This window comes from Camelus ferus, chromosome 1 (genome assembly GCF_009834535.1).
Source record: "Camelus ferus isolate YT-003-E chromosome 1, BCGSAC_Cfer_1.0, whole genome shotgun sequence".
NCBI lineage: Eukaryota > Metazoa > Chordata > Mammalia > Artiodactyla > Camelidae > Camelus > Camelus ferus.
The window spans coordinates 34,505,343-34,627,238 of NC_045696.1; the positions used below are offsets into that span (position 1 = coordinate 34,505,343).

The 121,896-nt window shown below is 35.5% G+C and overlaps 3 protein-coding genes and 1 long non-coding RNA gene across 10 annotated transcripts; 2 read left to right on the forward strand and 2 right to left on the reverse strand.

Moving 5' to 3' along the window:
• Positions 1 to 8,706: 8,706 nt before the first annotated feature.
• CGGBP1 (CGG triplet repeat binding protein 1) lies at positions 8,707 to 15,585 on the reverse strand. Its single transcript, XM_032477586.1, has 3 exons — positions 15,368 to 15,585; positions 14,572 to 14,776; positions 8,707 to 12,670 (listed from the first exon to the last, which is right to left on the reverse strand). Exon 3 carries the CDS (start codon positions 12,649 to 12,651, stop codon positions 12,148 to 12,150), a length of 504 nt encoding a protein of 167 aa, XP_032333477.1. The 5' UTR covers positions 12,652 to 12,670; positions 14,572 to 14,776; positions 15,368 to 15,585; the 3' UTR covers positions 8,707 to 12,147.
• A 26-nt stretch (positions 15,586 to 15,611) lies between these two features.
• ZNF654 (zinc finger protein 654) lies at positions 15,612 to 102,038 on the forward strand. Its single transcript, XM_006188208.3, is given in 10 exon segments — positions 15,612 to 16,093; positions 39,226 to 39,371; positions 70,261 to 70,342; positions 82,464 to 82,599; positions 85,336 to 85,538; positions 86,133 to 86,272; positions 92,724 to 92,865; positions 96,001 to 97,776; positions 97,778 to 98,348; positions 98,930 to 102,038. Coding segments are annotated over 10 exon segments (3,396 nt in total). The 5' UTR covers positions 15,612 to 15,901; the 3' UTR covers positions 98,938 to 102,038.
• LOC116663065 lies at positions 70,352 to 106,896 on the reverse strand. 5 transcript variants are annotated; one of them, XR_004319122.1, is made up of 5 exons: positions 106,549 to 106,896; positions 98,297 to 98,378; positions 86,675 to 86,834; positions 81,050 to 81,132; positions 78,047 to 80,555 (listed from the first exon to the last, which is right to left on the reverse strand). It is a non-coding gene; the product is annotated as an uncharacterized LOC116663065 (long non-coding RNA). The 5 variants fall into 5 exon arrangements; XR_004319118.1 differs by lacking the exons at positions 78,047 to 80,555; positions 81,050 to 81,132 and adding an exon at positions 70,352 to 71,407 and having other exon boundaries at positions 106,549 to 106,890; XR_004319124.1 differs by lacking the exon at positions 81,050 to 81,132 and having other exon boundaries at positions 106,549 to 106,893.
• A 16-nt stretch (positions 106,897 to 106,912) lies between these two features.
• C1H3orf38 (chromosome 1 C3orf38 homolog) lies at positions 106,913 to 118,119 on the forward strand. 3 transcript variants are annotated; one of them, XM_014562187.2, is made up of 4 exons: positions 106,913 to 107,036; positions 107,139 to 107,402; positions 109,987 to 110,225; positions 111,723 to 118,114. In XM_014562187.2, the coding sequence occupies exons 2-4, from the start codon at positions 107,276 to 107,278 to the stop codon at positions 112,296 to 112,298; spliced, it is 942 nt and encodes a 313-aa protein (XP_014417673.1). In that variant the 5' UTR covers positions 106,913 to 107,036; positions 107,139 to 107,275; the 3' UTR covers positions 112,299 to 118,114. The 3 variants fall into 3 exon arrangements, with proteins under 3 accessions (XP_014417673.1, XP_032333468.1, XP_006188269.1); XM_032477577.1 differs by having other exon boundaries at positions 106,918 to 107,402; positions 111,726 to 118,119; XM_006188207.3 differs by having other exon boundaries at positions 106,920 to 107,402.
• Positions 118,120 to 121,896: the final 3,777 nt, after the last annotated feature.

Genomic DNA, 121,896 nt, shown 5'->3' on the forward strand with positions numbered 1-121,896 from the left:
GCTAAACCCTTAATTTCTTATATTCCCTGGACTACAGCTGAAATGTAGGCCATAGTCAAGCATTTTCCCAAAGTAACCGATGATCCTCACAGAGAAATAAATATCGTCATTCAAACTTAACCTGCTTTCTCTGACTTACATCAGCTAGTTCATATGCTTGTAGGTGAAGGCCAGGTCCAGCATTGGATGAAAATCCTGAAAGGTCTTTAGGACTGAGAGATCAGCCTTCTAACTTATTGTATGATCAGATGTGGACAGTTGCTAGGTGACTTGGTCAACCAGTTCCTAAGGCTTTTCCGAAGTCTGTTGATTGCAACAAAATTCAGCTTCACACACAAAAATCTGATAAATCTGTTCATGACTATTTTAATTGACTTCGGATTGTTTTTGAAGGAGATTCTGGTCTTCCTTCAGATGTTGGTTCCACCTGGGTATCTTTTACGTCTGTGTTTATTAATGGGCTAAACGGGGACCTTTCCCTACCAGTAAAAAGGACCAGGATGGGATGGGAAACTATGTCCACTCCAGATTTGCTTAATCTGGCAAACCAGCTCTCTCACACTCTAGATGAGTCACCTAAAAGAAAGACTACTAAAATTCTTAGTCAACTCCAGCAAATTAAGTCCCCTAAACAAAGCCAAACCTTCTAGTTTCTGTTGTCATTGCAAAGAGCCAGGACATTGGAAAATAGATTGTTACAGATTCAAGCTCTTCAGGTTCTTTCAGTCAACGAACCAGTCTTTCCAACATCCTCCCAGTTCTTAATCACAGGGCTCTGAAGAACTACAAGGATCTTCCTAATCTTTCCTGTTAATCAGCTTGCAGAAACATTTCTCCAGATTGGGGATGATCTATTCCACTCCTAAGTGACTGGAGCCACACTGTCAGTGCTCAACCCCACTACTATAAAACAGCCCCTGCCCCGGAGTACTGAAACAGCTCAGATCGTGGGAGTCTCTAGTGAACTGCAGAAGGTTCCCATCTCTGAACATATTCCTTTTTGTTTAGGCCCTTTGAGACACACAGCCTTTTCTCCTCAACTCCTTCACCCTATCTGTTTATCAGGCCAAGACTTCTTAGAGAAATATCATGCAGAAATTTCTTTCCCCTAAAAGGGGGAAATAATTCTAGAATGTGACAGTAGTCATCAAAGCAGCCAACCAGGTGAATTTGAATTTAATGAACATTTGGTATCTTTCATTTGCTCTGTCTCTAATGGGACTGGAGCTGATTCTGGGAACATTAATCATTAGTCCTTATTGAATCATGTACCACCCTCCTTATGGGCAAAACCTTCAACTGATTTTGGCAAAATTCACTGTGCACCTCCCATCAAGATTCAAATAGATCTCTCAGAACCTCTTCTCAGAATTAATCAATACCTATAAGTAAAGCCTTCAAGGCATAAAACCCATCATAGCAGGTTACAAGGGTCAAGGCTTCATTATCCCTTTTATCAGTCCTTATAATACTCTCCATTTTCTGGTAAGAAAACCTGAGGGCTGAGGGTGGAGGTTTGTCCAGGGCCTCCAAGCAGTTGACAGCCTTGTTATCCCTTGACACCCCTGTTGTTCCTGATCCTCACATGGCACTAACGTCCGTCCCCTGGAAGCAGGTTTCTCACCTGACCGACCTACGCGGTGCATCTTTAGTATTCCAGTTAAGGAAGCTGAGCAATACCTTTTTGCCTTTACATGAGGAGAACTATTCACTTCGACAGTAATGGCTCGGGGTTATTATTACTCAGAAGTCCTACTAGCCGATCTGGGTGATATAAAGTTCCCTGGGGTTCTCCTTGGTTGCACCGTGTGGATGATGTGCTGCTTTGCTCTTCTCAAGCCTCCTCACAAGAAAACAGCATTCAGTTGCTAAAGCTTTTAGTCTTAAAGGGGCATGAGGTCACCGAAGAAAAATTGCAGTTTGCCCAAACCCAGAGTCGATATTTAGAGCATCTGATATTAGAACAAGGGGCACACCTAGACCCAGATAGACTTCATGGCGTCCTAAAGTCTCCTAAAGCACAAAACTAAGCACTAACTGTCAGGTTGACTTGGGCTAGTTGGTTATTGGTGAAACTGAATTCCACATTTCTCTCTTATGGCCAAACCTCTCTACATTTTGTAACAACCCTGATCCAGTTTTATAGGAAGAACAAAAGGACATAGCCTTCAAGACCTTAAGGAGAGTTTGATGAACTCACCTACCCTTGGGCATCAAGATGATCAGATTCTCCTTTTCATCTTTTAATATGAAAAGGAAGGGAATGCCCTTCCACTGCCCACTCTATGTTCCCTTTGTCTTTAGTTAGTACCTCAGCGGATCGGGTTCCTTCACCTGGTGGGTGATCCAAACCTTCATTCCTGGAGGGTCTGAGCCATCGGTCGCGCTTCCTGGATTGAGTGGTTGTAGTTTTCCATTGATTTTAATCACAAGGCCTGATGATACTAAGAGACCCTAAGAGATCTGTGTACCCCCCACACACTCTCCATTACCTCTGTTGTGGAGTAGCACTCCAGTTGCCCCTTGGTAGTCAGAAGCAGTCACCCCAGCCAGCACAGTCACTCCCTTCTTGGCCAGGTGGCAGTCTTAACTTCCAGCCCAACAGATAATCATTGTGGTGTAGTGGAAGCATTCCTCCCTTTGGAACTAAGACCTCTAGGCCAGCAGAGCATAAAGTCATGAGCATAGGAGGCAGAGATTTTGCCACTGGGTTACTAGGGGTAATAGTGAGTGGTGCCCCGCTCATTTCCAACCCTTGATTCCTGCCCTGGCTGTGGGAGAAACAGCACCATATATTGGATGCTGGTTCAGACTGTATAACAGCCTTCTGGAGAACCTTGCCCCAGCCCTGCCAGTAATCCCGCCTAGCTGGACTTATTAGCCACTCACCCTGATGATCACTCAGAGATGACATCTCCTGCTATTCATATTTGTTCACTTTGAATTTGCCTTTTTTCTAGGGTCTGCTCTGAATTCAACAGTGGTTTTCTTCAGGATGTGGTTTTCTTCAGAGCACTGGAGCTTTGGTTTCTCTTGCTCTGCCACTTCTCAGTCAACATAATACAAACTACAGTTGACCCTTGAACAACTGAGGGATTGGGCCCCCCAACCTCCCCAAACAGTCGAAAATCCAAATGTAAACTTTGCAGTTGGCTCTCATATCTGAGTTTCCTCATTCTTGGATTCAACCAACTGAGGATCAGATTGTGTTGTCCTGTAGTATATATTTAGTGAAAAAAATCCATGTGTAAATGAACTGACCCTGTTCAAACCTGTGTTGTTCCAGGGTTAACTGTGTTTTTCATCATCTGTACAATTAATCGTCCCACACAATCACTTTTTCCATCATCGAGAAATTCCTCGAGAAGTCTTATCTGTTCATGGAATCCTTTCTTATTTTATAATGCTACTGTGAATTTCTTCCCAGATTTTAAGGGATTGGGGGCATAAAGGGAAGGGAGTGCATGTGTTTGGCCTGTCATGTCTACCTGCTCTCTGGCTTTGATGTTCAAATGTAACATATCAAGACTAGAAGCAAAGGGCTTCTGATTAAAAATGGTGAATTAGCAAGTATTTATCTCCTTTATCTCATAAAGCAAAATCACTAAACTTTATCACTAAAGCAAAAATACATGAATTAAAAATGTGTGTCTGTGTGTTTAAAATGTAAGGACAAATGAAATGGAAAAGGACACATAATGTATGAGGAATTTCCTCAGCTTTCAAACAGAAGTAAGAAGTGACTGACTGGAGTGGAGTTGGTACACAGAGCCAGTCAGTTCACCCCACAGAACCCCTCAGAGGCTCAGGACTTGCACGCTGCGAGGAGGCTCTCCATGTGCTCCAGGACCACCTCCCTAGGCCACACAAGTGGGCAACTATTTCTCCCCTCACATCCACACCCCTCACCAGGTAAGGGACCAGAAGGTGATTCTCTGGATAATTTGAACCAGAGAAGCTCCAGATTCAGGAAAGCCAGTTGAATAAAGGGTTGTCATGAGATAAGGGGCTAACAACATGGGATTAAAAGAATAATTACCTATCGAACTATAATCTCTTGTATTGGATTCCTCACACTGTTGTAACAAAGTACCACAAACCACAAATTTGGTGGCTTAAACTACATAAATGTCTTTTCTCACATTTCTGCAGGCTGAATGTCTGAGATCAAGGTGTAGGCAGGTGCGTTCTGAGGGCTGCAAGGAAGGCTCTGTTCTGTGTCTCTCTCTGAGCTTCTGGTGGCTTGCTGGCAATACCTGAAGTTCCTTGGCTTCTGCCATGTCACCTTGAGCTCTGTCTTAATCTTAACATGGCGTTCTCCCTGTGTATGTGTTTCTATGCCCAAAGTTCCCCTTCTCACAGGCACTAGGCATATTGGATCAGGGGCCCATCCTATTCCAGTATTACCTTATCATAACTAATTACCTCTGCAGTGACCCTTTTTCCAGATAAGGTGATATTCTGAGGTCCTGGTGGGTTGGGACTTAAAGATACAAATTAAGTAGAGGGGACACAATTCAACCCATAATAGCTCTCTTATCCATCCTGTTCTCAGAATTCCAGTAACTGGACATATTATACACATTCTTGTGTTGACCTGACAAATAGACTGCCAGGTACTTCTCTAGCAAAGATGATTTATCCAAGATCAGCCGAGAATTGCAGCTTGGGGTCTGCAACCATGGTGAGCCACATGCAGGCAGCCACATGTACAAGCCCCTGAATGGCAAAGGAAGGAGAACGCTTTTATAAAAAGGACAAGGAAGTTGGAGGGGTGTAGTAAACAAAGAGTCTATGTGTTTTCATTGGCTGAGCCCTTGCAGGAAAGGAGTCTTTCTTCTTCCTCTTGGGCTCTGCTATCATCACAGGGCATGAGAGCTCCCCCTTCTGGCCTCCAGACTCTAATTGTGGCTTCTGTTTTTTTAATTTTCTACATTTGTCACATCTCTTCCTATGAGTTTGAAGAAACTGAAAGCACTTAGGTAAAAGATTTTCAACAACTTACTTTTGGAGTTCTCCAAAAATTGTGTTTTGCTTCTGATTACTCTACCTGTTGCCAGATCCCATTCATGAACAGAGGGATTGCAATCAGCTGTTTAGTTCTTAAATATAAATGAGCATCTATGAATCACTCAATACTTAAATAATGTTTCCAATAGGGAAGAGATAGATTAAAATTAAATAGTCAGAAATAGAGGTGCCTGGATGAAATAAAGACAATGCAGGAGCAGAAGAAAGCTTTCAAAAAAATTATAATTGTCACAGAGAAATGAAAGAAAATACTGTGGTCATAGACCTAAAACGGGATGCTATGAAAAGGATATGTTCAGAAAGCAAGAAAGAAGTCTTCGAAATCAAAAGCAGGATGGAATAAATGAAGGAGAGTAGATTATCAAAGAAATAATATAAATATAATACAAAATAATATATATTCCATTTGTTTCCCCAGAGACCTTCTTTCTCAGCCCTCTTTCCTCTTGCTCCAATCTGAGCCTATTTTTTCCCGTAGGTTCAATACAGTGGTACACCTAAAAATGTGGATTAATGACTACATGGATTCTAGACATGAATTTGCTACTTACAACTCGTATGATCTCACAGTGAGTTGGTAATATTTTATGTTAGCCAAAGGTGTAGCATTAAGAATCTACAAGGGGAGAAGATGAAGCAGCGTTAGAAGAGAAAGAAGGAAATCAGATAGGAAGGAACAATTAAGGACAGATGGCCATTGGTACAGGGAAAGATTGGACCTTAATTCTTTTGTGTTACTGCTATACTGAGTAGTAAAGAAACTTACTGTTGTGTCCTAAGCAAGGAGGTGTTAGGCGATCGCCCAGTAAAAAAAGTATTCAAAAGAGTGTAAGTTCCACAATAACAACCCTCATGGAGATGAATAGAATTAGGTGACAAGTGATTACCAGACATAAGAGTTCCAATCCTGATCTAATGCTGGTTTTCTAAAATAGGAAATTAAGGTATTTTATTGAACTTGTAAGTTTTAAAAAAACTACTTGATGATATTTTATGGCATTCATCGTTTTCTCACTAACTGGAAGATTTGGAAACATGTCTCCAGGGTTTAGTACTTAGTACACGTGTATTTGATGTAGGTGTTATTGAAGCATAGTGGGATACTACATACAAGCAGCTAGAAAGTTTGGGCTATTTATAAAGTAAAAGTACAGGGACACTGAAGTCATAGCTTTGAAACTGACTTCCAATTATATACTTAGTGATGAATAACTTGGGAAAAAGAATGATGACTTCACTTTATAAATATGCAACTAAATTTTATAAAGGTGAGTTTTAAATAATTCAAAAAAAGATGTTTTAAAATATTTGTTCAGCATTTAAAATTCTTTAATATTCTCATTAATAAGGTAGATGAATTATGTGATATTACTATTCTTTACAGTTTGGATGTAACATTATGGGAGCAGGTTTCAATAAACGTCTGCCTCATATTTTGTATGTGACACAGCTAACATGTGCTTGTTGTAAATGAGTCAACATACAGGCGTGTATAAAAGAAGGGCTAATACTCCCCCATCTCAGTAATCTTAACCATTTGCTGTGTGTTTATTACCACATACTAACATATTGCACTTTGTATAGATTGTTCTTTTTTTTCCCCTCAAAAGTGAGTAAATATACTGTGTAATTCTTTTTTTAAATTTAGCAACATTGTAGAAATCTATTGTGATACATACTTCTAGATCACTTGAATAGCTCCATAATATGGATATGTCATAATTTTTGGACCATTCCACTACTGTTGGACATTCATAATATTTGCAGTTTTTTGTGATTATAATAGTAAGATGAACTTCCTTTTACATGTATCTTTATACATTGGCTATTTTGTTCCTGTAGGATATATTCATTAAAGTGGAATTTGCTACGTTAAAAAGAATACATAAAATCATTCTTACTGTTACTATTGAATAGGTCCTACATGAGCATGGAAAGAAAAAATTCAAAGAGAAGGCATTTAAAACAATGTCTCTTATTACATACCAAGGCCTTTTATGCTTAAACAGAAGATTGTAGAATCTGTCATCTAACATAACATACCAGCTCAGGGTGGGGGGATTATGATCATCATTATTAATGTGGGATTAGGTACACCAGTGACTCTCTTGATATCCAGTATTCAAAGGAGCTCTTGATTTACCACGAGCATTGCACTAGAATGTGTGGCAGGTTCTTATTTTACAGGTATTTAAATTGGTCAGTCTCATAGTTTAATAGATTTTAATCTGGAAATGGATATTTTATGGATAACATATGTTACCAGATTTTCAGAGGCTGTGCGGATCATCTAATTTACAAATTTCCTATTTTTATTTCTCTTCTTGTACAAAATGAGACTTGGAGAATCAAGATGAAAACAGTGATAACTATTCTGTTGGTAATTTACTAGTCTAACAAGGAATGCTTAAAGAAGTTGGCTAGAAAAGACAACATGTGCCCTTCCCTGCTCCTGCCCCATCACTGTATTAGACAATGAATCATCTTTATTTTCTCTGATGTATCTCCAGTGGCTAGAGTAGCGTCAGGCACATGATAAGGACTCAATAAATACTAGTTGACTGCATATTATTCAAATTTAACCAAGAACTTGAGGCCATAGGCTTTTAGATGATCTGATTCCAACATTTAAACGAGAGAGCTAAACATTCATTCTAAGTAGTATGCATATAAAACAGTTGAAATCAAGTAACGTATTGAAGGGGTAATCAGATGGAAGTCATGCCATACTTATCAAATTCATCACATCACAAATAAGTCCTATTGTACTTCCTAGTTTTAGTCTTCGCAGGGCTAGGTTAGCTGGCCTGATCCCAGGAGCATCTTTGCATCATAAGATAATCATATTACAGGTGCATAATACAATTCAATTTACACACAGAAAAAAAAAAAAGTAACATTACGAGACCCAGAGGCCAGAGGCCCATACATTCAATTGGTTTACACCAATAAAGGCTATAATGAGATACTTTAAGAAAAATGAAGACAAGCCTCTGATGGTTTGGAGATGTTAAACTAGAAACAGAAGTATTGATTTCTTAAGGTCCTTTCTACTATTTCGATTCAGGAAAAACAAGTCAATTACTTTAAAAATTCATTAATTTTTCTCCAAACAGAAGTGAACAGAAGGAATATTTGTTCTAAAAACTATGTAAAACTAATAAAAGGCAAGACAGTTTTCCACTTCTATGCATTTTCCCCCCAGTGCCGAATAATATAGCAAACCTTTCAAAAACCCAGTAAAACTTATGAGAACAAATTAGGTCCTTGTCTTTCATAATTACTATTTCTAAAAGTAGAGTGTTGAGTATATTTCCAATTAAAAGCACTGATTAAGCTTGTTTAATTATTACTTATGTAATTTTAGGAGAAAGGGGCAATCTGTAGCTAGATATGAATCTGATTTGACAGGATATATGCTTTTATATTGGGCATAAGGGTTAATAATCTTACAGAGATATAACTAGTAGCAAAATAAAACTAAATTAGTAAAATTGTAATCTTTTGAAATTATGAAATGATACTGACTCACAAAACAAAACATGCTTTCAAAAACTTCTGAAACAATTTTTGAAATTTATTTCTAAATGTCACAGAGACAAAACTTTTAAAGCAACACATTTATACTAAGGATACATGCGTGAGCAAAAAAAAAAAAATAAGGGAATACAAAAATGAACATAGTAAAATTTTAATGAATACAATATTCCAGATACAAGTAGAATACCAACAGGTAAGAACTGTTTTTACCTCAAGTCTATGATAGTGCGGATTGAGATAAACCAGGTTTAGGATAGTCCCTTCACTATTCACATTTTAATCAGTGCTGACTAGAAGCCAAAGCAACTTATTTTAGGCTGATTTTCAATGAAATTATAGAATCAGTCTTCTATTTAATAAATGTGTTTTAAGGTGAACTGTACTCATTTAAAGGCAGCTGGGGCAATTCAGACCACTGAGAGCCCTTACAAAGATTTAAGCACCAAATGACAAATCGTTTGTGGCTTTCGTCTTGGGCCACCTTAAATTTTATTTTGTTTAAATGTGTTTTCATTTACATACAAATTCCTTCAGGCAAAAGATTTTAACATGGAACTTTCTGCTTGGAGATCTTGCCAGCGGTTACTTACAATAGTTGTTAAAGCAATGAATACTTTAGAACAACCCCAAGGCCATACTTAATTGGTTACAATTATAAAATGCAGAACTTTTTAAGTATTCTGGTCCCTGAAAATTCAGTAGGGCCAAATGCATTAACTGGAAGTAGCATTTGTTAAAAAAAAAAGTCTTACTCAAAGATAATTAATAAAGCGACTATTTAGGCTCCAATACACAATCTTTCTAAATTTTCCCCCTGTAAGAAATGATTACAATGTCTTTCAGGCTTGCTATATGCTCCATAGAATCAAAAGAAACCAAGAAGGAATTTGACATTTCAACAAGCTAGGAACTATTTACTGTAAGCATATAGTGAAATTCTGGAAGACATACTACCATACTTTGAAAAAACACTATTTAATAGGTAAGCATGTGTTGAAGGCAGTTTATAAATGAAACATTACAAATCTCATGTTTATGCATACAACTTATAAAATAGAAAAAAACTTGCTATTTTTCCAATAGTATAGCATCGCACTAACACTATATAGTTAAGATTGAAAGCTTCTGTACACACGTCCACTATGCTCCACAGCAGCATATGCCTCTTAGACATCTTCCTTTGTTATCCAACGTATGCCAACCATGGTTTCACAGATTTGTACCAGTTTGAGCAGGCTACAACAATCATTCTGTCTTATCTATTTATCTGTGAAGTAAAGTTAACCAGTTTCAGGGAATGAACAGTTTCATAATCAGTAAAAAGCATGTTAAACCTCTGCAACAGGATGGAAAATGCTTCTAAGGACATGATACAATCCTAACAGGAGTATGGATTATGCCCCTAGATATGTGGGAAAAGTCGGGAGCCTGGAGAAATACATTAAGATATATGGGACCTAAATGATCATGAAATTAGTAATAACCACTAGAAATTCAAATGTGAATTACTGCTATTTTTCTAAGTGCAGTGTCATCCAGTTTACTACTTATGACTACTCAAATCTGTCCTGCCACTACATGTTTGCTGTTAGTGCAAATCAATATCCAAATGTTAAGGAGCAGTCTGAATCATATGAGATATCTGAAAAAATTAGAATGATTGTATATTTATCTTTATATTCTAAAAATAGTGCTGTAAAACTCAATTATTTTCCTAGCTTCTTAGGCCTTCTATCATCTTAGGTAATTCAAATTAAATATGGTTGCCTGCTAATTCTTTAGTAGAAGTAAAAACAAAGCACATTTTGGTTGTTTTGCTGCCAGTCTCCTCATGCCTGTTCTTTATCAATGAGAGCACTACTTTAGGCATTTATTGTGCTACTTGAACATAACTGAACATGAGAAAAACCGGTAGTTCAAATTTTGACAAGTGATTTTTTTTTTTTTGGTGGCAGGCTTATTTAGAAATGAAAACAAACAAGCAAAAAACCCACATAAAATCTAAAATCAGATGGGTACTGTGACAACACAAACTAGGAACTTAAGTCTGTTAAAAAAGACTTAAGACACTGAAAGCTTTTTGAAAAATATAAAACCTAATTGTTTTCTTATTCACTTTGGCTTTTTTTGAATTAAAATTTGTGGTAAAATGACCTCAAAGATTAACTCCCTCTAAGTCACATAGGGCATTATTCATCAGTGCTTTGTAACAGAAATATATTTTATAAATATTTTCAACTTGAATGTTTTGAAAGAATTTAAGATTCTTTTTTAAAGCTCTAGTCCAAGTTTCCAGCTGTTTAATTTTTAAAAAATATAATTCGGGTATCCAACAGAGAGGACCTAACTGAGCTAAGCTACTTTGATAACCTTACAGGACAGTGAGGTTCAGATGGAGATCATTTCCTGAACATGGTTGACCTTTAACAGAACTGATTATTTCCTCACCCAAACAGTTATGCAGGATACTGCCAGATCTCCATTACAAAAACCTTGCCAGTATTTCTAGACAATTGTTTACCATCCATGTTTAAAAACCTTGTACCACCAGAGGCAAAGTACATAAAAATGAAAGTAAGCAAACTTGTTTCTAGTCTATTTATCTAAACAAACTCTTATAAAATCATATGGAAAATTAATGCATAGAAAGTAATTTCCTTATTATCTGTCAGCCAAAAATTATTCTCTGTAAAAGTAGGAAACTCAATCATAAAATGTCTACCTGCTTAAATTAAAATGCCAATCTTGAAGTCTTTTTAACACCATGACATAAAAAATAAGTTTGCAAATTCAAGATGATACTTGAAATGAAAACTATGTTTCAAAAATGTATGTTTATCGTAAGAGACTAAAATCATGTCACTGCAAAATTCCCCATGGCTCTTGGCACTGACATTAAAAAAAAGATTTTAGTCTTTTGGTCACTTGAAGCTGCTACTAAATACAACAATAAGCCTTTAAAAAAAGGGGAAAAGACAGTGAGGAACTGAAGGATAGTTAAGGTAACTACATCATGTATGAGTAAAGCATAGTCTGAAATAAACAGTCACTTTCTGCTACAAATAATGAAGATATAAGAACAGTTACCCACCATCTCTTCCTTTTTGAGGATCCTCTAATCAGAAATAATTCCTTTAAGTTACTGTGAGTGGCGTTGCCTGGCAGCAGCTTCAATTTCCTAGGCTAGTCTTTAATCCAAGTAATGAAGTAATCTCACAAGGAATAATCATACGTGGCAACAGGGTAGGAAAGCAGGGCAGTTCTTCCATGCACAAACACTTCAGGAGAAAAACCATCAATTTGAAAGATAACCATCAGGTTTCAGGTATCCTAGCACACTCTAAACCCTAAGTTTTGCTTTACACCATTGGTGACTAAAATTAACAATACATTTTGCAGTGAGGTTTTTTTTTTGTTGTTTTTTGTTGTTTTTGCCTGCAACTCTATATACATTGCAAAACTATTCTGCATCACATGATTTAAAATGAAATAAATATAAAAATGAACCACACAATCAACACATAACTTTAATACTCCACATTATTTATCTTGATCACAATGGTGGTAACCTCCTTGTCAACAATCTTGTGAGTTAAGGAGTTGATTCTCATTCTCATATCCATCAGGTAGATATGCTCTCCTCAGTTGGTCTGACTTGGGTATGGAGCCTCCATTCTTTACATGGCGAGACAGGAAAGCTCGGACTGCTGGGTGATCAGCCTTCTCAAGCGGGATGTTGGCTTCCAGGCACATTTTTACAAAGTCCTGGATAACACTGACTTTCTCTGTTTGCGCAGTACTGTTGCATTGGAGGGATGCAGTAAGAGGCCTCTGCTTCTTTCTCACATTCTGCTCTTCAAATTCTGCCTTCCTCTTGGTATGAGTCTTTGACTTGAGGTGGTCACTAATAGCAGACTTGCGAACGTGATTCAGAACCACATTGCAAGAAGTGCAGAAGAGTTTTCCTCCATCTTCGTGCAGCTCACCTCCAAACTCAGTGACTCGATCCAGGGGAGTCACATACAAAGCAGTCTTAGAACGGTTTCGAGCAGGTGGTGCTGTCACTACAAATCTTTCCATTCTGACTTTGAATAAGGTTCTTTCAAGACAAGAGAAACAAAGTGTTATAACAACACTTCATTTGGGAAGAAATTACCAATAAAAGGAAGACATAAGCATTTTTAGAATAAAGGCTTCAGAAAACTTAATTCAAATGAAGAGACTGTGTGTCTACTAAGTCTTAACTTACCTGAAATATGTAAGGGTAGGCAAAATCAGAGCAAGTTATTAGTAACAACTAGGTTCATTCCCTGATTTTGATGAAATTCAAATAAATTAGAACTATGAAAAAAGAGCTCCAACTCTCCTAGATGTCACTATTCTTTAGAAAAACCTAATCACAGATCAACATTTATGGTGTTAACTGTATTAATCTCATCCATTTAGACGTATGTTCAAGTTTAAAAGAGCTTCTTTCCCTTCACAGTTCTGGGGCAACTGATTTTAGGAACACAATTGCAGAGAATTGTGTACAACTGTTCAAATATGTGGCGACTAAAATGGCATAAATCTATATGCAGACGCATATAATTTCCAAAGTTGTTCTGAGAAGAAAAGTAAAAACCAAGAAAGAACACAGACCAAATGCAAATAAAAGCAGCAACAATGACAATTCTTAAAATCAAAATACGCAGCTCAAAGTAAGTCATTTTTGTAATGCATTCTTTCCAAAAGGTGACAGTCAAGATATGCAAAAGTGCCTAAAACTGTCTTCTTTCTTCCATTAAAGACTAATATTTACATTTATTAATATTTATTTCACTTATTAACTGATAAGTTAGATCAAAACTAAGAACTTAACATAGCACCTTGTATATCACAATTTCTTTATATGGAATAAGTAAATGATTTCTTCACTATTTTTCCAAACATTTAACTCAGAAGCAGCTTCATAATTTCTCGATTTATCCTAACAACAAATTTTTATGATCATTGCCAAAATCATGTTATGGGAACTGCAAACTTGAGATAAAGAACAAACGTTGTCAGTGATGACCATTTGTTCCCTGGGGCCATGCCATTGTGCTAATCTCTTACATTAACCTAGGTTAAGAAACTGAAATGAGTTTCATAGAATTCAAATTGGAATTCTGTTCAGTTTACATACATTAGAGAAAAATTCCCAAGGGAGCTCTAAAGAGCAATGCTTTATAAGTGTAATCAGAAACGATGGAGTATTCCATTAGTCTAGACTAGAGAATTCATAGCTGGGTAACATGAAATATCTCTCAAAAGAATTTCAAATTGCCAATGTGTTAGTCACCTGTGGACATAACCTCAACATTTCACAGAAATTCTGGAAAGTATGTTAAGTTAGATTTTAAGAAGTTTAACTCTATTTTTTTCCATTAAAAATCTGTTCAATGCACGGCTCTCATGTACCAAATACATTATTTAGTCTATAGGTTTCCACTGGCATTTAAGACAGATATGACTCCTGCCTATTAAATAGTTAAATACCATCACACATATTTGTAGTTTAACTTAATGGTATGTTTTATAATCATATAGCAAATCAGTCCCAATTATGATCAATGGTTGTAAGCTAGTTATGAAAACCATTACATATTTGTGTCCAGTGATGCCTAAATCTATGTGAAAAGTCTCGTCTTTAAATATTTGGATTTCAAACCCTAAAACAATGAAAAAGGTCGTTTTCCTTTTAAGCATAAACTGCTCACTTTGTACTAATATGAAAGGCCTATACATTCCAAAGTCTTGTAACTTTTAAAGTATATTTGCGTTACCGCAAGGCAAATATCCACCCAATAGAGAATGCTCGAGTTTGCAGAACCGAAGAACAAAAGTGTTTTCCACATAAAGATATCCTAAACGAGGAAGTTAAAAAGTTAAGAGCAGGGGGAAAAGATGGGAGAAGAAGCAAATCATTTACTAGATAAAAATAAAAGTCATCAGAAGTCTTCAAGTTTAAATGTTTACCGAATTAGTTTCCAGGTTTTTCCGTCTTGATACCTAGTAGTGAAGGGTCTCCAGCGCAAAACCAGAGACGCATGCAATCCTGGCACTTTCCGTTGGTTTAAACTCGGAGATGCCTTCAAATCAGTTTTTCAACAAGTGGTGGTGGGGAAATAGTTTCTGGGCTTGCACCCTATTTTCCCTGAGGTGCCGGGAAGTCATGCCTTTACTGTAAAACACGAAAAACAAATGGAAAGAAAAGATGGGGGAGGGGGAAGGGCGGATGGAAAACGAACACGAACGTCCACAACAGTCAGCACGCAAGTGTCTTTAAAACCACTCTAGTTAAGTCCACACCACAAATCCGGATCCTTGCGTTTACCCAAACACTCCTCATCCTAGTCCCTTCTCGGTCGTTCGCCCCGCTCCGCACCTCCTCGCGTGCCCCAGGCCTCAGGGTTCGGGAGGAGGGAAAGGCGGGGCTCGAGGCGTTCCTGGCGTCTAGACTCCCTCCTCCCGCGCAGAGCCCAGCACGCCGGCGCCCCACCACCACTGCCCCGCTAGCTGGGCAGGGCCGAGTCCCAGCTGCCGGCTGTGGGCCCGGGAACTCGACAGCCGAGTTGGCGGCAGTCTCAAGGGAGGAGGCGGCAGGCGCCCGGCGGAGGCGGCCGCTGTCAGGCTTCCCGTCTCCTCCCACTTCCTCCCGCCGACTACGGCGCCCCGGCCCCGCCTCCGGTTCCCGCTTCGGGAACGAAGGCCCCGGGCCCAAAGCCCGCACCAACGGCCGGGCCCACCCTCGGCCTCTTTAGCTTCTCGGTACCGTAGGATCGGGGCCGCCGCTAGGGGAAGTGGACGATACCCGGCCGGAAAGGAAAAGAGAAGGAAGAAAAGGAGGAGCAATGGGGTGAGGGAGGAGGAGGACCCGTCGTCTTCGTCTTCGCCGCCTCCGCCGCCGCCGCCGACCCCGCCGCCGCCGCCGCCCGATCGAGCCCAGCGGCGGCCGCCGTGTCCCCCGCCGCGCCCCGTCCTCCTGCGCCGCCTATGGCAGAGCTCGTAGGCGGTCCCCAGCAACCGCCGAGCAACATTGACCAACGGACCGCGGGTGTATCAAACAGGCGGCTGATTTGACCAATGGTAGTGGAAGGGCGGGCATATGCGTGATTGGCGGCTAGAGTTGTCCAATGAAAATTGGGGGCGTGGGTGGGCGGAGCCGGAAGTAGAGCCAGTCGCGAGGCCCCCGTCCGGCTCGGGCGGAGGGAAGGGGGAGGGAACTAGAGGAGGAGGAGGAGGTTAGCCGAGGCAGCTACAGCGGCGGCGGCGCAGGGGCTGGTACGCGCTGGGCGGCGAGAGCCTCATGGCGGAGGAAGAGAGCGACCAAGAGGCCGAACGCCTCGGAGAAGAGCTCGTGGCCATTGTGGAGTCCCCGCCAGGCCCTGCTGGGCTTAGAGCTGCGGACGACGGCAGAGGCGTCGCTGGGGGCGGCAGCTGTGGTGGCGGCGGCGGCGTCGGGATCAGCAGTCGGGATTACTGCCGACGCTTCTGTCAGGTGAGGCGCCTGTCGGCCGCCCGGACTTGTCAGCCGGGTCCTGGGCCTCCCTACTTCTCCTGGCCGCCTCGACTTCGAATCTGGGCTGTGTCCATCGCTCGCTCCACCAGCCCAACAAGGAGAGTGAGGGTGAAGCTCCCCCCTCCACCTATCTGGCTTGGGGTGGGGGGCGGGGAGCGGGACGGGGTTGACCCGCTCAGGTTTAGGGTTGCTGAGAAAGTGAGTTTGTCGCGGGTGGAGGGGCTGGAGCGGAGGAGGGTCAGCTGGCAGGAAAGCTCTGTACTGACATGCCTCCCTTGCCCCATACAGACCCCTTTCTGCCCGAGGGTCCCGCCTTTCTTGTGTTTCCTACCCTGTTTCTTGTCACCTCTTTCGGAATCTCTGGCAACGTTTCCTGCCTTCCCTTCTCCGCCCCTTGCCCCCTGTATTCTCCCCTTTTTCGGAGATGGGAGGCATGCCATCTCTCTACCGCCCCCTCTCCTGTCATCGCCACCCCTCCCCCTCTGCTAGGGTCTCCTGTCATTCCCTCACGAGATTCCGCTGGGTCAGTTCTTCTTTTGGCTTAGGCGCTGACCCATGGTGATTTAGTTACTTTTTTGGGAGGTGGGGTTAAGGCAGTGGGATTGTCATGTTTTCTTACCCTCTTTCCCTGACACACACAAGCTCTTTTCTAATTAACTGCTAATAGAGAAAGTAGTTTTCCTGAAACTATTGCTCCGGTTACATCACCACTCCCCACCCCCTTCCTTTAAATTACAATGTATTTTCTTTAGCCTGTAAAATACAGTGTCTGAACAGTGACAGTAAATTATTTTACTTGGTCGACTGCCACTGCGATTTGAGGTAGTTTATAGTGTTTGACCATAATCAGATATTAAAGCACCGAAGTACTTGTCTAGGGGTAAAATTTATGTTATCTGCATTCATATCTGTGTATATTTATAGTTTAAAGATTTTGTTCTCATTCACGACATTCTTAGTTTGCAAAGTATTTTGGAAAAAAAAAATTAACTGCTCCTTTTTCCACCCCATTCCTCCATTTATCATGTTGGATGTATAGGGTTCAAATCATGGCTCCACTACTTATAGCTATGTTCTTTTGAACAAATTACTTAACCTTTTTGTGCCTTAGTTTCCTCTTCTGTCATATAGGCATAGTAATTAAGTTAGTGAGTATGTAAGGGATTTGAATTCTTTACACACTAATTAAAGTTAGCCATTAATTTCATTTTGGTAACAAGTAGGAAATAAAATTAACCAGAAGTTGGCATCGTGTTTGCTGAAATTTGATTTTATGTCCTTTCCAAGCATTGAAAGAAGAAGGGTGGGGTTGATATTTTCAGGTAGGTTTTTAATAACTAGTTTAAACTGTGTTTTGATTTCATCTGTCTTCCCTCAATAGATAAGTTGATTTGATGGTGGAAATTGTCTTGTTATAAAAGATATGTCAGTTTTCTTTGGCATTACTCTCTTAGTGACTTTCTTGAAAAAATAATTTTTTTTTGATATTACATTCAGGATTTAGAGGTTCAGTGTCTTTACAGAGCTTGTCTTCTAACTGTTTTACATCTAGAAACCATATTATCAGTAGACTTTGTATTTATAGGAATTTTAAGCTTCTGAAAAATTAAGTTACAATTGATCTTTTTAATATTTTCACAGGCAGAAAGTCTTTTTTATTTTTTTCTATGTTTGCTTTTTATAGCATTAATGAGCAAGTTGGTTTTGGTTACATTTAGCTTTGTTAATTTACTTGACAGATAACCCTTAATTACTGTAGAATTTGAAATTTTATTTGAGAGCCAGAACATTTTTGGAGGACTTTTAACTACTCTTTAGTCTATTTCTTGAAGTCAACTTTAAGAACAAATGAATAAATTTAGCTGGTGAAATACAGTATCAGAATAGTGACAGTAACTTATTTTAAGAACAAATGAAGTTGACTATTTTATAAAACTCCACTGCTTCCTAAAATATCCAGGAAAATAAAACTAAATAGGAACAACTTAAACTTTTATTTTATATTGCTAAATTATTAATGTTAAACTGACATACTTCCATGTTACCAACTTTTACCTGAAACCTCATAAGATATTTTACAGTACTATAGATTACCAGTAGATCTGAGGGTTCCTGTCCTGGTTCCACCTTGCAGGTGAGCTTTGTGAAGTCTTTTTTTGTAATAAAACTTTAAGATGAAATAAAATGTTACATGTATTAAGTTGAACTTTATTGATTGATTAATAACATTCTAGTATAGTAGTTTTGTTTTGTTTGCCAGTAAGGGAAGCAGTGGATTATATAATCTAATTCTCAAAGATTGTTTCTTTTTAAACATTTGGTTTCCTACTATTCACTAAGAGAAACTTATTTCATTAGTAAGTGACTTACTTTTGAGTAATCTGTAAAATGGATAATATGCACTTGGGTTGGTGACAGTTAACTAAATATACGAATAATACACACAGCTTTGTGGGGTTGAGAAGAAAGGCTCCAATTTATCTTCCTCCTTTTAGAGAGAAATATGAATCAGAATTTCTTGGCAGTTGGTTGTGCGGGTGAAGGGAGAGGAAGGAACACTTCTTTTCAAGAACGGTTCTGTCTTTTACCACAAGGAAAAGTAAAACAGAAGACTCCAGATAATATAAGTGATAAATTATGCATGTGCTCAGTGCGTTTTATTGTATACTTTTCTATTTGAGAAACAATACCAGTAATTATTAAATCCCACACTAGGGGAATGGTTCCTTAGGCTACAACACAATTTTGAGATGATGGATTTGGGAGATTAACAATGTTAATTACCAGTTAACATTGAATAATGTTAGACTGACTGCTCCATCATATCCTCTCTTCGCTCTTATTAGTAGACCTGCAACAAATGCTTAAATAGAATTGACCCTTAGCTAATATTTAATTGAGGGTGAAAGGAAGGGGAATGTAATTTTTATTGAGGGCCTACTAACTCTTAAGGCCTTCGGATAGGCCTTGTTATGCAAGTAACATAGTTGAAATTGAGGCCTGAACAAGTTAACTTGTCAGATGAACAAGCTGGGATTTTGATCCCAGCCTTCAATTTCTACTAAAAGACAGATGGAAATTATAAATCTCAAATAATTGTAAAGTGATTTTTTTGTTTGTTTGGTCAAGTTGTACAGAAGAGAAAAAGTTACTGGAAGTACTCAGGGAATCATGTACGAAAAATTTAAAAAGTACTCTTGCATTATGCCACAGTGTAAAAAATACTTCAAGGAACAGTCAAGTAATTATTATTTCTCTGACTTGTTAGGTGCTAAGAACATTTCCCCAGTTCCTGAGGGTTGTGATAATTCAACCTAATTTTGTTGCTAGATATATTGAAAATTGAAATTTTTTTTATCATAAATTGTAAATTAAGCAAGTAAAGATACCTTCTTCTTAGCTCAGAGCCAGAATGAATATAGTGCGTGATAACTATGTATTTCTGGGAGCACTTCGATATGTTGATTAAAATAGACTTTAAAGTTGTTTTTTATTGTGGTGGGGTTAATAGCCATCCCATGAGGATGTCATGAGTATAAAATGAGAGAATAAACATGAAGTGCTCAGTACTGTACCTAGCACATAGATAGGCTTAAATAGATAGATGCTATTAATATTTCTCTCATGTGAAATCCTCTGAAGGTTTAAGAGGGATGTTAGGGATACTCTAATCTGTAGGTCACTTATAGTTTGTATCCCTCAATAAACTGTAGAGATAATTTAGAAATGTTATAATTCTAAAATTTTGTTATTTAACTAGGAAAGCCAAGTGTTGCTGACAGAGCATTAAATGATTTGCAAAAACAACCATATATATATGTATTTTTTCAAATTTTATTTCCTGCAGGGGACATTGGGCAATGTCTGGAGATATTTTTGATTGTCTTAATTGAGGGGTTGCTAGTAGGATCTAGTGGTTAGAGGCCAGAGATGCTATTGAACACCCTATAGTGCACAGGGCTGCCCTAACAGCAAAGAATTAATCTGGTCCAAAATATCAGTAGTGCCGAAGTTGAGAAACCTTGCTATATCCTTACTTTGGAACTCTTAGTGGATACTTTATGTCTTTAAAAAAAAGTATTCAATGATCCTCAAATAATTTTATGCAGCTACTGTGTACCAGGCACAGTACCTAAGAGACACTCTAACAGAAAAAAGGGTTCACCTTATGATTTTATAAAATATGTGCTAATGCCTCTTACTTTAAAGAAATTAAAATTTAATTGTTTTAGGAAAATATAACACTTATCTCTTAGTCTTGGTATAACATTTTACATAATATTTATAGTTTCTTTAGTTTCTTAGGGTATAATTATACATTTTTACTGTTTTTGTTACTCACTGGAATTTTATTTTTGATTTACTTTTAATTTTTGTATGTGTTTTATATGTACTTGGTTTAAAAAGTCATATTGTAAGACTTAAATGTCAGGGATTGCATTTTGCTGCTTCTAGAGACCTGACTTAAATAGCTTAAACAATACTACACATTTATTTCTCATGTGAATAGTTTTGAATGGATAGTAAAGGGATGATGTAGTAGCTTTATCATCATTGTACCATCATTTACTCTTTCTAATCAGTCATCCTTATCTTCTTATCTCAAGTTTGCCTCATGATCCAAAATAGTTGCTGGAGTGTCAGCCATCACATCTGAGTTCCATGTAGCAGAATAAGCCAAAAACATCTTGCCCTCAATCCTACTCAGTAACTTCCATTTCCATTTTGTTAGCTATCACCATCTGAAAAGAATGTTAGAAACTTTAAAAAATATTTTTTCCCTGATTAGATGTCTATGATTCTATTAATAAGGAAAGTAGAATGAGTGGATGTTATAGAGGCAACCTTTTTTGTGTGTGTTTTTTATTTTGTTTCTTTTTTTCTATTTTGCCACAGCTTATAATAAAAGTAACAGTTGCACTCTGTCCCTTTCCTTCCCCATATGTTCACCAGAGGCAATCACTTGCAACTCTTTTTAGCAATTATGATATTTACCTTCATGTTTATAAATGACTTTTTCCCCCTAGTTTTAGATATAATCAGTTAGCCCAGTTGACAGAGGTGAGGACTTACCATCTCCCTGTTCAGTATGTACACTTTGATTTTACCCACTGTGTTCTGTATCTCCTTTCTTCCTTCCCTCTAACCCCTTCCTCCCCTGCCCCATTATTTCTGAGTCTTACTCAGCTTCTCCAGAGAATTGGGAATTTTCATTGATCTAACAGGGGAGGGAATCTGGGGGAGGTTTTCAACTGATCTTTCTGTCTTTGACTCTGCTTTCACCTCCACTTTAAGAAATATGTGGCATTTCAGATTCCTGAGATTTTCTGGGGTTCTTCAACACAAATCAGCTTATTTTTGAACTCCTTCCCTGCTTTCTAAATAATAACTGCCTAAATGCTATCATCGATCCTTTGTCATTGTTTTCCTCCATGTGGGTTTAGACCTTTTAAAACAAAAATATCTTTACTGTTATTTTAGTGGAGTTTTCAAGTGGGAGCAGAAGTAATTGTGTGTTCAGTCTGCTACATTTAGCTAGAAGTCTCAAGTTAAGTTTTTCAACTCAATAAAGAATAGTGGATATGAAAGATTATAAAAAGACAAGTATTAAAACTAATTCGTAGTGATTTATTTACTTTTGAAAAAGAGTATGCTACTTCCTGATCCAGTTTGTAATGAGTATTCAGAGCTAGAATTAGTTTCATTGAATGAATTTACTTTACGTGTTCCTTTTCACAAAATTCTTTTTATTAATACATTGCAAATTAAAATTTTAGCTTTCTAAAAATGGTTTTCAAAATTTGACAGATTTGGGACATTTCCGGTGTTCATAGAAGTTGACTACCATGGAAAGTCATGAACTTATTTATTATGATTGTGAAAAGCAAAGTAAAGCGAACCCTAGATATTGATGGCTGTATTTGGGGAGCTAAATGCTTTGTTGTTGTTTATTCTTTTTTTAGGTTGACTTTCAGAATTGAATGGTACTAATTGTTCATAATGACATTATTTGAAATAGAAAATTATTGAAAATAACCTAATGATCAAAGTTAGGGGAATTGTTACATATGATGGAATCCTATGTTCTCTTAACGATCATGTTTTTAAAGAATAAAGAATATTTATTCATATGCGAAACTAGTCCTGGTATAATAACTACTGAAAAGATACAAAGGACAGATGATTTCACTTTTGTCAATAAAAAAGACGAAAAGAAATATGCAAAGTTATTAACAGTGGATACTTTATTAGTGATATGTTTATAGCTGACTTTTTCTTTACATTTATTTATTCTTTTACATTTTCTTGATTAAACTACTACCTTTATAATGAGAGGAAAAATAAAATATAAAAACCACATTTTTTTCTTTCCTATTTTACAGATTATTTTCTGTGAATAAATGCAAGATTATTTTGAGCATGATGAAATTTTAACTCCTTGTTTCCCAAAAATATGTGAAATTTTTTTTTTTTTTAAGTGAATTGGTTAAGGGAGATTATGGAGGTAATTTTAGGTTAATGGATGAGATACTAAACTTACATAACTTCTTTTTACACAGTCTTGGATTAAGATATATGTCATTACTGCTTTCTAATAACAACTCATCACATTGACTTAAAAATTTTATCTCTCTTTTAATTATGTACATAAAATGGTAGGAGAAAATATTTTTAAATGAAGTTCATTGTTTTTAAGTTTTTTAGTGATACCATTATTTTGAAATTCTGCCAAACAGAAGTAAGGCACCAGTTGTACTGTTATTTTTGGCATGGAATCTTTTTGATTTTCCTGCCAAAATGTGCTAAACTATACCTTAGCAATTACAAACAAAAGCAAAAAAGAGAACTTTAAATTACATTTAAGAAAGCTATGGTAAAATCTGTGTCTAGTGAGATATTTGAAAAAATAAAATATCAATAAAATATGATCAATTAATATGCCATTTAAAATGCAGTGATAAGGATATTAGGCCCTTTAAAATCTAGGGTAGTTTATTTAACTAAATATTAATTCTAGTTATGTTGTAAATCAGTTACAGTAGTACCTAGTCTGAATTGGAGAGTATTTTTAAGATTTGTAATTTCAAATGGATCTAATACAAGATAACCTTCAGCTTTCATGTAATATATATCACACTGATTTTTTTAACTCCCTATTTCTCTGACAGGTCAGTTCATCATTTCTCTATTCACACTCTATTCAGTATGGTTCTGCTCTCTAGGATGAGACCCACTCAGTCTCACCTGGTTAGAGCCATGGTGGAACACTTGGTGTCAACTAAATATGAGAGGAGGTCGATCTGGTCGATCTTAAAGGCTACTCCACTGACATTCTTGTACCAACCACTTAATACCCTCAACTCTCCAAAGCAGCAATAAATGTGAAAATAGCTGAAAGGCTTTCCATTAAACAGTAGGAAAAAAAGGGTCATTGATGTTAGGGTTTATGCAGTTGGCTCTCCATATCCACAGGTTCTGCAGCCCCGAGTTCAACAACTGGAGATGGAAAATATTGGGGGGGGGGGAAGTCCAGAAAGTTCCAAAAAGCAAAGCTTGAATTTTCTGTGCACTAGCAATTATTTACATAGTATTTACATTGTATTAGGTATTTAAGTAATCTAGAGATGATTTAAAGTGTAAAGGAGGATGTATGTAGATTATATGCAGATACTACACCATTTTATATGAGAGACTTGAGCACCTGCAGATTTTGATATCTGTAGAGGATTGGGGGATTTAGGGGGTGGTCTTGGAACCAATCTCCCAGATTCAGATGAATGACTGTATAAGGCACTGGGCATATAGTGATAAGCAAACAGGCATTGTCCCTATTTTTGTGTAAAGCTATAATTTTGATCAGTTCTAGGAAGGAAAGGTATATATTACTATAAAATGCAGGCCAATAAAAGGCTTATCAATTATTGCATTCTTGGGCAAGTTGAACTTGGCTGAGATTCTTTGGTTTAGTTTGAACATGTTGAATTTAAAGTGCCTTTCCTCATCCACAGAGAGATCTTAAAGATGGCTGGATTCACATAATCCTGAACTCAGAAGTGAGGTCTGGTCATCATAGCTATATGGATGGCATTTGAAGTCATGCATATGAATGAACTCACATTGGGAGATAATATAGAGAGAGAAAAGAAGAGGAAAAGAAGCTTCAGAAACTTTGGTTAAATGGCCAGGTAGGAAAGATTGAGTCTTCAAATGAAGTCTGAGAAGAATAGTTAAAAAGCTTCGAGAAAACCGGGAAACTATGGTGTCACAGAAAACAAGGGAAGAAAATGTTTCAGGATAGAGTAATGGTAACTGGCATCGGAATCTGTTGAGATCCAACCATTGAATTAACATGGAGGTCTTTGGTGACTTTAAGCAGAGTTGTTTTGATGTAGGAGCCAGACTTAAGTAGTTTGAGGAGTAGGAAGCAAAGAAATAGAGACAGTAGTATAGATAACTTACAAAGGAGATGGAAAGATATGGGTGGAAACTGGATTGAATATTTGTGGATTGAAGGTGAGGATATTTTCTTCTAAATTGTTGAGAATTTGGCATGTTTAACATCTGATGAGAATGATTCATTTGAAAGGAAGAGATAAATCTGCAAAAGAAAGGAGGGACAATCCAGAAAGTAAGATTCCAAAAAGGGAAGGAAGGACAAGATTCAAAGCACAAATGGAGTAGTTGCTTTGTATAGGAGCTTTGGAGTAGGTAGAAAGTTCATCTGTTGAGAGTACATGGGGGTGGTTGTAGATTTAAGGTGAAAAGAGGTCTAAAATGGTAGCTTCTTAGGTGGATTGTGTTGATTTACAGAACAATTTAAGTTTGCTGATTTTGAGTGCAGAGTGACCACTAGTCTGTACTTTTGTTCCACAGTACTTATCTGTATAGGTGAAGGCATGAAGAACGTGATTAGTTATATTCGTTCAGGGTTGAGTGATATACTGTAATTTATCAGTTAATTAACTTTGAGAAAGAAAGGGACATCCTCATTTTCTGGCTCCATTTGTTATAAAATGGTACAGAGTAGTGAAAGGAGAAAGAGAAGGAAGAGAAGTGGTCATATCAGTAGATATTAACAGTTAGGTGTATACCATTGTTCTATGTACCTTAAAAATATGTATGCATATGTATGGGTATATATGATACCCCAGTAAAATATTAATGTATACAATTTATTAATATGTCTTTCTATAATTAGAGTTTACTAAAAATTAACCCGTATCTGTTTTGATGACCCTAAAGTTAAAATATTATAAATATCCAGTAGTCACTGTTGCTAATGATTTGATGTGTATGTGTTATGTTTTTAGTATCTGGAAGATTTACTTATTTTTTTGGAGTGCTCTTATATGTGTAAACTCATAATTTTTAGTGTTTTCCATGTATCAGGTACTGTGATAAGTCTTTTACCTGTTTTATCTCATTCAATCCACTACCCCACAAGATACGTGCCATTATTCTCATTTTACAGATTAGGAAACTAAGAAAGACCAAGAGAGATTAAAAAGCTCGATTAAGTCAGATTGGAATTCTGGCTAGTCTGTCAAGGGCCCTGTGTACTTAGCCATTTCAATATACACACATTGTATCTAGGAACATGCATTTGGTATCTGTTACAGCATCTGTGCATATGTCTTGATATATACTACAGCATGTTTAAGCAGTTACTGACTGAGTAAAGCAGTGATTTAAAAAGATTCAAGGCAGCAGAAACTAAAGATGTTCATAAATGTAACAGAGAAAAAAAATCAAACTTAAGCTATCAGAAGTTCAATGAGAAGTGATTCTCAACTTATTTTTCTCTCAACCTGCGTGGGATATACCTCTCTCTGAAGCAGTGGGTCACCATAGTGATTATTCTTAAAATGCAAGTGTTATGATGATTGCAGACAGTTACTTTATGTTATTACCTTGTGTTTTGAAGGTTGGAGGGTATGGAATATATTTTAGATACTTATCTTAAATTCTAAGGTTTCCATTTCTCTGTATTATTTAAATTTAACCTTGAGTATCTTGAAACCTTACTAACCTAGAGAACAGTGGATGTGCATTTTTCGACTTTACCTTTTACCAAGCTTTGAAAACTCTTGCCAAAGATCTCTCAGGTTATAGAACTCATTAGTAAAGTTTAAGATTTATATTCCATGCTCATGCGGGTGTGGTAAAAAAGACATCTCATTTTCAGTTGGTGAGAGCAAAAATTACAATACCTTTCTGAACCATAATTCATCAAAATATATTAGAAACATTAAAAATAATTTGTACATTTTGACTTACAGCATTAATTTCTGAGGAAGTATAAATTTGGATATAAAGTGATTCATTATAGCATTAAATGTAGTTAATGAAAGGAATGAGTTGAAAATGGAAAAGCAACCAGAACATTTAAAACAGTTGAACACTTTTCAACCCTCATAAACTAAAATATCATTCAGCTTTAAAAAAATGATGTTTTCAGTGACTGTAATGACCTAGGAAAATAAAATACAATTGCAAAAAAATTAGGTGGAACAATTTGTTTGTAGCAGGATTACACAATTTGAATATAGTCCATTCTCACTGTACTCAACATATGTATTTTAGAGGGGCAAAGTGTTATAAAGAAAAATCAAATGAGCTGTTTCACTAGGATTGGGATTTCTTGATGGTAATCCATGGAAATCATTTATGTACTTCAGGAAGTCTGTGAACTCTCTGAAATTATTTACAAAAAGGATTGTGTTTTCATTTCTTTGGTGAGCAGGTCTAAGGTTTTTTGTTTTTTGTTTTTATCAGATTCTCTTAAGAATTTCAAAACTTGCTAAACAAACACATCCCACAACTATCCAAACACACCAACAGATTATGAACCTTTGATGTAAGCCATTGGGACACAAGCAGCACCACCTGCTTTTGCAAATAAAACTTTATTGGAGTACGCCCATTCTTTTCATGATGTAACAGCAGGGTTGAAAAGTGGAGATGGAGAATGTATGGCCCATAAGGTGCTTTCTGGCCCTTTCGGAAAAAATATGTAAGTCCCTTTCTTAGTTTTGTACTTATTCTTTCAATACCCCTGTGAGATAGGTACTGTTTTTAATCTTCATTTTATGAATGACACAAATGAGACTCAGAGAGGTTAAACAACTAACCCTAAGTCACACAGCAAGAAAAGAGCACTATACCAAGATGTTAATAGTGGTTATATGTGGGCAGATAATGATGATTTTTTTAAAAATATATTATCCAGATTTACTACAGTGTGTGTACATAACTTATAATCAAGAGGGGAGAAAGTTATAAAAAATATGATAGAACTAAGATAATCTTAAAACTCATTCATCCTTTCTTATCATTTTGATTTCCTGCATTTCACTGTGTTTATAAAGAGTGAATATGCAATTTTTGCTTCCCTTTATGCTTTTATGGAACTTAACTTTTATTTTTCAGCTCTTTAACTCTGATTTTTTGAAAAAAATTAGAAATTATTCTATTTATAGTTTCTTTAAAACGTTCTGTATTAACTGAAGCCATTTTATCCTTTAACTCTTGAGATTCTGTGTCCTTTCTTTTATATTCTGAAGTTAACTTCAATTATTAAGTGCTTGTAACTTAATAGGTACTCATAAAATGCTGCATGTATCTGACTGTGTATACAACTTACTTTCTCTTAGTATCAATCAGTTGAATTTTCTTTAATTATTTTAATAGACATAGATCTAGATACATAAAAGTGTTGTCGAAGGTATTCCTAAAAGAAAAAAATTGGCAGTGTACTATGTGGGAAGCTTCATCCTAATGATTATTTAAGGAGGAAAAAAGATCACAACCCCTGCCCTCAAGGAACTGAATCATGCAGTAAGGGAGAAGAGGCATATCCGACTACTGCAACCACTGTTATGACCTTCATTCAAGCCGTAGTCATCTTTCCCCTGGACAGTTTTATCTCCCTGCTTCCAATTTTTCTCAGTTTTTTTCTCCACACAGCCAAACTGATCCTTTTAAAGAGATAAGAGTGAGGTCTATTCTAAAACTTCCATGCTTTTCTATCTCAGTATGAAAACCAACATTCTTACAGTGGACTGCAGGGCTTCATGATCCAACCCCTGTCTAGCTCTTTGACTTGTCTCCTATTGCTCTTTGTGTCTGCTGCTTACCTTCAGCCACCCTAGTGTTTTTGCTCCCTCCTTCAACTTCAATAATTATTCTCCTGCCAATTTGCCTTTGTTTTGTCAGCATAAACATTTCAGTTGGATCAAATGAGTTGTCTCCCATTATCAAATTCACAAAGAAAAATTAAAGTCTAGAGTCCAAAGAGGTTAAGGTCCCAAATGCTTCCTTCCTGGAATACTGCTTAATCAGAATGAGAGTGCCTGTATGGTCAGGCCTGAGGGTTTTTCAGGGGCTGTAGCTAGGGTGTCTCCTCTGATTGGGAGTGGCTTCTTTTGCACCTCAAAAGAATTATTTAACCTCCAATCTTACTTTTTTAAAAAAATCTAGAAGGTCAGTAGGGCAAACCTTTAACACTCTACCCCACCAACACTCATTAAATTTAGAAACATTGATAATTCCTTGAAATTAGTACATGGTACAGTTGGCTCATTGTACTTTCGCCAGTAGGATTTATTGATATCACTAAAGATGGATATTACAGGGAAGATGGGTGCATAAAAAACTGGGTACCAGGTCAGTTTTGGTTTTAACCTCACTAGGGTGCCAGTCAGTTACGGCAACTGCCAGTGACTATAACTTGTAAAGTTTTCCTGGGAAAATTCATCAGGTGGCTTTGTGACTGTATGCTTAATGATATTTTGTTTTGAAGGATGCAAGCACTTAACCTGAACATTTCTACTTGAAAGTTGTATCTGAATTTCTGTCTTGCAGAATTTATAAATTTCCATGGATGACAGCTCTTAGGCACCAGGTCATAATGATGTTTCTTCCTTTAGATTTCTTCCTTATTAAAAGCTTTTAATTTCCATTTTTGTTTGTGTTGTCCTAGTATTCCTGTGCTGCAGTAAGTGTAGATTCTGTTTAGTAGCACAGCTTCTATACTGTCCCCATATTTGTATTTGGATAATAACCATAAATGGCTACCTGAAATAAAGCTACTTTTAATGTTTCTGATGTCTGCACTTAGAGAAGCCCAGTGAAAACAATATCTCTTCTACTACTTGCTCCTCTAGACCCTTTTTTTATTCTGCTTGTAACTATTCTGGGCCTTCCATAATTTGTTCTACTTCATTAGCAGTGTAAACATTCTTTTTTGTATCATGTTCCTTTCAGCAATAGTAGGATACACTGTTTCAGATAAACATTCTTGGTTTCTGTTTTTGTTTATATTTTAACCTATTCATAAGGTGGCCCCCTCCTGTTTTCCTTTCCCTTTCGCTTTGCTTTTGGATGTAGGTTTTATTTTCAGTTATCTCTTCTAAGATCTCCCATAAATCAGAGATTAAAGTCAAGGAATTCTGAGTTTATCAAAAAGCATTCATTATCAGACAGATTTTGCCTACTCTCACTTCCCCAGTTGAAGAAAATCTTACCAACTCAACATCAAACCTAGATCTGACCTCCTATTTTGTCTTTCTGCAGTTTTGCTTTTCTTTATCCACTACCTGAGGCCTAACTTTGAGTTCCTGAGGCACTTTTTTTGGTGACACTGTGCCATCCCATACATTGTCATCTGTAATAAGTAATAATTTGAAATGTACTGAAAATGCTTCAGGTATTTAAAGATAATCTCTTAGCTTTTTTTTTTTCTCTCTAACCTTTCAAATCTTTACAGATTTTACGTTACCATATAACAGCCTCATAGTGTGGTTTTTCACTTGCTCTTATGTACTTTCTATTTCTTTAAAAGACCACCTTGCCATAGTTGGATTTCCAGTCTGATACACTGAGATTTCCATCACACTATTACCAGCTGTTCCTCTATTAGATGCCTTTGGAGCCAGTCACCCTTTCTAATGAGTAACAACTAAAATACATTTTTCCCCCAATTCCATCTTTAAGAACACATAGTTCTGATATATATATTTCCTCTCTGTTTAGTTCAGCTTCTAAGATTGAACTTTATCTTAAGGAAGTTCTTTTCTTTTTCCATTGTAACATGATGCCCCCCTCCTTTTTTTTTTTTTTTTTTAACTCTTCCACTGTTATTTTAATTGGAAGTGTATAATTTTTAAAACAAATTTAGTTCTTCTTGAGACAGAACAACATGGTACCTAAAGTTAGTGTTTGAGGCATAGGACTTTTTTTACTTTTTGGCCTTTGGATTTGTATTAATACCATAATAATTCCATTGAGTTTTTCTTCTGCCTGAGCCTAGGAAAATGATTTATGCTCTAAAGGAACCTTGACCCATCTTTATTTCTGCACTTGGTAAAATCCACTGGCCATCTTCATTAAACACAGATAAAATCTTGACATCTACAGCTTTGATTAAATTTATGTACATTATCAGTCCCTGAAGTTAACTTGAGACCAGATTATGACAATGACTCTAGAAGCCTTTGGACAAGTCTCTTGAATATAAGGGCTACCCTTTGAGAACAAAATTAAGATGGAGAGGGACAAAATTAAGTCCACTGACCTAGGACTAATATTAACAGTTTAAAGACTAGACATTCACACACTAGTGTTCTAAGACCCATATGGAACTTAACCAGCTTTTCAGTTTAATCCTCTGGCTTGGAGTCTTTGTCGAGAAATCAGACAGAAGTAAGAAACAAGATTTTTACCTACTAATATCTAAAAAACCTGTATGACTAAAAGACATTTAAAAAAATTCAATAATATAATCAATGCCTCAGCCACATTTGCAATACCATCTGTGGCCAAGCCTGCTAGTTTTTTTTTTTTAAATTGAAGTACAGCTAATTTACAATATTGTGTTAGTTTCAGATGTACAGCATAGTGATTCAGTATTTTTGCAGGTTATATTCCGTTACAGGCTACCACAACATAATGGGTATAATTCCCTGAGCTATACAGTATATCCTTCTTGCTAACCTCTTACATATATAGTGGTTTATACCTGTTAATCCCGTGCTCCTAATCTGTTCCTCCCCACTTTCCTCTCTACTTTGGTAACCACAAGTTTGTTTTTTATATCTGTTCAGTATTTCTGTTTTGCACATACATTCATAGGTATTTTTTTTTAGATTCCACAAGAAAGTGATATCATTTAGTATTTATCTTTCTCTGTTTGGCTTATTTCACTAAGCATAATATTCCATGGTTCCATCCATGTTGCTACAAATGGCAGTTTTTTTTAAGGCTGACTAATAGTCCATTGTGTATATATACACCACATCTTAATCCAGTTGTCTGTTGATGGGCACTTGGGATGCTTCCATGTGTTGGCTAATGTAAATAGTAGCTGCTATGAAACATTGGGGTGCATGTATCGCTTTGAGTTAATGTTTTCGAAAGTTTTTTTCTGGATATATACCCAGGAGTAGAATTCTGGGGTCATATGGTAGTTCTATTCTTAGTTTTTTAAGGAACATCCATACTGTTTTCCACAGTGGCTGCACCAGTTTACATTCCCAGCAATGCACGAAGGTTCCCTTTCCTCCATATCCTAGACGTTTTGATGATAGCCATTCTGTCACGTGTGAGGTGATAACCTCGTTGTTTTGATTTGCATTTCTCTAATAGCGATGTTGAGCATCTTTTCATATGCTTGTAAGCCATTGTATGTGTTCTTTGGAAGAATGTCTATTCAGGTCTTCTGCTCTTTTTTTGAATTGGATTGGGGTTTGTTTTGTTTTGATATTGAGTTGTATGAGCTGTTCGTATGTTTTGGATATTAACCCTTCGTCAGTTGTATCATTTGCAAATATTCTCCCATTCCATAGGTTTTTCCCTTTTGTTAATGGTTTCCTTTGCTGTGCAAATGATTTTAAGTTTAGTTAGGTCTCCTTTGTTTATTTCTGCTTTTATTTCTTTTGCCTTAGAGGCCATGCTAAATTGAAGTCAGATGCAGAGTTCTGCATAGCCCATGCTAGTTAAGACTTTATCATGTAGACACACATCTGTAGATGACACCAGCTGCAGGCAAATGAAGAGGTTTGTTCACCTCACATGTTCACTTGATATTCATAGACATTTCCATATATTTTGGGGTTCTCTTGTCTATGTGCCAGTTTCAATGTTTATGCGGGAAACATTTAATATATTACTCTCCCTAGTGAGTCTGGAATCAAATGAAAAATTGACAGGTATTAAAATGTATCTATAGCCTTTAAAATGAGCCTACTGCTTACCTTTGGACCTGCTTAAGAGGAAAGTTGGGTCCTGAAGTGAGGACTCAGGACCCTGGTCTGCCTCACTCCATTTGGACGCAGAAAACTCAAGAAGGGAGATGAAAGCTTTCTGGGAGTGATGTTGTAACGGATGTTCCTGCTGTGGTTGGTAGCTTAATAGACACTCCTGAAGATTTATGTTTAACACTAAGGTGATAGGGGAATATTAAGATTTGAGATGCTTATACCATCTTCCATTTTATAAAGTTTAGTCTTACTACATTCACAGGACCTATTAAATGCCTTAATGTTGCAGAAATATCAACTTAAGGAGTAGTAAGCTGAACAAACCCCCAACCAAATAACTGGGTTTTAGGTTGCTTACTACTGAAGATTATGTCCTTCTGCAGATTGCAAACAATTTTTAACTTATTAGAATCTATTTCTAAGTGAGTTTGGTGGTTTTTTTAAAAAATGACTTTAATTTTAGATTCTCATTGCATGGTTATCCTGATGGAAAAAAGTCAAATGACAGTGACTGTTCTTTTTCTGAATAGAGCTTTTCTTTATCTTCATTCTCAATGGAAAACTTAAAAAAAAAAAAAAAAAAACTCAGGTATCTGTTCAGGCATGAAGTATTTTATTTATATTGTTCTATCTAGGATATACTTCACATATCAATGAATATTGAATTAAATAGTTGAATCCCAGTAGTAGCTTTTGGAAAGATTTTATCTGGGAGAGGCCTGTCTGCTTCCTAAAAGTGAGTAAAATTTATCATAATTAGTCACATCTAGAAACAAATAATTAACCATTTCATACTGATGTAATAAAATAGTCACCAAAGTTAGCTTAACCTTGCCATTTTCTTCAAACAAAGTGCACTAGTAATAATAGCTGTTTGTTATGTGCCAGGAATTATCCTAGATTTTAATATTATCTTGGTTCTTCAATAGCTCTATGATTAAGGTAGTATTAAATTCATTTTGCCAGAAACTGAGACTGAGAAGTTTAATAATTTTGTTAAGGCTATGCAGCTATTAAATGACAAAGCCAAGTCTGTCTGATCCAAAACCTATATTCTTTCCCTAGTGCTGCCAGTCTACCTGCTCTATTTTTCTGTCTGACTCTAAAATAATAAGCATAGGCAAGGGTAAATCTTGGTATGTAGTTAGGTAACTAGCAAGGAAAATGTGGAATTGTGTTTATGTTATAAAATAGCATGCAGAAAATAAATGAGAACATTAAAATTTGAGGGAAAAGGTTGGAGCAAAATAATTTTGTTTTTAAACTTTTAAAAACTGAACTAATTTTATACTTACACATCAGAGTACAGTGATCAAGATCAGGAAAGTAACATTGTATAATATTCACTAAATTACAGACCTTACTAGAAATTTATCAGTTTTTCCACCAATGCTTTTTTTTCTGTTCCCGGATGTTATTTCTGATCTCACATTGTATTTAATTGTTATTTCTCCTTAGTATCTCCCATTCTGCCAGTTTTTCCTTGTCTCTCATGACCTTGACATGTTTGAAAAATACTGATCAGGTTTTTTTTTTTTTTTTGTAGAATATCCTGCAGTTTGTGTTTGTCTGAAGATTTCTCATGCTAGGAATGAGTATGCATTTTTTGCAAAAGTACCACAAAAATGCTGTTGTCTTTCTTGGGGCACCATATCAAGGGATTTGTGATGATGGTATGCTTTGTTACTTACTGGTAATACATATCTTGGTATAGCTTGGTTAAGTTTGTGTCTGTGGGGTTTCTCCACTCTAAAGTCACTATCTTTCTGTTTGTAGTTAATAACTGTCTTGGTGGAGATACTTTGAGACTGCGAATCCTGCATCTACTCAAACTTTTCACCCACTAGTATTAGCGTTAATCCATGGTTCTTGTCTGCAGCATTCATTACTGTGTACAGTATTTGCCTAATGGTGATTCCTCTTTCTCTCTTTCCTTCTGTATTTATTAATTAGTATTCTATTATGAGGAAGAGCTGTCTCATCTCTAACTTTTATTGAAGAATTTGATTATTTACTTTTATCAGTATGGACTCATGGATAGTTATCTGGTTCCATGGCTTAAAATCCAATACTGTCATCTATTTTGTTGCTCAAAATATTTGTTCTAACTTTAGCTGCTAGGAGTGCCTTCAGGTTGGCTCCTGTGTTTTTATATCCCATCATTATTTCAGCATTTCCTTACTTCCTAGCACTACAAAATGTTCCAGTTTTATCTTGTTATTTTCCTTGCTCTATCTCGGCTACAGGAGGACATGAACAGCCCAAGTTCCTTGTGATTGAAGAGCCCCAGGTTCCTCATTTTAGAGACTAGTGTTTAGAAATCAAGACTTGGGCCCAAAGTATGTTATTGCTACTGAGGTGACATTGCTCCTAGGCTCTCTCAATGGACAGAGCTTAGGAAATACATATATAGTATACTTTATAGTATATATAGCTATCTTACAAATGAACAATATCATACTGAAAGGGGTGGGGAGAAGACTAAATGTTTCATACAGTGTTTATTTTAGGTACTTAGGAGATTAACATTTATTCAGTGCATAGATTGGCATGTATTACACCCATTTTTTGAAGCTTTAAGAATGGAAGGTAATTGTGTTGTGGCTTTTGGTTTATTCATCAGATTTTAAAGGTGAGCAGATTCATTGTAAACAAGTAATGAAATTAATATTAGTGAACAGCTTGACTGACACCTGTGATCTGTGAGGTGTTTGAAATAATGAAAGTTGATAACAATCTGTGGCCTCACCATGGCCTTCCCTCTCAGTACATGTGTGTGGAGAGACAGAACTCTCTTCTTCTTCTCCTTTTTAATATATTTTATTGAAGTCTAGTCAGTTTACAATGTTGTATCAATTTCTGGTGTACAGCATAATGCTTCAGTCATACATGAACATACATGTATTCATTTTCATATTCTTTTTCACCATAAGTTACTGCAAGATATTGTATATAGTTCCCTGTGCTATACAGTATGAACTTGTTGTTTATCTATTTTATATGTATTAGTTAGTATCTGCAAATCTTGAACTCCCAATTTATCCCTTCCTACTCCCTTCCCCCCAGTAACCATAAGTTTGTTTTCTAGGTCTGTGAGTCTTTCTATTTTGTAAATAAGTTCATTTGTCTTTTTTTTTCAGATGCCACATGTAAGTTATATATACTATATAAATATATGATATTTTTCTTTCTCTTTCTGGCTTGCTTCAATTAGAATGACTATCTCCAGGTCCATCCATGTTGCTGCAAATGGTATTATTTTATTATTTTTATGACTGAGTAGTATTCCATTGTATAAATATACCACAACTTCTTTATCCAGTCATCTGTTGATGGACATTTATGTTGCTTCCTTCTCTTGGATATTGTAAATAGTGCTATTATGAACATTGGGGTGCATGCATCTTTTTGAATTAAAGTTCCCTCTGGTTATATGCCCAGGAGTGGGATTGCTGGGTCATATGGTAAATCTATTTTTAGTCTTTTGAGGAATCTCCGTGCTGTTTTCCATAGCAGCTATACCAAACCCTACATCCTACAGCAGCGTAGGAGGGTTCCCTTTTCTCCATAGCCTCTCCAGCATTTATTGTTTGTGAACTTTTGAATGATGGCCATTCTGACTGGTGTGAGGTGATACCTTATTGTAGTTTTGATTTGCTTTTCTCTGATAATTAGCAATATTGAGCATTCTTCCTCTTCTTATAAGGCCATCATACTATCTGATTAGGACCCCTTCCTTATGACATCATTTAATCTTAATTACTTCCTTAAAGTCCTATCTCCAGATACAGTCACACTGAGGATTACGACTTCAAAACTTGAATTTTAAGGGGACACATTTCGGTCTGTAGTAATTTGGATGATGTATTTTAACGTTCTTACGGATCTGATTCTTTATACAGTAATTCTTTGTATAGTAACTGTAAGGACTGTTACTTACTAGAATACTAAAGACAAAGAAATGTAAGATTTGTTGCTTATTGCACAAGGGCCTGGTAGAGCACATTCAGATTATGATGTCCTGGTGTTAGCTCTCATTAGCTGAGTGTTTACAATAGCAGTTATATAGTGCAGAAGAAGAAAAGCAAAAAGACAATATCATGTATACTTTTACATATTTTAAGGACAATATTTAAAAGAGAAATAATGTTATAGTGAATGTTATAGATTTATAGTGAATTATTAGTGTCTGGTATGACATTAAGCTACTGTTTATTGTCATTGTAACTTGTGATTTCTTATACTTAGGAAGATACAGTCAACCCTCCCTGTCTGTCGGTTTCATACCTTTAGATTCAACCAACTATGGATCAAAAATAATTTGGAAAAAAAATTCCAGAAAGTTCCAAAACACAACACTTGAATTTGCTGTGCAATAGCAACTATTTACATTGTATTTGCATTGTATTAGGTATTATAAGTAATCTAGAGATGATTTAAAGTATATGGGAGGATGTCTGTAGGTTATATGCAAATACACTGTTTTTTTAAAGGACTAGAGCATTTGCAGATTTTGGTATGGCAAGATCCTGGAATCAATCCTCCACAGATAATGAGGGACAACTCTATGTATATTTCAGCCAGTCTTGTTTATGTCTTTTCAAGGGATTTGTGGCAAACCTGTTGGAGGCATTGCCTACAAATACTTTTATTATGTTAAGTTTGGGCTGAACTGAATCAGGCAGGGTATTAACAGCTGAATCTTGGTGAATGAGGGAAGCTATAATGAGAACAGAAGGAAGGATATAAGGATATCCTTCTAAGGATATAAACCCAGCCTATAAGCAGGAAGTAAGTGGAAATGTATTAGGGCAAACTATTTGGGACTGAACATAGGAAGAAATGTGAGACTGTCAGGTACCTGTTTTTTATGTAGTACCAAAATTGTGTTGTAGGGGCCAAAAAGAGGCATAGAGGTAGTCAAACACTTCAGTGAAGAGAGCATTTATAGCCAGGGAACCACTGGCTTTAACATTTTCCAGTGTTATCTAACATTCTTCTTTTTTGCTTGTGGTGGTTGTTAAAGTTTGTCCTACTTGGCATTTTCACAGCAGTCATTTTTACTTCCCAGGTAGTGAGGACTGCTAGATACGGAAGGGATACAAGTTCACAGAGATATCACCCTCTAGCTTTCTTTTTTAGTCATACGTACGTGTTCCTAGAAACATTGGAGACATGCTGGCCACCTGATACTGCAATTTGGAATTGTCAAAGAACCATGAAAGGCTTGGAGTTCTATCTGAGGTAGATTACCACATTTTCCCAGATGCTGGCTGAAGACGTAAAACTCCTGGGTCAGAGATGATAGACTTTGTTACTCACGGCATAGCAAGCAGCATGAGCTTCAAGTTCATGATGATTCCCTTTGCCTTTCAAGTCTCACAAAGGTGATGTGAATGGCCCAGGTGCATCCTGAACTCCTAGTAAATTTGTGTCACAGCTAAGGAACCCCAAGGTTAGGGAGTCCTAATCTTTTATAATGGTCTGCAAGCGTATCTGCCTGGTCTTTGCTCCAGAGTGAGACATCATCATGAGTATACTGGACAGACAGTAAACAGGCTCACTGCTTTGGAGAGAGACATCATCTCTGTTTTTCAAGGCTGTTTCCTGTAAACACCTTTGAAAGGGTGAAGGCAGTCAGGGCCTCTTTAAAAAAAAAACGGAAATACAAGAGACTCATGGAAAATTGTCTCCAACAGGAAGCAAATAATATGAAAAGTTCTTGAGCTCTGAATGTTCTTGGCTTTTTAACTCTGCTCTAGTTTTACCAGCTTTTAGATCAGGAGTTGGCAAACTTCTTCTGTAAGGGGGCAGATATTAAATATTTTAGGCTTTGTGAGCCTTATGATTTCTGTTATAACTGCTCAACCTGTTGTTGCAGGAAAGCAGCCATAGATAATACCTAAATGGGTGATCCTGGCTATGTTCCAGTAAGACTCTGTGAACATTGAAATTTGAATTTCATATGATTTTCATACATCACAAAATGTTATTTTTAACCATTTGAAAATGTAACATCCATTCTTAGCTTGTAGGTCATACAGAAATGGGTGGCAGGCCAAATATGGCCTCCAGGCCATAGTTTCCAACCTATTTTATAAGATGAATTTATAAAATGTAATACAATGTTTTAATATAGTATTTTTGCATACAAGAGATCATAATTAATATTTTATAGGACTTGATATTTCTAAAATGTTTTCTCATAAATCATCCCAGTTTAGCTTCAGAGTAACTCTGCAAGGTAGGCATTATTATCTCCATTTTATGGTGGGGAAACTAATGCATAGAGAAGGAAAATGACCTACCCAAATTCATAAAATGAGTTAAGTGACAGAGTCCAGACATTATATTCTGGATTATTTTCTCCATAATATGGTATAGTTTAAACTTTTATAATGAGAACATCACACCAACATATCTTTAATACTCATTTGTTGCTATAATGTTTAGAGTTCAGTCTTGCACATAATAATGATGATAATGCATGCTCATTTCTAATTTTCTTTATTACTATATTCTGCTGTCTAGCTATTTTAATATTTAGTAATTGGTATTTTGACAAAAATTAGATATGGGATGTGAAGGTATTTTTTACAATATTTGTAAAGATTTGACAGTTGAAAAGTATGGTCATTCATATACTATATTTTTCACATTTTCAAAGATAATAGTTCATTTTATTTTCAGATGCACTCCATGAAACTAAGCAATGAAGAACTTTTTCTCCCTCCTAAATCATTTCTATTCATGCTGAACTAATGTTTTAAAAAGTTTTACCCAAATTTTTAAACTCGAGATGTTGAGAACATTTTCTCTAATGATGTACTTTTTGGATTGCTTCTCTATCAGGTGGTTGAAGATTATGCTGGAAGATGGCAGGTCCCTTTGCCACAGCTTCAGGTTCTTCAGACTGCACTTTGCTGTTTTACATCAGCAAGTGCATCATTCCCAGATGAATGTGAGCACGTACAGTATGTTTTGAGTAGCCTTGCCTTGTAAGTACTCTTTACTTCTTATGAAAGTATTTTCTTGATGTATTTATACAAGTATATTTCTTGTTGAATTGGTTTTTGATTATTTTCTTTGTAGAAGGAACCTTTCCTAAAGTCTTTTCTGAAAAATAAATTTCCATTTCTTCATTTAAGTGTTTAGGCTTGATTTTGAACATTTAACCACAATTTTACTTTTAGTTTTAGAGTTAAATGAAATTGTTACATAGACTCTTAGGGTCACTGCTAGCACTTTCCTTTTTAATTCCCCAGATTGCTTTGGCAAACTTTAATGTAAGTCCCAGAATACAGCAATTGAGGCCATCATAGTTAGCAGAGGGACCTTAAATCAGGTCAGAAAGAGGAAACTTTGGTTTTTAAAAATATTTGTGAAAGACTTTGAGTTAAAGATCACCAACTGAGCACTTGTGTTTGTCCTTTTTGCCCTCGTAGATCCTACTAAAAGAGTAAAGAAGTAAAAGAGGGAAATAGAGTGAAAAGGCAAGAGAAGAGTCATCAGTGAATAAAAAGATCTCAACAATTTTTTGTGGAAGGAAAACAGATAGAGGAGTGGTCTTTGAAAAATGACAGAGCAAGTCACAACTTAATTTTGTGTGTGTGTGTGTGCGCCTCAAATTACACTCACATCACAATAGTGGGTTGTGAATTCATTTAATAACATTACAAAATACAATAGAAAATATCAGAGTATGCCTCATATAAGTATTATTTTGTGAAACTCTTGTTTTATATATTCATATTTATGTATGTGTATACTTTATTATTTATAAAACATTTTTTTAAAACCGTGGGTAGCATTTAAAACAAAATTATCTTCCGCCTTGTAAGAAAGGAGGAAGATTGTCTGTCCTGCCTCCCTCCTCTTGGAATCCTAAGGAAGTGTAGAGTTTGAATGTGCAAGGTATGAAATAGAGAGTAGAGAATGAGATACTTTGGGAGAATACAGATAAAGGAGTTAATTGCAGTTTTTCCATTCAGGCCATTCTACTAGACCTTAGGGCCAGGGTAAGTTGGGGAAATTGCATTACTACTTTTTTTTTCCTCTAAAGAAATTAAGTGACTGGAGCAGTGACCTTTGTATTCTGGCAATTAAGAGTTCTTCTTTGAGACAGCTAGCTAATCACTTAATTATCCTAAAGCAAAACTTACCAATCATCAGACTCTAGACATGCTTGCTTATAGGGCTCCCAATTAATCTGCTTATGGCTTTATTCTTAAATATTAATGAGCATTCAAGAATCATCAGACATTTGAGGAATGACTTCAACATGAAAAAAAATACAATGAAAACAAACTAAAAAAAATTCTGGAAGAACTAGTGTTAATGTCGAAAACCAAAAAGTTAGAAGATAAATATAAAATCTATCATTATCATTTTCAGAGAGAGTTGAGAAGATATGTATGACATTAAAACATAAATATATCATGCCATGTGAAAGAAATAATGAAATACCAAAAATGAGTTTGTGGAAAATTAAGAAAATAATATGGTTAAAATTTAAAATTCTGTAGGGAAGTTGGAAGGTAAAGTTGAGGAAATAGTCCAGAATGTAAAACAGAATCAAAGAGATGGAATGTCAGAAAAAAAATAAACTGATACAGTGGCTTCATATAGAAGATTCATTATTTAATTAGTTGGAGTCCCAGGAAAAGAATTTAGAGAATATACATTGGAGGAAAATTTTGAAGACATAATAAAAGAATTTCCCAGAACTAAAAGTCATAAACTTCAAAACTGAAAGAGCCCCAGAAGTGCTCAGCACAATGAATATAAAAGATACTTAGCTAAATACATTATTCCCCAATTTGAAAATAATCAGGAATGAAAAACAGACTGGAACACCTTCCAGAGAGAAAAAACGAGGAACAGACATCAGGTTGATATCAGTCTTCATACAACCAACAGTGGGTGGTGGAATATAATGAATCAGTGTCTCTAAAGATTTGGAGAGAAATTATTTTCAGTTTAGAAATTTTATGCTCATCCAAACTAGCAGTGAGGTGTGAGAGTGGAAACAATACTTCAGGCATGTAAAGACCTAGAAGATTGAGTTATACACATATTCTTTTTTGGAAGCTGTTAGAGAATGTGCTCCAGAAAAATGAGGTGTAACAGATTAAAAAAAAAGAAGACGACCCAGATTAAAAAAAAAAAAAGAAGACCCAGATAACCTTTGATCTAGGAAACAGTAGCTTTTACTTAAGATAGGGGGAAGAGAAGTCCCAGGATCAACTGCCAAGTGGTAGGCCTTACAGACGTTCACCTCCAAGAGGGAAATACCCAGTAAAAATGGAGATTTGAAACTAACCTTGAGAATTTGTAACCATTTAAAGTAGTGATAAAAGTAGACAAGGCAAAGGGAATAGAAAAGCAGTTAAATACTCCAGGAAAATTAAAAATAATCTGAACAGGATAGGACACAGAGTCATTAGCATACTACTTAGATATACACTGAGTGTTATTTATTTAGTTTTCTTCATGCAGATGATGCTTTTTGACTAAACTTTTAAAGTACAGAAAATAATTACAGAACAGAAGAAATTATTGACCTTTCAATATAAGACTGATGGAAGTTGTGAGTTGAAAGTAAAGGACAAAGGCACTGAATTCTTTAATTCTTATTTTACAAAATGGAATGTCAGTAGTACATGAAACCATAAATAAAGGTGTAAGTAAAGTTACAAGGATAAATAATAGAGGAAATAATACAGAGTAACTTTTGGAAAGATGAAATTGGTTGTGCAAGGAGTTAAATTCTCTTCTATCACAGCAGAAAGTTAAAAGATAATATTTAAAATTGGTAAGTCAAGAAATACTGGCAAAGTTTATTATCAACAGCTATTAAAAATATTGAAAGTTGTTAATACTGGGGCACTGGACTAGTGAGAGAGAGGGTTCAAGCCTTTCTGTACACTTAGAATTTTTAAATCTTGACTGTGTAAATTTCATACATATGAACTGTATTTTTTTATTTATATATATGCATAAAAATTTTAAAGCGTGCATGTACATTGTGTTTCTTTAAAAATTTACTTGTATATACTCAAAGTTGTAGGGAAGGAGCTATGTGAAGTGGTGGTTGTGTTCTCCAGCCTAATTGTGATCATTTCACTATACCAAAATACCAAGTTGTATACTTTAAATATATACAATTTCTGTTTGTCAGTTGTACCCCAGTAAAGCTGAAAAAAATTGTGGGAGAGAAGAATAGTTTAGAATGTACCATTATTTAGATTTGTGAGAGTACAGTAGTTTAAAAAAACAACCATTATTTTAAAAATTATTTCATGGTGCCTAAATGAATATGGGAAATATGAAGACTTCTTGATTATAACTGACAAATCTTACCCAAGCTAGTTTTAACAATAACAACAAAAATAAAGGGCATTGAGGGATTTATTAGATGAATAAGTCATCTAATAAGCAAGCAAGGACTAGAACTAGTTTGAGGATTTTCTGAATCCAGAGGATAAAATACCATCTAGAACTGTTGTCTTCCTTTCCAACATTCCTCTTTTGGCTTCATTGTAACTCTTAGATCTGCTGACAATTTTGGGATTAAGTTTAGTTTATTAACCAAGGGAGAAGAAACCCCCTTCCCCCACCTCTAACCCCCAAATACTTTGGGAACTTGGGCCTGGCTGAGGGTTATGTGCCCACTGCTTGTACTAATCACTGTGTTGAGAGGAGTATGGTGAGATTTTTCAGCTGTCTGATGGCAAGCCCACCCCACAGCTAGGGGAAACGAGGATGCTACATTGGCAGCTCCAGGAGGACCATAGAAACATTGGAGGAATAAGCAGTTTCCTCAAGAAGTAAATGAGGTAGTGTGAAAGAGAGCTGGTTAAGTAGACAAAAATAATAGATGTCTATGACAAAGAATTTTTTATGTGATACTTTGAAAGTTACCAAAACTGTCTCAATGATTCCCTGCTGATTTCTGAGGAAAATAAAATGAGTATTGAAAGAAATACATCATTTGTAAGCAAGAAGTACTATTCTTGATTTAGTGCCTATTTGGACAATTTCTCCCCTTTCATCTATGTAGTCTTTGTTAACTTTAGTGTTGTAATATGAAAATGCTTTTAAGGCTTTCAAAAGTACTTTTTAAAAAGTTTTTTAAGTCACTTACTGACTTAATATTTCATTGTTTGCTAGCTTTTTAACCGCTACTCATGGAAAGAATAATGTGTTAAGCAGAAGCAGATCTTGTCTAATATGGACAGTGCCAGGCATAAGAAAGTAAACCATCTTAGTGGTTTGTTAAATAGTAATGTTTCGTATAAGGAAAACTTTCTGCATTATTTGAATTTACTTTCACAGAAAAATTACTTGTACTTTTAATACCAGAAGAAAAATGGGGAAATAGCAACTTGGTGGTATCATTAGAAGAGCAGAAAGTCTGTAACAGTGTTCTGTTTTATTTAAATATTTAAGCCAGAAAATTATTCTAACAATTGTTCCTTAATCATTCATTCATTCATTCATTCTGTAAATCTCTGTGCTTGGTTCTAGGGATAAAACAGTAAATAAGATAGATAAGTCCTTGTTTGCAAAGGCCTTACAGAGCTAAAAGGTATTACACAAGTAGCTCCACTATTCTGTATTGTAATTATGGAAGGATTGCAGGGTACAATAATGAGGGACTGGACATGGTCTGGAAGGTCAGGGAAAGTTTGCTTAGTGAACCAATACTTCAGCTGAGCTCTGAAAGAGTGATGGGACTAAATTAGATGAAGGAGCAAAAGAGCCTCCCAGGGATGGCAAACTGAATGTTCAAGGTGTATGGATAGGATGTCAGGATATTAATGGATTTCATTATAACTCATATCTGTTTGTAGAATTCTTATTTATGATATGTATCAAATATTTTAAATTTTTATTCACTTACACTAAAAATTTATAGATGAGCTAAAGACGTAATACCTATAACATTCTGTCTTATGCAAGTATATATATGTAATATATGCATGTAAAATATATGTTACATGTTAAATATAAAAATTACTATAGTCTCTGGTAGTGTGGTCTGTGTGTCCACCTTCATAAAGACCTGTGACCACCTTGTAAATCAGTACGTATGTGAAGACCTGCCGTCTGTAGGCTGGAGATTCTAAAAACTGCAGGTTTCCCAAGATGTTATTTACAGAGAAGGAGTGTTGTTTTTTTTTTTTTTAACTTTTTTTTATTGAGTTATAGTCATTTTACAATGTTGTGTCAAATTCCAGTGAAGAGCACAATTTTTCAGTTATACATGAACATACATATATTCATTGTCGCATTCTTTTTTGCTATGAGCTGCCACAAGATCTTGTATATATTTCCCTGTGCTATACAGTATAATCTTGTTTATCTATTCTGCATATGTCTGTCAGTATCTATACATTTTGAACTCCCAGTCTGACCCTCCCCGCCCCCCCCCCTTGGCAACCACAAGTTTGTATTCTTTGTCTATGAGTCTGTTTCTGTTTTGTATTTATGTTCTTTTTTTTTTTTTTTTTTTTTTTTAGATTCCACATATGAGCAATCTCATATGATATTTTTCTTTCTCTTTCTGGCTTACTTCACTTAGAATGACATTCTCCAGGGACATCCATGTTGCTGCAAATGGCATTGTTGTTTTTTATGGCTGAATAATATTCCATTGTATGAATATACCACATCTTCTTTATCCAGTTATCTGTTGTTGGACGTTTAGTCTGTTTCCATGTCTTTGCTATTGTGAATAGTGCTGCTATGAACATTGGGGTGCAGGTGTCTTTTTGAAGTAGAGTTCCTTCTGGATATATGCCCAGGAGCAGGATTACTGGGTCATATGGTAAGTCTATTCCTAGTCTTTTTTGAGGAATCTCCATACTGTATTCCACAGTGGCTGCACCAAACTGCATTCCCACCAGCAATGTAGGAGGGTTCCCTTTTCTCCACAGCCTCTCCAGCATTTGTCATTTGTGGACTTTTGAATGATGGCCATTCTGACTGGTGTGAGGTGATACCTCGTTGTAGTTTTGATTTGCATTTCTCTGATAATTAGTGATATGGAGCATTTTTTCATGTGCCTATTGAGCATTTGTATTTCTTCCTTGGAAATTGCTTGTTTAGGTCTTCTGCCCATTTTTGGATTGGGTTGTTTGTTTTTTCCTTATTAAGTCATATGAGCTGCTTGTATATTCTGGAGATCAAGCCTTTGTTGGTTTCAGCCTTTGCAAAAATTTTCTCCCATTCTGTAGGTTGTTGTTTTGTTTTACTTATGGTTTCCTTTGCTGTGCAGAAGCTTCTAAGTTTCATTAGGTCCCATTTGTTTATTCTTGCTTTTATTTCTATTGCTTGGGAGACTGCCCTAGGAGAACATTTTTGAGATGTATGTCAGATAATGTTTTGCCTATGTTTTCCTCTAGGAGGTTTATTATATCTTGTCTTATCTTTAAGTCTTTGATCCATTTTGAGTTGATTTTTGTGTATGGTGTAAGGGAGTGTTCTAGCTTCATTGCTTTACATGCTGCTGTCCAGTTTTCCCAACACCATTTGCTGAAGAGACTGTCTTTATTCCAATGTATATTCTTGCCTCCTTTGTCAAAGATGAGTTGACCAAAAGTTTGTGGGTTCATGTCTGGGCTCTCTGTTCTGTTCCATTGGTCTATATGTCTGTTTTTGTACCAATACCATGCTGTCTTGATTACTGTAGCTCTATAGTATTGTCTGAAATCTGGGAGAGTTGTTCCTCCAGCCTCTTTCTTTTTCTTCAGTAATGTTTTGGCAATTCTAGTTCTTTTGTGGTTCCATATAAATTTTGTTGTGATTTGTTCTAGTTCTGTAAAGAAACTGGAGTGTTTTTATTCATACCTGAGTGTTTTTAAAAATTTTATGGAAATAAATAGTCATGTAGAGAATTGTTGTAAATTAACTGATTATAATTTTACCAGGTTGACTCTCCTTGTTCGCTGTATTTTTTAAAGAAGTGAAGATTTTGCCATGTGTATATATGTGTTTGCATTTAAAAGGACCTCAAATTAATTCCCTTTTATAGATAAGAATGCTGAGGCCTGAGAAGTTAGGAAATTTTTGCAAATCTGAGTTAAGTTCTGTTTATTTTTCCTATTGTTTTCCTGTTTTAAATTGGTTAAACACTGATTCCTAAAAGTTTTCCAGGTAGAACAAAGCAAAAAACCTGAAACTAAGTGGACATTCAGGCAAAGAACATAGGCTTCACCCATTTTACATAAAATGAAAGCAAACTTTAATGCTGCCTTTCTAGCCTCCTTTAAGCCCAGCAAAAAGTAAGTGTTCATATATTTTAGCATTCCACATAGGGTTCAGTGATGGACAGTAGTAATTTGCCTGGCAGCCACTAGGTCCACAAGGATTCACATGGTCGACTGGAGGAGGGAACTGGTTCTGCTAGTAGCATTTAGTATATGCAGTGGTAAACACTGAAGGTGTATACCTAATATGCCAAGTTGCATAGGGAGAGAAGACCGAAAAGCCTTCTCTTTCATGGAACAAACTGGGTTTAATCACTCTCTTATTTAGAGTGGCTGGGTAGTCACGGCTACACGTATAATGACACATCAGTGACCCTTTCTCATTATGTTGCAGAATTACACCATATTTCAAACATAGCATTGATGCATAACTTCAGTCTCCACTGTATTATAATCATGTTTTTTTGGTTGCATTTATAACTTAAGTTTAGGCTTCAACTAATTTAGAAAACAGCCTAGAAATCAAAGGAAGAAAGGCTAATTACAAAGGGCCATTTTTTTTTCCTGATGTGGCTAGTCCCCAATCAGTATTATCATTTCTCTACAACATGTAACGCTCTTACTACTTTTTGACTCTTCAGTTTTTTTGACCAACATTTATTCAAAATCTTCTCCAATTTTGCATCCATTATTGTTGCTAGTCATTTGTGAAAGGTGAACTTCATTTATAGAGAAATGGAGGCTATCTAGCTTTGTATTTCTTTGTTTTCTCTCTCTGAAGAAGAGATATATTTCTTTTTTGAGTAATTGGGAGGTTTCAATTACATTCCCTCAATACTGTTTTGTTTTTCTTTACTATTACATTAGAATATGTTGTTTTCAGGACTTGAATTTAAAGTCAAATTAGACATACCTATGTGCATTTATTTATATTGGCCGTGTTTAGAAACTCAGCATTTCATTTGCTAGTTGTGAACTGGCATCTTTTCCCTCATAATTTTCATCACTCCTTTTGTTAAGTTTGGAATGAAGCAGTTGAGACTAGAGTCATTTTAAAGGCAGAGAGATAGAGGGATTATTTACTGGTATATTTGTGTTGGCAGAGATGAAAAGTGATTGGGTGATAACTAATCTGTTATCACTCATAGTACACATGAGAAATCTAGAAGGATGTATGTGCATAGCTTTAAAAAATGGCGTTTATTTTTTACTGATATAACTAAAGGAAGGAAAACTTGGTAATTGCCTTTGTCACTGTGGATACACCAAAACTAGAGTGAAGAAGCAGTAGACTACTCTTTTTTTTTTTTTTTCCATTTTCAATTCACTGAGCATTTGTTGAGCATTCAGTGTTTGGCAGCATACAAGGGCAGAGAAGTGAATGCCTTGACCCATGACCTAGGGCTTAACTAAAAGTTTGAGACCAGAGAAAGCTGTTACAAACAAAGTCATCATAAATGAGTTAGCATTATGTGGCCCTACTGTGGGGCCAGGCATCATTTACTTGTCTAAGGAACCTTGCCGAGAGGTATAGTCTTTTCTTTTTTCCTTAAATGTCCTTTTATTTTTTTTTCATTTTTCAGTTTTATTAGGTAAAATTGTTACAGTTTAACTTCACATATACAATATATTGCATGTGAATACATATACACAATATACTGCACATATTTTTTAAAATTTACACACATGTACTAAGAACATTGTTTCTAAGAACATTTAGAGCTTTAGCTTTTTAAACTCACATAGCTATCAAAGGAATAAAGCCAACCACAAAATAAAAATTCATTCAAAAAGATACATACACCCCACCATTAACAGTAACATTATTTATAATTGCCAAGATATGGAAGCATCGTAAGTGCACATCAATAGATGAATGGATAAAGAAGATGAAGCATATATATGTAATGGAGTACAACCATAAGAAGGGTATTTTGCCATCTGTGGCCCTTCATTCACTTTTTTTTTTTTTTCCACTTCAAAACCCAGAATTTTATAAGTGGCATAAACATTTCCATTGCATCAAAAACAACAAAATACCTAGAAATAAAGTTAACCAAGGAGGTTACCTATACTCTGAAAACTGTAAAACACTGATGAAGAAAATTGAAGATGATGCAAAGAAATGGAAAGATATCTTGTGCTCTTGGATTGGAATAATCAACATTATCAAAATGGCCATACTACCCAATGCAACCCCTGTCAAAATACTCAAGACATGCTTCACAGAACTAGAACAAACAATTCCAAAATTTATATGGAACTGTAAAAGACCCCAAACTGCCAAAGCAATCTTTTGTAGGTCTTTTTTTTTTTTTCCTTCCTTCTTTTTGTTCTGTTTTCTTATGATTTGATAACTAGAGAAGTTCCTTTAACATTTGTTGTAAAACTGGTTTGGTAGTGCTGAATTCTTTTAACTTTTGTTTATCTGTGAAGCTTTTGATTTCTCCATCAAATCTGAATGAGAGCCTTGCTGGATAGAGTGTTCTTGGTTGTAAGTTTCCCCGTTACATCACTTTAAATATATTTTCCCACTCCCTTGTGGCCTGTAGAGTTTTTGCTGAAAAATCAGCTGATAACCTTATGAGAGTTCTCTTGTGTGTTATTTGTTTCTTTTCTCTTGCTGATTTTAATATTTTCTCCTTATCCTTAATTTTTGTCTGTTTGATTATTATGTACCTTGGTGTGTTTCTCTTTGGGTTGATCCTGTGTGGGACTCTCTGCATTTCCTGGAGTTGGGTAACTGTTTCCTTTCCCATGTTAGGGAAGTTTTTGGTTATTATCTCTCCAAAATTTTTCTCAGGTTCTTTATCTCTCTCTTCTCTTTCTCTTTCTGGGACTCCTATAATGCGAACATTAGTGCACTTCATATTGTCCCAGAGTTCTCTTAAATTATCCTCATTTCTTTTCATTCTTTTTTCTTTTTTCTGTTCTGCAGTAGTGATTTCCACTGGTCTGTCTTCTAGCTCATAGATCTGTTCTTCTGCCTCATTTAACCTATTCTTAGTTCCTTCTGGTGTGTTATACATTTCAGTGATTTTATTCTGCAACTCTGGGTATTCTTTATATTTTCCAACTCTTGCTAAAAACTTGGCTCTGTGCATCTATACTCCTCTTGAGTTCTCTGAACATCTTCACCATCTTTACTTTAAACTCTTTCTCAGATAAATTACCTATTTCCTCATCACTTATTTCTTCTTCTGGGATTTTATATTGTGCCTTGGTGTGGGAGATACTTCTCTGCTGCCTCATATTGTCTGTCTTTCTATTTATATTTTTAGGTAGGTTAGTTAACGTTTCTTGACCTTGGAGAGGTGGCCCTCTGTGGGAGACGTCCTATGCGTCCCAGCAGTATACTCCTTTCATTACCCAAGGGCCAGGGTCCAGCTGGTCCCAGTGTAGAGTCTGGTCTGTGTTTGTAGATTCCTTCCACAGGCTTTGGGATTGTTGTTTTCTTATTTCTGGTATCTGCCCCTGGTGGATGAGGCTGGACTAGAGGCTTATGCAGGTTTCCTGGCAGGAGGAGCCGGTGCTTGCTCACTGCTGGGTGAAGCTTGGTCCTGGACCTCTGGTGGTTAGGGCTGTGTCTAGAGGTGTTTGTGGCTTAGGAGAGCTGCTCATGGGTGGGGCTTTGTTCCTACCCAGTATGTTGTTTTGCCTGAGGCTTCTCTGCAGGCTGTTGGGGGTGGGGCTAGATCTTGGTGCTAATGATCCAATCAAGATGTCAGCCTCCAGGAAAGCTCATGTAGATGAACCTCCCAGAATGTCCGCCACCAGCTTTTATGTCCCCTGTGTGAGCTGCAGTAGAATATCCCCTGGGTGGGCAACCCACAAACTAAGGAATAATTGGGTCACAGAGCCCCCCCCCCCCCCCGGCAAGAATGAGAGTTCTGGGCCCCATGTTGGGCTTTCCAGCCCGGGGTTCTGGCATTGGGAAGAGGTGGAGACCCCAGGACATCTGGTTCTGAAGGCCAGCAGGGCTTGGCTCCAGGAACCCCACAGGACTGGGGGAAACAGAGACTTCATTCTATTGGGAAGTGTACACAGAATCTCACGTGTGCCAGGTCCAAGGGCAGAGGCAGTGATTTCATAGGAACCTGGGCCAGGCCTGCCTGCTGGTTTTGGAAGGTCTCCTGGGAACAGAGGACGGCTGTGGAATGTTCATAGCAATAAATACCTACATCAAGAAATAAAGGAGATCTCAAATAGCCTAACTTTATACCCCAAGGAATCAGAACAAGAACAACAAACAAAACCCAAAGCTAGTAGAAGGAAGGAAAGATCAAAGGTCAGAATACATCAACAAAAGAAAGGACAAAAATCACATGATCAACTCAGTAGATGCAGAAAAAGCATTTGATAAAATTCAACTCCCATTTATGATAAAAACTCTTAGAAAAGTGGGTATAGAGAACATATTTCAACATAGTAAAAGCTATTTATTAAACCCACAGCCAACATAATACTCAGTGATGAAAAGTTGAAAGTCTTCCCACTAAAATCTGGAACAAGAGGATGCCCACTCTCACCACTTCTATTCAACCTAGTATTGAAAGTTCTAGCCATACTAATCAGACAAGAAAAAGAAATAAAAGGGATCCAGATTGAAAGAGAATAGGTAAAATTGTTACTATATGCAGATGACGTGATACTATATATAGAAAACCCTAAAGACTCCACACAAAAACTACTAGTGCTGATAAATACAGCAGGGTAGCAGGAAACAAGATTAACATACAGAAATCTGTTGTGTTTCTTTACACTAGCAATGAGATATCAGAAAAGGAAAATTTAAAAAAAAATCCCTTTCAAAATTGCATCAAAAAATATAAAATACTTGGGAGTAAACCTGACCAACAAGGTAGGTGAAAGACTTATATACAGAGAACTATAAAACATTGATTAAGGAAATTAAAGATGAGTTTTAAAAAATGGAATGATATCCCATGCTTTTGGAATGGAAGAATTAGTATTGTTAAAATGGCCATACCACCCAAAGCAATCTAGATTTAATGCAATCCCTATCAAATTATCCAGGAGATTTTTCACAGAACTAGAACAAATAATCCTAAAATTCATATGGAATCACAAAAGAACTAGAATTGCCAAAGCAATACTGAAGAACAAGAACAAAGCTGAAGGAATAACTCTCCCAGTCTTCAGACAATACTACAAAGCTACAGAAATCAAAACAGTGTGGTATTAGCATAAAAACAGACAGATCAGTGGAATAGAATAGAAAACCCCAAAATAAACCCACACACCTCACCTACAGTCAGTTAATCTTTGACAAAGAAAGCAAGAATATACAGTGGAGAAGACAGCCTCTTCAACAAGTGGTGTTGGGAAAATGGACAGCTGCATGTAGATCAGTGAAATTCAAACACCCTTGCACACCATACACAAAAATAAACTCAAAATGGCTTAAAGACTAAGACAAGACACCATAAACCTCCTAGGAGAGAACACACGCAAAACATTCTCTGATATAAATTGTAGTAACATTGTCCTGGGGCAGTCTATGGAGGCAATAGAAATTAAAAACAAAACAAAACAAAACAAATGGGACCTAATTAAACTTATAAGCTTTTGCACAGCAAAGGAAACAATAAATAAAATGAAAAGACAACCTATAGAATAGGAGGAAATAATTGCAGATGATGCAGCTGACAAAGGCTTAATTTCCAGTTTCCAAACAGCTCATATAACTCAATAACAAAAAAACAAACAACCCAATCCAAAAAAGGGCAGAAGATCTAAACAAACATTTCTCCAGTGAAGACATACAAATGGCCAATAGGCATGTGGAAAAAATGCTCAGTGTCGCTAATTTTCAGAGACGTGCAAATCAAAATTACAATGAGGTATCACCTCACACCCTTCAGAATGACCATCATGAAGAAATCCACAAACAATAAATGCTGGAGAGGGTGTGGAGAAAGGGAACCCTCGTACACTGTTGGTGGGAATGTAAATTGGTGCAGTCACGATGGAAAACAGTAGAGAGGTTCCTTAAAAAACTAAAAACAGAGGTACCATATGATCCAGCAATCCCACTCCTGGACATATATCTGGAGGAAACTCTAATTTGAAAAGATACATGCACCCCAATGTTCATAGCACTATTTACAATAGCCAAGACAGGGAAGCAACTGAAATGTCCATTGACAGATGAATGGATAAAGAAGCTGTGTTATGTATATATAATGGAATATTACTCAGCCATAAAATGAATAAAACAGTGCCATTTGCAGCAATATGGATGGACCTGGTGATTGTCCCACTAAGTGATGTAAGCCAGAAAGAGAAAGAAAAATACCATATGATATCACTTATATGTGGAATCAAAAAAAAAAAAAAACCCAAAAAAGACATAAATGAAATTATTTACAAAACAGACTCACATAGGAAAAAAAAAGTATGGTTACCAGTGGGGGAAGGAGGTGGGAAGGGATAAATTGGGAGTTCCGGATTTGCAGATACTATTATATATAAAACTGATAAGCAACAAGGTCCTATTGTATAGCACAGGGAACTATATTCAATACCTAGTCATGGCCTATAACAAAAAAAAAAAAAGAATAGGAATATATGTATGTGTGTGTATATGTGTTTGTGTGTGTGTGTTTGTGTTTGTATGTGAAAAAAAATAATCAGAATAGAACTAAATGAAATAGAAACTAAAAACACAATAAAAAAAAGATTGATGAAACTAAGAAGTGGTTCTTTGAGAAGATAAACAGAATTGACAAACCTTTAGGTAGACTCACCAAGAAAAAAAGAGATGTCTCAAGTAAAACCAGAAATGAAAGAAATGCTATAGCTGATTCCACAGGGAAAAAAAGGATCAGCATAGACTACCATTGTCACTTAATATCCGTTAAGGCTTGGTTCTAGAACTTCCTCATGGATACCAAATCCACGATGGATGCTCAAGTCCCTTATATAAAATGGCGTAGTATCTGCATGTAAACCTAAGCACATTCTCTCATATACTTTAAATCACCCCGACATTACTTGTAGTATCTAATACAATGTAAATGCTGTGTAAATAATTGCCAGTGCTTAGCAAATTCAAAGTTTGCTTTCTGGAACCTTCAGGAATTTTTTTTTTTCCCAAATATTTTCCATCTGTGGTGGATTGTATTCATGGATGCAGAACCTGTGGATACTATGTAGAAGGACTGTACTATGAAGAATTATACGCCAGTAAATTGAACAATCAAGAAGAAATGGATAAATTCCTTTAAACATACTGCTTACCAAGACTGAATCATGACGAAACAGAAAATCTGAACAGTTAAATTACTCTTAAGGAGATTGAATCAGTAATCAAAAACCTCTCAATAAGCAAAAATCCAGTACCAGAGAGCTTTACTGGTGAATTCTATCATACATTCAAAGAATTAATACCAGTCCTTCTCAGACTCTTCTAAAAAATAGAAGAGAAAGGAACACTTTCAAGCTCATTCTTTGAGGCCAGTGTTACCTTAATACCAAAAGCAGACAAGGACATCACAAAAGGAAATTACAGGTCAATGTCCCTAATGAACATAGATGCAAAAACCCTTAGCCAAATATTAGCAAACTGAATGCAACAATACATTAAATTTTTGTCAGAAATAGAACTAACAATTCTGAAAATTTGTATCAAACCACAAAAGACCCCAAACAGGCAACTCAGTCTTGAGAAGGAAGAATAAAGATGGAGGTATCATCCTTCCTAATTTCACACTACAGTTGACCCTTGAAAAATGTGGGGGCTAGGGACACCAACTCTCCCACCTCCTGTGCAGTTGAAAATCTGTATGTAAGTTTATAGTCAGCCCTTGTATCTGCAGTTCCACATCCACAGCTTCAACCAACTGAAGATTGTGTAGTACACTAATATGTATTTAGGGAAAAAATCCAGGTGTAAGTGGGCCCGTGCAGTTCTAACTCATGTTGTTCAAGGATCAACTGTATATTACAGACCACAGCAATCAAAACAGTATAGTAGTGACATAAAGACAGACACATAGATCACTGAACAGAATAGAGAGCCCAGAAATAAACCAGCATATATAGTCAATTAATTTATGACACAGAAGCCAAGAATATACAATGGGGAATGGACAGTCTCCTCAATAAATGGTGTTAGGAAAACTGGATGGCCAAATGGATAAGAATGAAACTGGACCGCAGTCTCACACCATACACAAAAATCAACTAAAAATGGATTAAAGAATTTTAGACCTGAAACTATAAAACTCCTTGAAGAAAACATAGGTGGTAAACTTGACATTGGTCTTGGTGATAAATTTTTGAATTTGACACCAAAAGCAAATGAAGCAAAAGGAAAAATCAACATGTGGGTCTACATCAAACTAAAAAGCTTCTGTAAAAATCAATAAAATGAAAAGCAACTTTACTGAATGAGGAAATAATTGTGGATTATTTGTCTGATAAGATGTTAATATCCAAAATATATAAAGAACTCATACAACTCAATAACAACAACAAAAAAATCAAATAAAGATGGGCAGATCTGAATAGACAATTTTGCAAAGAAGACATACAGATGGCCAACAGATAGATGAAAATGTGTTCAGCATCACTAATCATTAGGGAAATGCAAATCAAAACCACAGTGAGGTATAACCTCACCTGTTAGAATGACTATTATTTAAAAAATCAGGAAATAGTAAGCATTGCAAGAATGTGGAGAAAAGGGAATACTTGTATGCTGTTTTGGGGAACGTAAATTGATGCAGCCAGTATGGGAAATACTGTGGAAGTTCCTCAAAAACTTAAAAATAGAGCTATCATATGATCTAGCAATTCCTCTTCTGCTTATTTATATGAAGGAAACAAAAATACTAGCTCAAAAAGATGTCATCATCTCTATGTTCATTGCTTCATTATTTATAATAGCCAAGATATGGAGGCAACCTAAATAAATGTCCATTGATAGATGAAAGGATAGGGAGATATGATGTGTATGTGATATTTGTGTGTGTGTGTAACTATTATCAGCCATAAAAAAGAGTGGAATTTTGCCACCTGCAACAACATAGATGGATTTTGAGGGTATTATGCTAAGTGACATAAGTCAGAGGAAGTCAGTTACCCTAGTGATCTTAGTTATATGTGGAATCTAAAAGAGAACAAAACAAAACTGAACTCATAGATACAGAGAAGGGATTGGTGGTTGTCATAGGTGGGGGTTGGGGGTGTGCTAAATGGGTAAATGTGGTTAAAATGTACAAACTTCTAGTTATAAATAGGTCATTGGATGTATATGTAGTGTGGTGATTGTAGTTATTAATACTGTATTGTAAATTTGAAAGTTGCTGAGTAGATCTTGAAAGTTCTTATCATAGGGAAAAAAATTTGTGACTGTGTGGTGATGGATGGATAACTAGATTTGTTGTGGTCATTTTGTAATAAATGCAAGTATCAAATCATTACATTGTACACCTGAAACTAATATAATGTTATATGTAAATTATACCTTAATTTAAAAAATTTCCAGGATGAAGGCACCAACAGAAACTTATATTTTAAAAATATTTAATAAAAATAAATGTGACTCATCATGGCTGTAGCCTATTGGTTATATTTTTCTTAAGCCATGGACTTTTGAAAAAGTTTTCTATTCTAATTTTTAAACTAGAGGGATAGAATATAATTTCCTGCTGGCCTTATAGGGAATAATCACAAATTTATTTCCTTTTTTTATTTTCTTTTTGGTTATGTTAGGTTTATAGGTTAAGTTTATGTGTTATAGATAAGATTTATAGTTTATTTAAATCAAGATCTAGACATTTGTAAGTCATCCTAAATAATTCGGTAGAGGGAATTTAAGTTGATTCGTAGAACCAGTTTTCATAGTTGTTAGAAGATCTGAGAGAATAGACCAAGGGGTGGGTGGTGAAACTAATATAGAGGCTGTAGTTAAGTTGCTGTTAGCTGTTAGCTGGGACTGGAAGGATGAAGAAATGAGGATAAAAGGCTCAAACTCAGAGAATGGAGATGGTTGATGAGAGGAAGAAGTACTGACCTGTGTGAGACAAGACCTTGGAAGAGATATAATTACTGCTAAAGAAGATCCAGAAGAAGGGCAGGGGAAGAAGACCTCTCATTGCTCCCTTCCTCTTAACTTTCCATTCTCCACCATTGCCTCCCTTGGCCAGAGCTAACCATTAGCCAGTTGGCTTCTGCATAATTGACAGAGACCTCTGGGTTTTTTTCTTTTTCTTTTCTCCCTCAGTTTGGGTAATAAAAATTTATTGAGAAGTCCTGGTATGGTGGTTACTGCCTCTCAGCCTCAAGAGAGGAAGCAACACTGTAGAAAACCACTGAAAAATCACACACTATCCCAACACCTTTGGCCTTCATAGTGAGGAGGAAGGTCATTCCCCTGAAAGTGGGTCAGTCTTCATTCATCCAAGAATGATTTGGAGGGCAGGAGCAGAGGGGACCATCACACTATAGTGGGAGCAGGGTGGTGTTTGCTGACCCAAAGCTGGCTTCTCACATACCAAGGGAGGAAAAGATTTGTTTCTTCTCCGGGGGCAGGGTTCTTGGTCACCAGGCTCAATTCTTTCCCTTTATAAGGCTGTCATTTTCCTGGGTGAAATTTTTATCCTGTATGTCCAACACAAGTTGTCAGCTGTGACAGATAAGATTCTGCAGTGTGCTGATCATCTTGGAGGTCAGAGACCTCTGGTTTTAGAAGATAATCCGCTGATTATTGAATATTTGACTGAGAGGTTTTTTTTATCCTCAGTACTTTAAAAGGTGTCCATCTACTCTTCTGGCTTGTGTTTTGTTTCTTTGTTTTTGTTTTTTTCTGTTAAAAATTTTTGTCTCACTGTATCTAATAGACACCCTGCAACAGAATTTACTCATTTCAATCTCTGTCACATTGTGGCAATTCTCACAATGTTTCAAAATTTTTCATTATTATTATGTTTGTTGTCATGATCTCTGATCAGTGATCTTTGATGTTACTGTTATGACTCACTGAAGGTTCAGATGATGGTTAGCACTTTATAGCAATAAAGCATTTTTAAATTAAGGTATATACTTTTTTATACACAATATTATTGCACACTTAATAGATTACAGTATAGGGTAAACATAACTTTTACATGCACTGGGAAACCAAAAAATCATGTGACTTGATTTTTTGCAGTATTTGTTTTATTCCGGTGTTCTGGCCCTGAATTTGCAATATCTGGGGTACACCTGTACAAGGATATTTGTATATTGGGACAGATATCCTAGGAGTAGAATTGCTAGATTAAAGAGTCTGAAGTTTGTCATTTTGATAGTGCCAAATTTTCTCTGCAGAACTTGAGCCAATTTATAATATTGCCAGCCATATAAGAAGGGACCTGTTTCCCTACATCTTTGTCAATACAGTGTTTTAAAAAAAATTTTAATGATGACAATTTTCAAACCTAACCAAAAGTAGAAGGAATTGGATAATGAACTGCCCTTAGCTGTCACCAGCTTCAATGATTATCAATATATCATCAGTCTTCTTTCATCTGTACCTCCTCACTCCTTACCATTGCTAGTTACCTTTTTGTACAGCTTTATTGTGATATAATTCCTATACAGTAAACTACACATATTTCAGATATGCAATTTGATGAATTTTGATAAATGTGTACACCTGTGAAACCACCACCACAATCAAGATAGCTAACATTTTCATCATTCCCCAAGAGGTTCAAACTTCGAACTCCCAATTTCTCTCTTCCCACCCCATTTATCCCCTGGAAACCATAAGTTTGTTCTTTATATCTGTGAGTCTGTATCTTTATATTTTGTAAGATAAGAAAATTATTTAGTTATCTTCAAGTTTTTGTTAGTTATCTTTTTAATAGTTTTACTGAGGCATACTTTCCATGTCATTAAGTTCATTCAGTATAAGTGTAATTAATTTTTAGTAAATTTATAAAGTTGTGCAGCCATCACCATAATCCAGTTTTAAAACATTTTTTTCACCCTCAAAATTTCTCTCATGCTCACTTGCAGTCAATTCTCAGTTTCTCCCCAGGCCAAGGCCACTACTGATCTGTTTTCTATCTTTAAATAGAGCTGCTATTTATAGACATTTTGTGTAAATAATATGACATGATATGTAGGTTTCTACATATGAGTACTTTCACTTAGAATAATGTTTCTGAGATTCATTTATGTTTTAGTACTTACCAATAGCTCATTTATATTTGTGCTGGATAGTATTCCATTGGACGGATACAGTACATTTTGTTTACTGTATTCAGTATTTGATGGATACTTGGATTTTTTGCAGTTGTTTTGATACGAACATTTGTGTACAACTGGACAAATGTTTTTTTTTCTCTTGAATAGATACCTAGGAATGGAATTGCTAGATGCTATAAGTTTATGTTTAACATCTGTTTAACTTAGAACTGCCAGACTCTTTCCAGAGTATACCATTTAAAATTCTAACCAGGAATCTATAAGGGTTTCAGTTTTCTACATCTTCACTAACACTTGTTGTTGTCTTTTTCATAATAGCTGTTCTAGTAATTAAATAATAGTAGTATCTCATTTTGGTTTTAATTTGCATTTCCTCAGTACTTTTGGTGGCAAACATCTTTTCATATACTTATTTGCTGTTGCATATGTTTGGTAAAATGTCTATTCAAATCTATTGCCCATTTTTCAATTGGATTGTTTGCCTTCTTACTGAGTTGTAAGAGTTCTATATATATTCTGGTTATACATTCTTTATCAGATACGTGATTCATAAATAATTTTTCCCACTCTGGCTTTTTTCATTTTCTATTTGGTGTCTTCTGAAGTTTATTGCTGGTTTTAAGAAATCTGATAGTAATTTTCCTTGTGTAGTTTATCTCACATCTATTAGTCTTAAGCTTCTTGGAATTTTGAATTTGTACTTTTCACCAGATTTGGGAAATGCCTTCAAAAATTGTTTTAGAAACCACCATTATGTTTTATTAACGGATTCCACTTAAAGGGAATCCACAGTTGACCCACACCTTACTGACTATTCTGTTCAATTTTTTTCAGTGATTTTCTTTGTGTGTGTGTGTTTTGTTTTAGTAATGCTGTATCTTGTTTTCACTGGTATTATCTTCTGCAGATAATCTGACATTAATCCCATACAGTGTATTTTTCATCTCAGATTTTGTATATTTTAAGTTTTAATTGGGTCTTTCATGTCTTCCATTTCTCTGCCTAACGTGATGATTCTTTACTTCAGGAATAGGCAGACTATGGCCCATGGAGTCAAATACTGTTCATGGCTGTTTTTGTTTTTGTTTTTAATGGCTCCCAAGCCAAGACTGGTCTTCATATTTTTTAATAGTGGTGTTTAAAAAAATGTGACAGAGACCTTAATGTGATCCAGAAAGCCTAAAATACTATCTGGCTACCCAGGCTTCACCCTACACACAATAGTGAAGGAATTTGAAGCTAGTGGTACACTGAAGGTCATGACAGCAACAACCCAAATGAAGTAAATAACACAAACCTAATTAACTCATGATTAGATTTACTTAATGCTCCACCATAAAGGCTGGCAGAAGAAAAGGCATATCTGTTTCCAGGCACAAATATCATTAACACCAGTTTACAGTTTCATACATCATGAAGTTCAGCTTTCAGCTAAAAATTATAGGCATATAAAGAGCAAGGGAAAAAATGCACTATCAAGAGAAAAAGCAATTTGTAGAATCAAACTCAGATATAAAGGTCTAGTGGGAAAAGTGGAGAACATGGTTCAACACATGAGAATTTCAGCAGAGAGCTGGGACACCAAGAAAAATTCCAAATAGAAATGCGGGAAATAAAAAATACAGTAACAGATGAAGAATGCCTCTGATGGGCTCACTGATAGATCAATACAACACAACTGAGGAAAGAATGAATGAACTTGAGTATAGGTCAAAAGAAATTACCCAAACTAAATGACAAAGAGGAGAAAGAAGAAAACTGTTGGAATAGCACATCTAAGAGCTTTGGGAAAATATGAAGTTGCAACATGTGTCCGCTAGAATCCCAGAAGGACGAAAAATGAGACAGGAGAAATACCAAACAGTAGCCATGAATTTTCCAAATATAATGAAGGATGCCAAACCACAGATCTGAGAAACTCGAAGAACAACCAGTAAGATAATTTCAAGATCCATCTCTTTCTCTCAAACCACCACCTAGATCCCCTAGATGCATCACATTCAAACTAAAAAGATCATAGAAAATAGTGAAGGCCACCAGAGAATAAAGATACAGTTGACCCTTGAAGAATACAGGGGCTAGAGGAGTCAACCTCCCACACAGTCAAAAATTCATGTAGAACTTACAACCAGTCTTCCATTTCTGCGATTCTGTGTCTTTCGATTCCACCAACCATGGATTATGTAGTACTTCAGTATGTATTTTTTAAAGGCCAGCTATTTTATACTTGCAGACCATGGAGTGCCTGTTGTAACTACTCAGCTCTGCTATTGTAGCAGCCATAGACAAGATGAATGAATGCATGTGGCTGTGTTCCAATAAAACTTTTACAAAAACTGGCAGCCAGTGCATGGGTCATATTTCCTAAATGCTGAGATTAAAGCAAAAATTGAAGTGAAGTATTGTTGGTCTATAGCATTTAAAAGTAAAGTGAATGACAAAAATAACACAAGGATTAGTATATTATGCCTTACTAAAACAGCACAATTTTGAAGGTAGGCTGGGATTTATTAAAGATATATATATGTTTTATATATATATATATATATATATATATATATATATATATAAAATCCTAGGGTAGTCACTAAAACCACTGAATACAGAGGTGGATATATTAAGCCAAAGTGGAGATAAAATGGAATCATAAAATTACTCAGTCTAAAAGAAGGTGGAAGAAGGGTCAAATGGAACAATGAACAGATAGAACAAATAGAAAACAATTATAAAGATAGTAGGTTTTAATCGAAGCATATTAAAAATCACATATAAATTGCCTAAATCTATTAAAAAAGACAGAAATTGGTTGGCTAGAAAAGCATGATCTAAGAGATATATATCCATACCCCATGCTTTTTTTTTTTTGAATAACAGATACACACTTTTTTACACTCTGCATTTTTCACTTAATATTGTATCTTGGAGATCAAGACACAGTGTAAATTTCTTTTTAAAACTTAGTCTTGTGTAGATGTACCATACTTCATTCAACATACTTTCTAATGATAAGTATTTGGATTGCTTCCCTTATTTTCCTGTTACAAATAGTGCTATGATTATGATTTGTTTGCATACATATTTTTGTATGTTTCCCAGTAGATTTTTGGGATAGGCTCCTAGAATCTGTGCCAAAAGGAGACTAGATATGTAATTTTGCTAAGTAGTCTCAAAGTTCCCTCTATACTGCTTGTACCATTTTGCATTCTCACCCACAAAATGAGGCTTTGTTTACCTCCAACCTCACCACAGTTTTGTGTTGTCAAACTTTTGATTTTTTGCTAAGCTAACAAAAGAGAAATGGCATGTCAATGTAGTTTTAATTTATATTTTTCTTACTGTGAGTGAAGTTGAACATCTTTTAGCATATCTTTAAAGACCATTTGTGTTTCATTTTCCATGAGCTACTTGTTTATATCTGAAGCTCATTTTCTATAAGTTAGTTGGACTTTTTCTTCTCAATTTTCATAGCTCTTTATGTATTAGAGATATTAACCCCTTCCTGTGATGTAAGTTACAAATGTGTATTTTTTTCATCTCTGTTTTGCTTTCCTATGGCATTTATATTTTTAGACTTTTTAAAATATAATTAAAATTTATCAGTATTCTTCTATTGCTTCCTACTTTTGAAACCTAGTTAAGAAACATTTCTCTATAACCAGGTTATATGGGATTTTGTCTGATATTTATATTGTTTAATTTTTTTATATTTAGGTTTATGATCCATTTTGAATTTTTTTCTTATGTTTGGAAGTTGGAGTGAATCATTTTTGTCTTTTAATATTGGGCTATCTGATATGAAGTCAACGTTTTCCTACAGACTTGATGCCCCTTTTGTCATATACTCACTTTTCACATGCAGTTGCCCTATTTTTGGATTTTCCATTTGATTTCATTAGGCTATTTGTTCATGTACCAATATAATGCCAGCTCAATTATAAAGTCTTTCCAAAATGTTTTAATATTGACTAGTTCCTTCTCATTGCTCATGCTATTTCATAGTTTTGTAATCAATTGTCTACTTTGTAATCAATTGTCTACTTTCAGAAAAACTTAAAGGTATGTAAATTTATAAATCAGGTAAGGAGAATTTAGTGCTTACCTTACTGAAGTATTTATTTTATATGCTTTTTATCTTTCTCTAGTTCAAGAATACTGGAACACTAAGGCTGAAACTGCTCTTTCCAACTTAAATGCTATTGATGCCATATGTTTTTGCTATATTTTTTTAAAAGCCCAGATGAAATTACTATTGCTTTTGCTTCATGCTGTCAATTTTTTTAGCCGATATGTTTACTAATTTGCATCTTAGACTTTTCTTGCTGATTTCCCATGTCTTTGTAAACAGTCTGTATTTTTCTGTTTTTCACATATTGTTCTTTGTATTTGGTATTTTATAGTTTACCGTGATTAGTTATGTGTAGATTTAGTTTTATTAATCATTATTGAGATTTCCTGGGCTTCCTGGATCTGAGAATTGGTATATTTCATCAGTTATGAAAAATCCTTACCCAGTTTTTGTCTTTGCCTCATTCTCCCATTCTCTCTTTTTCTTTATTTTTTTTTTTTTGTAGAAGTATGATTAGATATGTTAGACTTGTATGTTCCATCATCCATGTCTTTAACTGTTGCTTGTATTTTCCATTTCTTTGTCTCTTTGTATTACATTTTGGTCATTTTTTTTTCCAGAGCTTTCAGTTTATTAATTTTTTCTTCAGCTGTGTTTAATCTTTGATCCACTGACTTTTAATTTCATTGACTTTTCATTTCTAGGAGTTTTTTGACTGCTCTTGATTATTTCATTCTTTATATTTTTAGTACTTTTTTTAAAATTTCTTAAACTGTGTTATACTCATTTTATATTCTGGGTCTGGTTTAAATATATAAAGCCTTTGTGGACTTTCTGTTTCTCCTTGCTCCTGTTGTATTTCCTTATATCTGTGGTTTTTATTATTATAATTATTATTTACATTGTTAATGTGTATTTTCTTGAAATAAATTCATTTGTAAAAATTGAAGCCTGGTGGGGAGGGTATAGTTCAGTGGTAGAGTGCATGCCTAGCATGCATGAAGTCCTGGGTTCAATCCTCAGTACCTCCATTAAACAAATAAATAAACCTAATCCTCCCCCCACCAAAAAAAAAATTGAAGACTGGATTTGAGGTGGGTATTTAGAAAGGATTTACATTTGTTTCTGCCAAGGACCTGGAGCCATTACTAGCCCAGAACCAATCTTAGCTAAATTCTTGGCTTGAGAGTTTTTGGACCATGTTAGTAAGATGAATTCAGGTGACAACATGAGAGGATTTTAACAGGAGATTTATTTTTTTTTTCTCTTTTCCTGTCTAGTTCCAATTGTAGCCAAGCAGTTTTCCTTACAATCTAGAAATATGGTGCAGTGGGTGGGAGGAGCATATTGGTGTAACTGTTTGTAAAAGTTCTAGTCAAGGCAAAAGCCAGCTATTTTATCCAGCATTTTACTTGTTTTGAGGGTGACTCATTCAGGGTACCTAGTCTGTCATACTTTAGAAACAATAATGTACAATTTCTTTATCTTTATCAATATATATTTGAAAAAAAACACTGTGAACCTTTTCTTTCCTCAGTAAAGACACTGCTGAAGAAAGCATCTTGAAGATAAATGCATTGGAGTGCTTTGAGTATGTTGAAGTAAATGCTCATTGTTAAGGTTAAGTAGCTCTGAGTTGAAATATCTATATGATATCAAAAATTTAGAGTTAATAAGTATAGAAGAAATTTTTAAAAATTGAGTATTTTACATGTGAGCAGTAATATTTTATTCTGTTTTTATTTAATTCATGTAGAATAAGCCTAATTTTCTTTGACTTAAATTGGTAAGTGGTTTTCTTATTTGGATAGTTAAGCAGCATAATTTAGTGGAATTTTCCTATGGGAGATAAATGCAGAAATCCATATTCTTGTATTTTAGGGTGAAAATTACTTACCTGCTATAGAGGCCCAAAAAAGAAAAGTAATTCTGGTCATAATTACCAAAACAATCTATGTGTGTCTATATATTTTAGGAAGTCTGCTACCTTATTACTGTTTGTAATAAATGTGAAAATATGGTCTGAATTCCAAGCAACCCAATGACAGAATATAGTTTGTTTCATAAATAGGGACTCTAATGGGACTCTAGTAAGTCAAATAAAAATGACTGTAAAAGCTATAATTTTTTTTTAAATTCAAAAGGCATACTATCTATAATATATTCATCCCACTATAAATAATTTATGTTTTTATATAAATCATTTTGTTTAAGTAATTCTGTTTTGAATAATTATTTCAATTTAGGTGAATGAACTGTAGGTAACTCACAATTTGGATTCATGTTAATTATAAATTGGTTAATGTACAGACTGTTACATATTAAACATTATACCAAATATATTTTATTATAGAATCATATTAAACATTGTATTAAACATATTCAACATTAAAAAACAGTATAACATTATACATATATAACTTTTTGGAAAGAAACATTTTGATGAATGTAATCAGGTATCTTTAAAATCTTCATAATTTAAGTGAGAAAAATTGGTGTCATATGTTTCAACAAAATTGACATATACACAACTGAAAAGATCAAAACTGAAGATCTCATGTTTCATTTTAGACTGTTGAAGGAAACTTTCATGGCAATGTTAATAAAAACAGTAGTTCCCTATCATTACTAGCAAGCACCTATAGCACTACCAGGGAGTGTTTTAAGTGTTTTATAAGTGGTAGCTACTATTACTGTTCCTGTTTTATAAATAAACTGAGGCACAGGGATATTCAGTGACTTGCCCAGGGTTACACATCAAGGAAGTGGTGGAGCTGAGATTCAAACCCAGTGCGACTCTAGATCATGGGTGAATGAAGGGCCACATAGCAGATATTTTTAGGCTTAACCCTTAAAGTGTCTGTTGCCATCACTCAGTTCTGTCTTTGTAGTGTGAAAGCAGCCATTGTCAATGTGTAAATAGATGGGTTTGGTTGTGTTGCAGTAATGACTTATTTGTTGACAGTGATATTTAAATTTCATGTAATTTTTACCTATTATGAAATATTATTTTTTTTATTTTAACAATCTGAATATTCTTATCTCATGCATTATACTGAAACAGGCCTTCAGCCTTCTTGGGCCAGATGTGGCCCATGGGCAGTAGTTTGCCATCTCTGCTCTAGATTGCTAGGTGTATTTTGGGGTCCTACTTTGTTCCATTTTGGACTCATTTACCCTGCACCTTGTAGAATTTGCTTCCTTGAGGGCTAGACAGTTTGATCTCTAAGCATTTGGTGGATCCTTTATAGTAGGCAATAGGAAATTCAACAGATTTGAAACATGAAGTTTCTATTTCTACATATAATCTAGGGTTTTTTCCCCTAATGATTTCACTACTGCGTAATACTTGTTGATGTCCCTGAATCTTACCCCGAGGCAGAGCTAGCTCCACCATGTTGTTTTATCATTAGACCAAGTTGTTTTATCATTATTTAGTCTTTACTTATTTTACATGTAGTTTTTCTCATTTTAATATCATTATCATGAAGTTGGGCCTTGTTATTGAGGTAGCTGATAGTGGGGCACACACAGATCTCATGAAACATTGGCTTCCCTTTCATGTTCACGTAATGTAGACATATTTCTGCATATTTTGTTTTATTATCTACAAGGTCATATTAATCTGCACGCTCATCTCTGAATTTACTGCCATAACATGTTTTATTTCTACTAAGAAACTTTGTATCTCTCCCTCCTTTAATAGAATTAAATGTCCTACTAGACAATACTGTCTACTCAACATAATGATGCAGTTTCTACTCTGCTCTACCTAGTGCAACTTTAACACCTCCATGTTTCAACATGTTACAATAGATATGCAAAGTACAGTGCTATGATAGTACAGAAGAATCACCTCTATGTTTGTCTGGAGAGAAGGAAGGGAGTTTTTAGGCTAAGTTCCAAGGTGAAATCTTATAAATAGGTCTTTAGGAAGCAACGGATCCAAAGACCTTTAAGTATAGGAGTTTTAGGGAATATAGAGAAGTTTGCTGCAGTTGGAGAGCATGGAATTTGTGGTAAAAGCTGTGTGTAAGAGTAGTTTGGGATCAGACATTTAAAGGTTCGTATGTTATGATAAGGAATTTGAATTTCCTACTCTACAGTGATCTCAAATACCTAAATAGAATAGGAAGGGAATATAAATAATAAATAAGTCAGGTAGGCAGTGTGCTGGAGAAATGAGGGGTGGATGGAGACTGGCAAATTGGAAAAGAGGTCCATGCCTTGACCAAGGGCAGTAGCTGCTCAGCTTACTTTGCCATGGAGAGATGCAAGCCCTGTGTTACAGGGGTTTCTGTTTTTTAAGAGTTCAGAGAAATCTATATTTAATCTGAAATATCACAGTTTTTAAATATTGGAAACTGACTAAATTATCTTAAACTAATATTTTATCCATATAAAATAAATGTGTCAGCTGAAGTTCTTTGCTTTAGATGGTACAATCTAAACAGCAATTGGTAAAGTCTATAAGTAGATCATTCTGTGTTTTAGAAAGATCACAATGGCAGCTGGGTTGAACATGGATTTTAGGAAAGTGTGAAATAGCACGACTAGAGATAGGTTCTATTAGAAGTTAAGAAATAAGATAGATGTGAATTAATGCTTTGTTAGTAGGGATAAAGATTCCAGAGGTACATTGGTGGGGCTATTTTATATGTACTTACTGATGGTAAAATAAATGCATAATGGTTGATAATGAAAAATAATTTTCCTTTTCACCCCTGACCTCTAATTTCTGTTTCCTCTATCTAGAGGCAACTGCTTTTACCAGTTTGTTATTTATCCCTCTAGCCGTCTGGTGGTATGCACTGGTGTACATGCACCCTCTACTTACCAATGATAATGTAATGAATAGATTTCTGCATCTTTGCTTAGTATCTTGGAATTTTTTCCCTTATCTACTCATATAGATGTAATTATATTCTCACTAATATTAATATTTGTATCAAATGTCATTGTATGAGTATATTATAATTAATTTACCCAGTCCCCTGTAGTAGACATTTAGTATGTTTCCATTCTTTTACTATTACAAGCCACCTGTGGATGCATATATATATACACATGTCTTTGAACATGTATTATTTGGAGGATTAAATACTTATAAGTAGAAATGGTAAGTCAAATGGTATGTGTGCACTTAAGAGTTTTGCCTTACTGTATTTACTGTATTGCCTTTAAAAGAGGTAGTACCACATATCATCCCTTCAACAAGATCACAAAGCCTGTTTCTCTATATCAGAGCCATCATGGAATACATCAACATTCTTATTTTTCTAAATATGATAGGAGAGGTGATATGTCATTATAATTTTACTTATTTAACTATAGTAGACAGTCTTCTCATATTTGAAAAAATCCACTTGGTATTTCTTTTCTGTGAAGTAGTCTTATCGCCTCCAAGTTTTCTACCAGTTTGTTAACTTTTTTTTTAAAAAGTTACTTGTATCAGCTTTTTAATTAAGGAAATCAACAAAGATTCTCAGTGTACCATTTTGCTTTTGACTACTTTTATGTGTTTTTTGTTGACATTTAAAAATTTTCAGTAGTCAAAATTATATCAGTTTATGGAGTATGACTACTATGCTATATTTAGAAGGGTCTTTGTAATAATTGGGTAATACTTAGGTCTTTTATATAATTTTTTAAACTGTATTCTCATAGTTATATTTGCATTTAAAATTTTGTTTTTATTAGTGATTTGTTTTGATTAAAGGCAAAGAATGAAGACAGGAAATGACACATGTTGACAAGGATGTGGAGAAAAGGAAACCCTTGTACACTTGTACACTATTGGTAGGAATGTAAATTGGTGCAGACGGTATGGAGGTTCCTCAAAAAATTAAAAGTGGAACTGCCATATGATCCAGCAATTCCACTTGAATGTTTACCCAAAGAAAACGAAAACACTATCTTGAAAAGATTTAGGCATCCTGTGTTTATTGCAGCATTATTTACAACAGCTATGATATAGAAACAATGTTAAGTGTCCATCAGTGGATTGATGGATAAGGAAGATGTGGTGTACAGTGGAATATTATTCAGCCATAAAAAGAATGCAGTATTGCCATTTGTGACAACATGGATTAAACTTAGGGGCATTATACTCAGTGAAATAAGTCAGAAAAAGACAAATAGTGAATGATCTTACCTATATGTGGAATCTTAAAAAAAACAAAAAGCAAAAAGCCCCCCAAAATACCAAGGTCATAGATACAGAGAACAGATTGGTGGTTGCCAGAGGTAGGGGATTGGGGTTAGGCAAAATGGGCAAAGTGAGTCAACAAGTACAAACTTCCAGTTATAAAATAAATCATGAGGATGTAAAGCACAGCATGGCTACTATAGTTAATAATACTGTATTGCATATTTGAAAGTTGCTAAGAGAGTAAATCTTAAAAGTTCTCATCACAAGAAGAAAACTGCAACTATGTTTGGTGATGGATGTTAACTAGATTTGTGGTCATTTCACAATATATAAAAATGTTGAATCATTATGTTGTACATCTGAAGCTAATATATTGTTGTATGTCAATTATGCTTCAGAAAAAGGGGGCCAAAAGTGTTTAAAAAGACAATATCAGGTATTCCTAGTTGAATATTTTCTAGAGCAATAAAATTTAAAGATTTTCAGGGATTTGTCATTGTGCTACTTTAGGATTACTAAGTAACATTAAATAATTTTAATAGTTTTTCATGCTCATGATTAGGAAATAAGTCATATTTCTTCCTGTGTGAACTCATGAATTATTAAAGGCACATAAACTACTAGTAACAGTATTTACCAAATAATTTATTTAAAAAGGAGGAACCACAGAGTTTGAGCGGTTTATCATGAGTGTGATAATCAAGGTAAGCCTAGGGGCTGAGGGACCCCTGTGTCATTTATTAGATACAGAATTGGTGATATTGCTATAATGTAAATGTTGGCTGAGAGTTTCATTGTGATTCTATAACTTTCTTATATTTTTGTGTAAATTTTACCCATCCCTTATATTTCTCTGAAAAAATTAGATTTTGAATTTTTTTCTGGGTCCATTGTACTGGGGTGAAGCTGGACTGTGTACCCATTTTGAATCATTTTGACATGGGTAGCCACATTTTGCCACCTGGTATACCACTGCATTATTTTCCCTACTGTGAACATTGATAGGCATAAGTAATGTAATTGTTCATTCTATAGGTGTAGGACTTCAATAAATTTTTTTTAATAATTTTACTGAAAACATAACATGAATCCTAAAAGGTCAGTGTAATTTTTCAAAACCAACTATTTTAAAGCTAAATACCTGATAATGTATAGCTGTTATCGCTTGAGAATCTTTTTAATTGGAGCAAAAATCAGAGAAGCAATGAAAGTTACCATTCACTTATTCTTTCTAGGAGTTTCTTTGAGTTGCTGCTGTTCTTTGGAAGAGATGAGTTTTATGAAGAGCCCTTAAAGGATATTCTTGGATCATTCCAGGTAAAACAGTTAACTGTTGATCATTTTGTCTACATTTAAAACCAGCCTTTATTTTTATTCTTCCCTTAAAAATAGTGTATTGATTATAAGTTTTTATATTTACTAAGGTGGCAATGCTTAAGATACTATTATCTTGGAAGAAAAAGAAAGTTCTTAAAATTAACTGTTGGCTGTATTTCTAAACAGATCATAGATAGGATTCTAATTCCACATTTACTAGACTAGAGCTTGCTGCCACCTCCCTTGTAGATTCCCAAGCACGTCCCGGACGTATAATTGCTTTTTATTGCTACAGGCCTTCGTTCCAAAGCCCCATGTAGAACTCAGCTCTAGAAAAAGGACTCTTTTTGCCTAGACTAGAGGCAGGCTGTCTGTTCCATATCACTTTTTCCCTTGGCTGTTTCCTGATTATCTCATCTACTTTCTTAATAACCTTCCCAAGAAAGGAGGCAAGTTTTTTTTGCACGTGCTCTATGAGTGAAGAGTAAATCCAGAAGGGATCTGAAAGATCTAAGACCTCACCTGTAGTTAGAAGAACATTTGATGTTTTTACCATTTAGTTGAGAAGCAATACCTAGAACTGTGGCTCACTATTGTGTCCTTGGCAGTATCTCTTTGCACGTGTCTGGGGTGGAATAAAGGAAGATGTACTTTGAGCTCCCCCTAGGGGCGAAGTTGTTCAGACACCATATCTTGCATTTATTTCTATGGTGCTAACAAGCAAGGCTTATTATGTTAACCCAAGGGTATTGCATTCTACCTTTAGGAAGCAAATCGTTAGAGTAACAGAAAAATTGTGCAGTGCTTTCTCTCACCTAGAATTTTATTTCATGTTTATTGAAAGAGAGCTTTTAGACCGATTTAAAACAGATTTTTATGATTGATCTCTCTGGTACATACATAAAGTAGGAAAACTATAAGCAAACTCAATTGGCTAAGGTATATCTAAAACTTCACATTCAGAATCTGACTCCGGAATCGCTTTTCCACTTCAGTCATCAGTGTCTGTTTCTCTATACCATTTTGTCTTCCGTGGCATCGAAAGTGTTGGTGATGCAGCATTTCCTAAAATAATTTATAAAATAATTAAAAGCCATTGGTACTGGGCTTTTAAAAGCTTAAGCTGACTTTATAATTTCTTTTTAAGTAGTCAGCTTTTGACTCCTGCTTTGGGGGTATTGTTTAATTATCCTACACCTTCTTTATACCATTTGATATCATAACATTGTGAAATTATATCTAATCTGTGAAGGGATGTATCCTTTTTTTTTCTTGTGAACATGGTTTCCATTCAGTTATCAAAATAATTCCTGAAAGGATCTGTGGTTCATAAAAATGTTCATGGTTTTGCACTGTTTTCTATCTCCTCAAATTCTAAAGCTCATCCCTTCTGTTGTTTGTGCTTAATCTCTGCCATTTCTGCTACTTTTTTGCTGCAGTGGCTTCTTCCTATTGTAAATTCTCTTGAGCCTCTAACTCTGCCTCCTTGGAGAGATTTCACCTTTTGTTCCCATTTTAGCTTCACCTGAAAAATTGTCTTCCATTTTCTCACTGAGCTGCTGCTGCTGGTGCTTCCCAGACCTGTGCCCTATGGGACCCAGGAAGGGCCAGCATATAGTCCATCATATATACCCTTCCAGAACCTCATATTTGCTAAGCTTTGTGAATTCTCCAGGCTTTCGACTGACCTCTGATAATCCAATGACAATCCCAGTCTCACCTTTTGAATTTTAAGAATTTTTTTCTGTTAGTGCAAACTCTTATTTCCCAAGTGGTTCATTTCTGTCCATCTTTCATTTAGATTCATACCATCTTAAGACCATGTTCTTTCTCCTCTACCTGAAGTAGGACAAACACAGTGCTGCTCATAACTTTAAAGTACATGAAGATCACCTGGGGATCTTGTTAAAATCCAGGTTATGATTCAGTAGCTCGGAGGTGGGGCCCGAGAGTCTGCATTTCTGACAAGCTCTGAGGTGATGCTGATGGTGCTGGTCCCTGCACTACACTTTGAATCAGCAAGGGACTAACATTCTTTGCTGGATTTAAGTTAATCGTTCCTTCTATTCCCCTGCTCTCTCCCCTTCCATTTTCCAGCTGTGAGTATCCTAGCTCTACCACTCTGTCATCTTGAGCAAGTTATGTAATTTCTGTGTCAGTTTCCTTTTTTGTAAAATGGGGACAGTACTTGTACTTGCTGTTTAGGGTCATCAGCTTGGCATGGTTCTTAGCAAAATGATCAGGCTTAAGGCCTAAGGCAGGCCTATAGCCTGTCTGGTGAAGTGTATGGACTCTGAAGTCATACTATCTGGATTTCTATTTTTCACAGCGAGACCAAAACCTAGCTCTAAGCTTATTCTGTTCTTCCATGAATTTTGGATGTCCTAAAACTTGAGCTGTTCCAGTCGAAGTTATTAATTCTCCTTATCTACTGACTGTAATTTTTCCTCTGCTTTATTCCAAGAGGAAACTTTACTCTTAGAGCCAGGTGTTCCATCTGCAGATGGTCCGTGACATGTGATGGTTCAGCTTACGGTTTTTCAACATTTTGATGGTGTGAAAGCATACCATTCAGTGGAAACTGTACTTCGAACTTTGAATTTTCATCTTTTCCCAGGCTAGTAACGTGCTGTATGACACTATCTCGTGATACTGGGCAGCGGCAGCTCTCAGTCAGCCATGCCATCACCAGAGGAAACGACTGATACATTTAAAACCATTTTGAACCCAGGCAACCATTCTGTTTCTCACTTTCAGTATAATATTTAATAAGTTACATGAGATATTTAACATTTTATTGTAAAATAGGCTTTGTGGTAGATAATTTTGTCCAGCTGTAGGCTAATGTAAGTGTTCTGAGCATATTTAAGGTAGGCTAGGCTGTGATGATTGGGAGGTTAGATGTATTAAATGCATTTCAACTTAATGATATTTTCAACTTACAATGGTTAACTGGGATTCGACCCCATTGTAAGCTGAGGAAGATATGTGCTGGCTTCTAAAAGCTTTCTTCCTGGCACTTGGCTTTCAATAATTTTTCTTTACCTCAATACAAGAAGATGATACATTTCTTATATGATGTGCCTACTTCATTATTTTTAATCTCCAGAATCCATTAATTTGATTAGATATTTTAGAGTCCCAGTGAAATGACAAAAATAATATAACATTTGGAAAAAATTTCTTATGAATGTTGGAAACTAGAATGAAGACTTTTATCAAGTGCTTACAGATGGAGGGATGGGCCAAACAATAATTGATCAACTGAATGTGATTAAATAGGGAAATGAGAGAGAGAGAGAAAGAGAGACCTGCCATTGCTATCCAGAAGTACTCCCCGCCCTCCACCAGCTTATAACAACAGGGGCTGGAGGAAATAGCAGATAGTGGGGCACCTGGTGTGGCCAATCTCACCCTTGTTGGTGCTTCTTGAAAATGCACTATGTGTGCAGCAGAAGTGACAGAACAGGAATGGTGATGTGACTGTTACACTTACATTAAAAATGGGATGTATGGCTCTGCATGAGAGCATTCCTTCCATTCAGGGAATGATGATGTGATCCAAACTAACTGCAGCCTGCCCTGATACCCAGAGGTAAGAAAGTTTTGTATAAAGAGCTGTGATTATCTCCTACGAGGTTGCTTCCTCATAACTTACTACCTCATAGGCCATTAATGTGACAAATTAAACTGACAAAATTTTACCTTCTCTGTTTGGGCTTGAAGGATTTGACAGATACCTATTTACCCATTAGTAAAACAGTTCTCTGTTCTGAATACTCTAGGTAAAGATGAATAAAGAGAATAATACTAGTTACCACCAGTTACATGGTAAGATAAGGCAGTTTTTAAGAAACAAAGGATCAGTTATGTCTTGCTATGGTTGAGTCTTGGGTATCTTCTGTGAAACTGGAAGTGTAATTGTAAAGAAGGGACAACCTCGAAGAATATATGGAAGTAAAATATTATATGGAAATGAAACTATTAAAAGTGTAGTGAAGGTGATTAACAGCAGGTTAGCGCCAGGAAAAACCAAGTCAGTGAAGGAAACAATTTCTAAAAATTAATTTTCAATTCATAGTTACATGCAGCCATATCTCATTATGGTCTTCAATTGTCAGGATAAAGAAGAGTTCCGATAGATGTCAGAATCATGTAGAACAAACAGTATTCCCATAAAGGAAAAAATAAAATCAGGCCTGCAGTGAACTTCTCCACTGTACAAACACCATAATAAATTATGTCTGGAGTTTTTCAAGGGAAAAAATATTATTTAATAATACAGCTGCCAAGCCCTATAGTTTATGAGAGAGGGCAACAGAAATAAATAGTCTAAATATTTGGAAAGCAAACCAGCTACGTAACTTTTATCAGGAAAACAAATAAAGAAGTATGCCAGCGGATGTAGAAATGATCAAAACAAAGAATTTACTAATAGAGTTGTTACAGAATAAAAGAAATAGGACTGACCTATAGAAACAAGTAAAAATTAGTACACTATTGTTAATATGGTAATTATGAAAATTTTGGTAATATAAGAAATGATTCTGGAGAAAGAAAATACAAGTTTTAAATAAAAGCACAAATAGTCAGGAACTAAATTCTCAGATTATGGTATTGATTGGATCGAGATAAAGAAGATAGGGAGGAATCAAGTACATTTGAGGGTACCAAAGCTGAAGTACCCACCTAGAGCAATGCCATTCACTAAGTGGGTGTTGATTACAGAGGTAAGGGAAGAATATAGAAAGAAGATAAATTCTACTCTAGACATAGAGTTTTAAATATCTTTGGAATATTTAGATACTGATGCCCGATGATGTTTAGATTCATGGGTCTATATTTTTATCTTCCTCGTTTGTTTTGTTTTTAAACAAGAACATATATTACTTTTATAAAGAAGAGCAAAACATAATTAAAAGTAAAAGAAGCAGCCACAAGAGAGTTTAGTTATGCCCACCCTGTTTCACTGGGGCAAATGTTGATCTCCCCTAATAAGTTAGAGTTTATATTCATTGTCATCATAAAACCTAGCACATTTCCCATATTTTATTCTTTTAGCTAATATAAATAAATTTAGAACTATTAACATTCCACTAAAACCTTCTTAAAAATGGATCATATGCCCTCTCTAGACTACTTGTTATTCGGCAAAGTCCTAATCTTGGTAATCAAATCCACTTGATCAAAACCACCTTTGTAGTGCTGGTTAAAAGGCTTTTATAGAGTACAACCCTATCAGCTTAAGAGCAAGACATTTTGTGAGCAGTAGTCATAGGCATTTCTACCTGATGTCTAGCTGTGTCTTTTTTTTTTAAATCCCATTTAGAGATGTATCATCCTTGATAACTATAAAAAATAAGAAACAGTGAGGCAGAATGTCTAAAATGGTTTACCTCATGGTCCATTGGTTACCACTGTGTACAGTAAGATGAGGGAGACATGAATAAATGTATTCATAGGATGAAGCCATCAGTGTTTACTTGTGGATTCTACTTTGACATTGTGTAGAAAAAAGAGAAACTGAAATATGCTTAATTGTGTGAAAAGTGTAAAGGAAAAGATTTTACTATCTATGAAAGAAACATTTGACAAGTGTGCCACATATTTAGCCCTGGGAGTAAAAGGAATTCATGTTAAAATTAAGTTTCAGATTTTGAAATCATTTTGTAAAGGTCATATTCCTTAGATAAATCTGGTGTTGAAATGGATAAAGCTTTGATATATTTCCACTGGCATTTATCTTTTTGAAATTGTTAGTCCAGATTAATAACTCTTGTATATCACTACCTCAGAAATATTTTTACTTTCTCTGTATACTTTTTTAAATAATCTGTTTGAGTAAGAAACACTTTACTTCAGTTCATTTGTTGAAGTTCTATAATCACTTTGAAGAGATAAAAGACCCAGAGTTATTTCAAGCATAAGATATATAATAAATAAACTTGAGATAGTTAAGCTCAAGGGACCAAGAGCAAACTTCCAAAAGATAAGGATGTCAACTCAATAAATTGCATCTCTCAGGAAAAGCTAGTATACCCAGACACATGGAGGGGCAGTCATCTCAAAGAGTTGTACATTGATAGTTACTCACACCATAGTACCTAACCATAAGTGAAGATCTTCTATTCTGAGCAATCTTGTGTTGTCAGGAGCAGACATATGTTAAACGCCTTTAAAATCAATGACAGGATTTACTTTGCAGCTAGTTCTGAAAGCACATCAGGATCACTGAGGCATTCATTATTCACTGAAAGGTGATTCTGTAGAGTGTCCTAATACATAACTAATTAGAGGTATCAGCATATTAGTGCTTGAAGTAGTTTATATTTCTCCAGGTAAAATATTAGCACATTGAAAATTTTGTTATATAGAACTGTAGGGAGCATTAAGTCCAACCTAATTTTTTAATAAATGATGAAACAAAGGACCAGAGAGACTCAGTCAGTCATCTATTCAGCAGTAGTTACTGGAAGTCACATCACTTGCTCCGTTTGCAGCATAGCCCATAGTGTGACCTGTTCTCTCGCTGCTGAATCAGATTTTGTATTTATTTCTCTGCATAGGAACCCGTGTTCAAATACATCTTTCATACACCTTAATTCTGCTTCAAAGTCTGTCTTACAGGTTAGAACTATAACAAAAGTGCTTCTCTGTTGGCTATATTATTTCATTACTAATTTTAAAATACTGATGGTAGGGTGTGCTTTCACTAGCATGGCAGCCACCAATTCATTTTGAAATCTGATTGTGCTCTCAGTTGATGATTTCACTGTTTTTATGATTGGCTTCCCCTTCAGAAAAAAACTGCTAACTTAAGTAACATTTACATTGTTACCTAAAATTTTCTTAAATATATGAAAATGTAATCAGGCTTTTTAAACAGGGAATAATTACTCATATTTAAGTGTTCATTTTTTCAAAAGCCCTGAAAGAGGTATCTTAAATAGTTCACTAAGTACATGATTCTAGTTATTTTTTAAAAATCATATACATGTAATTTATAGGCATTAATATATTTTTATAATTTTGAAAATGGGAATCACCTTAAAAATTGTTTAATCAATAATCCCTTATTTTATAGATCAAAAAATTAAGCTTCAGTGGAGTTGAGGTTTATAGAAGCAGAACAAGGGCCTAAATCTTACTCTCAACCCAGCGTTCTTTCCAGCATTCCTTCATCTATTATATGAAATGATACAACCATGTGTTTGCAGTAGTGTATATGTCAAAAGAACAGGTTAAAAGAAGTGTTTTTATTTATACTACTATCTTAAATGCTGTATGACCTTAACATTTTAAAACCTTTTCAAGACTGCCTTATTGCAGGGGGTGGGGGGAGAACTTTAGTGTGCTTATCTGAGTGATAGATGAAGGCCTAGACTGAGTGTTAAGTTGTAGAAATGGCAAGGAAGCAGCAGATCAGATGTTAAAGAAAACTGACATAACATTAGGATCAGTAGAAGAAGATGAGTTTTATATTTGATTCCAAACATAAATATAAAAACAAACAATACCTAAAACTAGGAATCCCCATGCCCATGATATCATACCCATCCAGATTTTTTTTAAGTTTGAGCGCATATCCACAATATAGGTATATTTGTTATTTATGTACATGTACTAATACTATATATAATATAAAACATAAAAATATATTTTAAAAGGGTAAAAGTAAAGTATTTTAACACTATAAGACTTTAATGACACTAATATGACAATGTGCTTTATTTTTGAAAAGTTTTAACAGTTAGTCATACAGTAAGTCTGATTTTTAAGTTGTTTACTTTGATACTTGGTTTTGTCATAGGTGAAAAAGATACCTTTGGTAGATCCAAATAGAAAATTTTTATTTTCTTAATTTTGATACTCAGTTTTAAATGCCTTCCACCAAATTTACAGTTCTGTTGCAATTTGACCACTAAATTCCTATGGTTTCTGAAATCAATCATTGTTTTCTTGAATACTAAACATTTTTTACTAAATAAATTGAAAACTCATTAAAATGTTCCAGATGGATTTTTTTTTAAGCAGAAAATTCTAGTTTAAGTTTTTCTATAGCATATACAAGCACTGTAGGTGACATCAATTTTTGGCAACAACAATCATGTAAAGATGCAAATATGTCCAAACATCCACTTTAAACGATTTTCTCCTTAAGAACTTTCTTTTGAAAAGCAGTGACTTTTTCATTGTTACGATACTCTCTTTATATGGGCAAACTCAGAATGTTTAACTTTTCAAAAACATCAGGTAAATACTCCTTAGGAACTTAACCACAGAAAGGAAGAGCAAATTTTGGAGAACTGTCTTTTTGTAAAAAACTGCATAACATCTTCAAATTTTACCACTTTTGAAGTGCTTTGCTGTAAGATAATGAAAGTTTAATAATAAAAGATATCAGGATCATTCTCATTTCAAAGTATCAGTGAAGATTTTATTGTATTTTAAAGGCTTTGTTTTTATAAAATTAACTAAATCAAATGCCTTTTATAATTTTGCTTTGATTTGCTGCAATAGCTTATGAATTTGACATGTGGTATTTTATAATTTTATTCTGGAATCTACATTTCATTCAAAATAAGACAGATATTGAATAGTGCTTCTACTTACACAGATTTCTGTAGAGCTCTATTTTGATTTAAAAAGTTATTTATTATTGAGAATATGTCTTCTCTGGTATACTTTTCCTTTTCTGACTCTGATTGAAAAAGCTTTTAACTACGTAGGAAGTAAGATGTCAACGCTTAATAATGCAAGGCCTTTTCTTCTATGTGATAAGTACCGGAAGAATGGAGTGGTACAGATTTTCAGTACTGAAGGAGAAAGAATTATGGGTTGAGGTACCTAGTGAAGGCTTCTCTGTGGAAAGATAGTTAGGAAAGGATTTAGTTAGGTTTATAGGAAGTTGGAGGAGAAAGACTTATAGAAGACAAGGCATAGGCAAGAAAGTACAAAGTAAGTTTGGAAGACATGGAAGAGACCAGGCTAGAGGAAAGGAATCATGATGTGCAGTAATAGATGAGTGAGTAGGTAGGTAAGTCCATACAGATGAAGTTGAGGCATTAAGAACTTTTTATCCTATGATGAGCGAAAGAATTCAGATCAAGTGTGTACAATGGTCAGAACACTGACCTGCAGCTTCACAGACATGTTGTAGTGGCCAACTCTAGAGTGGCAGCATGTTCGGGGAAGAAAAATCTTCTGGTACTAAATGGATTCTGAAGGAAGAGTTGGGGAGTTATGCTTTCTCTCTACCTTTGGCAAAGACACAAGATTGAATGGAAGTTTCTTAGGGAATTATATTTAGCTCAGTGCAGTGGGTAAATAAAGGGTTAGGTTAATATACAGGTCCACGATTTTAATTAAACATTCTAAAAAATACAGTATGAATTATATTCTAGAAAAGATAAATTGTAAATTCTGTAGTGCTTTGAGTGCTTCCTTTTCCACTTTGGAGGTTATTAAATTAAGTATTATCCAAAAAAGCCACCATACTGTTTAAGGAGGAAGGAGCCAAAAGATACTTACAAACTTATTTGTTTTCTTTTATCCTGTGTCTTTTTAAGTAGACCAAAATGAAATCTTTATTTCATCTCTATTTCCCCATAGAAGTGGTCTCCAAAATATGATGTACTTGACTCAAGTATGCATACAAAAAACAAAACTTTAATTTATAATTTTTATCCTAGAAAAATGAATTTAAGCTAATTTACTAATTTTTAATAGAAGGATTAATAAGAGTAAAAGTATAAAATTTATAGTATAAACATTTATGAAAATGCACCCAAAATGTAGGAGGCAAAAAAGTATGCCTGAGTTGACCTTGGGTTGGAGATTGTTAAATATACAGAGTATCAGGGTTTTTCTCTAAAAATTTTGATTCAGTAGATTTGGATTGGGGCCGGGGAATCTGTCTTTTAACAAGACCTCCAAATGTTTCTTATTTTCAGCCAAGTTAAAGAAATTAGCAATAGATCACATCTTGATTCAGGCCCAAGTCCCGTTCTGGGTCCCGCAGCGCTCATGGCTGTATGACTGGTGCCTCATCTTCTTTAACGCAGCTGGAAGATAGGTTGTCCCAGGGCTCAGCGGAGTTAAAGCCTCATCAGTGATTCAGGGGGTGGCATCCAGCTCACCTTATTTCTTGTGCTTTGATTGGACCGTAAGCCAGCTTATAGGAGTTTAATTTTATGGGCAGCAGTATGTGTATCTAGAGTAATTGAGGAATTTGTTTACCTTGAGGTTTAAAATGGATGATTGTTTTTAACCATGAAGCTGTTGCCACAGATCATTACTATGTTCCATGTGTTAAAAAATCATGGCTTATCAATAACTTTATCTTATTTTTATGAATGCTGTAACATACTGACACATGAAAATGTAGGAGTTAATTGTATGCTAAGGCAATTGGATGTCCTAAAATAAAATATTTACTCAGAATCTTAAAAAATACTAGAAAAAATAAGCTAACATTTATTAGGTGCTTATTATGCCAGGCACTGTCCCAAGCACTTTTCAGTATTGTGTATTATTTAATCCTTACAACAATCCTATGAAGTAGGTGTTTTTAGTATCCATTTTGCAGGAGTTAACTGAAGGAGCAGAGAGGTTAAGTAACTTGCCCATTGTTTATAGGGTTTTTGTTTGCTTGGTTGGTTATTTTAATTTGGGAATGTGCTAAAATAACTTTTAGAAGATACTTACTTTCATGTTTTCATTTAATGATCCTTTGACTTCTTTGAATAATTCTTTATCTTGAAACTTGATTTCTTCTACTGCCCTGTTCTCTTATAAAACAAAACCTTTGTGTATTTTAACAATGAATGAAAGTGGCATATAGATATCACTTTGGAACATTCAAATGATAGAAGAACATGACAGTTTAATAAAAGCAAGTGTTTATTGCTACTTTGAATATGTAGCCTAATGATTCATCTGCTAAGTGAAATTTGTAAATATATATTGTTTTATCTTGAAGCTTCGCTTTATAACTGTTACTAAGCTTTTCACGTCTTTGGGATTTTTTGAGCACAGAAAAATTCTTGACAGTTGTTTGTGTTTTAATTGATGTGCAGTTTATTCCAGTTTTTAACAATGCTAATTTCAATATCCAGATTTTTCTTAAGGCCTTAAATAAGCTCAGTTTATGCATTAAAAAAAAATCTGTCCATACCTTCACTAGGCCTTCAGTTAATCTTTTTAAATTATCAAATTAAATTCCCTGAAACATTTTAAAAAACACCTAACAAAGTATATAATGAATCAAAAAAGCATAATCATATGATTAAATCTTGTAAATCTAATTCTAAAATATATAAACCAAGTTCTCCTAAATATTAAACATTGTTTACAGACTGCATGTTACATAATTCATATTTTAATCACAAGTCTTAAGATAACACATTCTCTAAAAACATTTCAAATATCTTTTAAAAAATACCCCCAAATGCAAAGACAAATTATCAGTTAATGCCCAATTTATCAGTAATATTTTTACCTTAAACCTAATGCAGAGTCTTCATATTATAGGCTGGATGCATTCCTTCAACCTGTCATTTCTCATCCCAAGACTATAAATCTACTTACATAACAAGTGGAATAGAATTTCCATCTTCCAGCCTTCTGCCATATCTGAGATTCTACATTTGGGATTAGGGGAGGGGATTTGTACTACCTGTCAGCCAGAGTCTGCATTGGGCAGGAACCTCTCTATCCCCTTCTTAGAATTGTCAGGCTCTTGCCTGCCACTGTTGATGGAAACGTCACGAGCCCTCACATAAATTTAACTGAATATACACGTCTTATATTTTTGCAACCTGGTTCTTTTCCTTCTAGAAATGATGCATCCCTTACACTTTTCCCTTAGGTTACACTTCATCCCTATTATAATGGGATTTTCTAAGTCCAGTTATGTACAAACTGTGTAACCTTTGGCATTTAAGCCTATTTGTATATGAATGGGGTTTTGATACCCTACTTAGGTTAATACAGCAACCCTTTCTCTTTTATAATTTAACAGCTGCCTCATTGACCATCAGTCATTTTATTGACAATGATGATCAAGTTTAGTCTTTAACCCCTTTAAATTCACAAAGCCAAAATGATTTTTCTCTCCTAGGAATGCCAGAATCACCTCCGCAGATATGGAAATGTGAATCTGGAACTGGTGACTCGAATCATTAGAGATGGTGGCCCATGGGAAGATCCAGTGTTGCAAGCTGTTCTAAAAGCCCAGCCAGCATCTCAGGAGATAGGTACTTCAGGAGACTCAAAATCCAAACCAACATTTGTGAGAAGCAAACACAATTTCATATTCTAACTAGAGCAGTAGTAGTGATTCTTCTTTATTTTATAATATTGAAGAAGAGGAATGTATTTTCACATGAAGTGTGTTTAATTTGTTATACTAACCTGGCCCAAGAGTGACTTTTGACACAAGACTAGGTACAGTTATTTTTAGTAATTTCCCATTTATTCTAATGGGAATTCAGAGTGTTAATACATTTACTATCCAGATACTACTTATTTATAGAGTTTGTTTTTGTCACTTCGGCTATATTTTTAAAATATCTGTTTAAGAAAGAACACTTTAAAAAAAAAAACAAAAACCCTGCTTAAGTACATGGAATCTCCCTTCTACAGGAAGCTCTGTGAAGGATGGAACTCCTTCACTTTTTGGTTTAATATACATCACTGTATATCCTGCATCTGGCCTGGTGCCTGGTACAGAGTAGGTGCTCAGTATAAGTGTTTGTTGAATGAACAACCACATGATGAATGCAAAGTGAATGAATGACTAGTTAGATGAATAACTAAATTTCAATTCCAAATACTCAAGAGCAGTATTTCCCAAACTTCATTCATTAATAGAAGTTAAATTTTGTCTCATACCCTTACCACCTGTGTACTTTTTTTTGACATCACTTCCTCTCCAACATAGACTCACAGTGGTTCCTGTGAGCCAGAATTTCCTTCTGAGGCAGGAATCTCGGTTGACTACTTCTAGCTAATTATTTTAAAGAAACATTTGCCATATTATTCCCGAGCTTCAGAACATTTGGGGTCACCAAAACTTAGAATGTAAGTTCAGCAGCAGTGAATAAGCACAAAAGTGTGGACACACTTGAGAGCATGGAGAGGGTCTATGGCATGCAATTGTAACGTGGCCAGAGCGAAAAGACAAGACCTCTCGGCTCTGGATCCATTCAGAAATTGGTCTGGTGAGAAAGACATCTTGCCCCACTGATTATCCTAAATAGTTTAGAATCTTTCCATTTGTCCCAGGTAAAGGGATGGGGATGGGTTTTGAGTAGAACTGAGTGGAGAAGGAGCTGTGATTCTAGGGCTTAAGAGCCAGCTGACCCCAGATACAAGTACAGAAGACTAGAACAGAGATGTGAGAGAAGATGAAAAAAAAAAAGTTAAGACCAGGAGAAGTAGTGCAAAGTGGTGAGATGAGATAGGAGGTAGGACAAGACTAGAAGGAAAGGGCTAAGGTACAGGTGGCAGCGCTATAGTGGTATATACACAAAGGATGCAACGGAGACTAGCACTTGATGTCACGGTCTCAGAAAGCAGTAAGAAAACTCAAGATGGAGGTAGTTGATTGGAGGAGAAAGAGTTGAATTATTGAGGAAAAGTATGGACCACCAAATTATAGGGAAGATGAGGGTGACAGCCTGCAGGAATCTCTGAGGAAACTGGGGAATGTGGCCAGAGGGGAAAGGAGCTAGGCAAAGACAGATTTATAGGGAGTAAGAACAGAGGAGAAGTTTGGGCTTTTAGAGTAGTAGCTCTTAGGCTTCTCTGAGTCAGAGCTACAACAAACCTGTTGTTGGTTAATGAGGGCTGATGGCCTCAATATATACAGTTTACACTATATCTAGTCCTTTCATACATATTCCTCTTGTACTGACAGTAGCTGGCATACCTCACTCTGGGAAAAGCTGCTCTAGAACCTCATTAATATGGATGACTCTCCTCTAGTTGGTGATCATTAGGGTAAAGATCAGTTTGAAGTTTATCTTTGCATTAATTATACAAATCAGTGTCTGCTTATCACATACTGTAAACAGAACTGCAAGGCAAATGTTGAAGCCCAAATAAAACATTATTCATAGGCATTTCAGAAGCTGCTGATTAAACATATATAACTAATTAAAACATTTTTGGATTTGAAATCATAAAGTATGGGTTCCCGTTCCTGCTCTGCCACTTACTTAATTAATTCTTTGTCCTTGGGCAAGTCATTTGACCTCTCTGAGACTCAGTTTTGTGATCTGTAAAACAAGTATTTAAACCTGTCATGAGGTTGTTGTTAGGTCTAAATGAACTTATGTAGATAAAGGCGTTTATACATTTTAAAATTGTGTAAAAGCAGGTATTAATTAGTAATTATCCTTGGTGATACATGAGTGTATATTAATAAGCAGTCCTACTTGACACTACTTCTAGCTTAATTTTTTGTTGGAAGGTAATAAAATATATTTCTTTTATGAGTGAATTTTTTCATTAATTGAGATTACATTTCTCTATAAGTAATCTGAATTAATGTGGTTTTAATGACAAATTAGGATTTAGCCTTTTAATCTTATAGTAATGAAAATATTGGGCAGTAAGAAGATAAAATACATAATCTTAGACTAGAAAGAAATTCCAGACCCCATGTCAGTTGAAACATATTTTAATGTATTAGTGAACAGAAAAAAGAATATTTCATGCTTTTTTTTTTTTTTTTTTTTTTTTTTTTTGCTTTTTAGACTCAGAGTCAGCAGATATTTCTTGAGCATAATTTTGGTGTTGCTCTTACTTCCATTTTTCTAATCATTTAACTGAGTAATCTTTTTACAAATAAACTCCTACTAAGGAAAATGCTGTTTAATTAAATGACTAATTTTAATTAGATACTATGTTAGTGCTAAAGTTTCAAAGAACAAAGTTTTAGACAACCTTTTCTTGAGAGTAATAAGTCTGTTTTCTTTTTAATATAGTGAACAAATATTTAAGTTCTGAAAATCCACTATTCTTTGAACTACGTGCCAGATACCTAATTGCTTGTGAACGCATACCTGAAGCAATGGCTCTTATTAAATGTTGTATAAATCATCCAGAAATCAGTAAAGACTTGTACTTCCATCAAGCACTCTTCACATGTCTGTTTATGTCACCTGTAGAAGATCAGCTATTTCGGGAGGTATTGTTTGAGATTACTTTTGTCTATTACCATTTGGATCTTACCAAGAAAAAAAAAAAAATGTAGCCCATTCTTGTTAAATTCCTTTTTATAGTAATACCAAAGGTTTTAAGATTACATTATCTAGATGTGTCCCATTTGGCACCATTCTTTAAGCTCATATTGAGTCTGATATTAACAAATGGTTTTGAAATTAAATCTTTTAATAAGCATTATTCATGTTGAACAAGCTTCTGGTGTGACAGAGAAGAAGTTAAATAAAAACTAAGAAGCATTTTGGTTTTGCTTCTTAAGTAGTAAGAAATTAAATGCTTATGTTATTTTGTGTTTTTTTTTAAATGAAAGAATCTTTTCCTAATATGGACCCTATGTACCTACAAGTTGTGGACATTAATGAGATTAAAAGTAGTCACTGTAAACTGTAGGTGCTATATATAGTGAAACTATGAAATCAGGAAAAAATTTCTGTACAATTCATCATTGTCTTTGTAGAGATGTAGAAATCTAATTCCTTCTGAATGTTTAGACATTTTTTGCAACTATCTTTCTAGATATTTTAAATGATATGAACTGATTTTTCTTTTCCTCTTATAGCATTTACTGAAAACTGATTGTAAGAGTGGAATTGATATCATCTGTAACACTGAAAAAGAAGGCAAGACTATGTTAGCCTTGCAACTCTGTGAATCCTTTCTTATTCCACAGCTCCAGAATGGGGATATGTACTGTATCTGGTAAGTGTTCCTAATATAGAAATTGAAATGGTGAGATGGGGAACAGAAGGAGAATTGGTTAGCAGAGTGTGTACTTTATATTTTTTAAAAGTTATGTGAGAATGTTTAGTCACTTTTTTTTCTCCTTTATTGTGCAAGAAATAGTAGTATGTTGTAAGACCTAAGGATTGAAAAAGACAATGATCATGTACCAATAATCAGTGGTGTTAATGTTTAAGGAATGTGTTAAAATGAAGCAGCGATGTTTTAAATTAAATTTAGTGTTACTTAAAAATTTTTTTTAAAAGTTATTTTTCTGAGCAGTTTTTGGTTTACAACAAAATCAACAGGTGGTATAGACATTTCCCATATACCTCCTGTCCCCACAAATGCATAGCTTCCCCCATTATCAAGATCACTTACCAGTTGGATGTGAAGGTGATCTGGCTGCGACATCTGTCACCTTGTTGATCGCCAGGGTTGATTCACCTGATCTGGCAGGTGAGGCAGGTGTCCCCTTCTTCCCTCTCTGCTCCATGTGCGTCCCTCCCGAAGCTGTTCTCAGTCGAAAAGGACAAGCATCCTGAATAGAGGAGGACTGTTCTTCTCAGTCAAGGCTATACGAGTAGCTGCGATTCCCTGCTAGAACCTCCAAACAAGCTCTTGGGATCACTCACCGGTTGTACATTTTTATTTTTTTTTTATCAAGGATGAACCTACATTGATACATCTTAGTCACCCAAAGTCCACAGTTTACCCTAGGGTTCACTCTTGGTGTTAATTATTCTATTTGGACAAATATATAAGGACATATATCCATCATTTATCATACAGAGTATTTTCATTGTCTAAAAATCCTCTGTGCCCTGCCAGTTCACCTTTCCCTTCAACTCCTGCCCCCACTTCTAGAAACCACTGATTTTTTTTTTAACTATCTCCATAGTTTTGCCTTTTCCAGAATACCATATAGTTGCAATCATACAGTATTTAGCTGTTTCAGATTGGCTTCTTTCACTTAGTAATATGCACTTAAGGTTTCTCCATGTCTTTTCAGTTTGATAGCTCATTTCTTTAGTGCTGAGTAATAGTCCATTCTCTCAATGTACCAGTTTATTTATCCATTCACCTACTAAAGGACATCTTGGTTGTTGCCAGGTTTTGGCAATTATGAATAAAGCTGCTATAAACATCTGTGTGCAGGATTTTGTGTGGACATAAGTTTTCAACTCCTTTGGGTAAATACCAAGGAGCACGATTGCTGGAACATACGGTAAGATTATGTTTAGTTTTGTAAGAAACTGCCAAACTGTCTTCCAAAGTGCCTATACCAGTTTTCATTTCCACCAGCAATGTATGAGAGTTCCTGTTGCTCCATACCCTCACCAGCATTTTTTGTGTTCAGTGTTCCAGATTTTGGCCATTCTAATAGGTGTGTAGTGGTATCTCGTTTTAATTTGCATTTCCCTGATGACATATGATGTGGAACATCTTTTCATATGCTTATTTCCTATCTGTATATCTTTTTCGGTGAGGTGTCTGTTAAGGTCTTTGACCCGTTTTCTAATTGGGTTGCTTATTTGGTTGTTTTCTTATTGTTGAGTTTTAAGAGCTCTTTGTATATTGTGGATAACAGCCCTTTATCAGATGTGTTTTTTACAAATATTTTCTCCCAGTCTGTGGCTTGTCTTTTAATTCTCTTGATACTGTCTTTCACAGATAAGTTTTTAATCTTAATGAAGTCCAGCTTATTGCTGTTTTCCAGCTTATCAGCTATTTTTCTCATGGGTCATATCTTTGGTGTTATATCTACAAAAGCATCACCCATACCCAAGGTCATCTAGGTATTCTCCTATGTTATTTTCTAGGAGTTTTATAGTTTCGTATTTTCTGTTTAAGCCATGATCCATTTTGAATTAATTTTTATGAAAGGTGTAAGGTTAGTACCATTTCTTGAAAAGAGTATCTTCACTCCATTGTATTGCCTTTGTTCCTTTGTCAAAGAACAGTTGACTATATTTATGGGTCTATTTCTAGGCTCTCTGTTCCTTCTATTGATTTGTTTGTCTGTTCTTTCACCAGTACAACACTGTCTTCATTATGTTGGCTTTAAGAGTCCATTAAGTCTTGAGGTCAGGTAGCATCAGTCCCCCAACTTAATTCTTCTTCAGTATTGTATTGGCTGTTCTGGGTCTTTTGTCTGTTCATATAAACTAGAATAAGCTTGTTGATATACATAAAATAACCTGCCGGGATTTAGATTGGGACTGAATCTGTAGATCAAGTTGTTAAGAACTCATAACTTGATAATATTGAGTATTCCTATCCATAAACATGGACTGTCTCTCCATTTATTTAGTTCTCTGATTACATTCATCAGAGTTTTGTGGTTTTCCTCATATATATCTTATACACATTTTCTTCAATTTATACCTAAGTTTTTCATTTTTGGTGTGCTAATGTAAAAGGTATTATATGACTTAATTTTTCTAAACATTTTTAAAACCACTTAAAAGTTACTAGCATCTAGTTTATCCAGCAGTCATGTAATTTAGAAAGTGATTTGAGAGTAATTTTAGTACAAATCCTTCAAGTGCTTTTAGATGAAATCATGAAAAATAATTAGAAAAGTTTCTAACAACTTCTGCCTTCCCTACCCCAGTGTACACACACACACACCCCTACTACTCCACATGTCATTAATTCTTAAGAGAAAACTAGATTTCATTTGCCTAACATCATATGAAATAATATGGGCTATAAATACTTTTTTAAATAAATGCTTTCAAATTTTAAATTCTTAAATACTTTAAACCCCCTCTCCCAGTCATTGTTTTAAGATAAACTTATTTAATATACTGTAGACTTTACAGAGTAAAGTCTTCAGATTCAGAGAGTCAAATAGCTAATTAATAGCAAACCAGAAAGCAGAGGGTCTAGAAACTAGAGGACTTATCTTCTACAGGACTATACTTTTAGATTATACTAACTTTTATTCAGAAGCCTTCCATGTAATTTGGAATTTCAAATAGGAAGGGATCAAGAGGTGGTAGTAAGACATACGCTTTTAAATAGTTTTCAGAGTATTATTTCTTGATATGTTGTTCTGAAACAGGATATAGCCATGACTGTTAAAGTGCATCTTTTCCTATGGTGATAGGAATGTTCAGCCTTGGGTATATTAAACTATTTACAGGACATCTTTAGTCTTTTCATTTTAACATACTCATAAGTAAACTGGAATCAAGTGTAAACAAACAAAAAAACCCCAGGAGAACATTTTTATTTCCTTCTTCTCTTAGCTAACCAGTTTCTACTCTTTAGGGAAGAACTTTAAAAATAGAACAGTGCCTATCTTTCCTGCTCCTGGCCGCAGTCACTTTCTAAGAATAGATGTTGGGTGTGTGACTCCCAGTTGCCTAACTGGAAAGGAATCTTTAGCCTGCTTCTCTGTCCTTCCTTGTGAGTGGGCTGACTTCTGACCACCTGCCCTCTTATTATTCTTACTTTTATATTGCTGGGGTCCTTTTTTTTTGCTTCTAAAATTTGATTTTCAGTGTTACTTGAAGAACAGGATTTTTTCCAGCTTACAAGGTCTGTGTTATCTGTTTCATCTTGGTCTCAGCTTACTCTTTGTCTCCCCTCTCTGATGACAAAACCTGATCCATAGACCAGTTCTGCTCTGTATCAAGCAGGTGAAGCAAACTACTAATCCATTTCTCTCACCATTAATGATCATAGTAATATTATAATCATAGCTGTTTATATTTTCTGAGTGCTTCATTTATTCCAGCAATCTTATGGGGTAGATAATATTATGCCCAAGCCATTCAGCTAGTAAATAATGAAGCCAGAGTCAAACCCGGGCAGCCTGACTCACAGCCTCTGCTGTTAAACATTACTTACTGTAAATGGGTATAGTATGAAAAATAACCTGTGCAGTAAGAGTGGCTGCAGACCTTGCTATAGGCTTCCTACAACTGAATAACTTGATGGCTGTATTGGCAGTTAACTACCTGGGAAATGTGCTGGTATAGCGAAATCAGTGCTGTGTTTTTTTTAAAGGACCCTCTGAAAAGAAAATGTAAGTTTCATTAAGCTTTCCCTTTGGTCTTCTCAATGAAGACCATCAGTGAATGATTCATTAAATACTGGTATGTATCAGACATTTCACACCTAGGTGTTTTCACTTACCTCAGTCATTTTTATGTGTAAGAAAAGTGTGGATAAAAGATAAAAGCCACACAGCTAGTAACAAAATGAAGTTGGGATTTATACTAGTCAGTTTGCAAGTGATAACATCCCATGTCTAACTAGTTTAGGGAAAAGGCAGTATTTATTGAATGGATACTAGGGTGTGACATGAGCCCAAAAATGTAGTCCTCAAAGATAACTGCAACTAGGGACACTGAAATTGCTGGGGGTTTTCAAAAGCTTCTCTGTTCAGCCAGTTGGCTTCAGTCTTCCCTGTTGCAGACCAGAAGGAATGCCAACAGTCCCCCCAGCTTCATAGTTGAGAGTTGAGAACGTTCCAGGGATTCTTACTGACTTAATTGGGGTCAGTTTCCCAACCCTGAATTAATATTTTAAGGAGAGTGAGGAGGGTCACATAGGAGACATGGCTACTGAGGTTCCAACTCTGTATTACGCCTATTCTTAGAAAACGGTGGTTCACTGTGAGCTGGGTAGTGCCATGCCAGTTGGTATGTAATGCCCTATTGAGGTGCAGGTCTCTCTTATTCCCAATCTGCTGTTCTTGCCACTACCTCCATATACAATGTGTCATTGAGAAGATTTACAACTTATTAATAGGTGGGGAAACAGGACTTATAAAACAAAGAAGTATATGAAAGGCGTGGAATTAATAAGAGAGATTAGATCTGTTCTGAAGTAGTTATCACTTTAGTTTGGGGCATTTGTAAAGGTTTTAATGAAGAAGAGGCACTTAATGTGGACTTTGAAAGATAAGCTCATATTAGATATAGAGATATATTTTCCAAGTAGAACAATCAAGAAAACAGAAAGTGAAAATAAATGAAGCACATTAACTGATACTGAGGAAACCAACCTGGAAGAATGCCCAGGATTCAGCCCATGTTTCTGTTGCTTTTAACACTTTAAGTCCTGTTGAGTAAGTACTAAATCAAGGAATCTGGGAGGCTGGAAACAGTTCAGTTTAGCAACCCCTGTAGAAATACATATGAAAAATTAAAAGGCCTAAGGTGGCAGCATTGAGAAAGTATGATATAACTGCGGACAAGAATACAAAGAATGCAAAACAAACAGGTTAGAACCAACCAGGTTAGAGGAATGTTTAGTGTCAGTGACTGTGACTAGGAAAAATAATCAATTTTGCAAGGAATTAAATTTGATCTGAGTGGGTTAAAGTGATAGAAACCAATCTAAATTGAAATACCCAGGTATGGAAACTGGGGAAGAAGTCAGAGCTAGAGATTTGGGAGCATGATGTGAAACCTGGTGAGCTTTCTAAAGGAATATGTGTGCAAAAAAAAAAAAAAGTGAGTGGTGCACTGAAACTTATGTACACTCACACAGCTAGTGTGAAATGGAATTTCGCTTTTACTTCCTATGTTGCCATCACTTTTTGTTTTGTGTTTTCTGTATTGTCTCTCTAAATAGACGGTGTGCACCTTCATGATGGTAGTCAAGCTGTCCTAAGATTTAATAGCTGTATGCTCTGGGCTCAGAGTACACACTCAGTAAATCACTTTTTAAAAACATTTTTTCATCAATTATTTTAATACTTTTAGATTATGATGGATTATGTAACTTTTGTGACACTTTTCAAGGAATTCTACTTCACTAAAATGTGATATCCAGATAGAACATTCATATCTTAGGATTTCCTTTGCCTCAAAACCCACTGCTCCTACCTTATTCAACTGGTAACCTTGGCCATATTTTAGAAGAGAATCTACCTGTGAAATATTTTAAATGGTCCATAGCTTATCCTTTTAAAGGTATTACATCTTAATGGAAGAGCAGATGATCTAAATGTAAAATTTCAGAATCAGTACTATATTATACTTACACTTTTAATCTGTAGTACTTTTGGTATCTTAATGGATTGAAAATGAAAAATATAAACCATTTCTTTGCTGAAAGTCTGCAATGTTGATTTCTAAATTTGCAAGTGGGTATTAATTAAAGGCCACAGTTACTTTTTAAAAATAATATCATTAATATTAGTACCCGGGGATTAGAATTTGTTTTGATCAAGTACTAAAGATTCCTTAGGTCACTGCAAAATTGCAACTTCTGATCTCTCTTTCCCCCCAGTTTCTGTTAGTCCCAAATTGGGAGCAAAAGTAGCTTGGGGTTTAACTTAATATCCATTTACACCCACTTTGTAAACATCCCAGCCCAGGGTACTATAGAATCTGGGAAAGATAGCTGATGTCTGTATTTGAATAAACTGTATTTTTGATATTTCTCTTTTTTTTCTCATTTACAGGGAGTTGATTTTCATATGGAGTAAACTTCAGCTTAAGTCTAATCCTTCAAAACAAGTTTTTGTAGATCAATGCTACCAGCTTTTAAGAACAGCAACTAATGTGAGAGTCATATTTCCTTTCATGAAAATCATTAAAGATGAGGTAAATAGGATATATTTATCCCTTCATTTTAAATGAAATTTAAATGACAGTTCACTGAAATTTGAATCTCTTAATGATAAAATTTATTTGATTACATAATTGAAGAAAAGGAGGACTTTAAGGCCACATTCTCCATGTATTATATCCTCCCCTCACCCCAACCTCAAACTCCCAACATAGGTGCAAAGGGTGTACATAAATGAAAATAACTGAAAAAAAAGAGAAAAAAGGTCAATTTAGTGTTACATAAAGTTGACTAGGGGAATAATTAATTGCTTCCATAAGAAGCTGTTATCTCTTTTCTTACAATTAAGTCTGTCCCTTTTTATTCTAAATCCTGTTTCTACGTAGAATCTTAACTAATTTGCAAATGAACTTTGTATAACTATAGGTAATACCTGCTCAGTGTCCTAGAGAAATACAGTTCATAGTTTTTAGCCTGGTGTTTAGGTGAAAAGGAACCATGAATTCTGAGGCATTTTTGAAACCTAAGGACAAATTTTTCATGTGTTTATTTAAAATAATAGTAAAGACCCATTACCTATTTTTAAAAATAGTTCTGAAGCAAGTTTTGCCACTTGCAAGTGAATAAAAAACTACATGATTCTTACATAGACATGAAAGTGGATCCTGCAGATCCTTCTACTTTCTCTCCTCAAATATGAATAGAACTTTGACTACAAAGATAGGAAAGATAAAGCTACCCTACATTTTAGGTAGCTCTGTTTAACTGAATCGTTATGTGAGTTACTTTTAAATATATAAGGAGGCATCCACTAAATAATATTTTTTATATATTTATGTGTTTATCACATTCATTATCACGTCACTCATTAGATGTAATGACCGTGCAGTGATCATATTCTCGTGATACAAAGCAGCATTATATCAGATGGTTTTTCTGTTTTATTTCTCATTTTTTTTGTGCTAACTGCATTAATAGCTTCATTATTAAATAGTAAAATGTCATTCAAATGCATTGTCAAAGTTTACCTCTCTCCTCACCAAAAACTGGAGGAAAAAAAACAAACTATGCTGTAGAATACTTCTTAATATTGGAAGTGCATCAGAATCACCTGTAAAACTTTTTAAGAAATAAAGATGTGTCCATCTTTTTTTAACATATGACTCTCATTTGTACCAAAAATTGAGAGGCTTTTTCATCTAGGTGAAGTTCAGCCAAGCATCACAGAGCTTTCTCATTTTCACATGTCTGGTCAACCTAAGAATACATGATAAGAGGAAAAATTCAAAGATGAAATAAGTATTTGAATTTTTTAATACACTCTACTAAAAACATTTTTATCTTATGGACTAGATCAGTCACGTGCCTCTGTGCTGTGAAAAGAGGGACAGGCAATGCTGTGTGAGTTCAGGAGGAGGCGTTACAGATAGCATATTGGAAAAGGCTTTACAGAGGAAGATGCTTTCAGCTGGGTTTTAAATGATAGATGAGGATAATATGAATATTTTTAGAGGAGTTTGTAGTTTATAGAGCTCCTTTTCCTCATTTTATTAGTTAGTTCTCACAGCTGTCCAGTGGCAGGGAAATCTGTGGACGTGTGTAGAACATGGAACTAATCAGAGTTTAGTTTTTTTGGGGTGGGGTTGCTAGAGATCCTGAAGGGACTCAATACTAGACAAAAGCTGAAACTTCACTCCACAAATAGACTGGAATTGTTAAAGGATTACAGGTAAGGAAGTATCCTGTTCCTTTTTGTGATGATCCTGATGTTCGTAAACTTCAGCAACTGGGCACATTACAATTTCATGAGGAAAGACAAAGAATGTAGATAAAACTTTGGAGAAAGAATGAATTGTTTTGAAGCAATGGATTTGAATTTGCTTTATCTGGAAAGTGTAAATAGGAATATCTAATTGTAACAGACAGAAATAAGAAATTTGAATTCAGAAAAGGATTCCAAGTTAGCAATGGTAGATTTATAGGGGAAAATTAAAGTCAGTGGAATGAATGATCTCAATCATTCTGCAGACATTTGTTCAGAGGTCACTGTATGCCATCTCCTATGCTAAACACAGGATAAACAAAAAATGGGACACTATCCCTGTGATTTGGGAATTCAAAGCCAAGCAGAAGGGGCATAGACAGTTATAAAACAGCATATATGTGCTCCTAGGAAATAAGTGTAAGTTATTTTCAGTGGAAAGAATAGGGAGTGTTTAACTGTAACCCAGGGCAGGAGCCAGAATGAATGAGAAAAACCTTCAAAGCAGAATTGATTCTCAAAGAATGAACAGGAGATGGGTAGGAATTTACCAGCTAGGGAAAGCAATGTGCAAAGTTAAGGTCTCCTTGTGGAACTGTAAGTAAGGGTTACATAGCATGTAAGAAACTGAGAGGACATGAGGCTGGCAAGGAAGTGTTCCTCTTGGTCATTTATAATATACCACATACAGGCGGTATGACACACACATACACACTTTTAAAGACATATTATTTTATCTCTTTCTATTCAAACAAACATTTAGATCATTCCAAATCACTAGAGGCGTTATTTATAATTTGAATTGAGATGGATAGACAACAAATTCCCAACTAAAAGCTGATGCAGTTATCTCTGAGTCATCAGGAAAAGTTTCAAAGCTTGAATTATTTTCAGTTAACTTCCAGTAGGTTCATTATTCTGATACCTTAATAGATTTGGAAAGTTTGTAACTGTCCTGTTCATGTGGTTCACACTTCTCCCCTTATTTGGATAAATAATATTATTTAATAAGTATTATTCTGCCACAGAATGTGAGGTTGGTGCCTTAAAACAGGGTCCTAGATTTGTAAGAAGCTTCAGTCATCATAAGTTTATGAAGCATTTTGTATTTTTAATCACCATAAGGTTGTGAAGCATTTTGTATTATGGTTAGTAGGGCTTGTCGGACTTGAGAATTAAATAAATTGGAAGCTTTTTAAAATGCTACCTTTCCAGTTATTCTCAAGTTTAAAAAGAAAGATTTATTTATATATTAAGGAGTTAAGCAAAGCTACCCATTGAAGAAAATGCACATTTGGAATATGTGTTTATTCAGCTTTAATTTCAGAGTTGTCTTTTAAAAAGATAAACTAGTAAGTGTTAATAATTTTTAAGAAGGTATTTAGTAGTAATATTTTTCTTTTCATAGGTGGAAGAAGAAGGCTTACAAATTTGTGTTGAAATATGTGGTTGTGCTCTACAATTAGACCTTCATGATGATCCCAAAACAAAATGTCTAATTTATAAAACAATTGCACATTTTTTGCCAAATGATTTGGAGATCCTCAGGATTTGTGCACTCTCAATATTTTTTCTTGAACGTTCCTTGGAAGCTTATCATACTGTTGAAGAACTTTACAAACGTCCAGATGAAGAATACAATGAAGGCACAAGTAGTGTTCAAAACCGTGTTCGTTTTGAATTACTTCCGATTTTGAAAAAGGGATTGTTTTTTGATCCTGAATTCTGGAACTTTGTAATGATTAAGAAAAACTGTGTAGCATTACTGAGTGATAAATCAGCAGTTAGATTTCTAAATGAAAGTACACTGGAAAATTCTGCAGGTAATGTGAAAAAGGCAATGGAACAGCAAAGTTTAGATGAAGGGCTTGACTCTCTTACAGATCAGAGTACTGGAGAGCTTGATCCTGACGATGTATCTGGAGTGCAACCAAAAGGTCATATTAATGCAAAGAAAAACGTTACAGCTCTTAACGCTTCCAAAGTAGATCATAACGTCCCGAGGCATCGGTGTATGTTATGTAACAAGGAATTTCTAGGTGGTCACATTGTAAGGCATGCCCAGGCTCACCAGAAAAAAGGCAGTTTTTCATGTGTAATATGTGGTCGAAAATTTAGAAACAGAGGACTTATGCAGAAGCATTTAAAAAATCACGTTAAGAAAATACAGAGACAGCAAATTGCAGCAGCTCAACAGGAGGATCAGGAAAATCCTGCTTTGGAAGAAATAAATTATTCTGATACTTTCATTTCATTTGAAAATGGGAATTCTGATAATAAGGATTTGGAAGTAGAGACCATTACTGCTTCCAGTGATGGAAACAAAGACACCATCCCTGTGCACGTGGCTGAATTCATTGAAATTCCCGTAAGTGTATCGGAAGATGTTATTGAAAACATTATTGAAAATGGCAGTCCTGATACTTCTTTAAATAGTGTTGCGGAGCCTTTACCTGCGTGTGTGGATGACTATGAGGAGGAAGAAGACGAAGAAGGTGATTATGAGGAAGATGATTATGACCTGAATCAAGACACTTCAGTACTTCATAAAATCAATGGAGCTGTGTGCCATCCAAAAGACATATATGCGACAGATCAAGAAGGAAACTTTAAGTGCCCTGCTCTTGGCTGTGTCAGGATATTTAAAAGAATTGGTTTTCTGAATAAGCACGCAAGGACTGTACACCCAACTGATTTAAATGTGCGGCAAACAGTAATGAAGTGGAGCAAAGGAAAATGCAAATTTTGTCAAAGGCAATTTGAAGACTCTCAGCATTTTATAGATCACCTTAATAGACACAGCTATCCAAATGTGTACTTTTGTTTGCATTTTAATTGCAATGAGTCATTCAAGCTGCCATTCCAACTTGCTCAGCACACAAAGAGTCACAGGATATTTCAAGCTCAGTGTAGTTTTCCAGAATGCCATGAGCTTTTTGAAGATCTTCCTCTGCTATATGAACATGAAGCTCAGCATTATTTAAGTAAAACACCAGAATCATCTGCTCAACCAAGTGAGGCAGTTCTTTGGGATGTTCTCACAGACTCAAGTTCTAATCATCAGGAAAAAGACTCATCTAGTAATGAGAAACAAACTATTAGTCTGCCAGTTTCTACTAGCAAATCAAGAAAAGATTCTACAGAACCAAAGACGTGTATAGAAAGTATGGAAAGGAAAACAGACCAGTTTAGTTCAGAATGGAAATGAACATTCTGGTGACACTATTCCTGGTATAAGCTTGATAGACCAAAAGATGCCTGACATAGAGCCAAATTCTGAAAATAACTGTAGTATTAGTGATTTAGTCAATGGACACAGTGGAATAGAGCAGACACCTTTAGTTTCGTCAGATCCCGCTTTGAAAATTGATACAAATAGAATCAGGACAGAAAACGGTTCCATTTTACCCAGTGTTGTACCACAAGAACACAATATCCTGCCAGTATCTCAGGCACCTTCCAAACCAAATCTGACAAGTGAACATACTTCATATGGCTTAATTTTAACAAAGCCATATGTCAGACCATTGCCTCCCAGTTACCTTGATGAACGGTACCTTAGTATGCCAAAACGCAGAAAATTTCTGACTGATAGGGTAGATGCCTGTTCTGATCAAGATAACGTTTGTAAAAAATCAGTGAAAAGACTAAGATGTGGCAAATGCCTGACCACCTACTGTAATGCAGAAGCACTTGAGGCTCACCTTGCACAAAAGAAATGTCAGACACTCTTTGGATTTGATTCAGATGATGAAAGTAAGTCTTCTATCTTCTCAGTAGGTTTATCTGTAGAAATAGAAAATACCATAAATCTTTAGGAGGTTAAAAAACTAACATTTGTATAACACAGATAATAAAGCACTACCTCATACATTAATTCCTTTTAACCATACAACCACCATGATGTTACTATTCCTGTTTTATAGATCAAGCAACTGACATTCACAAGTCAAGTAATGTGCATAGGCCTAGGCCTATGAACTTGTGGAAGCCAGAACTTGAATGGTTTTTTCATACTTTTGGATCATGCTCTTTAACTGTATCTGAGGCTTTTCTTCATTCCAAGTTTCATGTAATAAAAGGTCTAAGACAAAGTAATTATGATGGAATTGTTTTTCATCTGCATGCTGGAATGTAAACCAAGTTGAGCCTCTATTACAAAAATAAAAATAAGAACCAGATAATAATTGAAAAACAAACTTGAACAAAAGAAGAGCTTGCCTTTCTACTAATACTAATATTCTTTCAATGAGTAAGGGTATGAACAGGAAATCTAAATTAGAATTCTAGTTGAAAGTCAATAAAATTTGAATTAACAGACGTGTTCTGTTTTACAGGTGCCTGATAAAAATGTTTCAGAAAGATCTGTCGATCAAGCAGTAGTGTGCAAAAAAGCACTACAAGAAAATGCATCATCAGTTTGCTATTTCCCTGATGGCCTTAATTTTAGAGCGGTCTTGGATTACTAAAGATAAAGACAAAGCACATTTTCTAGAATGAACTCACAGAGGAGATGTGCTGGTTTAGACTCCAAAAGGGTTATTTACAAAACTCCCAAAGTACCAGTTATCCAGAAAACCACATTTTTTAAGAAGTTGATGATCGATAGCAGCATGTTCAGTTTCGCTTATGTGAGAAACGTGTTCAACTAGACAGAATAACCAGCTATGGCCTTACAGAAAGGGAAAAACTAACCCATTCTAAAAAAAGGGGGAGGGTTGGTTTACAATAAACAACTTCAAAAGTATTCTACAAATGGGATTTGTTTTCTTGTCATGCATAATCAGATTATGTCCTCCTTCCTGGTCAAATACACTTTAAGGAACCATTTCTGTTTGGTTTATTATAATTTAGAAACTGATAGATGAAAATTAAACTTGATTTATCACCATGCTATCCATAAAAGATTGTGACTTGTTTCCAGGTGATTGATTAGATCAAAGTTCAATGAATGACATGTCAGCATTGAAAATTAAAAAATAAAACAGTACTTTGCTAATAAGCTTTAGCTCTTGACAGAATCTTTCACTTTCCATTTTTGTAATACCAATGAGTTATATTTAAAAGGCAGCAGCGTCAGTAGAAAACATACAGTCAGTAACTTGGGAGAGATGAGAGGAATCTAAGACCATTAAGGCTATCTTGGTTGAAGGAAAACACTGAATTGCAAATTAATTATTCAATGTGAATAATGGTATAAGCACACTGGGATATTTCCGTTTGTACGTAGAGTAGGGTTAGGACATTACTTGATGATTCTTAGTAAGGTCCGTTAGACATTAATGTGTTATCCAAGTACAGTCCTCTAAGAATAACTGGCTGAAAAAAACATGCAGCCGAGAATCATAAGAATTCATTGGTTTTATTCAGTTAGGAGAGTTAATTCTAAAATAAGCTGTATTACTCATGCTTTCTTATTTCTGGTAAATTTGATTTGAATAGTAATTTTTATATATAAAAGGAAATATTTACACAAACATTTGCACAGCAAGAACACAATAAGGTATGCTGATGCATTTATTTTCCTTAATGACCAGTAATTTTCCTAAGGAAGATTTTAATTTAATAAATTGTAAAACAAAAAAGTTTTTAAAAATATCCTCTCAGATGTGTTCCACTTGTACAGTCTCTAAAAGAGGATGCTTAAAGACCTCCTTTTACCTAATAGCGTGTTAATCTATAGCAGGGGTAAAATGAACAAAAATGCAAAGGCAAATTCTTTAGAAACAGAGCTATTAATATACCAAATATTCCAGTTATTCTGACACATTCTTGTTCAAAGCATATAATCTCATCAAACTCTATTATAAATTTTTTAAACATTAAAGCATCTTGAATGAAGTTACTGAGGAAGTGGGACTTTTCCTCCAGGGTAGCATCCAAACTTTATTAAAATAGGATTACTAGATCATGGCAGATCACATATTCAAACAAACCCTCCCAGTTCTATTAGTTTACTTATCACAGGCATTCACCACTATGCAGCTGATAGTCATGAATCCATTCCAATCAAATCAGGTTTTTGTTCTGTTAATGTAGCCTAAGTTAGGCTGTGGAATTTACATTTAAATAACATAAGTAAACACAACTCCTAACACAGTTTAAAATCCTTTAAGGTCAACTAAAGAAAAAAGTGTTTTCCATACTTCCTGATACTAAAAATGTAATACTGGAGTTCTATTTCAGTTCAGTCTAAAATACATCATGTAATAAGAAGTCAGTTTGGAAACTAGTTCAAAGGGACAATGAAGTTTTTTTGAAATACAATTTCTGCTTTGTACATTTTTCAGAAGTTTAAAATCACAGCTTAACATTTTATCACATCTTTAACTTTTAATTTTTTCTAAGTTGTAACTATTGACATAAATCCATGTCTACAGATTGTTATTTTCATTCATTTTGCAGTTCATACCAAGATGTTTTTAAACATAATCCACTTGTTATTTTTTTGTCTTTAATTTGAGGTTTTATTTCTACTTTGTGTTGCTAAGGGAAAACTGTTTCTGGAACTCTAAGGTCAAATGGGTTTATACATAAACCAATAAATCATAAATCAAGGAATGTTTTACGAAATTCTATCTGACCATTGTTCTAACCTCTTTATATGTGTATCAAATAATTGCCGTTGAAAGAATGTGTACATTTTCTTATGTATGCCATTATAAAACATAAATGTACATCATTTTGCTTTTATAGGGTGCATAAACTTCCAACAGTTCTAATGTGGGGTTCAGAAGATAAGGAAACTTTCTTCTTGTCCCTCAAATTCTTCTCATTTTCTTTTCTACTTCTGTTTTGAGGATGTGTTTATCTTACATGGACCAAGTTTCAATTTTTTGTTTTTAAATAAAAATTTCCTTTGAAACATTAAATATTAACTTTCTGCTGTTTCAGTAAGGTAAAAAAAAAAAAAAAGCAAATCTGAATTTTTGCTGCTCAGATACTATGGAGAAGATAGAAAAGAACCTCCGTGGACAAGGACACTGGTACTTTGGGCTTTAGCCATATTCGTTTTTTTAAAAACACCAATTATATAATGAATAGATAACTTATAACACTGAACTTGTGATTCTTCTCAAATCACACTTGAAGGTTCAGCTGTACTCCTTTCATGTTTGGTTTAAACTGTAGTATGGATGAAAAACCTAAAAGGGATGATAGTGTTTATTTTTTAATTTATTTGGTACTGTAAAACACCTTTTCAGAATGACTAAATGCTGCATATGCATTTTGGGACTGTTAATATGTGAAAGATATTACAGATTCAGCAAGAAAGGAAATTTGTGCTTCCTTGTTGAACATTAAATTATTTTACTTTGCATTTTATAAGAGTACAAATTAAAACTGAGCCATTGAACTGCAATAAATCAACAATAGTGTCTCATTTCAAGAAATTTTTTGTACTGTACATAGATTTGTTCAATAAAACATTGTCCTTGTTGGTAATGAAGTGTTCAGTTTTATGTAGCACATTGCTTCTGAAGGAATTAGACTTAAGGTATATATTAACTAAGAAATTTCTGTTTCATAAGAGAAGGAGGTATTACAGTTAATATTACCATATTCAGATTATTGAGTGATTTTAAAAAACAGAACAATATAGTTTACACAAAATAGATATTTTTAGACATTATTTAAAGTAATGTCCATGTTCAGATGTAGGAATTACAAGGTTGACAGAATGCTGGTTACTAAAGTCATTTCGAGTAAATGGTTTCAGTGTGATACAAGGCCGTCTGCAAACTTTGTAGGTGGAAGACAGACACCAGAATCACCAAAAGCAAGACAGTAAATAGACTGATCTAGACTGGTAACTCTCCAGGGATGTAAAGCCTCTGGCGGAACTTAAAACAAAAAAAGGCTGGGAAGTCACTTTGAAATAAGATGTAAATTTTGAAAATTACTTCCTACAAAAGCATTTCAATGGCAAAATGTTGAAGCTGGTTAGTGATGTGTATCTAAAAGTGAGGCCCTTGGGTGGGAGGGCTCCTACTCTTGGTTCTCTTACAAAGGAAAACCCCCTACACTGTTTGCTCTAACTTGCAACTTGAAAAAATGGGGGACAGAGTAGAAAGAGCATGTCTTTGATGCGAAAGAGCACTGGAAATGAAAGAATAATTGTGTTAATTACAGTGATGTGTACATATTATAAATGCTATGCTTTGAAGAACACCGAGAAAGTTACTGAAGCATTCTAGATCTAGAATTCTGCATCTATGATTTATGGTCATATGATCTTAGACTATTAAGTGTATTGAGGTGTTTAGATAAAATAATTGGGGTTATCTAGACTTTCCATTTTTTCTTTTCTGAAATTTGAGGAATGCTGGGAAGCAATCAAATATTAAATACACTTCCAAGATAAACAAATTAGACTGCTTTCATAACATAAGATCTAGACTGATTTCAAGAATCAGCTGCTAACAAGGCCAGAAGTTTGGGCTGTATATCAATATTTGAAATGGAGGCAATCCAGTATTACACTGAATAAAAACTAAAAATGGGAGAGAGGCTCATGCCTCATTTATGGGTACTGCACACTGGAGAAGAAATGGTTTCTGTTTTACTAAATCACTGTGTACCAGCTACTGTGTATGTATCACCTCAAATTGTTAAAACAACCCAAAGGTAGATATGAACACTGCTTTTTAGACACCAAGGCTCAGAAAGGTTAAATAACTTGACTAAAGTCACACAACTAATAGTTGGAAAGATGGGACTGAAAAAAGCCAATGTTTCCTCCTCAAACCGTGGTGCCATGCAGTTTTCCCTCCAAGTGTAGGGCATGAATGGATCTACTATACTCAAGTGGAGAGGGTTAGGCTTGCCTGAGGATCAGTGATTTCAGAGACAAAGTATGTGGTCTGGTACAGACATGGCTGGTTGATGTTTCATTCTCTCCTACCGGCAGCGATTCTTCCAGGGTGCTCCCCGGAACAGCAGAAGAGGCATTCACCTGAGAACTTGTTAGAAATACTAAATTTTTGATCAGGTGCAGTGCTAATCAGTCATTTAAGAAGTCTTCCTGGTGGTTTTGATACACACCTAGGTTTGAAAACCACAGATCTAAAGAAACAAGGTTCTTCATGTTTCCCTGGAAAGTAAACTATTAAATTCATAGAGGCTTCTTAGAAACTCAGTTTCCAGGACATTTAAGAACTTCCCTATCAACAGGTACTTAAATAATTTACCACTGTTGAATGAATGGATATTTTAACAGGTCTAATGCCCCAAACCACTCTACTCTAGAAAACTTTTTTCTCACAGTATTCAGTAATCAAAACCACAAGAATGGAATCTAATGAAAACAGCTCAAAGAGGTGTGGGGACCGGTTGTATTCAAGTTCCAGCATAAGTTTTAAGGCAATTCAGCATATCCCACTGTGCTCAGACTTACACAGCAGTTAAAAGGCAGCTGGTCTTGCCTGGTGCTGAGCCCTTCCTGTTAGGATTTTTCTACATTTCTCTTTCTGCCATGGCTTCTGTACCACCCCTTGCTCTAGCCATGCTGTTTTATTCCATGCACTTTTCACTACCGCTCCCTTTCCCTGTAATTCTTTTTCATTCCTTTTACCTGTGGTTCTCTTTCCACCTCACCCCTCATTCTTCGCTTAATCTTCTTGGGCATCACCACACTCTCCACAAAGACTAATCTCTCCTAATAACTCCGGATTTCTCCACTGAAACCTACTTCTTCCAGTCTTCCTCCTTTCAGTAAACAGCAACTCCAGTTGCCCAAACCAAAACCTTGCCATCAGCCCTGACTCACTCTCATGCCCTCCACTCTCATGGACTATTGTAGTAGTCTTCTAACTGGGTTCCCTGCCTCTTCCCTTGCCCTTCATGCGGTCTGTTCTATACACCAGCAGCCAAAATGATGCAGTTTGAAAACTAGTCAGATCATGCCATTCCTCAGTTTATAATTTTCCAATGGCTTTGCAATTCATTCAATTATTCAACAAATATTTACTGCATACCTACTATGTGCCACGCTCTGAAACAGGCAATGGAAGGAAACAAAAACCTCTGGCTCAGAGAACTCACATTCTACCGGGGGCGGGAGTGGGGGGTAACAAACCTACAGTATAAGTACTAGAGAGAAAAATTAAGTGGGTAGGGAAGGTATAAGTAAGCATGGCATTGTAGGTGATGATTTTAAACAGGATGGTGATAAGAGATGATAATACCTCTTTGATAAGTGACTGTTGAGCAAGGACCTGAATGAAATAAGGGAAAGCGAGCCATTCAGATATTTGAGGGGAGAACGTGCCAGGCAGAACAGCAAGAACAGAGACTGAGGCAAGGACCTGCATGACAAGTTTAAGGAACAAACAGCATGGGAACCACTGTGACTAGTCTGGAGTGAGAGACAGAGAATAATAGGAAATGCAGGCAGAAGGGTAAGGGATAAAAGCCAAAGTCTTTACAGTGGCCTACAAGGTTCCAGACTGTACTATCTAAGAGTATTCATTAGCCATATGTGGCTATTAAAATTTAATTAAAATTAAAATTAAAATTCAGTTCCTCAGTTGTACTAGCCACACAACAAGAGCTCTGTAGCCACATGCACTGATGGTTACCGTATTAGCCCAGACATAGAATATTTTCACCTCTTCAGCACTTTTGGACAGGTGACACTGTATCAGTGGTTCTCAACTGGAGGAATTTTGCCCCCTAGGAAGCATCTGGAGAATTGGAGACATTTTTGGTAGCCCAACTTGGGGAGGAGGTGCTACTGGCATCTAGTGGGTATAGGCCAGGGATGCTGTGAAGCATCCTACCACGCATAGGACAGCCCCATAGCAAAGAATTATCCCACTCAAACTGTTAACAGCGCCACGGTTGAGAAATCTGCTCTCAATCAATCTTGAGTACAACTCTAAACTCACTGCTTAATGCCTCCTCTTTGCACAAGTTGCTCCAGCCTCCTTGCCTTTCCTACATGCCAAGTCCTCTGTTCTTTCCTCAGACCCTCTACTATTGCTTCTTCCTAGAACACTCTTCTGTGGTTCAGCCTCTCACTTTTTTCAAGTCTTTCCTTCAATGTCTTTCTTGACAGCCTGTACAAAATAGCAACATCCTCTACTCCAACCCTCTCCTTTTGATTTTTCTCCATAGGATTTCCAGGCATAGTACTGTCTGGATGTTTATTGTCTGTTTCCTCTCACTAGAATGCAAGCTCCAAAGGACTTGCGTTTGTTCCCAGAATAAAGAACAATGCCTAGCAAGTAGTGCTCAAAAAATACATTTTTTAAAGAAATAAATGAATGAAAAAGTTGGGCATGCTTTCCATGTGGTTCCACATCAGTATTGTGAAAATTTACCTCTTTACCTGCAACACTCCCAAAACCTCCTTGAAGGAGGGTCTGGGTCATTACTCTGCATCTTCAATACCTAGCATAGTAGGCACTCAGTACTTAATGAAAAACAAAGAATTGGTATCTGTTGAGTAAATGATACCCCAAATAGTATCCACTGGTAAATTAGATTAGGCATGTTTTGTACGCCTTAAAGACTATATTTACAGTATATTTTATGACTGATATTTAGCTGTGATTTTTTTTAAGTTTGCTCAACTGGATCTGCACATGTGTATATTTCAGCTACTAACTGGCAATAATCTAAACGTTAACAAATCTAAAATATGACTAAAACAATGTTAGGAGACAATGGCAAGTTGGCAAGTGCCAACGCGTTTAGGTCTGAAGTTTCCCTCTCGTGAATGTGGGTAGCTGTCACACTAACAGTAATAATAAGAGCTAATATATTCTGGGCTCTTCTAGGAGCCAGGCACAGTTCTTCACCCCCTCCCCCGGCCCCAACAGCCCTTTGAGATGGGTACCTCTACGAGATCCATCTCCAGATAGAAAACTGGGGAACCAGAGAGCTTGCTCACTGTCACGGTTAGTAAAGAGCTGAATAAAACCCTGGCAGCCTGGCTTCCAGAGTCCCCAACCTTAAAACTGTTTCCGATACCGCTTCTCCAAAAGGCAAGCCGGCGAGGATCAGAAGAGAAGCAACAGCCGATCCCTGACTGTTGGCGAGGAAAGTCAGCTGGAGGCGGGCAGGAGAGGCGCAGGATAGGTGGATTTTTTCTTAGCTTTTCCAAGGATCATGTTAAACAGAATGAAACTATTTTAACACAGAACTATGTAACTTAAGGATCTCCAACTACAGGTGTGTCGCACTCAGAAGCGGCCGCAGAGGACGTGCGAGCGCTCCCGGGGGCGTACCCGCGGGCGGGGAGGAGGCTCCTCCATTGGCCGGCCCCGCGGCATCACGGGAGCTCGCCCCGCGCGGGGGCCGCCGCCGGCTTTCCACGCACCTGCGCCTGCGCAACCATCCCTGCTGCTCTTTTGCAGGACGGACTCTTGAGGAGTTCAGGATTTCGTTTTCCCTTGTGGAAGGTTGATGTTCCCGGTGTAAACGCGGTGCTTCGCTAAAGTGAGATCGGTGGGAGTCCCCTTAGTCCCCGCCAGCCCGGAACGACAAGGCGGAGCACCGCGGTTCCTCATTGCCCTCATTGACGATTACTTCCGCCCACAGATCTGGAATACCGGCGGCTTTTTGGCGGCGAACAACGGGAAAGGCACTTCCGGTATCTGTTGCCAAGGCGCCGGCCCGGTGGGCCTAGTTGAGGAAAGTTTTTGGCGTGGTCCTCTCCCCCCTTCCCGGGGGTCGAGATGTCGGGGCTCAGCTACCCAGAGATGGAGGGCTGTCGTAACCTGCTCGGCCTGTTGGACAACGAAGAGATCATGGCTCTGTGCGACACCATCACCAACCGCCTGGTGCAGCCTGAGGACCGCCAAGGTAAGGGTAAACCCTCCTCCCCAAGGGCCGGCGTCCCTCTCCAGGCCTCACTGACCCCCAGCTTGGGGGAGCGTGCGAGTGGAGGCCATGCAAGGCCTCGCCCCTAGCCCGTCCGGCGTCGTGCTTTTGCGGAACCCTAGGGAGTCTTGGCCTCGGTGGTCTTGGAACCACAGAGCAGCCTCGGGCGTCCCTCCCGCGGCAAGCCTCTCCAGGAAGTGGAGTAGGTGGAAACGGCGCTGCTTCCAGGTTTTATCCATTGAATGTTATGGGCAAATGCTGCTTGTTTCGAGGATTCAGAGTACGTAAATAGTGATTTAAAAAAAAAAAAAAACTTCCGAGGAGTCAGCGTATTTTCCATTTTCAGTTTCGATTAGCTGAGGAGTGTCAGCTCCTGCTCATTTTCTTCAAGCTTAGAAGATAGCAAACATTTTCTATCAATCTGCTCCGAAAGCAACGACTGATAAAAGAGCGGATAGTTTGAGTCCATGTCTCTGTGGATCCGATTTTTTTCTGAGATGTTTCTGTGTACTAGGAGTAAATTACTTTCAGAGCCAAATGAACACTTCGGTAGAGTGGATTTCATGGATTATAAGTATTCAGTCTGGTTGTAACTAGTACATATAAAAATGTAATGTGAGCACTTATATCATTTTGTAATCACCTGACTAGTTTTATTTTAAATTTGCTGAATTTTACTTTAAAATGCGAAGATTTCCGACTTCTGTGTTAGCATGACTTAAGTTAGAGTCTGCCTTTTAAAACTTTCTCTGCTTTTAAGTCGATTTACATTTTTAAGAATTTAGACTGAAGATAATTTCAGACTTAATGTAGTTCTTTGGCATTTATGTATTTTACATACTAACAGTCTCGGTGAGTGTGGTTTAAAATTGTAATCGATAAAAATGCTGGATTTAATTAATGGTGAATCTAAAAGCAAATAAGAACCTACCCAGTACAAAAATGCTACATGATTTGAAGAGACGTTTCTCAGAGGAAAAAAAAAAAAAGCATATGAAAAGATAGTCAACCTCGTTAGAAAGCAGTGAAATGAAAACCAAAAATACAGGATGTCTTTTATATGTACCAAATCGGCAAAAACTAAACGTGTAAAGTTGAAGTGTTGGTGATCTTGTGAAGTAAGTCTTTTGACAACTACTGGGGGAGTATAAATTAGAACTACTACTTTGGAAAAAGTTTGATATTAACTCCTAGAGTGGAAGATTGCTTACCTGAGCTTCTCAAACTTAAGTGTGCCTGTGAATCCCTCAGGGGATCTTGTTAAAATTCTGAGTGGATAGTTTTGGAGTGGGCCCAGAAGTTCTGCATTTGTAACAAGCTCCAGGTGATGCTCAGGCTGCTTGCCCCTCTGGGCTGGGAGACATGTATGGAAACGTTCCAAGTAATAGTGTTTGTAATTGGATACAGATAATAAAAGCCCATAAACAAAAGGATAGATACCTTGTGGTAGAGTCAATTAATATTTATTATCTGTGGTACAGTGCTGGCATGAATTAACTCCAACAGCTGTATCTATCCACATAGATTAATCTCAAAAACATTAAGCTAGTTACAGAAGACTGTGTGTATCAATGGATTAGATTTATAGAACATTCAAAAATTACCAAAGTATATTATGCAGGGCTACAGAGTTATGCTGTACAACTATAAAGGAAATCTAGGGAATGATAAGCAAGGTTTAGGACAGTCAGTACATGTGAGAAGAGAGGGAATAAATAACCTTAAGTAGGGAGAGGTAAAATGAGGGCCTCAAAGATACTAGTAATTTCCTATGTCTTAAGCTGTGTGATGTGTATATGGGAGTTCATTTTATTACCATTCTGTATACTTCATACATGTTAAAAATAATCTTTAGTTTGTTGTTTAATAGAAGTTCTTTAAAATTGAAAGAAGAGAGCATACAAGTCTTGGTTCTGCCACTTCTTAGAAGTGTAATTGTTGATCCCTCAAGTATCCCTGACTTTCATTCTCTCTAGAGTGAGAAGACTGAACTGAAAGTTCTTGCACATATAAGACATTGCAACTTTACCTATTTTTAGGGGTTGTAAATGAATTTAGGTCTATTGACCTTATTAGAAAAAATATTTTTTCTTTGCAAATTTTTTCTTAAAATACAACCATTCTTTAAAAGAAAATGCAGAAATTCACAATCTCTTATGAGAAGTGAAAGGAAGGAGGAATTTTAGGGAAATATATAGCATAAAGAAATTGGGTTTTTTTTGTTTTTAACTTTTTTTAGTTTTTTTCTTTTTGGTGGAGGGGGGAATTAGGGGGAATTTATTTATTCATTTATTTATTTTTAAATGGAGGTACTGGGGATTGAACCCAGGACCTCATGCCTGTTAAGCATGTGCTTTACCACTGAGCTGTACCCTCCCCAAAGAAGTTTTTTAAAACTCAAAACCTGACAGCACACTTGCTCGTTTTTTAAAATGATAACCATCTCATAGAAAAGCAATAATGCCATGACAAGAGTTTTAAATATTATTCGATAGAGTTTCTGCTGACCCTGGATAATTTACAAATGACTTGTGGTTTTCTATTAATCTTTACAATTTTCTTCTAGATGCCATTCGTGCAATATTAGTGTACAGTCAAAGTGTAGACGAGCTTTTGAGGCGTAAAAAGGTCCACCGAGACGTCATATTTAAGTACTTGGCAACACAGGGGGTTATTATACCTCCAGCTACTGAAAAACACAATCTTATTCAGCATGCAAAGGACTACTGGAAAAAGCAGTTAAAACTGAAGCTGAAGGGAACGCCAGAGCCAGTTAAGACAGAAGACATTAAATTCTCTGAACAGGTAAAACAGATCTTATAGTCATGTGCTGAACCATAGTTCTATGTAAAAATCTTCAGATAATCCTAAATCTTGGGATGACATGGTTAATTTTTTAATTTTTTATAATTTTAGCTTTATTTTATATCTTTTGCATCCTAAAGGAAGAGCCATAAAGCACCTGACAAAATATTTTTGATATTAGTAATGTATATATAATATTCTGTTGATTTGTGAGGAAAAATGTTTTTATCCCTTTATCAAACAAGGACTGTTAATTTTTAAAGAGAGTGGATAGATCACAGGATCAATTTAATTTAGCTTCTGGTTCTCTGTAATTATTTTTTTCCACTTAAAAAAAATGCTGTTGTAAACCCTTTCTCATTTGGAGGACTTTGTTTGGTATTAAATTGCAGAACATTCATGAAAGAAACTTTTTTTTAAGCTAGAAAAAAATCCTGTTTTAGTAATTTCCTCCAGCTCCATTGACTGTTCCTATTTCTTTGTATCTCCACTGTACATTTTAGATACTGTGTGAATATTTAAATATCATTTGAATGAACCTTTAAGTAATTTGTAGTTTTTTAGAGCTATGTACCACATGGAATTAATGGGGTTTTACAGTGAGAGATGTTTGCCTTCACATTAAGAAAGGATCTTCTATGGGCTTCCTTAATGTACTGGAAAGAATGTTGACTTTGAAATCATATAGACATGATGTCAGATTAGGGTCTTCTATACACCAAGTGTAACCCTGAGCAAGTAACGACCTTTCTTAGCCTTGTTTTCTTTATAAAATGGGCATAATGATACTATCTATGTCATAAGGCTTGTGAAGATAGAAGAAAGTAGCACCTAAGTGCCAGGCACAGTGCCTAGTGCATTTAATAATAGCATGTGCTCAGTAAATACAAGATCTTCAACCATCTAAATGGGGTCCTGCTATGCTCTGGAATATATCATCCAATATAAATCTAGCCCAACAGGTATATTTTTGCAATAATATTTCCTTGGGGGAAAAAGAAATAGTATAAAATTATCCCAATCATAGAAAATAACCTATTTCAATCATATTAGAAGTACCTGTTTAAAGACAGTGAAAATGCTTGTTTATTATAAACTATATTGTGATATAATTTACATGCAGCAAGGTGTATCCGTTTAAAGCATACAGTTTGAAAGTTTTAAGAGATAAACACCTATGAAATCACTGCGACAATCAAGAGAAAATGCTTATGTAAATCATTATTGACCATTTCTTCACGCTGATATTTTAAGACTTTGTTAAGCCTTAATTTCTTGGCTGAATTTTCAGAAATTTAAGCTGAGAAATTCTAAAATGATTTTTCCCCTTTTTGAGAAAGAATTTACTATGTATAATGGTTTCAGTGAGTTCACATGTAGTTCATTTCCTTTCTGCTATAATCAGTACATTAAAACTTAGCTCCGAAACAGGCTAGATACAAAATAGATTTGAGAATTAACCTTGGTTTTATTTTATATTTATTTTATCTTAATCAGCAGGAGAAAGAAGAGAAAAAAGCTGAAAAGGTTGATTTTCGTCGATTAGGTGAAGAATTCTGTCACTGGTTCTTTGGACTTCTTAATTCTCAGAATCCTTTTCTGGGACCACCTCAAGATGAATGGGGGCCACAGCACTTCTGGCATGATGTCAAGCTTAGGTTTTATTACAACACATCTGAACAAAATGTGATAGACTACCATGGAGCAGAAATTGTGAGCCTTCGTCTGCTCTCACTAGTGAAAGAAGAATATCTTTTTCTCAGCCCCAATCTAGATTCCCATGGACTCAAATGTGCTGCTTCTCCCCATGGGCTAGTTATGGTTGGCGTTGCGGGGACTGTCCACCGAGGGAACACCTGTTTGGGCATTTTTGAACAAATTTTTGGACTCATCCGCTGCCCTTTTGTGGAAAATACTTGGAAAATCAAATTTACCAACCTGAGAATTATTGGAGAGAGTTCCCCTGCTCCCAGAACATTAATGAAACCAGCAGTTACACTTGAACCAAGTGACCTAGAAGCCTTTTATAATGTAAACACTTTATGTGGTCCAGTGAAGCACGACTTAATGTAAGGCAGGCATTGGGTAGTGGGACTGAAGACCAAGCTTTAGTGGAAATGAGGCATTGCTTAACAAAAAAAAGACTGATTTTACCTAACTCTTAACAGCATTGAGTACTGTATGTCAGCCTGAAAAATCTTCTATACAGAAATTCTTCCACATACTACATCAGTAATGTCTAACCGATTTCAGATTCGGGGATTGACATATTTTAGTTGAAATGCCTTTCTTGCCTACAGACTAACATAATATGTGAATACTTGCCTCTTTTTCTATCTGAGTTGCAGCAAATGTTCTGAAAGCTTTATGCAGTTCATCAAATAAAATCCCACTTTAGATGTTATAACTAATGGTGTGTCTTAGAAACCAGTTAATATTTTCATTTTACTTAGTGGATATTCTGCTAATATCTGTACTTCTATGTGGGAAAAAAATTGAGTTCAAGGCTTTCTCTTTTAAGTTTCTTTTATTCTAAATCTAGGTAATTTTTACAACTGCATCTCATGACAGTATTGATTTTTAAAAAGTACCTATTTTAGAGATGTTTAATGTAAACTCAGAGTTCTCATTTTACAAAACTTGGGTGATATTTTTAAACAAAAAATCCAATAATTTATCTGGTAAGAAACATTTAATATGCTTTTTTAAATATTTGATGAACATTTTTCAAAGTTATCTACTGTTGTCCAAGCTAAATATCTTATAGTCTGCAACATTTTCTGAAATATTTTGGGCAATGATAAGTGCTATTCTCAAAACAGAACTTTTTCTTACCTGAGGCTTCACCTAACAGTTTTATAGAGCATTTATTATAACACCAGATAAAGGAAACATACTGTTGAAATTTTTAAAAAAGGTGTGCCCAGTTCCTAACTTAAATGAATTAGTTTTCCCTCTTCAGTGATCTAAGAAGTGACAAAAAAAAAAAAAAGAAAACCCAAATTTATAATTTATACATGTATTGATTATACATATATTGAGATAAATTCTCACATCATATATTAGGAATTTTTCACCTCTAATTTGTTTTACTAGATTTGAGTTACAAGGCTAAATTGTCATACTAATTACATAGTTGCTTTCAAGTTTAAATTCCTCATCTGATTCTGCATTCAGTAGTTTTAATGTACAAAAATGCCATTTAGAAAAAAACTCAACTGGGAAATGTGATGAGATAGCATACATAGTAATTTTTTTTTCTCTCTTTAACTCTTCTCATGATCATCTAGGGTGACTGATTTTGGAAACAGGAAGAAAAAATTTATCCTTTTTGGTTTTCTAATGTCATGCCTCTTACAAAGAGTACAAATTAATATGTCCAAATAAATAATAAATAAATAAAGGAGGGTAATCCTTTTTGTCTGTCATAAGAATAGGGCATTGTTTAAACCCAAGTTATCTTTTTCTTCTTTAAGTTTGAAGTATCATTTTAACATGTAATCGATCAGTATTCTAACGATAATATGAAAAACTACTCCCATCTGTTTTCTTTGTACTGTTGATGTCAAGTACTGCAGAAATCATACCACAGATGCTCAGGATGGGCAGAAATTGCCTGTACATATGTTGAGTGTTGAAATTTTGAATGTATAATGCTCAAGTAAGGATGCAATCTGCATGTTCTTTTAATCACCCTTAAAAACTTGAAATCTTTCTTATTTACTTCCTTTGAATCCCTGCAGTTGGGCACCCAGGAAGACCTGATGTCTAGGTGAATGGGTGAATGAATGAGCAAAAGAAGCTTACATACTGTATAAAAGACTTTTTGCATTTAGATTTTATCTTCAGTTCTGATCATTAGTGGTGGTTTTTTGGTCATACCGTCTGAATTTAATATGTGGATACACAAACTTTTAAGCCTCAAACTAGGATAAAAATTTAACTTCTTTCTATTAAAATTTACTGACTTTCAAAAGCCCACAGTCAGAGTAGGGTATACTGGAAGCCCCTAAGAGACCCAGGAACCATTATAGGGGAAGTATATACTTCCTGTTTAGAGAAAAAAGATCTAGAGGAATTGAAATTTCAGGAAGCTGAAGGCTTGGTCAGGCCTAGGGAATGGCACAGAGACTGCAGCTTTATGTGTCTCACGTCATTTCACTTTGCCGGGACTGGTGAAGTTTGTGGAGTCAAGTAGTAAAGAATACAGCACTCTACACATATTCCATAGTAAGTGGGGTGCTCAGACTAGGTGACAGCTGGGCTTTATTTACTGAAAGCTGATTTGTAGCTAACAGTATACATCAATCTCCTTTTTTGTTAAAAACTTAAAATAGTTGCATTGGGTTGTTTTATTAGTATCTGGAGTGCCAAAAAACAGACTTCACGTGTCTCATTAAAATACCAAATAGAGAAAAAGCCATCTCTAACTTACTAAGTAAACTTGAAAATAGCAAGACCTGCTGAAGTACTGTCAGGTGAAATATAAAAATATGAATTCAGAATTCGTTTCATTTTGACAAGTTTAATGAACATGCTTTGGAGGCAGTGATAAAAATGAAAATATTTAAGATCTTATTAAACTATCTTAAGATGTTTATTTAATAACGATGGTATATTGCTAATTCTGATAAAGAGATTTTAAAAATAGGGCATTTCTTCTGAAGGGTCTGTATTTGTGATCGCCTCCCGACAGCCCTCCCCACCAGCCCTCCCTGTCAGCTTTGTATCCCACCAGTCTGAAGTGCAGATAGCACAGCTGCAGTGCTGGGAACCAAGACTTTCTGGATCTGGGTTCTCTCCAAGTTTATGTGTATATATTTACTGAGCATCTACAATCTGTAAGTCACTGAATCAAGCACAAGACAAAATAATCCATCAATAGGTTATTTACCTAAACTTCTCATATTGAAATCAAATCTCTGTCTCTGGGCTTAGATGTCTTAAGGTGAGAACTACATTAAGGCCTTTGCTAGAGTTGGAAGGAAAATATTTCAGAACTGTATCAGAGTGCACTAAATCCTTTCAGCTTTACTTTTTCTAGTTTGAACCTTTCCTATAATCTTTTAGTAAAGTGTTACTGTTAAAATTGAGTGTGATATTTATTGTGAGTTATAATGTGACCCAAAATATTAAACCAGAAACTAGAATTACTTGTGTTAGTCACGGAATATTAATAGAATCACTGGCCTAATCTCATTTACCTTTGCAGTGAGTCATTTAGTGAGGGTTCTTTGGTTGGCAGTTTTCATCTTCAATTTTTAAACACCCTAAATCTCAAGTACCAAATTAGTTACATTTGAATTAATGAATTTAAGGATTGACAGAATCTCCTGCTGCCCACTGCCATCAGTGTTACTTGTGATGCTTTCTGAACAAAAAATCAGTAACTACTTAGAAAAGCCTCTTTTCTTGAGGCATTTAGTTTCATAAGCTTGCATTAATCTTTTCCATCGCTCATCTTTTACTATACTAATGATTAGTATCACACTCAGTTGTTCTCAAGTTGTTGCATGTAGGGTACTTCTGCCTCCCTAAATAGATGGTAAATTCCTAGAACTGGTGATTCATATTTTGCAATCCCCCTCCCCTTTCCCCACCCCTCCCCCTGTGCCTTGCACAGGATAAACAGTAGCTAAGTTTTGGGTGCTTATATGCTAGGTACAGTTCTGTGCATGTTGCATGTATTCATTCATTCAATCCTATGGACAGCTAAGTGAGGTAGGTGCCATTGACCACTCTTACCAGAAAGCAGGGTTGAGTAATTTGAGAGGCTTGCAGAGCTAATGCCCAGTAAACCCACGTTTTAGAGCCTGAGAGCCATGTGGTAACTACTACACTATACTGCCGCTTACAGACAGTAGGTTTTTGATGAATCGTTTTTTGACTAATTGTCATTTGCTGGCACTTGCTTCCAAAGCAAAGATGCCTTCAATTTGAGTTTATCTGGATTAAGTGGGAGTATTAATGCATACTGTATCTTCTTGTAACTGTATCTCAAGTTGCTTGTTTAGTGTTTAAAATCACTTGGAGAAAAGATAATGTTATGTATAACCGTATTACTTATGAAAAAGAATTGGGTAATTGGGAAGTTTTTTAAAATGTGACAATTTATGTCAGATTTCTTGAACTTGTGTCACTAGTCTCTGTTCCTCTTCCCTTCCTGATTGTGACACCGTTACGCTTTTCAGCTTCACAGATAGTCTTTGTGTCACAGCGCTCAGCTTCTTGTCATGTCCAGATGTAGCATATCTGCAGTATTTTCTATTTCAGCTGCTGTAATTAGGCCCTCCTTAACTAAACCTTGATTTATGTAATTATTTAGTTCTTTAATAGTTTATTTGTGACAGATTAAAATTTCTTTAAAGTAGTTTTCATCATATCTTCCATGTTCAGAATAATACCTCCAAAATGAAGTCCAGATTTCATAATCTGCCTTTTATCACTAGCTAGTTTTGATTCTATTCATTTTCACATATTGTTTGGTCCAGCCAACATCTACCGCTAAGTAACCTTGATACTTACTCTGTGCTTATTTAGCCTGCTTTTATTGGTAAGTTTCCAAAATTGTAGAATTTAATTTTTTTGTTGCAGACAGTCCAGTAATATATTGTAGAAAGAAAAGGACCTTGATTGAAACGGAGTTTAAAAACTAGAAATTTCTTCAATAAGTCAAGCATTTTTTCTTTTTAGGAGTTTTGTATACATTGTCTGGGATAATCTTTCCCCAGCTTTTTGTACGGTCAATTCATTTTCACATTTGAGAATCTGTCTTAAATACTTTCTCCTAAGTGGATCCTTTTGTTAATATTTATCACAACATTTTGTTTCAGATTTAGCAAATCAAATATTATTAATTTATTAATTTCCTCTCCTAGATTTTAAGCTGAGAGTAGGGACTATAACTGTTTTACTTTCCTAGTATTTCCATTGCTTTGCACAGAGACTAGGTATTCAATAATGTTTATTAAAGACAGGGATAAGGGATAAGATAGGATAAGGGAACAAATGCTAGTTTTTATTCAGAGACTTAAATATTCCTAGTTCTTTGCCTGTCTGCTAAAGACAATGCCTAGAATATTAGGTACTCAATAAATATTTGTTTAACAAATAAAGTTATTTTCCTGAATAATGATATATGAAACAATCAACAACATTCTTCAGTAGACAGAATTATTAAAATCTTACACTATTGTAAAAGATGAAGAAACTGAGGCCCCAGAAGTTAAGTAGCCAAAGGTGCTGAAGTTCACATAGTTTTTGTTACAGAGGTTTTTTTTGCTCTGTTTTTAAATTACAAAGCCTGTTTTTTCTTGCACTTCATTCGCAGACTGACTACTACTTCTTTATTTTAAGAGAATTTAAACTCTAATCCTCAATTTCTTCACATGTAAAAACGAACCAATTAGATGATTTCTGAGGTCTGCTACGATTTTGAAGTCATGTGATTTTGTGATTGTATGCCTTCTCAGCAACTTAAGAATATTACTTTTAAGTGAGTTTGTAGTTCATTGTTAATGAAGTTACTTCTTTATTATTTTGCTTCCCTATAAATCATGCTCATTTGAAATGTTTTTTTTCAGACATTTTTAAGGATAGAGTGTGTTTCTATTTACAAAGTAAAAAAAAAAAAAGGATAAGATTACAGATCATGTCTAGAATAGAAAAGGGGAAAAAGGTAAGAATGAATATTCATTGTCCTACTTTCTAATCACTAGAAGTGTTTAAGTTGTTTGAAAAATTGCTGTGCTGTAAACCTTTGCTTTGCTGCATATGGTTAAAATATGTTTCCATGTTTTAGTCAAGAAAAGTGTAAAGTGGTCTTGATAGAAGGCCAAATTATAGACTGCCAGTAATCCCTAGTGAAAATAAAGATGCTAATAAAATAATCAAATACAGATGATTCCTTCCAAGAGACTGGGTAATAGAATTGTCAAATATTTAAGAGTGACACTGCAGACAAGTGGCAGATTTGGGGTAGGATTTTTCTGTACGACGGATGGCCCTGGATGGGTGCTGCTCGCAAGGTCATTCAGAGTTACTACAGGAAGTTAAATGGAAAACGTGTTTAGCAGACAGGAGGTCTTGCTGTGCTTCCTGCACTGATAGAAGTACAGCTTTATGATAAAACAAGTTTAGAGTGCAGAAGCAAGATAATGATAGAAAATGTTAGCTTTCAGGAGCTTTAATGCTGGAGCTAGTAATAGAACAATGACAGAATCATTGAACAACAGACTGCTAGGAATTAGGAGAAATCATAGAATCAGCCATTATTTTAATTCTAAGAGCAACCTCTGCTAGAGCAAGAGTTCAGGACACTAAACAAAACAATAATCAATGAAAGTTGATTTTAAGTAACACCAGTCTAAGAGAAAATGGTCTTTGAATTTGGTAAACATTTATTAAGTACTTACTATGTACCAAGTATTTTAACAGAAGACATCTGATACATAAAAGTGGCCTATTGTTGCTTCTAGTTTCTTATGCCTGTCTCACTTAAACTTGTAAAAAGTAATGCTTATTGTTTACAAATGGCCAATAGGCACAAGAAGAAATGCTTAGTATCACTAATTATCAGAGAAATGCAAATAAAAACTATAATGAGGTATCACCACACACCAGTCAGAATGGCCATCATTCAAAAGTCCACAATGATAAATGCTGGAGAGGGTGTGGAGAAAAAGGAACCCTCCTACACTGTAGGTGGAAATGTAGTTTGTTGTAGCCCTTATGGAAAACAGTATGGAGATTCCTCAAAAAACTAAAAATAGACTCACTGTATGATCCAGCAATCCCAATTCTGTATGTATATCCAGAGGGAACTCTAATTTGAAAAGATACATGCACCCCAATATTCATAGCAGCACTATATACAATACCCAAGACACGGAAGTAACCTAATTGTCCATCAACAGATGACTAGATAAAGAAGTTGTGGTATATTTATACAACAGAATATTATTCAGCCATAAAAAAGAATAATGCCATTTGTAGCAACATGGATGGACCTAGAGATCGTCATTCTAAGTGAAGCCAGAAAGAGAAAGAAAAATACCATATGATATCACTCATATGTGGAATCTAAAAAAAAAAAAAAAAGCATGAACTCACCTACAAACCAGAAACAGACTTGCAGACTTAGTAAACAATCTTATGGTTACTGGGTAAAGGGGGTGGGAAGGGATAAATTTGGGAGTTTGAGATTTACAAATGTTAGCCACTATATATTAAAATAGATTTTTAAAAAAATTTCTGCTGTATAGCACAGAACTATTTTCAGTATCTTTTAATAACCTTTAATGAAAAAGAATATGAAAATGAATATATGTATGTATATGCACAACTGGGCTTGTGCTCAACACCAGAAATTGACACATTGTAACTGATGGTACTTAAGTTTTTTTTTTTTTTAAAGCAATGTTTACTATTTAATAAAGAGTTTATTTTACTACAAAGTGCTTCTCTGTGATCTCTCACTGATGCCCTCTTACTGCTTTAACCACTGTCATCTTTTGGTACTTAATCTGAATTGTAGGTAAAATCCTAACCCTTAGATTAGAGCAATGCTGTAAAAGAATAGTGACCCTAGTAAATAGTTTCAGTTTCAGAAGGAAAAAATGCACTGAAACATTTTTTCACATATATTTTGCCAGTTTTTTGCATGTAATTCACATATTTTTGCAAATTTTAAATGTAAGATGACTCATAAAAATCTCATTGTTTTTAACAGTGTTCTGTTTTTAATGTACTCTTATTAGGTGCATGTGTGCACAACAAAGACTTGGTCCACTTACATCAGCCAACGTGAAGTCAAAAGGGTGTTCATCTTCAGTAATGCACTTTCCTATTAATTTTCCTATTTATTAAGTTTGTGTTTTACAGTTGATATTTATTCCCAATTCACAAAAATGACTTACCTGAAAAGTGATGAAGTAATAACAAATACCACCATTCATAAAAACCCCACAGTGTAAAGAGTAGAAAACTTTAGTGTGAATGCAAGGTTAGAATCTCTATGTTCTGTGCAGGAGGTTCTGTGAGTATGATATTTTCAAAACATCAAGTGAACCATATAAGGAAGGACAATGTTAAACATCTGAAATTTTGGGGGGCCTGCAATTTACTCACCCCTGGTCAGTAGCATATGGCCTGTCAAATATTTGCATGTCACCAAAGTTTTCACATCACTCTTAAAGCATACTGATGTCTCTGGTAAACGAATTTAGTTGGGTAATTGCATTTTTTCTGAATAAATGTAAAATAATACAGCTCAGTTTAAAATTCATTATGCAAGATGGAGAAGAGTCCAAAATTATAGAAGCTTCATCCAGAGTTGCGTTCCTTAAAATAAAACAAAATGTAAGACACTGGCCCATTACTGTCCCAGGCATTTCGCTCAGACAGCTCACTTGGCACCTGGTGGTGTGAAGCCACCTCACTTTAATAACCGGCGTTTCCTCCTTAGAAGGGTCCCTGCCTTCAATCAATCACTTGGGCACTGACATATTTAGCATCTCTTAATGATTATGTCCATTTGTTTTCTGTGTAGTGCCATCAGATGTAAACCTCAGAAATAATGCACACCAGCTTCTAAAACTATGAAGCAATCAGTTCCACGTGGGTCTAAACTTGCAGACTCAGTTCAATATCAAATAAATCTATAACAGAAGGTAACAATAATAAAAATAAAAAACTCGTTCCAGGGGTGAAAGGTGGTGGAGACGAATAAACTGAGAATTTGGGATTTGCAGATATGCATTATTATATATAAAATAGATAAACAGTAAGGTTCTACTGTATAGCACAGGGAACTGACCTATAATGAAAAAGATGTAACTGCCTATAATGAAAAAGATGAAAAGGAATATATGTACAACTGGATCACTATGATGTACACCAGAAATTAACACAGTTAAAAAATGTAATTGTACAAGCTCTCAGCAACAGTTTTAAAAAATTTTTAATTGAAGTATCGTCAGTTCACAATGTTATACAATGTACCATTGTTACAATGCTGAACATTGTACACTGCAACAATGCTGTACAATTGTTAGTGTTGTACATTGTACATTTTAAACTGACTATACTTCAATTAAATTTTTTTAAAACTTGTTGAGAGCTTGTACAAACAGTCTCAACATTAATAACAAATGTAATCAGAGAACAAAACGAAAGCTATTGGAAAAGTTCTACTAGAAAGAAAATTTTATAATTCAGTGACAACATGGAAGAGTAATTCCTTTCATATGTGTTCTAGAGGATATTTTATTTTGTAGACAACCACTGATGTGCAGTGTCTGAATCATTATTTGGCATGTATGTGTTACACACATTAAGGGAGAAGTCCTTAACAACTTGTTCTATTCATCCCTGGAAACTCATGAATATATAAAACAAGATTACTGGGAAGTAAGTTGGTGAGGACTAAAAAGGATGTATCATGATCTTCATGATGGAACACCAGCTGTTTAGGCAGCAATGAAATGGTGGTTAGGTAAATAAAAGTGTTTTGCAAAAAAGCCAATCAATTCATCATTTTCTTAAAAAAGAAGAGTTAATTATCAACAATAAACTGTCAAGATGTTGATTCAGTGCTGAAGGGGAAAGAAAATATCAAATTTTATCCCCTAAGTCTACACCATTTTTATAATGCTCTATCAAAAACCGGGTA

What these genes read in the sequence shown, in the direction of transcription:
- CGGBP1 (XM_032477586.1), bottom strand. Translation starts at nt 12,651, where the DNA reads ATGGAAAGATTTGTAGTGACAGCACCACCTGCTCGAAACCGTTCTAAG.
- C1H3orf38 (XM_014562187.2), top strand. Translation starts at nt 107,276, where the DNA reads ATGTCGGGGCTCAGCTACCCAGAGATGGAGGGCTGTCGTAACCTGCTC. An exon ending in GCAGCCTGAGGACCGCCAAG is followed by an intron (nt 107,403 to 109,986) that starts GTAAGGGTAAAC and finishes ATTTTCTTCTAG; the next exon opens with ATGCCATTCGTGCAATATTA. An exon ending in ACATTAAATTCTCTGAACAG is followed by an intron (nt 110,226 to 111,722) that starts GTAAAACAGATC and finishes TATCTTAATCAG; the next exon opens with CAGGAGAAAGAAGAGAAAAA.